The 144,179-nt window shown below is 37.1% G+C and overlaps 4 protein-coding genes across 6 annotated transcripts; 2 read left to right on the top strand and 2 right to left on the bottom strand.

The window, feature by feature from the left end:
• The first annotated feature begins 34,731 nt into the window (after nt 1-34,731).
• On the top strand, nt 34,732-57,587 carry CTBS (chitobiase). Its single transcript, XM_012747568.2, has 7 exons — nt 34,732-34,990; nt 37,511-37,649; nt 38,140-38,348; nt 42,665-42,836; nt 44,512-44,609; nt 44,938-45,099; nt 57,301-57,587. The coding sequence occupies exons 1-7, from the start codon at nt 34,823-34,825 to the stop codon at nt 57,490-57,492; spliced, it is 1,140 nt and encodes a 379-aa protein (XP_012603022.2). The 5' UTR covers nt 34,732-34,822; the 3' UTR covers nt 57,493-57,587.
• On the bottom strand, nt 56,587-98,016 carry SPATA1 (spermatogenesis associated 1). 3 transcript variants are annotated; one of them, XM_020282705.2, is made up of 14 exons: nt 97,929-98,016; nt 94,352-94,526; nt 89,222-89,328; nt 87,616-87,733; nt 84,870-84,923; nt 84,551-84,779; nt 77,727-77,841; nt 77,069-77,126; nt 67,615-67,726; nt 66,456-66,581; nt 63,592-63,770; nt 61,902-62,000; nt 59,143-59,230; nt 56,587-56,694 (listed from the first exon to the last, which is right to left on the bottom strand). In XM_020282705.2, exons 2-14 carry the CDS (start codon nt 94,451-94,453, stop codon nt 56,672-56,674), a joined length of 1,410 nt encoding a protein of 469 aa, XP_020138294.1. In that variant the 5' UTR covers nt 94,454-94,526; nt 97,929-98,016; the 3' UTR covers nt 56,587-56,671. The 3 variants fall into 3 exon arrangements, 1 of the variants encoding a protein (XP_020138294.1); XR_012916188.1 differs by lacking the exon at nt 56,587-56,694 and having other exon boundaries at nt 60,662-62,000; XR_012916193.1 differs by lacking the exons at nt 56,587-56,694; nt 59,143-59,230 and adding an exon at nt 62,994-63,087 and having other exon boundaries at nt 61,911-62,000.
• GNG5 (G protein subunit gamma 5) lies at nt 98,014-106,020 on the top strand. The gene is made up of 3 exons (XM_012747569.2): nt 98,014-98,333; nt 102,004-102,149; nt 105,913-106,020. Exons 1-2 carry the CDS (start codon nt 98,103-98,105, stop codon nt 102,127-102,129), a joined length of 357 nt encoding a protein of 118 aa, XP_012603023.1. The 5' UTR covers nt 98,014-98,102; the 3' UTR covers nt 102,130-102,149; nt 105,913-106,020.
• RPF1 (ribosome production factor 1 homolog) lies at nt 104,593-124,903 on the bottom strand. The gene is made up of 9 exons (XM_075999683.1): nt 124,658-124,903; nt 122,879-122,935; nt 120,535-120,615; nt 113,923-114,018; nt 113,188-113,341; nt 108,807-108,889; nt 108,245-108,426; nt 107,935-108,061; nt 104,593-107,138 (listed from the first exon to the last, which is right to left on the bottom strand). Exons 1-9 carry the CDS (start codon nt 124,883-124,885, stop codon nt 107,097-107,099), a joined length of 1,050 nt encoding a protein of 349 aa, XP_075855798.1. The 5' UTR covers nt 124,886-124,903; the 3' UTR covers nt 104,593-107,096.
• Nucleotides 124,904-144,179: the final 19,276 nt, after the last annotated feature.

Genomic DNA, 144,179 nt, shown 5'->3' with positions numbered 1-144,179 from the left:
CTTGGTGTATTCTGCCTGCTAAGAGTGTTTTTGTACTCCTGAGGCCTTGGCCATGCTGTGCCAGTGTGATCAGCTAAGTTTATCCTAACAATGTGATTTATGGCGAATGCTTGTTTTTGCCCTTGGGGCTGGAGTCTGAGGTCAGTCGCGTGGGTGAGCATTGAATACCTACCTGACTGAACACCAAGGCTTGAGTGAACTTCTCTGGGAATGCTTCACATGTGTTGTCATATGTTGTTGTGACTCCATTCGGAGAGGACACATGGAGGCTTGTGCTTGGTCTCTCCTAGACTTTGCCCATATGCCTTTTCTCTTTGCTGATTTTAATCTGTGGCCTTTAGCTGTAATTAATCATGACCACAAGCATCACAGCTTTTTTGAGTCCTCTGAGTCTTTCTAGTGAATCAAGCCTAATGGTAGTCTTGGGGATCCCCTACCCAGGGGCAATGAATTGTTCTAGACATGCTGAATTTAGGGTCTCTGAGACATCCAAGTTCATGAGTACAGTATGCAATTGGATGTATGGGTTTGGAGCTCAACAGAGGGGTGCACGCTATATATTGAGATCTGAGAGCCAACACATAAGTCGCAGTTGAAGCTCTGGGGATACATGAGGTCACAAAGGGGAGAGAGAGATCATAAAATAAGCAGCAGAAGGTAAAGACTTGGATATCACTGGCATTTTAAAGGTGAATGTCGAAGCAAAAGCTCTTTATATGTAATGAAGAGCCAGAGAATTGAAAGCGAATATCAGGAAGGTATCAAAAGCCATCTTTAGGAAGAAGAGAATTTCAAGAAGGTTCAAATGTTACAAAGGAGATAAATAAGGATAGAAAAACACTGGCAATGGCCGGGTATAGTGGCTCATACCTGTAATCCTAGCACTTTGCGAGGCTGAGGCAGGAGGATAGATTGAGGTCAGAAGTTTGAGACCAGCCTGAGCAGGAGCAAGACATCATCTCTACAAAAAAATACAAAAATTAGCTGGACATGGTGGCACATGCCTGTAGTCCCAGCTACTTGGGAGACTGGGGCAGGAGAATCACTCAAGCCCAGGAGTTTGAGGTTGCAGTGAGCTATGATGACACCACTGCACTCTAGCTGGGGCAACAGAGAGAGACTGTCTCAAAAAAAAAACAAAAGGAAAAAAAAAACACTGGCAATACTGTGGTCATTAGCAACTTTAAGAAGGATCCCGTTGCGTGTCCTAGGTGAATTTAGCCAATATTTATTGAGCACTGCCTGCATGTTGAGCCCTCAAGAGCTCAGAATAAAAAAAGACACCCAGGGAATTGAGTCTACCTTAAGAAGATAACTACCAGAGAGAGTGCAGGGGAGAGCACTCCTCACTCCTGAGAGCAGAGGGGCAATTGTGTGTCCTGAGCTGTGTCTCAACGGATGAGTAGGACTGAAACTGGAGGGGTATGTCCAGGGTACTACTCACGGTTGGGTGTTGGCATAAAGGGTAAAGCAGGGGACCAGACATAAGGCTGGCAAGATAACCTGGAACCAGATCCCCGAAGGCATAGCCTAGAAGCAGGGAGACAGACCTGGAGGCAGGAAGGGCTCTTAGGAGACTGATGCACTAGTCCTGCCGTTTGGATATGTGTTCTTCCATTTGCAGTTGCTACATGGGCTTATTTTGTTGCCTTAAATAATATCCCTGAGGGGGAAAAAGAACTATGTTTTATGTTTTTGTAAGTGTTCTCTTTCTCTCCAAGCTGAGCATGTGGTCTATAATGGGCCATCTGGGAAATCACATTTTTATACTGTGAACCTTTCTGACGTATGCATGCTTTTCAGGAAATCGGAAAGTCTATCCTGTTGAAAATTAGTTTCAGAGTTAAGATACATCCTAGAGTTCAGTATATTGCCCTCATTAGAAGGCAGGTCTTTCACTGTCATACACATGACTAAGCTGGGTTTCTGGAATAATTCATTTGTGTTTTCTTCACTTAATTGACATGAAATTTTATTCATCCCTACTAATATTATTAATGTCAAGAAATGGACAGGACCACTAGAATTATTTTAATCAGGTTAACGAGTGAATTATCTGGGGGTGAACATCCAAGACCTGACACCCAGCAAACTCCTAACGATGAGTCTGCACTGCTACCAGCGTTGGGGTCACCCGGCAGCTCCCGGCAGCGTGACGATAACATGGGCCTCTGGGGAAAGCCCGGGGTTCCCTCTGGAAAGCTGGGGAGAGATTGCCAGATCCCAGCTGTTTAGAAACCATACTCCAACAGGTGTAGCTCATAATCAGTAGTGCAGGCCAGCAGTCATATCTAGAACAAGTTTCTGCTGGCAGCCAAGATCCACAGTTGGCTTTGACATTTTGGTCCTTAGCAGAAGGTGATTACAGCCATGCATAACCCACCAGAAGGTTAATTACTCATAGGAGTTTGAGTGTAGTAGCTCCCGGTGGTGCTAGTCTAGAAAGCCTTTCTGCATGAAATGCAATATGAATTGGCTCTCCAAATCTAGTTTTCTCTGTGCCTTTTTAAAATTAAAAGTCAGGAACTAAATTGACAGGAAAAAATAAAATAGATTTCACTCACCTATAGATATTAAAAACCCAACCAGGCTCTGAGACATAGAAACAGTAAGCATATATATTCATATCAAAAAATTTCATCAGACATATGTATTTCATCAGAAAAAATAGGGCAAAATTATAATTGAAAATCAGGAGCATACCAGAAAGCTCAGGTCTGTGGTCTCCACCTAAGTCATGGTAGAACATACGTAAGGCTGAGAGAGAAACATTTAGGCTGAGATGTTGAGTGGGTAGCTGCTGCTGGATTTGTATTGAACTATGTCTTCTAGCAGGGTGGGTGACCTGCCAGGGAAAAAGCTGCGTCACAATGCCCTAGTGACTCTGGCTGTGACTCAGCCAGGACCTGATCACTTGGATTACCTGTTATCATACATGCAGCACTGTCAACATATGTTAAGTTTCAATTTTCTATGAGCTACACTGAAAAAGGTAAAATTAAAGGTAGAAATAGTTTTAATATTTTTTTAACCCAATATATCTAAAATATTATTTTAGACTACAATCAATATAAAATTATCAACGAATTATCTTACATTTTTTTCACCCCATCTTCAAAATCCAGTGTATAGTTTAGACTTACAGCACACTCAATTCAGACCAGCCACCTTTCAAGTGCTCAATAGCTACGTGTAGCTAGTGGCTTTCATGATGGACCAAAAAGCTCTATGAGTGGACAGAGAAAGAATATTGTAAAGGGAAAATGTTCTGTTTCCGTTAGGTGAAGGCAATTTATTTTCTGGCAGTACCCTATACTTTCTTCTTGTCATTAAATTCCATCCTCTCTTTTCCCCTGAAGCATTCAGCATATAGTTTAAGCTCTGGAGAAGAGAGAAACATGAACACAATAAAAATTGTCCTTAAAGGGCTTAGTTTGGTGAAACAGGCACTAAAACAATTATCGTGTGAGGTGAGGTGTGTTATAAAATGCTGTCGGAACACAGACCAGAGAGCCAAAGACAGAAGAGCCCAAGATAAAATTAAAACTGTACCTCGCCATAGCATGGTGCTGTTGGCGTGATTAACCATTTCTCTCCCTGCACCTATACTGTTTCTGGCGCTTTCACTTTCCCAGAGCTCCTTTTCTATTGCTTCATAAGAAATCACAACAAACTTGGAGGCTTAAAACACATTATTTCACAATCCCTGTGGGTAAGTAGACCAGACACACAGCTTAATTGGGTTCTCCGCTTGGCGGGTCCCCCAAGGCTGCAATTGTGGTGTGAACCCAGGCCAGAGTCTCCACTGGGGAGATGGGAAGTGGGGTGGGGGCACCTTCAGATCCTAGAGTTTGCCTATACTTCTTTACCACGTGGCTGTGCCCACATAGGCGGCTCACAACATGGCAGCTTGCTTTTCCAAAGCCAGCGGCAGGAGACGCCAGCAAGACAGCCTACAATCTTATGGACGCAATCATTTGTAGTAACCATGGACCTGTCATCACCTACATCATCGCGTACGTTCCTTCACCTTTGCCATATTCTGTCGGTCAGAAGAAAGTCGAAAGCCATGCCCACACTCAAAAGGGTGGGCCAGCAAGGGCTGGGAAGCAGCCCCCCAGAGTCTGTCCACCACACCCACTGACCCATTTCGTGTGCCAGCTCTCTAGAATATTGATCTTTGGGGGTATTTTAAGAGTATTTTCTCCACTTCAAATCCTTCTTAAAGTACAGGGGATACCGAGCTAACAAAATATAAGCTGATCCGTGGTTCCGGCCTCTCATCTGGAGGTTTGCCGGAGGAGCATGGTGATGTCAGGCTTTTCACAGAGTTTTCTGTTTGATATGATGATATCTTTACCCCCATAGTTAATTTTAATCCCCATGTTTCATTCTCTTTGGTTGGATTTAAGGGAAAGGGTCCCATTGGGCAAACAGGATAAAAGCACAGCTGGCCTGGCATGGACCTGAGGCCCCCGGCGGGCAGAGTGAAAACCAGGACCCCTGGCACCCATCAGCTAGTGGGTCGTCGGCGTTCCTTGCGCGGATGTCTAACGGCAGACTCACATAGCTGTTCTTGATACGCTTCTAGTTTTCCTCTGTGAACGCCTTCACCGCATGTAGGATTGATGTAGGAAAATTAAGGAAGACAAACTTTTGATTGAAATTGGTGGAATAAGTAAGGCCAACAAATGGCAGCTTGTGTTTAAAATTAAAGCCCAGCTATAAAACATGGCATTTATCTAAAGTAATTTTTTAAAGTAACGAATACAGAGAAACAAGGCCCAGTGGTCAGGACCATGTAGACATCAGCTCAGAAACTGTCTGGTGTTCGGGCTCTATGTCCACGGACACTATTCTCCTGGCAATGAAACTGTTCTCTCCTGCAGGAAGACCAAGGTCCTTTGTATGTCAGTTCTATCCCCAAATAGCATTTGCTTTTAACCCACGGCATTTCCATATTCCATGAAGAAAACTTCGAAGATATAGATCAGGTGTCCTCAAACTACAGCCCGCGGGCCACATGCGCCAAGGACATTTATCCGGTGTTTTTGCCGCTGCCTGTCCTGCTTAGCAGCTGACTCATTCCCAGGCCCACAGTGCGCATGTGTGGAATGTGCGCCGCACTCTCCAAGGGCCCTCCAACGGTCTGAAGAACAGTGAACTGGGCTCCTGTTTAAAAAGTTTGAGGACCCCCTGATATAGATAAATCACCCTGAAAGTATCCAGAGAGTTTCCAGGAAATTTTTCACACAATTTTTTAGTGGGATCTTTCAAGTCAATACATACAGCTCTACATCATTATTATAAGTTGTTGGTTGGTGGTCTACTGTATGAATGTTTAATTGTTTATTCTTTCCTAGTTAGACAATAAAGATTTTTAAGCATATATCTTTGTATGCCTGTTTATTTGATTGAAATAAATTCCTGACATTCAAATCATTAAACCAAGAGGCATGAATATATTATTAAGGCTTTTATTATGTGTTACCAAATGACCCTCAGAAAGAATGTTATTAATTCACACTTCCACTAGCATTACATGAGAGAATCTATTTGCTATTTTTTGATGTTGTTACTTTTGCTGATTTTATAAATAAACTACTTCCTTGTTCCTCTTAGCTGTTAGCAAATTAATCATTTCCAATTGAAGGTTAGGCAGATGATATTTAATTGCACAGTTAAATGGACTTTGAAATATGTTAATTTTCTTTGCGTTTGCACTGAGATCTGAAAAATGCTGCTGGGATTATACTTGGAGCTCAGAAAATATACCAGTTACAAATTTGTGTGGGAGTGAGGATCTATCTCACTCCTCAGCTTAACTTTTTTTTTTTTTTTTTGAGACAGAGTCTCGCTTTGTTGCCCAGGCGAGAGTGAGTGCCGTGGCGTCAGCCTAGCTCACAGCAACCTCAAACTCCTGGGCTCAAGCAATCCTCCTGCCTCAGCCTCCCGAATAGCTAGACTACAGGTATGTGCCACCATGCCCGGCTTATTTTTTCTATATATATTAGTTAGCCAATTAGTTTTCTTTCTATTTATAGTAGAGATGGGGTCTTGCTCTTGTTCAGGCTGGTTTCGAACTCCTGACCTCGAGCAGTCCACCCACCTCGGCCTCCCAGAGTGCTAGGATTACAGGCGTGAGCCACTGTGCCCGGCTGTCAGTTTAACTTTTGATAGCATAGAAAGTGTATAAAGCAGCTTGACATAATTTGTGATTCATTTATCTTTAGTCAAAATGATTTTACAGCAAAATTATTTTCACATATAAGTACAGTCTTGCCTTTTGATTTTAGGTTGAATTTATTAAGAAACATTATCTGGTCAGCAGCAAAAGCTAATTTCCAAACTCATTCATTGTCAAAAATAGTTAATGAGGGTGATTTCTTCCTGCTTAGAAAAGTTTCAGTCTTGGCCCTGAGTTCAAAAAAATTACAACAAACATTACCACGGCTAAGCCATCAAACTGATGTGTGACTGCAAAAGTCAGGATATTCAGATTCTATTTGTGATAAGCATTCGTGGAATTAATAATGGTTATAGCCATGAGAATGAGGAAAGTTTTCCATTGGCATTACTTGTTCAATAACACACAGCTATAGTGCCATTACAAAATAGATTCAAATAGATTCAACTCTTTCTGCAAGGCACCTGCTGTTCCACACATATTTTCACCACCATCAATTGTAACAGATTTTAGTATATTCTGCTTCAGATTGTCCTAAATTAGTGTTTTCTAGATGTCTTTAAAAATATTCTCACCTATTGTTGTTCCATGTTAACTATTCAGAGAAGCTGACTCTTCAGTCATTTCAAACTTGTCTTCGACTCCTTGAATAAATGGCAACTAGGCCATATCAGTAATATCTGTTGACTCATCAAGAGCCAGGGAAAGTCACTTGCTTTGTTTTTTTAAATTAACTACTAATGTTGCTCCCAACATCCCCAACTCTTCAAGTAACTGTTCTTGCCAAAAAACTAATAGTCTTAAATAAGTTCATTTTTTTTCTGGACACATTGGTTCAATTGCAACAATGTATTTCATTAACTCACCACTGGCTAACAGTTTTTCTTACTTGACTAACAAATGAGCCCCTTGGAAACTTAGTTTTGTTGCAGCCTCATTTTCTTTTCTTTTCTTTTCTTTTCTTTTCTTTTCTTTTCTTTTCTTTTCTTTTCTTTTCTTTTCTTTTTTCTTTTCTTTTCTTTTCTTTTCTTTTCTTTTATTTTCTTTTCTTTTCAGACAGAGTTTCACTCTGTTGCCCTAAGTAGAGTACCATGGCGTCAGCCTAGCTCACAGCAACCTCAAACTCCTGGGCTCAAGCAATCCTCCTGCCTCAGCCTCCAAAGTAGCTGAGACCACAGGCACACACCGTGATGCCTGGCTAATTTTTGTATTTCTAGTAGAGACAAGATCTCGCTCTTGCTGAGGCTGGCCTCGAATTCCTGAGATCAAGCAATCCTCCCACCTTGGCCTCCCAGAGTGCTAGTATTACAGGTGTGAGCCACCACTCCAAGGCTCATTTTCATTTTTAATTTTTGTGAATTCAATTCCAGGAGTTTCTTGAAGAAAAAAAAATAATAATTTTTGTGAAGAAATTCTGCTATAAGCTATTTCATTTTTAGTTTTCTAATTTTTCTGACTGCTGCATTCCCATAAATTGAGATTATCATGATGAGTTCTTAGTCTGATAATGTCAACATACCTTGTATTTTTTCAGCACAGTTATAGTGTCATTACATAATAAAACTATGCTTTCATACTTACCATAATAACAAAATAACACACATTCCACTATTCCGTAACCACTTCGGTACAAGCGTCAACTATAGTCGATAGCCACAGATGAACGTGCATAGCCGAGTGTCGACTTTAGCCGACAGCCGTGATGTGAAGGCGCACAGCCCAGCGTCAACTTTAGCATTAATAACAAAACTTGACTTTTCTAATTTTTCATTTATCAAAATAAAATTGTGAACATTTAAAAATAACGTAGTGAAAACATATATGTATATGTTACCTATTCTGATTTACATTACAAGTAAAGCTGCCTGTAAAGTAAAACAAGCTTTCAGTGCTTTAAAGCTTCCTCATCACACAAGAGCAAAACGGATTCGTCGTCAGTGCACAGCACAAACTATCGTGCCTGCGGACTGTGAGTGCCGGCTGTGGGCAAGGTTTCGAGGCTGGTGAGCACAGTACCGAAATGGTTAAGAGTACAACATTTAAAGTCTACTTCTCTCTTCTTGTTTTGTATACAGGTAATAAAAAGAATTTTAAAATGTTTCTGTATGGTGAAACACATGGCACTTGAAACTGTCTAACTGCAATTAGCAGTGCAGTTACAACTGAGCAGCAGTGCCAAGCAATGACAGCACGCAGACCCTGTAATAATTACTCAGCTTGCCATTTTAGCATGAAAGCATTCATAGAGAGTATGTTAATGAATGGAACTGATTGCGTTCACATAAAACTTTAGATATGGTCACTGAAATTTAATGTTATGTAATTTTTGCCTACCTTGAAATATTCTTCTTTTGAGGGAGACATACAAGTGGAGTTGACCAGGCATGAGGTCACAATCGTAGCTGCTATACTGGTCTTCAAGGGGCATGACCAGCAGTCCTAATCCTATCACAGCAAACTTGGGTTTGATCCTGTATATAAGTGATGAAAACCCAATTGGAAATAATATAGACAAAACAGAATTTGGCAACTCATGTAACAAATCATTGAAAGAGCATTAGCAATGTGCCCCACCCAAGAGAACAGGATGCCAACCTGTAGCTGGAAGTACATGGCAAAGGTTGCAACCCTCCAGGAGAAGGAGTTGGCAAGGCCCGTGGAGGTGGTCAGGACCCAGGACTATGTGTAGACTGTAGTTCTTACAGCATCTGAGCACAAACCCAATCCCATGGACCAGGCCAGTGGTTCTCATGGACAGCTATGTGGCAAGAAATTAATTACAATAAAGTACTAATGCTTGTGAATGAATTCCTTTTCTGATGTTATTTAGGGCAAATTCAAGTTTATCCCTATTGCCATTTCCACACAATTGCAGTTCATTAGTTTTTTTGAGAAGGATCAAAAGGTGCAGTGTAACCATTAGCATGCAGGGCACATGAACGTCACCAAAGTGAGGACTGGTGAAAAAGACACTAGCCTGGGAAGCAAGACTATTATCAAGAAATAACCACTGCAGTAGTCCTGTAGAAACCCAGAGCTCATTGCCCCCCCCCCCCAGAGACTGTGCTGATGGCAATGCAAGTAACTCTATCCCACATACCCCTGGATCACAGGCTACCAGTGAGTGCTGGTGTCGGTTTGCTCCAGAACTAGATGGCTCTTGCCTTGGTTCATTTTCTGTTGCTATAATAGGATATCGCAGACTGTGTGATTTATAAAGAAAAGACATTTATTTAGCTCTCAGTTCTGGAAACTGGGAAGTCCAAGAGCATGGCACTGGCATCTGTGAGGGCCTTCTTACTGCATCATGACATGGCGGAGGGCATCCCATGGCGAGGGAGAAAAACAGCCAGGGAGAGCTGGCTTTTATAATATAACCAAGCCACTCCCACAATGACAAACTCACTTCCATGACAGCAACATTAATCCATGTATGAGGGCAGAACTGACATTAATCCATTTATGAGAACAGACAGATTAAGTTTCCAACACACAAACTTTTAGGGGACACATTCAAATCATAGCACCTCTTTACCTGCAGATTGAAGTTTATGACTTCTCCCTCAAAGCCACAGAATATTATTCTCACTGAAGTTTAGAAGGAGACATCTAAAGTGTTTCTCTTATGCACTTTCTCCTGGAGTTCCTGCAGAAAATAGCCCAGCCCACGCTGCCTGACCCTGGCTGGGCGAACGCGGTCAGAAACGAGGTCCCCCAGGCCAAGGTATTGGACTCAAAACGAGTATTTACTTTCTGAACACTGCCTGTACATGTTACCTGGGAGGCTCTTTTTTTTTCTAATAAACTACAAAGGAAAGTTAGAGAAATGGGGTCAGTAGTGCTGATGGCAGGAAAGACAGTAGAAACCCTGGGAATTCTCCTCCACACTCTACCTCCCTTTCCCTCTGCCTGTATCTACTGGGGAGAAAAGGGCTCTTTCCTTACACAATGACCTGACAGAAACCCTGTTTGGAGTTCCCTGAGGCTGAGCGTGCATTTTCAGAAGATGAATTATTGTGTTATATAATTAGCTTAATTTAACATCTCGGTAAATAGAGGGAGCTAGCATCGGCTCAGTTTGATGGGGCTTGTTCTGGGAGCCTCATTTTCTCCTCTCCGCAAGGACAAGATAATACTACAAGGTATCTTTGTGCCCAGCAGAGTTCTCTTCCCCACCTCTCAGCAACTGCAGTTAGAGAGGGACGTGGGGAAAGCCTGTAGCAGAAGGGCTGTCCCCAGGGACCCTGCATGGTGGCTCGAGCTCCATCCACAGTGGCTGGGTATCCCAACTGGTCCTCGACCTGTGCTCATAGTTACAGAAGCCACCGCCTGCAAGATTTGCTCCTGAACACAATGAGCACCGAGCACTGGACTCCTAATCAGGAAATTCTCCCTTTAGGTGAGCTATTGAAATAAACGGACAGAAGTCAAATCCCCAATAGAATTCCAGAAGAACCCTCATTTCTAGCACTTATTTTTGCTCCCAGGACATTGCTCTGTCCCCCACAGTCATCTCTAAACATTTTTGTTCAGGTTTTCAAGCCTGGAAGGCCTCTCTCTCCCCAGCCATGTGCACCCAGGGAGAATGTGACTGTGGGGGTCAGACAACAGGTGCCCTCGCAGTCCAGTCTAAGTCCTAAAAGGGGCCAGTCTGCCCTTTAGGATAATATGGCCAACTTATGCTAACAGGAGGATGCAAGTCTCTTGTGTTTGAGTGTGTACTCTATAAACAGCCAATGCATGCACAAATAAGAACAAGGTGAGTTAATGGAAAAATCTGTACTGGTTGCTCAGTCAGGTCAGAATTAGATGACCATATTTTGTGGGGTCAAATAAAAATATTTGAGTCTTATAAACTGCTCTTGTGTTCTAGTCCAGCTCAGGGCTTAGTCTCTGAAACTGATAAAGAAAGCTGTAGACCAGAAAGTGTTTAGCGTCAAACTGGTCAGTCGATAGTTACAAAGGTTCACGCCAGAGTGTCTCTCCAAGCAGTCCCTGAGACAGAGAATCGTCCCATCATATCTGAGAAATGTAAAGAGAATTTTAATTTCAAGTGACTCATTTAACATAGAAGCAGCCTATTAAGTTGTCTATTTTGAAGTTCTACTCTATAAAACTTTCAAAAGACTTCTAAATGTGTGTTGAGCTCTGTTATGGCATGTGAAGAACATTAAAAAGGAAAAAAGATTCTAAATGCATACAGAATAATGGGCACGTCCTCCTACTCCTGAACAGTTAGAGTCTGAGATCTTCATTTCTCTGTGTCCCCTGCATGCGGACAGTCATGCCCTGGGACAATGCCAAGGAAACACTCCTTTCCTATATCCTATTGAAGATGGTGGCAGAGCAGGTTTGTTAAAAGCTTTATGGGTTACATTCCAGTCCTGGCCAAGCTGTGTTCCTTTGGGTAAGTTGTTCAACATCTCTGAGGCTAGGATTTTCAACTGCCGTAAGAGTGATTCCAGTTCAAAGTGTTTGATTGACAAGCATGAGACACTGCTACTATGTACGTGGTGGAGGAAGTTCAATGCTGAGGCATATCCCCTCTGCCAAGCTGTCCACACTACTAGCTTGACGGCTTCAACACTGATGCAGCAGAGTCCAACATAAGGAGATGCAATGCTTTCAAGGTTAGAAAATTTGCAAAGGCAGCTTCAAGATATCTTCCCTCCTTCCAGCTGATTTGAATCTTACAACAATCACAGAAGCATAACCTTCAGGTAATATCATTATTCCCTTCTGGAGATGAACAAACTGAGCTTAGGCGAGGATAGGTCATTTACTCAGAAGCACATAGCTAACAAGTACCCTAAGAAGAACCTGGGCCCTTAAACCCTGAGTACTGCAGACCTCCCACCTCACCGCTGACTCCATGAGAAAGGCAAACCGGTCAGACCAGGCGTGGTTGCCAGTCTTATCAGTGCCACCCAGGTGCTGGCTTTTACTTTCTCAAGCCTTTATTTTCACCCAAGCAGAACTTGGAGGGGATCTCAGCCCTTCCTCATGTTTCCACAGAGGAAAATCTATCCTACTAAGCCTGGCTGAGCAACCTAGCTCTCACTAGAGATGTCATTTCAATTCACAGGGAAAGAAAGGCTGGAGGATTTGACTTTGCACCTCCACAGGTAGGTAGGTCTTCTCCTACAGTCTCCTCTCTGGTGGCCAAACGAGAGAGGGCAGGAGGGAGGAGAGCACAGGGCGCCACCCGTAAACTAGGAAATAGATACACCACTCCCAAATCCATGGCTGTAACCCAAAATCTCACCACACCTGGCAGAGAGGGGCAACTTCAGAATTTCCATAAAGGGTCTTGCTTAGGGGTCCCAAGCTAATCAGAAGGAAGGGAGAAGAGAGGTGTTGTCTTGACACTACATGTGCCATGCAAGGACATTGTTTTCATCTAGCCGTGTGCTTCTCTGGGGTGCAGTGGCAAAGCAGCAACACGATTATATAAAAAAGTGTGTGGAGAAGAAGGAAGACAAAGTGGTGAACTCTGCCAGGTGAAGGAAAAAAGTGCAAAGGTCCTGAAGAATATTCCCGCTGCAGGGAACTCACCTAGAGAGTGAGGAAAGGGACCTGCACAGATGAGCAAACAGCAGGAGGAAGCAATGTGCAGGGGCTCAGAGCTGAGGCTCCACCACCTAGCCAAATTCTCTGTGTCGTCTTAGTTATTTAAAGTGAACATTGAGACCAAGTTTTCTTTCCTCCCTAGACCCGCTGACCCTGCCACCTACTTGGCCCCGGCAAAGGGGTAACTTTACCTTATGTGACCCCGCAGCTGAGGAAGAAAAGAAAGGCTTCCTTGGGGACTAGAATACCTAGTTCAGCAAACCAAGAGGCGAGAAGGCCCCGTTTTAAGAGCAGGGAGACGCTACTCCTTCCCTGTCAGCGGCCCTTCTGTCTTTTCTTCAGCGGGGCCAGTTCAACACCAGGCCAGAATCCTCTAACAGCGTTGCCCTCTAACACTAGAGGAAATACTTTTAATATGCGCTTGTTTCTTTTTTCTTTTTCTTTCTTTCTTTCTTTTTTTTTTTTTTGAGACAGAGTCTCGCTTTGTTGCCCAGGCTAGAGTGAGTGCCGTGGCGTCAGCCTAGCTCACAGCAACCTCAAACTCCTGGGCTCGAGTGATCCTTCTGCCTCAGCCTCCCGAGTAGCTGGGACTACAGGCATGCGCCACCATGCCCGGCTAATTTTTTATATATATATTAGTTGGCCAATTAATTTCTTTCTATTTATAGTAGAGACGGGGTCTCGCTCTTGCTCAGGCTGGTTTCGAACTCCTGACCTCGAGCTACCGGCCCGCCTCGGCCTCCCAGAGAGCTAGGGTTACAGGCGTGAGCCACAGCGCCCCGCCTGGGCTTGTTTCTTAATGACGGGGTTAAAGATGTTTTATTAATTTTCTTCGTTATACTTTCTGTTTTCCAATTTGGTTTTACAATGAATAAGCATATCTTTAGAATAGAAAAAAAATAACTCGTGTTGCCTAAAGAACAACAACAGAACTGGAGTAGAGGGAAATATGAAAGGAGAAGCAGGGCGGCGGGAAGTGAAACCCAAACCCAATCTCAGAAGTCCACGCAAGGCTTGGCCAAGCGCGCAGCCTCTCCCTGCGGCTGGGCGAGTCCGCCCCGCCCCGCCGGCCGCCCGCCGCCCTCGCCCCGGCCGGCAGAGGGCGCCATGGGGTCGCGCCTCGCGGGATGCACACGCGCGACAGCACCGCACCCCGCGCAAACACCGGCGCGCCACGCGCCTCCCGGCGGTGAGGGTGGGATCCCGGCGGTGAGGGCTGCGAGCCCCTCTCTCTCGCCTTCTACGCTACGCACCAGCCTCGGTCCCTGAAGCGCCACCCTCGCCCGGAGGCGGCCCGGGTCACCCAGTGCGCGCCCGGGGAGCGCCCGGTGAAAGCCCATTCTACCCGACAGTGATTGCACTGGTTTCGCGGTTTAAAAGAAGATATAGAGAATATATACATGGGAATATGTAGTTGTGAAAATCCGAATAATGTGTATGCATATAAAAATCACCCTCCCTTCACCACCGTCTTACCCACTCGCCTCTCCATAGATAACGAGGTACTAGTGATAGGTTCTTAAATGCGTTCCTATACGCATAATAAATGCATTTACCGTGTGGGTATCTGCATGTCCCTCCTTCCTTCCCTCCCTGGAAGAATATTAATCAAACTGTCAACAGTGGTAATTTCTAGGTGGTAGAATTATGAATGATTCTTGTTTTCTGAATGTTCTACAATAAAAAGTGTGTTTGGAGTGGAGAGAGCGTTGTTACTATTTTTAAATCCCATCCACGCTAAAGGCCTGGCAGTTCTGAGCGCTTCTGTCTCGCAGGAGAGATTCATCATCATCACCAGGCAGCACTTTCCGTCCCCTCATAAAGGAACTGGGGGTTAGTATCTTGGTGATTAATGATTATAATGGGCTTGGCTACTGCCTGTATTTCCACCAGCTCCAGGAGCAGGTTAATCAGAAAACGTTCCCTGCTGACTTCTGGGAAATAGAAGAAACAAGATGATAGTGGTATTAAGACTTTGTGGATTAAAAACTTATACGAGGGGGCGTTATTTTATTTTGATTATTGAAAAGCAATTTTGAAATTTTCCTTTGATTTTGGAGGCCAGAAAACCCAAGTTTTGAACTTGGGTTCCATTAAAGCTTGTTCTCACCACCCTAGAATCTTTTTTTGTCTTTGGGAGTTATGTAGAAATTACAAGTCTCTTCCTTTCTTTCCCAGCAGAACAGCGTTTGATGCTCCATTTTTAGCACATGGATCTCCAGACCCAGGTGTGTACCAAGATGTTTGTGAAAGGCAGGTGTGCAAAGCCTGAGAGACTTCCCTGCCACGCTGCCCTGCAGGAGTGGTCTGGTTTGACTTTTGCACATGCAATGATTTGTTTAGATACATATTTTTTAAATCACAATTTTAAATATAAATTAAAATGTTTAACATTTTGGAAACAAATGGAGGAAACAAGAGCCGTGTGTAAGCTTTTCATTGCCTAATGATCGACTATGTCTAACAAATTCCTTTTGGGCACCTACATCACCACCCAGGAGGATTAGCAACAGAGCAAGGCCATGGAGAACCTGACCAGTTCAACTGTCAGGGATTTGACAGAAAACCCAGTTTGTTTCCAAGTTTGTGGGAAATGCATCACTCCAGAGATTAACCCAACTTAAACATTTCACCAAGTAAAACTGCGAAACAACTTAAGGAATTGGCAATGGTATGCCAACTTTTAATTTTGCCAAATAAGTTCATTAAAAAAGAAGCTGTTATCTGCTAGCACTATTTTTACAAAAGAGAAGACATGTTGACAACATAAAGGACATGATCTCAGAAAAAAGGACTATCTTAAAAACATAAATTTCACCTTATTTTGACATATTTTCCCTAACTTTTCATTTTTCCAAAGTGAAAATGTTGGTACTAACTTGCACGTTGCCCACTTGCCTGGCCTAGTTAAGAGTCCCCTTAAGCCCCCTGATTCAAGTCAGAGCCCCCTGATTTGAATCTTTATTTGATGGGGGCAGTTTTGCAATATTTTAGGGCCAGCATGCTGAATAGCAAAGAACAGTGCCAAGTACCTTGAGGTAAAAAATGTTAGATATTTGGCTGAATTTGTACTAATCCTAGAATCCTATACTAATTCTGCACCCAAACTCTCTAATTTAGACAAGTATACTACCATTTATTTTAATTATAGATTTGATTGTTTTTGTTTCTGTTAGGTTTGTATTTATATATTTTCTAGAAAATTGAAGGTCTTTTTACTTGAATTCTTATCAGTTGAGGGCACTCTGCTAGTGACCACACAAAGAATTGAGCATTTTGATGCCATATGGCTTGGCCTTTTCCAAATTGTAATCATTGAATTTTAAGAAAGCAACGCTTTGAAGGTGGATTATACCAGCCAAGAACGTAAAGTGACTGGGGAGAGGACAGTAAAAATTAGGTGAAATGAAAGGGGTTCTGTATACAAATAAAAAAATTTTAACCTTTTCTAGAATTGAAGCCAATACTAGGACCAAAAATCAAATTCCCATTTCTTGAAAGCAATCATAAGGGCATTAAACTATCCTTTATGAAGTTGAAAGCAGTTTGTAGGAGAGCTCCCCTGATCTGTTCATGCTTACAATGCATATCTTGCCCTGCTGACATTGTGGACTAATTACAAGGCACCTCCATGGATGATGAGGGAGGCGGGAGGTTTACTGTGCACAGGCTCTGCTATTATAGAGTAGAAATGGAAACTTCAACCTTAAATATGACTATGGAGGGATCAAGCTAAAAAAAAAAAAAAAAAAAACAAACAAACCTTAAATATGGCTGTCTTTCCAAACTCAAAATTACTTGGTATTTAAAGTATTTCAACCAAGGAAAGAAAAAAAACCTTTAGCAGTTTTACATTGTCTTGAAATGGAAAGATTTGACCAAAGTCCTGGATGTCTGGGAAAGGGATACATTTGCAGCCTCAGATTTCTTGAACTGCAGTTTCCAAAGAATCTTCTTTGCAGAAAACTCACACAACACTGGCACTTCCCGAGGCTTCATCCCTTGACTCTGTTCCCTCACTTTTCTGGTCAAGCCATTCTTTTCTGGTCTCAAACTTGACCATGCAGCTGTCAGTTAGATCCACACAGCTCCTCAACTGGTACCTCCAGCCCTGCCTTCTCTCCAGAGCTGAACATCTTCCAGTCAACTGGCACTTTAAACTCAAGATATCTCAAATCAAACTTACCACATTCTGTCCACCACTGGCAGCCTCCTTCACCCTCTATACTCCTTTATTTTGGTTAGTAACATTGTCATTTACCAAATTGCTCAAGCTGAAAACCTTGGTGTCATCCTAAGCTCCATGCTCTTCTTCTACCCCTGTTGCCACCTAATGGTCACCAAGGTTTGTCTTCTTCTACCCTAACATGTCTCACCCTTCCATTCTCTGTCCTCCATCCCATTGTCATGGGCCCATTCTAGGCTCTCATCTCTTCTTACCTGGCCTGGGGAAACTGCTTTCTTTCTTTCTTTTTTTTTCATTTTTTAAAATGTTGTTTATAATTGACACATAATAAGTATACATGTTTATGGGGTACAGTGTGACGTTTCAATACATGTATACATTATATAATGATCAAATCAAGGTAGTTAGCATGTCTAGCACCTCAAATCTTTCTCATTTCTTTGTGGTGATAAACTTTCAAGATCCTCTTTTCTAGCCATCTTGAAATAACACAATACATTGCTTCCTCTGTAGTTCCTCTACTTTGTAATAGAACAATCAGAACTTATTTTTTCTATCTAACTGTAACTTTGTACCTGTTGACCAACCTCTCCCTATCCTCTCTCTCTTCTCCCCTTCCAAGCCTCTGGTAATCACTGTTCTACTCTTTACTTCTATGAGATCAAGTTTTAAGATTCTACATGTGAGTGAGATCATGTAGTATTTGTCTTTCTGTGTCTGGCTTATTTCACTTAATGTGATATCCTCCAGGTTCATCCATGTTGTTGCAAATGACAAGATTTCATTCTTTTTTATAGCTTCATAGTATTACATTGTGTATGTATACCACATTTTCTTCATACATTCATCCACTGATGAACACTTAGGTCGATTCCATATCTTGGCTACTGTATATACTGCTGTAACAAACATGGGAGTGTAGATGTCTCTTCAACACACTGATTTCAATTCCCTTGGATATGTACCCAGTAGTAGAATTGCTGGATCATATGGTATTCATATTTTTAATTTTTTGAGGAACCTCCTTACTATTTTTCATAATGGCTATACTAATTTATATTCCCATCAACATTGTATAAGAGTTCCCCTTTCTCCACATCCTCACCAGCATATTTTTTTGTCTTTTTGATAACAACCATTCTAACTAGGGTAAGATGGCATCTCATTGTGGTTTTGATTTGCATTTCCCTGATGATTAGTGATGTTGATTAGCGTTTCATCATATACCTGCTAACCATTTGTATATCTTCTTTTGGGTAATGTCTATGCAAGTGTTTTGCCCATTTTTGATTGGATTACTTGGGGGTTTTTTTGCTATTGAGTTGTTTAAATTTCTTATATATATTCTGGATCTTAATTCATTGTTGGATGTATAGTTTGCAAATATTTTTTCCCATTCTGTAGGATATCTCCTCATTCTGTTGATTGTTTCCTTTGCTGTATAGTAGCTTTTTAGTTTGATGTAATTCCATTTGTCTATTTTTGTTTTTGTTGCCTGTGCATTTGAAGTCCTAGTCATAAAGTCTTTGCCTAGATCAATGCCCTGGAGCATTTTTCTCTATGCTTTCTTCTAGTAGTTTTAAAGTTTCAGGTCTTACATTTAAATCTTTAATCCATTTTGAATTTATTTTTGTATATGATGAGAGACAGGGGTCTAGTTTCATTCTTCTGCATGCGGATATCCAGTTTTCTCAGCACCATGTATTGAAGAGAGTGTCCTTTTGGGGCAACTGCTTTCTAATTGGCCTCCAAATCTCAATATTATTCCACCAGAACCCATCCATATATTAATAGCTGTCTGGGAAATTGCTATAAAAAACAGCTCATATCTCTCTGCTGTTTAAATCTACCTGATGATTCCTCATTGCCAGTAGGATGAAGTCCAAACGCCTTGGCACAGCACATCAAGTCCTTCCCTATCTGGCTCCCATCATCCCAGTTCTCTCCTCTGACACTCCCTACCATGCATCCTGTGGGAGAGAGTTCATATTATCCCACATTCTACATTCCCTATTTCTTCCTGATTAAAATAATAACAATTGGTGATTACACCTCTTAGTCTGTCTTGCAGTTAGATGTGGCCAGTGATGAAGTTCTGGACAGTGGAATGTAAACAGAAGTATCATGTGAGAGTTTCCAAGAACTTTCCCAATAGAGAACTGGCACATGTCCTTTACCCTTTGTCCTTTGCTTCCTTCTCTATCCTATGGCCTGGAGTGCAGATGTGACAGTTACCATCTTGGACCATGAAGTGAAGATCACACCCAAGGAAGGGAGGAGCAGCAAGCTGCCCTGGAGCAGAACAACCTGACCACCTACCTCTGGAGTTTTCCGTGAGAAATACGCATCTAACTTGGTCGAGCCACTGTTTTTCTGGGGCTCTCTCTCCTGCTGCTGAGCCTAACCCTAAGTGACACAGAATTTGGTACCAGGTATGTGATGCTGCAGATAACTCCATGCTTATCTTTTCTTTCTTTATGTTCCATAAGGACTCAAGAAGCCAGCCAACCCCACAGTGTTCTGAAAAGAGACTTCTTCACTCTTGCCATAAAGTTTTATTACCACAGCCACTGGCCTTCCAATGTTTTGATCTCCATGGATACTTTTTCTTCCAGGTGACCACAAGTGATAATTTAAATAACAGTTCTGCCATTGCATACCATGTAATGATAGGCCTTGCAAGGTATATCAGACTGGCAGAATCACACCCCGAACCATAGCCTCAGGGAATTCTGGAAAATGTGACTTTATTTCTAGTTCTGTAGCACAGGCAAGCACACTGGGAACAAATGCTAAGTGAGTCAATCAGGGCATCTGGCAAACATTCCTCAATCCAGCCTCATGGGACAACTCATTCTTTCACAGACTTGCCAAGACATCTGTGCCTCCTTTAAGTCTTTTTTGTCTTTTCTCCTGTCCTGAATCTTGTCTGTCCTCCCTCATTTCTCTGCTTTGTGAGTTTATGCTCATCTCTCAATAGCCAAATCAAATGTCACCCCTGCCAGAGAAAATTCATCCTTCCTGCTGCTAGCTCTGAGTAGCACTTTGAACATTTCTTGGTTAAGATCCTTAGAGGAATCACATTTATTGGTTTGCAGATCTGTCTTCCCTACTAAAGAGAGAGCACCATGAGGGCAGAATTATAATGGACTGTTGTATCTGCCCTCTTCTGCATTCCTATTTGTATTCTCAGTCTGACATAGAACAGTCTCTGAGGACCTGATTGTTGAACTAGTGAATGTTGATACTGGCCTCAAACAAAGCTACCCCCTTTCTCAAACCAGAGGGTTAAGAGTCTAGACTCTGGAGTAAAACTGTGTGTGAATCTCAGCTCTACTGTTTACAGCTGGGGGGGCAACTTGGTCTCATTACATAACCTCTCTGGGCCTTAGTTTCCATGTCTGTTAAGTGAGGATAATCATATCTACAGTTGTTGGGAGGATTAAACGGCACAGTCCCAGTGAAGCATTAGCACAGACCCTAGCACACAGGTTGAATTCAATCCATGCCAGCTATTATAATTGTGGTTGTTGATCTCTTGCACGGTCTTCGCTTTCCCTCTTTTTCTCTTTCTGCACTTTGCTTTTCCATAACAGTTCAGCTAAACAAACATTTTCTGAGCCTCAGTGCTGTGCCAGGACAAATACAGTCACCACCTCGGGGAGCTTGCTGTCTTTTGAGGAGGCAGACACATAAACCATGAGCTACAATGGAGCATGGCACATGAATAATAGACTCTTTCACTGGTTTCCATAGATGTATGCTGGAGAAAGGTGGTCGTCATGGTCAGGAGAGAAAGTGCTGAACAGGAAATGATTTATGGAGGGAATGATCTTTGATTTGACTCTTAAAAGATGATTGGGAGGAAGAAAGGACTTCTGGACAGAGAAAACAACAAATGCAAAGGCATAGAGATGTCCAGCATATCATGGGGCTTGAGAAACTCTCAATGGCCCACCAAAACTAAACTGGTGGTTCTCATACCTGAGCGTACACCTGAATCCCCTGGAAACCTTGTTAAAATGTAAATAGCTGGGCCCCTCGTCTAGAGTTTCTGATTCATTAAATCTGGGGTAGGTTGGGCCAGGAATTTTGCATTTTAACAAGTTCCCAGGTGATACTCATGTTGCTGGTCCAGGAACCACAGTCTGAAAACACTGGGAGGCCCGAGCTAGGGTGGAAAGTGGAAAACGGTGAGAAATAGAGCTGAGTTTCGTAAGCTAGCTCACAGGTTTAGATTTCATACTTTTTTTTTTTTTCTTTTGAGACAGTCTCACTGTGTTGCCCAGGCTAGAGTGCCATGGTGTCAGCCTAGCTCACAGCAACCTCAAACTCCTGGGCTCAAGTGATCCTTCTGCCTCAGCCTCCCGAGTAGCTGGGACTACAAGCATGTGCCACCACGCCCGGCTAATTTTTTCTATATATGTTTAGTTGGCCATTAATTTATTAAATAGAAATATTTAATTTCTTTCTATTTTTAGTAGAGAGGGAGGTCTCGCTCTTGCTCAGGCTGGTCTCCAACTCCTGACCTTGAGTGATCCATCCGCCTCGGCCTCCTAGAGTGCTAGGATTATAGGCGTGAGCCACCACGCCCAGCCTTAGATTTCATACTTAAAAAGTAAACTGTTGACATGTTTAAGGAGAAGCGTATATGATCAGATTTATGTGGCATGAATGGATTTCAGAAGGGAAGACACATGAGGAGTTGAATCCAGGTGAGTTTTGGACGGTCTCTTGGGCACGGAATCCCCAGCCTTGGAGACCACGCCTTTCTCTGCTGGCTGCCCCTTTTTCCTGATCACAAGGGTCGAAGCTCCATCCGTGCCCCGCCCTCCAGCTCCAGACATCATTTCTTCTGGCCTTGCCCTCTTCCAAACATTCTCAGCCTTTCTCTCCCCGCTTCCTCTGCCTTTTGTGTGTAAGTTAAGCCAAATCTTCAAACACATGCAGAGTACCCAGGTTATACTACACAGCTGCTCCACTTGGCAGCTGTTATTGATGTTGCTTAACCCAAACTTCTCAATGAATGGTCACCACCTGCTCCATTGCCTCACCCTTGGTGCTGCCTGCCTTGGTCTCACTCTGTTGCTGTCTCTGCAATGAAATAGCAACTAGTTTTTCTTACTGGCTTTAGTTGCACCACCTCCGCTACCACCAAAATGTCTTAAGAAAACCCCATATGAAGAGCTCCAGCAAACACAGGTAATAAATGTTGTTGAAAATACAATAGAATTTTTAAACCTCCAAGCTTTTATTAGCCTTTCTATTTCAAAACAGCTTACAAAAACCCATTTGTGATGGGAAATTATTGTTCTTAGCCAACATAATCCAATTTGTCTCAATTGATGAAATTAAAACAAAACTGAGATTTCTGCGAAGCTAATTCCTAGAGATGTATGTCCTACACTTTCCTGGTCTGTCTGCACCTTAGAAACAGGATTTATCCACCTTCATATTAATTAGTATAATGGAGTATTCATAACTTGTCCTTCATTTCTACATTTTAAAATTTTTCAGAGACTTGAGATAAAAATGGGGCTTCTTGGGCACCAGGAGCATAAACAAAGCTTACTCTTAAGGCCTATTCATTCAACTGTTCTAAAAAAACATGGAACATCCATTGACTATGGTTCAAACTCTTGGGTATATAACAGGAATTGATTGGCCTATTTCCTGAATGGGCAGTTTTCTGAGTGTTGGTAATTATACAAAGCCAAAGACCTCATATTTCTGTTTTGAACTTTTCCCTTTCTTCTAGACCATTTCTAACACTGCTGTAAATCCTTGGTGGCATACAGGTTTTTCACAGGTACCTTCCCACAGTGACGGAGCAGTTGTAATATCTCCAAAATAAATTTCTGACTCAGGCAGGGTGCTTTTTATAACAGCTATGAGTCAGAAGAACTAAGAAGTTGTAGAAACCAGACGGAGAGGACCATTTCTTATCAATAATTTTATTCCTTTTAAATGCTTTCCCTCTATTTTCTTCTTCCTGTGACTTTGCAAAATCCACAGCTTTCTCAACTGTTCATATTCTTCCCTGGAAGCAAAATGAATGATTTTATTTGTCTAATCAATGAGAACACCAGAAATTCTTCTTCCATCATTATAGGATCTTTTAGGTTTAAGAGCTTCTCTCTATTTAAAGCAGGTAAATTCCTCTTTTAACACAGTTCTGAGTCACAGATCAGAAAGTCTGCGATCTGAACTCTCATGCTCCCCTTCCCCTGAATCCCTCACTTTGGGGGAAACTCACACCAAATGCCCAGGAAAGCTGAATCTGTGCAGCAGTACTGAAGAAAGCCCAGAGAAGCCCAGGAGATGGGACTGGGAGAAGGCTCTCTCTGCAACCCCCAACTCCAGTGATCATCCCCAGATCAAAAGAGAATATTGGCCACATTGTTTTACACTCAAGGCAATCCAGTGAAATCTTAATGTTTGTCTTACTGGTTTAGTTACTCTCTCAAATGCAAAATATTTTGGAGGACGTTTAAAAACTGCTAGAATACTTTCTCCTTTACATTGGTTCCTGCCAACTCAATTTGAAATCAGCTTCCCCCCTTTCTCATCTGGGAGGAACAGGCCAGATCTATACCTGCAGGTAATAAAGCTACCCCATGTCCATACCAGATTTGCTGCTTCTAAACTGGTTCAGGAGGCTGAGACTGGAGCAAAAATGAGGACCCCTGGGGTTGCTGGGGGAGGTCTCCAAAAGGGGAATTATGCTGCTGCTCAGGGTCTGATGGGTTTTCTAAAGTGTAGATTTCCAGAAGTAGAGTGGTGGGGAATTGGGAAGAAATCATAGTAAGTGAAGGCCTCAAATGCCCAGGAAAGTCTTCAAGTTGGGATGATGTCATGGAAACTTTACCCAGCTCTTTGAAAGTGATCCCAAGGTTTAGCACATTTCAGGGCCTGAAACAAGGCAGAGACTTGATATATATGTACAGGATGAATGAGTAAACAGACCCCACTAGAGTGCACTAAAACCATATTGATAAATATGGAAGTTTCCTTATAGTTTCTTTCAAATGTTTTGATTTGAAAAATGTTAGCCATTTCCCACAATCTTTCAGCATCCCCAAATAGATGAATATAAGGGTTTCTGTTCCCAAGTCTACTTCACAGCATCAACAAAGCTGTTATGCTGGTAGCCTATCTCTCTGTCCCTGTTAAATTTGAATATGTCATAGGAACATTGGCAACTTTATGCCTCTGAAAGTATGTCGAACACCCTCATCAACGTATTCCAAGGAATCCATCACCATGCTTCATGACACTATCAAGAAAATACAACTAGTCTATGAACGGCAGGAGCTGCCCCAGCCTTGTCGATATTACTCTTGGCTGCTGGGTAGGATGGTCAGATGACAGAGGGATTGCCCTCTCTGTCTGCAGCTGGCAATTCTGGAGTTTGCTTACCAGATATGCCATCCAGGAAGACAGAAAGTACAGCTGAATGATTGTAAGCAAGACCAAGGACCTCAGCTCTTGCAAAGGTTGAAGACTAATGAGACTATGTAGACTATGAGACTATGTAGATGAATGACTATCCAGTGTACACTGAAGTGGGGCCTAGGACTAGAGCTCCCTGGCTTCTTCGTGGATCAATATCCAGAGGGCCTAGCACTCAGCACCTACTCTCCTTAATACTGTACTAACTTGATCAATGATTTTCTTTTTTTTTTTTTTGTATAATTTTTCTTTTTTTCTTTTTTTATTTTTGTTCCATGTAACAGACATTTGTATTGATCAATGATTTTCATACTCTGTCCTACATAGTGGGAGATGTTCTACCCAGGGGCCTTGGTATGAATGAGATGGTGTGTGAGAAAAATTCAACTATCTCCTCTTCTAAATTGAGCAGCCCTATTCTTTGTTTTTAAACTGATTTTGTATGTTAGGCTTGGACACTTTTATCAGATGTAAAACGCACGATTCTTTAAACAGCAACGATAGTTCATGAGGCCAAGGATAAGTGTTCTGATTTGTTCCTGAATGTCACTGGGTCTAACATGGAAACCTGCTTCCTAGAGACACTTATCACATACTTACTAGACTGAAGAGGCACTGCTTTCTCTGAACTTCATTTCCAAATTGAAACATTTGGGTTTGAATTTCCATTCCTGTGTCTTTCATTGTGGGAAAACTGAAAGGAACTCAGTGTAAATTTTTCATTAAGCATTTAACAAAACAATAATGGGATGGACTGAAGGGTGAAAGATTTTTAAACCTGTGATTTTGAGCTCTTTTGTAGGAGGAATAAGTGATGACCTTCTGGCCCTGAAGTTCTGTTTTATGTGGTGTTGAGGAAATATGATTGAGGAATCAATGAGCTGTGGCTCATAAGATCATTATTTTATTGTATCACCCAATACTGCTATATTAAAGACAGAAACAGAAGTTTGCAGGGTTTTGCCCTGAAGGAATATGTGATCTCATTAGTTTGCATACCAAGGGCTGCCTTGCCTTGAAGCTCCAGCACAGATGCATTCCATGAGGCTTCTCGTTTATCTCAGGTCTGTGACACCTCCCTGATCTTGAAAGATAAGACAGGTATATGCATGGCTCACAGGATGGGAGCCGGAACAATGAGATCCTTAGCCCAGAGATGCACCCCTGTGGTTATGAGCAAATTAGAATGTAGAGATGGGCTTCCTGCTTTCTCCTGACTGTCTGCCTCAAACCCACAATAACTAGATAAAAGAAATATAGAGCTGCTATATCTCTTTGTTACTCCTCTATTAATTGATAGCTATCTCTTAGAACTTAGAACTTAGTCCTTGAAAGATTTTGTAACTGTTTGTTCACTTAGATAGAATAGATCAGAAATTATTAGAAGCCCTTTGAGAAAACTTTTAACCCAAACCGGAACTACCCATTGATATATAAATCTGTTACCCTGGGAACTGATAATTGATATTTGTGACTATAAAAACCTATGTGACTCTAACCTGGAGGCTGCACTACTGACCGAAATGTGGTATAGGCTCTTGAGTACCCCTGCTTTATCCTAATTTCTTTATATAAACCTATAAAACTATACCTTCATCTCTGTGTTTTCTTTTTTTCCATTATCCTATTTCCTATTCATTTCGTATCCTCTGTGGCAACAACTACCTAAGGGACCTGGTTTTGAGGGGAGAAGTAGCTGATCTTCCTGTGGCCTGCCCCCCGCCATGTGGCATCTTGGGGGGAACCGTGATTGCCTTCTCCATTTTGTGTGAATGATCTAAGCTTGCATGAACCATAGAGGAGAGTTCCTGACATGGGACATAAAGGGGTCATTCATTTCATGCCCCAGTGACAAGAAAGCAATAGCATGCCTTTGGTATGTTAGTACTTATGGAGAGAGAAACCTATGAAAGGGACAGCTTCATTTCCATATAAATGAACTCTGAGAGTCAAGTGCCCTGATCACTGAGGTTGTGACCCAGCAAGTGTGCCAGACCATGATGGTCACTGAGCTGAATGAGGTAGGTCCTTTCTCAATCGAGGTAGGACCCAGGATGGTGGAGCATCAGGGATTAGGAGGTTTTCATCTTTAGCTCTACCACTATTAGCTGTATGACTATGAATTAGTCATGTTGCTTCTTAAGGCCTCAGTCTACCTTATGACTTGTAATAACCTTATGATATAATTAATATGACATGGGAGCCTAAGGTTATTGCAAGAAATAAATATTTCAAATAGTCTACAGAACATCAGAAATGATCAATACAAGGTCAGTCATTTCACTGCAAAAACTGAGTCAAATAGGCTGATTTGTGTTTGTAGCCCAAAGAAATAGGTACTGAAACTTAGATTATTCACATAAAATGGAACAGGCAATCACAGTTCCCCAGTGATGCCAGGCAAAATAGAATTCCCAGGGCCAGAAGGTAATCATGTGTTCTTCCTACACAAAATAGCTCAAAATCATAGGTTTACTGAATATAACTAGCTACATTTTTCCTCATTGTTTGAATGTTTGTATCCCATCCAAAATTCATGTTTACATTGGAGATGGAAAGTCACGTTATACCACAGCAGTGAAGATATTTAATTGCTTTTATCCATTTTTAAAAATAGATGGTGGAAACCTTACAACATTTAGGTGAGAATAACCAGCACAGACTCCATAATGATGTTTATATACAAGGACCTAGAAGTGGTCCTTCTCACAGATTTACGTTTGAGACTTCAGATAATATCTGAAAGCAGTTTGGAGATAAGGTTCAATATAGGTAAAGCTAGATTCAGGTTATGTTGCTTGATCAGGGATTCTTGTAATGAACTATGATGAGATAAATTAACAGAATTCTACACATGAGCAAATGTTGGTCACTGAGTGCTATGTTAGTAGCAGGAATTTGGGACACATTTAAATGTTCTGAAAGTTAAGCTTCATAGTGATGAACTCAACTACATGAAAACAAGTTTGTTCTTCTCTATGATTGACTTCTACAAATGGCCATAGTGAATCAGCAGAGGGAATAGTTCCTCATTAGGCACCTAAAAAAATTATAATGTACCAGGGCAATCAACAGTTCTTTCAGATTTAAAATGGTTTTAAAACGAAAGTTCAAATCCAAGTGGACAAAACATGCTTTCTAGCTAATTCTTTGAAATCATGCTCTATTCCAAAGGATATCACGTTTTTATAAAGATAAATTATGCTATGATTTTTGGAAGGATTGAAGTTACAGTGCTGTGAAAAGATTATGATTTGAAAATTCCTTGAAGTAAGAAGAGAGCACAACTATAGAACTGTGCCGACCAACCTTTCTCTCATAAGCTTGTTGTGCTAACATCTTTTCAAATTGCCCCTGTGAATATGAAAAGACTTTGTCAAGTAAGCTCCTGTCTGAGAGCCAAATACATTATGTCCCCTGCATTCTTCTGACCTGACAGCCTTATTCGAAATGGAAATGAGTAGAGCCCTGTGAAGTGTAGCCAGTGAATCCCCAATAGTTTTGAGTGATTATCTTTCTGAAATGCTCTGAAATCATCAGTTTTAAAACATATTCCAGAATTTTATGGACAGATGTTCTGCTAGATCTCCCAGACTCTACTTTTTATAACTTAACAATACTTATGACATTTGCTACCTTTGGCACATCTTTTTGCTCCCCATGATTTCTCAAAAGCTCACCAACAGTGGTTCTTTTGTCTTTTACATAATGTAAAGTTGTTACCTTGGTGACAGCAATGTTGTTGGGTACCACAGGGGAAAGGGTGGCATTTTGGCATTCAATCTGTGGTAGTCCACTGGCAGCCTCAGGGACCCCTGAGGCCTTTTTCATGGGCCAGGCTGAGCTGTTCAGCTGCCATGAGTGGGGAATAACACTCCTGCCTGCAGCAAGTCCTATATCGACAGGGTAATGTCCTTTTCTCTGCGTGGTATGCAGCATTACTTTCATTGAACTTGGTTAACGTAGGTGGGAGTAGACATACCCTACTGTTATGGCTTGAGTCCTTTGTTGAAAGAGGCATATCCCCTGAGGTGGCAGTCATGTTCCATGCCGGCAAAAATGTCAATACCTACAATGCACATAGATGAGAACCATCATCAGCAACTGGCAACTGAAATTGCCCAAAGAGCCCCACCCATAAGCACCTGCAAACCGACCTGCCATGAGTCATCACATTCATCCAAAAATCCCCTAACGCTCCAGCTTCCCCTGTGGAGGCCTGGATATTGTTACTTAGGCACCAGTATCTAGGAGACTCTTAGAAGTTTAAATTCCCCCGTTTTCTCCTTCTACCTTGACAGGGGAGTAGGAATGCTCATGCCTGATGGGGACCTAGATGCCTTGGCCAAACCCCTAATTGTTCTTTTTGAAGGGAGTAAGGTCAGGTACATGCACAGGGGATTGCCTTCCTCGTCTGACTCACTGAGCTCACAGTCAAAATTGTCTTCTCCATTGCCCTGGTTGGGGCATAGGGAAACCTTAGCAACCTGTGTGTCCCCTGTCCCCAGACTCTTTTCGGGGACTCAGGAACTACTATGGAGGATTTTAAATCTTTCCAATCTTGTAAGCCCCCTTCTTTTTGTTCTCTTATGGCTTAGACTTGTTCTTAAACCTCCAATTTAGAGGGACCTCTTCCACCCAATAGCACTGGTAGAGGTCTTTTGTAGGGAACTCGTCAATTTCCATTTTGTCTACAGTTTTAACAACTAAAGTCATATTGCTCTGTGGGTCAGCCCTATTCCCTCCTTCCTGTCCCCTTGTCACCTCCTAGACTCCTCTTTTGGAGACTTCAACCTCCCATGGTACCATGTTCCCCAGGTGGGGAGGGAAACAATGATGTTCATTTATTTATTCCACAAATATTTACTGAGTGCCTTTTATGTATTAGAAATTATTCTAAGCACTAGGAATTTAGAAATGAATAAGAAAAATAAAATCTCTGCTCCTGTGTATTTTACATTTTAATGGCTGTGATGAGCCACTAACCACATAAATAAACAACTAAATATTATTGGGATTGATGAGTGCTTTGACAAAAAATAAGCCCAATGAGGTAATTTAGAACAGGCATCCTCAAACTACGGCCCACAGGCCACATGCAGGTGTTTTTGCCCGTTTGTTTTTTTACTTCAAAATAAGATATGTGCAGTGTGCATAGGAATTTGTTCATAGTTTTTTTTAAACTATAGTCCGGCCCTCCAATGGTCTGAGGGACAGTGAACTGGCCCCCTGTTTAAAAAGTTTGAGGACCCCTGATTTGGAACAAAGAAGAGTATTTCAGAGAGGTTGATCAGGAGATCTATGAGGTGGGGAAAGATAAGCAGAACCTAAACAAGTGATGGAAAGGTTATGAGAAGCTTAAGGAAGAGTATTCCAAGCAGAGAGCAACTGCAGAGGTTCTCAGATAAGAACAAGGTTGGGAAATTGAAGAGTAGCAAGAAGGCCACTCAGTTAAACAAAGACTAAAGGTCCATGACAGACTGAAGCCAGAGCATTGGCAGTCATAGGAAGGACTTTAAAAAAAATGTTTTTAATTTATTTTTTTACAGGCAAAGCAAGGAAGGACTTTTGATTGAATTTGGAATGTATTGGAAAGTGGTAAGATTTGATTTACAATTTTGAAAGATATTTCTGGATGCTTTGAGGAGATAAGGGTTTCAAATAGGGGGCTATTATAGCCAGCCCAAAGAGAGATGATGGTTATTTGGATGAAGGTAGTGGTGGAGGAGGTGAGAAATGTTTTCGGGAGGAGTTTGAGGTTGATAGGTTAGAAATGGTATGTAGGACAGAGACAGAGACACACAGAGAGAGTGATTTGGCCTGAGCAATTTGGTGATTGGACAGAAGCTCACTGAGATGAGGAACAGTGGAGAGGGAGCAGGTATGGGTTGGAAATCAGGAGCTTAATTTTGGCATGATTAAGTTTGAGATAGCTACTAAACACCCAAATAGAGACATGAAGTAGGCCATTAAATGTAGAAAGCTGGAGCCCAGATGAAAGAATAGGGTGAAGATATAAAGTTGGGATTCATAGGCATATAGACTGCAATTCAAGTCATGGGACTAGATGAAATCACTCAAAAAGTGAGTGTGGATTAAGAAGAAAAGAGGTCCAAGGGTGATTCCTGAGACCCAGCAGCATAGAGATCAGGAAGATGAGGGTGGTCCAGCAAAGAAGGCCAAAGGGGTAGCCCTACAATGGGCTCCCCTCACCCTTTTCCAGGCCTCAGCTGAATTCAGCCATTTTAGCAACCAGCAATTAATTTAAAGGGCTTAATAACAGAATAAGCTTAGGATATTGTAATACTCAATATGAATTCATCAAATAGTATGCAAAACTAAATCAATTATTAAATATTGATGAATTTTAGTTTATTCTTCTTTAAATATTTATTTATGGTGTTATGTTCAATTTGAGCCTGATTTTTCTACCCAGAGAGAAGACTCTGTTTACTTCGTTGTAAGATCTTTCAGAAAAAATTTTTACTAATACCAGAAATCTTGATAGCTTTTGATGGCATAAACCTTCCTGAATTTTATCAACTGATAATGAAGATATTAATATCTGGTTCTTAAATAAAGGGATATGCAAATTCTATAAGATTTTAGAGGTACTATCTATTAATGATATTCATTTATTCATTCTATTAAACCAAAACTTATGTGGTACTTATATGTATAAAACACCCTATTAGCTGAGTGTAGGACAGTATTTTATTCTCTGGTAATAATAGCAATAGCAATTAATATTACTATTACATGTGTCAGGTAGTATACAAAGTGTTTTACATGTATTTTCTTTTTTACATGTGATTCTCATAGTGCTCTATGAGAATATTATGGTTGTCTCTATTTCATAGAAAAGGAAACAGATTCGGGGAGTTAAATAACATTCTCATGGTCAAATGATTAGAACTGGGTAGAACTGTGATTTGAACCCAGCTCTGTGTTATTACAGAGCTCAACTCCTAATCACTCTGCTCCATGGCTTCTGTTCATTAATCATCATCATCATCATAAGTATTCTAGAGATGACTCTGTGGGGGATTGGTTCCAGGATTCATGAAGATACTAAAATCCATGAATGCTCAAGTCCCTTATATAATATGGCATAGTATTTGTATATACTCTATGCACATCCTCCCATATGCTTTAAATCTTCTCTAGATTACTTAGATTACATCATACATATCTAGATTACATCATCATCATAAGTATTCAACTTACTCATAGCACAAAAATAAAACCATACTCGGCCAACATACGTATATGTCTCCAAAGAAAAACAAGACAATGACTGGAATTCAGACTGAAGCTGGAGTGAAAATCCCATCCCAGTCTCTATCCTCTTCCTCAAAAATGCCAACATCTTCTGTAACATTTTCTGGAAGGAGCAAGTTTAAAACCACGGCATGGTTTGCTCCTCCAAACACAGAAGCAAACAGGACATAGGGGCAGCACCAGTGGTGTCCCCCTCGACCCCACCCCCTGCGGTCAAAGGCATTGCAGGTATAGGGGGTTGGTGGCAGAAAACAAGTTTTGTGCAAGTCATCATGACTTGCTCGATGGTTATCAACAAACAATAGGTCTGTTGGATCTTGTCATCAGCAGTCCCCAGTTGGCCTATTTCAACTCTTGATTCTGTTTTTCCTCAAGGTTGTTTTCTTATCTTGTGCTCCACAACTGTATAAGCAAGCAGCAAGGTAATTCTAAACCTTTAAGACAGAAAGAGCCAAAAACATACTGGAAGCAAAATGGCTTCCCTTTAGCTGGCCTAGCCTTACAGTCCGAGTGGCCCTTGGGTGCACTTACAAGAACAAACAATCATTCCTCATTATCTGTGGGGGATTGGTTCCAGGATTCAGGAAGATACTAAAATTCATGAATGCTCAAGTCCCTTATATAATATGGCATAGTATTTGCATATACTTTATACACATCCTCCTGTATGCTTTAAATCTTCTCTAGATTACTTATAATACCTTGTACAATGTAAATGCTATCTAGATAGTTGCTATACTATATATATATATATTTTTTTTTTTTTTTGAGACAAAGTCTCACTCTGTTGCCCAGGCTAGAGTGCCATGGCGTCAGCCTAGCTCACAGCAACCTCAGATTCCTGGGCTCAAGCGATCCTCCTGCCTCAGCCTCCTGAGTACCTGAGACTACAGGCATGTGCCACCATGCCCGGCTAATTTTTTTCTACATATTTTTAGTTGGCCAATTCATTTCTTTCTATTCTTAGTAGAGACGGGGGTGGGGGTGGGGATCTCGCTTTTGCTCAGGCTAGTCTCCCGCCTCGGCCTCCCAGAGTGCTAGGATTACAGGCATGAGCCACCGCGCCCGGCCTATTTTTTATTTGCATTATTTTTAATGTATTTTTTTTTTTAATATTTTTTATCCGAGGTTGGCTGAATATGCAAATGCAGAACCTATGGTTATGGAGGTCCAATTGTACTTCTTCATTACGTTTTTCAATCAGTCTCAGTCCTACACCACCATTATTCTGTATTTCATCAATAAAAAGATGGCTTTCTGGACTTTCATCATTATTATCTCTTCACTTAAGAGTGAATCGGCTACTGGTAAGTGGCTTGTATGTCATTACAAATTCTCCAACATGATCCAGTCTGTTACTAGATACCTTCTGACATTGAGCAGTTATCATAGAATTCATCACTTTTGGAGGGATTTTCATTTTCTCTCTCCTATTTTTGATCTGTTTCCCATAAACTCTTTATTCCTCTTCCATTGTTTATTTCCTTGTTTTGGTGAAACACATTCTCTAGCAGCTTTTGAGAAAGAATGTGTGATAGGTAAATATTTTGAAATTTTATATGTCTGAAAAATTTTATTCTGCTTTCCTACTTGATTGATCATTTGGTAGACTATTATTAAATGGAAATCACATACCTTTAGAATTTCAAACAAATTGTTTCATTATCTTTGAGCTTCAAGTGTTGCTGTTGGGAAATCTGATGACATTCTAATTCATTGATTCTTTGTGACTTTTTTTTTCCTCTCTGGGAACTTTTAGGACCTATTCTTTGCCTTTTCATTCTGAACACTCACATCCTGGAGCCTTTATAATTACTTATCTCTTGTCCTTTGCTGTACTCTGCTTTACAAGCAGCCTTACAAATTACTTGATTTTTTTCTTCCTGTCTATACTACTTTTTCAATTCACTTGCCTTTCTTTTGTCTTTTTCTCTACATTCCTCAATGTTATCTTCTGTTGATTTTTTTTTCATTTCTGCTATTTTCTTTCTTTTTTCCAAAAACTCTTTTTATCCCCCCTCTCACTCCTTTAATTGCACCCTGTTGTGACTTCATATTCTCTTATCTTTCTGGGGATAATCCTAGAACTTTTTGAAATGTCTGTCTGCTCCATATTCCTTGTTGTTTGGGCCTCTTCCTTCTATATTATCAGATTTTCTTGGTTGCTGTTCATGATTAAAAGTAAAAGTAAAAAGACAGGAAGCTCGGAGTGGATGGCTGGTGCTGTTGACTTTGAATTCACTATAGGGTTCGTCCAGAAAACTCCCAATGTCAGTATCTTTGGTTAGCCTCCTGGGTTAATCACATTGTCATCAGCCTAGTGAAGGTTTCTGGTTTCGGTAGGCAGAAAGTCTTTTATTTCCCGTTTTAGGTGTTTTACCCAAACAGTTGCCAGGGAATTTACCCTCTCCCTAGAAGTAAACCTCCCAACCTCAGTCCGGGAGGGAGAAGGGCAGCTGCCCAGAGACCTGCAGGTGGAGAAAGATCTCAAGCAGCCTTCACCTAATCCCCCGCCCCTTCCCTTTTTTCTTTTTTTAATCGATTTACTTCTTATACATATGCTTTCCAGCCTCCAACATTTTGTTGCCGTCATCTCCTTGGTTTAGGTTTTTACTGGAATTTAAATATGGGAGTAAGAGAAATTAGATGCTTGTATTCAAACTGTCATCTTAACTCAGAACTGACATCCATATGATAAGAATCTTTTGGCCTCTCCCACCATGTTGCTCAATCATCCCTTCCAAAGACACCCTACTTCTCCATTTTGGGGCGACTCCGCCTTCAGACTCCACAACTACACAGCCAACCACAGCACAGAGCCGAAGTGAGGAGCGCTGAGTGCGGGAGATAAAGAGCGGTGGAGGAAATGTGCGTTCCACTCCCCGCCCGCCCACCGGGCCCGCCCCTCCGCCCCGCCCGCCTCCGCCCCGCCCCCTGCTACACCACGCCTCTCCCACCTCCACGCCCCGCCCCTTCCACCGCCCCGCCCCGCCCGCCTCCGCCACGCCCCCTGCTACACCACGCCCCTCCCACCTCCACGCCCCGCCCCGCCCCCCCCGCCCGCCGCGGAGCGCCGCCCCACGCGGGAGCCCGGCCGGTCTAGCGGGAAGAGCTAGCTCCCGCAGCGTGGTGACCCGCTGGCTGGCATGTTCCAGTCGCAGCTCGGACGCCGCCGCCCCCTCGCCCACCAGCCATGCGGCGCCCCCGGGCTGGCCCTGCTGGCGCTGCTGACGCTGCCGCTCGCGGCCGGGGCCGACTGCCCGTGTCCGGAGCCCGCGCTCTGCCGCCCGATCCGCCACCACCCCGACTTCGAGGTCAGCGCCTCTCCCTGCTCCCCCGGGGTCAGGGTCTCAAGGCCCGCAGAGAAGTTTAGAATAGAACAGATCCCTGAGAAGAGAAAGGTGGTGTAAGTGCTGAAAGTACTCCGTCGAGGGCCTTCCTGTCTAAGGATTTTCTTCAATTTGTAGATGAGGAAACAGCCTCAAAGAGGTTGAGTAACTCCTAGGTCTCACAGGCTGGAAGTGCCTGCCTCGGCAGGCGAGTATTCAAACCCAGGTCAGAGCCAAAGGTCAGCTCCTTTCATTTCCCTGCTCTGCCTCTCTGGAGGCACTCTGGGTGTAAAAAAAAAAAAAAAAAGAGATGGGATAGTCCATTTCTTGGTTTCCAAGAGAATGAGGATTTAGTTTGAAAGAATCTTGGGCACTCCAACAGTACACTGGAAGGCAGAATGTTTTGCTGACCTTTACTTTTCTATGCCTACTAGCCTTTTCCTTTATGGCACCTCAGAACCACCCAAGAAGGGTGGTAAAAATAGATTTTTCAGAAAATTTTCCTTTTACTCACCAGACAATATATAAGGCCTCTGGCAACTTTAATCAAACACCCTTTTGGAAGCAATATTAAAAACACCTGGCTGCCTCGACTTTGATGACTGTAGCAGGAATTGGAAGATATCAGGGAGGTCCAAAGGCTTAGTCCAAAGAACAGTTCTTTTGTAGAAATAGGAATGATTCCTAGTTCTTAATCTATTCCATTAATTTTGAGGCAGGGACATTCAAATGCCAATTAAAAAGCACATATACATGGCTTAGGAGAAAAAATAAAAGTGGTGAAAGTGTTTTTGGAGAACCTGCCTAGTGTGGAAATGTAACATCTTGTTAAAACTTTAGACAAATTAAAATAATGGTGTTTGAAGGAAAGAACAATTTATGAATTGGCATCACATAAACCAGAAGGGGTTCAGAAATGTCTGCTTTAGCAGAATGAGCAGTGTGGGCTTTTTATAGGTTGAACATGGAGGCAAAATAAACTCATTACTTGATTGGCTATGGGGGTAGGTTTTTGCCTTGCTTAGATATGACCTGGTGGAAAGTCCCTAGTTAGAGATTAATTGGCAGTTTATAATAGGGTTAAGCTTAAGTTTACATTCACTGTTTACCTTGTTTACTTAAGTAGGAATCCAATGCACTAGTGGAGCTATTTCAGCTTAACGGACATCCAATTAAATTTTTTAAAACAATCTGAAAGATTCATCATAATACCCAATACCTAATGGGTTAGTCAGCATTTATGGGCATTTTGAAAACCAATTATACAAAGAGGCAAAATTATGCTCATTTGTATGTTCATGGTGTAAAGAAAATTAAAAATCTCAGGATCACCCACCTAACTCCTTATACAAACGGAAGGTCAAGCCTGGAGCTGAGTCATGCTACACCCCCTTCCAAATGACTACAAATGTTACATATGCTGCTACAAATGTTACATATGTTATACATCAGCCAGATCCCAGGTGGAAAGGTAAAAGCCCTCAGGCAGAATCTCCAAGTACTGCCCCCACAGATTCCTAAGGAAATTCCTTGCTGGCTTCCCATAAACAAGGACTTGCAAATTGTAACTTTGGGTCTGCAGGCTAAGTCTAGCTTCTAAAACTAAATAGTCTGTTCAATTCCAAACTAATATATATATATATATATGTATATATATATGTATATATATATATATATATTTTTTTTTAAGAGACAGGTTATCTCTTACAGGGTTACCCAGGCTGGAGTGCAGTGGTACAGTCACAGCTCATTGCAACCTCAAACTCTTGGGCTCAGATGATCCTCCTGTTTCTGCCACCAGGCCTTACTAATTTTTATTTTTTAGAGATGGGGGTTCTTATGTGTTGCCCAGACTGATCTCGAACTCCTGGTCTCAAGCTATCCTCCCACCGTGGCCTCTCAAAGTTCTGAGATTAGAGGTGTGAGCCACTGTGCCTTGCTCTGTAAAACCTGAAATTTTAGCTGAGGTCACCATCATCTCTTGCTTGGATTCCTCCAACAGCTTCCCTACTCTGCCTCCAGTTTTGACCTCTCTTTAATCCATTTCCCACTTCAGCTGAAGGGATTTTTCTAAAATGCATACCTTCTTTAAAAAACATTTTTATTCTCTCCCTTTCCCTCAGGATAAATAATGGAGTACAAACTTCTCAACAGGGTTTAGTAGGCCCTACATGATTTAACCCTGCCTACCACTCTGGTTCTTCACTCTCTCCAAATTCTAGGCATTTGCTATACTAAATATTTAAATTATACAATCACCACTGTCTCTTTGCCTGCAGGCCTTGGCACTTGCCACTATTTCCTCCTGGCCCACCCTTCTCCACTTTCCAGACCTGGCTAATTATCCCTGGTACCAATTATATTGGGACTCCTATGTCTTATTCACTGTTGTACTCTCAGTGCCCACCATGGTGCCTGGTATATGGTGGTGGTTAATGTTATTTTGGATGGTCAGAATGATATTCTTGTTTTAAATGATGGTACTTATCCCTTTTGTTTTGGCAGGTTTTTGTGTTTGATGTTGGACAGAAAACTTGGAAATCTTATGATTGGTCACAGGTTACTACTGTGGCAGTTTTTGGAAAATATGACTCAGAACTTATGTGCTATGCTCATTCAAGAGGAGCCAGAGTAGTACTTAAAGGTATGTTTTTACCAGGTCTATGAGTCCAGCAAATTAGTAAATTTATCTGTATTACTTGCTATAGTCCTGACTTTCCAAAAACTTCCCTTTTTATGTTTATCTGTTTTGTTAGTATCCTAAATACTGTATAATTCATTTCATAAATAGATATTTTTAAAAATTAAATAAACCACTGTATGGTTTTGAACAAAATGTGACTACCTAATTAGCAAGATGACCTTTACTTAGACATAGTCCACAATTTCTGCTTCTGACTTGAGAATCATTTTACTAATTATTCATAATGATTATTTTGGAGATCAGTAAGTAATGGCTTTTCTATTATTTTGGTATATTCTTTCTCCATTTCGAAAGCTTAAGTTAGGGTTGTAGTCTTCCAAAATAATGAAATGTTTTAGACATTTTGATCTCTCTGGAATAGGTTTGTGAAGTAAATGTCATTAAACTGTGAAAAGAATATATGTAAAAAAGATGTATACTTCTTCCATAGGGGATGTATCCCTAAAGGATATCATTGATCCTACTTTCAGAGCATCCTGGATAGCTCAAAAACTTGATTTAGCCAAAGCACAATATATGGATGGAATTAATATAGATATAGAGCAAGAAGTAAATTGTTCATCACCTGAATATGATGCATTAACTGCTTTAGTCAAAGAAACCACAGACTCTTTCCATCGTGAAATTGAGGGATCACAGGTAAAAATTCATTTATTTTTTTTTGGAAACCCCGTATTTTCCCTATCAAAATGTATTCATGAGGGTATGACTAATACAATTTTAGTTTTATGGTAATGGAATGGGAAAGAATTTGAGCACATACTTCCTAAAAACATTTTCTGGAACTTTTGATGTTCTCATCTAAGGAATTTTAAGGGACTAACTTTGTTCTCTATTCACATCAAAATACAACGTTGGGATTGCTCCCACCTACTTGCCTTGTAGCAGAGTTACAAGTATTAGATAGGCAGTGGGAGCAGCAAGAGTACAGGAGGGCCTAATTGGCTTTCTCCAGAGCAGGACAGAAACAGCTTTGGCCAAGGGTAGAAATAGTTCTGGGGAAGTATCTCACTTCCTCCATAGTCTCTGAATTACTTTCAAAGTACCCAAGGCCTATAAGGCTCAAAGGACTAACTCCACAGAACTTGTCAGAGCTATGACAATAGGCAGAGTGCTTTCCCACTGCCATAATGAGCATGATTAGAGCAGAAGATCACAGGACCAGGAATCTTGCCAGGCAATTTATTGGTAGAAAAGGATGTTGTGGCCCTAGATCAGTGATTCTTAAACCTGGCCACATATCAAGATAACCAGGGATATTAAAAAAATGTAAATACATGCTGTCTCTCAGATGCTGACACACACATGCACACTGGGACTCACTCCTAGAAATTATTATTCAGAAAGTTTTGGGTAAGCCCAGAGTTCATAATTTAAAAAAAATTTCATAGGTGATTATGGTTAGGAACTACTAGGCTAGACAATGAGTTTTTTTAAGGCAGAGAATAGCTACTTGATGCCTAACACAATGTTTAAAAATTGTTCATTGAGTAAATGGTGATAGCTCTACCTTTAGAGCATTCTAAGTACTATGAACTTGTGATTTCTAAACCTGTCTCAGAATCACCTGGGAGTGCTTTTTAAAAATATTCCAAGACTAGGCCGGGCGTGGTGGCTCACGCCTGTAATCCTAGCACTCTGGGAGGCCGAGGCGGGTGGATTGCTCAAGGTCGGGAGTTCGAAACCAGCCTGAGCGAGACCCCGTCTCTACTAAAAATAGAAAGAAATTAATTGACCAACTAAAAGTATATATACAAAAAATTAGCCGGGCATGGTGGTGCGTGCCTGTAGTCCCAGCTACTCGGGAGGCTGAGGCAGGAGGATCGCTTGAGCCCAGGAGTTTGAGGTTGCTGTGAGCTAGGCTGACGCCACGGCACTCACTCTAGCCTGGGCAACAAGCGAGACTCTGTCTCAAAAAAAAAAAAAAAAAATATTCCAAGACTGATTTAGTAGGTCTTGGAATAGAGCCTAGGGAATTGTATTTTTACAAAGTGTTCTAGGTGATTCTGGTACAGTTGGTCATCATAAATTTGAGAATCACTGGTAAAATAATAAGTGATGTGAAGACTGACATCTCTGTGGTTTTATTCAGGTAGGGAAGGTCAGTGTTGAATCAAATTTTCAGATGAATACAATGTAGATCAAGAATAGCAAATACCAGGTATGCAGGACGTCATACCCCTCTCCTCCTCACAAATTTTGGTCTCAGGAACTTTTTCTTCATTCTTTAGATAGTTGTTACTAGTAGGTTAGGATTGATGTATAGAATACACCCTAATTGCCAGGCCTGATTAAGCTACAGTGAAAGGGCAGGGAGGAAGAGATTGAGCAAAGACCTTGCAGTAGGAGTATCTATTTCCAGCTTCAAGAGATGAGTAAAACAATTTGGGCTACTATGTCAAGTTCATGTTAGATGAATTAGTGAGAGAGGTACAGTTGCAAAGGCAGGCTAGATTGTGGAAGATCCAGAGTGTCAGACTGAGGAGTATGTGTTTTATTCTGCATGTAATGGCCTTACGTGTGTAGAATAGTGTTTTGGGAGAGTATTCTGCAGCAGTATGTAAAACTAGAGGAGAAAGGAAGACTAGTAATGACTAACTCAGCAATCTAGTAACTACAGACTTATAGTTTGGATTGGGATGATGGTATAACCCTAACAGCAAGTGGTCAGTAAATATTTGTTAAATGAATTAGTTAATGGAAAGGAAGGGGCAGAACAACTGTGAGAAGATACCCAAAGGAAGATGTGAGATTAAATTTGGGGTGTGAAAGAGAAAGAGAGTCAGAAAATGGCCCAAATGTTCTTAAATTGGTAACCAGCAAAAATGACTAATGTAGAGCATATGGAGGGAGAAATGAGTTTTGGGGATAAGATGACATTAATTTACAGAATTGTGGCCATAGAATTAAAAAAGTAGAAATAAATGCCCTTGAAGAGTTTTTTCTACACCTTCATTTTTTTTTTTTTTTTTTTTTGAGACAGAGTCTCGCTTTGTTGTCCAGGCTAGAGTGAGTGCCGTGGCATCAGCCTAGCTCACAGCAACCTCAAACTCCTGGGCTCAAGCGATCCTTCTGCCTCAGCCTCCCGAGTAGCTGGGACTACAGGCATGCGCCACCATGCCCGGCTAATTTTTTATATATATATCAGTTGGCCAATTAATTTCTTTCTATTTATAGTAGAGACGGGGTCTTGCTCTTGCTCAGGCTGGTTTTGAACTCCTGACCTTGAGCAATCCGCCCGCCTCGGCCTCCCAAGAGCTAGGATTACAGGCGTGAGCCACAGCGCCCGGCCTACACCTTCATTTTTATATGTAGGAAAACAAATTCAGATGCTTTAAGTCTGCAGTCCCCAACCCCTTGGGCCACTTCCTGGTACTGGTCCATGGCCTGTTAGGAACCAGGCCACCCAGCAGGAGGTGAGCAGTGAGCCAGCCAGTGAAGTTTCATCTGTATTTACAGTCACTCCTGCTCCCGGTCACTCCCATCACTGCCTGAGCTCTGCCCCCTGTCAGATCAGCAACCGCATTAGATTCTCATAGGAGTGCAAACCCTACTGTAAATTATGCATGCAAGGGATCTAGGTTGTGAGCTCCTTATGAGAATCTAATGCCTGATGATCTGAGGTGGAGCTGAGGTAGTGATGCTAGTGCTGGGGAGCAGCTGCAAAGTCACCCCAAAACCATCACGCCCTACCCCCATTGTCTTCATGAAACTGGTCCTGATGCCAAAAAGGCTGGGGACTGCTGCTTTAAGTGAATTAGCAATGACATAGATTAACAGAGCCAAGACTAGAACCGAAGTCTTTCAATTTCCCATTTAATATACTAATGCTAATTATGACAGGAAATCCAGGTGAAAATGCTTTTAATGTGAAGGAGAGGAGGTAAGGAGTTTACAAAATGGATTTGAAATTTATTTGTTTAGATGTAGTCATTTATTTTCTCTATTACTATAATATAGCTCCCATTTTGTAATAGGAGGCAGTGATAAAGTGGGGTCCAATATGTAAAAATTGCACTTCATAACCCATTTTGTTGGAGAGCTATTGAGGAAAGCTTGCACTTATAAAGCAGAGTGTCCTTTTATGTGAGTACTCAGAATTATAGAGATAACTTTGAGAAAGTCCTGAACAAGAGTTTTGCTAGAATAAATTGGCCAAAGTATAAAAACTTTATCTACAGTACCTCAATTTTTAAGTAATTAATAAGTGTTTATTGGGTGCCCAGTTAAGAAAAAAACCTTTAATGAAGTTTTAGAACATTTGTACACCTATAAAATAAGGCTAATACTTGGTTAAAGCAATAAACAGATAGAGACTCATCCCCTTGTTGAAGGCTGGCTCACCATTCAAATGAAAACTATTACTCAAGTTTTATTTGAATATTTCCATAAAATAAGATCACTTAAATGATTTTTTGACAAATTGAGTTGGTTAATCTATACTTGTGGGCTATAAAATAACATTATTCTCTAACTGCAATACTGGGCCAAACCTACCATGTAAATGTGAATGAGGGAGACAAACTCACAACCCAGTCAGGTTGTGGCAACAGGTGACATATTTAGGCTGCACAATATTTTTTACAACTTTTATATTTGAATTCTTTTTGTGCCTTTACTTGCTCAGGGGCACCACCGTACCCTATTGTTGTTATACTTCTTTCAGTCAGCCTAGCCTCTGAAGCCTTATGTGTTTAAAACCTGTCGTCTTCCATGTAGTGCCCTGTTCCTGGTCATTATATGTCCAAATATATGTCTGCAGTTGAATATAGGCAAAAATATATTTCTTAAAACTGTTCTAGTTGTATATGTGTTGAGCCCTACATTCATATACTGACTGTAAGGAGTTCTTTTTTCTTGGGTAATATGAGGCAAGAAAATAAATAATCAAAAAAATCTGACATAAATATGCATATTTGATTATGTTACATAAACTGATATGTTTTTCTTCACAGGTAACCTTTGATGTAGCTTGGTCTCCAAAGAACATAGACAGAAGGTGCTATAATTATACTGGAATTGCAGATGCTTGTGACTTCCTTTTTGTCATGTCTTATGATGAACAAAGTCAGGTCTGGTCAGAATGTATTGCAGCAGCCAATGCTCCCTATAATCAGACATTAACTGGTAAGAATCCATAAAATGATCATTTATTAATATTAATAATATTAATTCAAGAACTTCAAACATTAAGATATCTTTTATTAATAGTATTTCTGAGTTATGTGTATACCTTTTTTAATTTGTAAAGCTTGCTTGAAATATATAAAAATCACTTCATTTGGAGAGCATTTTATTAAAAAAAAGTTCATAAAAAGTTTTAAAGTTTTCACTTAATTTCTCTAACAACCTTGTGGGATAGGTATGTTTTTATTAACCCTCTATTAAAGATGAGATAAAAGACATTAAGTTCTCATGGTTGCCCAACTCTGAAGTATTATATAGTTCAGACTCAATCAAGTATTCTAATTTCAATTCCAGTATTCTTGACATGAAATCACATGAAGAAGATACTTGCTTATCTAGAATTTGACAGGATACTTTTGTTGAAATAACCAATGTTAAATAATGTAATAGCAAAGATAGTTAATAGTGTGGGTACCTACATTATATAGGATTGGTTTTTTATCTTATTTATTATTAGTACCTGTGATATATTAAAACTTGTATTTTTATCAGAATTTGATAACTTCTGACCTGTCATTCATGTGATGTGGTCTTTGCATTATCATCTCCAAAGTTTGGATTGATTTGTACCACATCAATCAACTGAATAAAAGATTGCTTGCTATCTTCTGGACTCAATCTGAAATTTTCTGAGATAGTTGGTAGCAATTGAGTTGATTTATAAATAACATTTTTTTCTTTTACATGGAGGTTAAAATCTTATAACCTGGCCTTATTTAATCATGTCTAATTGGATAATCTGATCATAAACATGTATTAATACTATCTAAATTAGAAAATAACTGAATTTCATTCTGTTAAAATTACAAAGTAATTAGTTAATTCAGGGTTCCAAAACTGTGTTTCATGAAAGAATGACAATTGTGTTTTCTATCAATAAAAGGTCCATTATTAAATATGTTTGGGAAATGTGCATACTTCACCCCTCTTTTGGATATTTAATACTGCACAATAACATTAAAGGCTCTGAAAAGCAATAAACTTATTTAAATCAACATTCCAGATAATCTAAGAATATCTCTTGTTGGAAAAACATGTTTTGCAGCATTGGGTGGGAAAAGGACTGATAGTATCAAGAATTTGTTCATTTTTCTCTTTGTTTCCTCCAACTACAGATTATGTACAACAGAATGGTGGGAGGAGCATTTCTTATCCCCAGCTATCATTCATACATATAGAATATTTGTAAAACATGGAACACTTGTGATTTCTATAAGAAATTCTGAGACTACACTGTCAGAAAGTTTAAGATTTATAGAACTTTCTTGAAACTTTAGAATATCAACTATATCATGTCTTAGCAATTAATAGATATAAGTAGCTGCTTTCATGAAATGTGTCATTCCTCCTAGATAAAGATTTTGTGAATTTTTTGTTTCAGTAAGATCTTAGTTGTTTTGAATGTTTTCTCTTATTCAAAAACAAATGGTTTAGAAAGCAAGATATGGAAGTTAGTTATTAAGGGATGAGTTTTATAACAGAGAAACACTATTATTTTGCATAAACATACTTATTTTTACTAACTTAGACTCTTGAGTGGTTGCACAGTTTGTATGAACACATTAACAGATACATGAAGAGAAAAAAAATGCTTTTTCTGCCTCTATTTGACTAGGATATAATGACTACATCAAAATGGGCATTAATCCTAAGAAACTTATAATGGGTGTTCCCTGGTATGGTTATGATTATACATGCCTGAATCTATCTCAGGTAAGAACAGGTCATTTGTTATGTAATTTCTCTTCTGTATATAATTTTTAGAGCTTATTTTGTTTTCATTAGAAACATCTAAACTTTATTTAGAATTTCTGAAATATAGTTTGAGATTAAAAATTGTTATTTTAAATTATTTAATCCAATGAAAGTTTCTGATTATCATATATTTTTATTTAATAATGAGATTTTAACTTTTATTCATTATAATCAGGTTATCTATTTATAGCATATATTTCCAACAAATAGTTTTTGATTATTTTTCTGATTTGACTCTTAAGTGCTTAATTGATAATCTGTAACATGAACATTTCTGCATTTCTAGGATCATGTTTGTACTATTGCAAAAGTCCCTTTCCGGGGGGCTCCTTGTAGTGATGCTGCAGGACATCAGGTGCCCTATAAAAAGATCATGAAGCAAATGAATAGTTCTGTTTCTGGAAACCAATGGGATAAAGATCAACAGGCTCCTTACTATAATTATAAAGTAAGACTTTTTATAAGTTATGAACATTCATTCTATTATTTTCATAATTATATATTTTAATAATTAGGTATTAAGAATTTCTATCAGTTTTCTTATAAGGGCATAACATACACATTGCTATTTACATGAATAAACTTGTCTTTGAACCTGTGTAATCAGGAACTGTAGTTCCGTGGTGAGCAATTCAAGTTTTGCTATTAATGCAACTGCTTTATTTACTTGGGCCAACTTGTCATTTTAGTGATGCCAAAAAACATGCATATCACAAACAGGGTTTCCTTAATAGTTGTCAGTTATGATAACTGTTGTTTTTCAAAGGGCTTTGGGCCAAAATAGGTTACCACCTCTGAAAGCTTCCATTTCAAAGTAGCCTGAAGATTCTGATAAGACTCTTACATAAGAAAGAATGAGGCTGAGAACAGGTGATGTGTCATCATCAACTTTACAATGGAAAAACTGTATCATTTCAAATTTATTCCATAATTTAAAAAAATTATAAGTAATTTAAAAAATTAGAGACATATTACATAAAGGAAACCTGAAGAAATACAATAAATGATTAGCAATCCTGTTATGTAGTGTTTAATAAATAGGAATTGCTATACCAAAGTGGCAAAGAAAAGTTATGTTTTTCATAATTTACTTTTAGCATACTAAAGCCTCTTTCACATCTCAAAAGTCTAAGTACAAACCATATTTGAATTTATTGTGGATTATGTTACTTTAAAAGGAATCCTAAAATGACATGATACAAGTTAATTCTAGCAAGGGTTTATATTCTTGACTATTATATCAGACCATTGTCTGATACCCATTTATAAAAAAATGACTGCAAACACACTATATGTAATAAATTGTAATTGATATACATCCATATGCCTCTATATCAATTATATAGAAAGGTTTATTTTTATTATTTTTTTATTTTTTTTTTATTTGAGAGAACTCATAGGATTGATAGAAAGGTTTATTGTAGAGCTTTCTAAACTTTAGAATCAAAATTATGTATCTATTAGTGAAACTAGGATGTATTGTAATCTTGTCTTTCCTAAACGGTATTTAGGAATTCTCTGTCCTGGGAACTGTTAATATTTTGCACACCATTACCCATGTGTGCAAAATATTCACACATGTGCTATGGGCAAATATATTTAGAAAACACAATGTGTCATATGTCCCTCTTAGAGATTTATAATGTACAACATTATACTAAAGGACTTGAGAAGTGCTGCAATACTTAGAGCTATTTATTTAATAGAACCCTGTTTCACAGCACTCTTAAATGTATTCAGGGGAACAGTGTTTCATGGATATAGTTTGGTAAAGGATATATATGGTAACCAATTATATATACAGGCATACATTGGAGATGTTGCAGGTTTGGTTTCAGAGTACTATGATAAAGCAAATATTGCAATAAAGCAAATTACACAAATTTTTTTGTTTCTCAGCACATATAAAACTTATATTTATACTATACTGTAGTCTGTTAAGTGTGCAATAGCATTTTGTGTCTAAAATATGTACATACCGTAATTTAAAAATACTTTATTGCTAAAAAATACTATCATTGGAGCCTTCAGCAAGTCATAATCTATTTGCTGGTAGAGGGATTTGCCTTGATGTCGATGGTTGCTGACTGATTAAGATGGTGGTTGCTGAAGGCTGGGGTGACTGTGGCAATTTCTTAAAATAAGACAATAATGAAGTTTGCCGCACTGATTGAGTTTCCTTTTACAATACATTTCTCGGTAGCATGTGATGCTGTTTGATAACATTTTGCCCACAGTAGACCTTTTTTCAAAATTGGAGTCAATCCTCTCAAACCCTGCTGCTGCTTTATCAAGTACATTTATGGAATGTCCTAAACTCTTTGTTGTCATTTGAACAAGTGTTCACGGCATCTTTACCAGCAGTATATTCCATCTCAAGAAACTACTTTCTTTGCAACTCATTAATAAGAAGCAACTCTTCATCTATTCAAGATTTATCATGAGATTGCAGCAGTTCACTCACAGCTTCAGGCTTTACCTCTAATTCTAGTTCTCTTGTTATTTTCACCACTTCTGTGGTGACTTCCTCCAGGGAAATCTTGAACCCCTCAAAATCATTCATGAGGGTTGGAATCAATTTCTTCCAAACTCCTGTTAATGTTGATATTTTGACCTCCTCCCATGAATGATGAATATTCTTTTTTTATTTTTATTTATTTTTTAAATTTTAATCTATTTATATATTTTTTTTCTTAAAAAGCCTGATTTTTCTCTATGTCTTTAATTGATGAATATTCTTAATGGCATCTAGAATGGTGAATCTTTTCTAAGTTTTCAGTTTACTTTGCCCAGATTCATCAGAATAACTGTTATCTATGGTAGCTACAGCTTTATGAAATATATTTCTTAAATAAGACTTGGAAGTCTAAATTACTCCCTGATCTATGGGGTGCAGAACGTATGTTGTGTTAGGCATGAAGACAACATTCATTTCCTTGTTACTTCTCAATCACAGTCTTGGATGAACAGGCACATTGTCACTGAGCAGTAATATTTTGAAAGGAGTCTTTTTTTTCTGAACAGTAGGTCTCAATAGTGGGTTTAAAATATTCAGTAAAGCATGCTATAAACAAATGTGCTGTCATCCAGGCTTTGTTGTTCCATTTATAGAGCACAGGCAGAGTTGATTTAACGTAGTAAGGGCCCTAGGATTTTTGGAATGGTATATGAGCACTGGCTTCAACTTAGAGTCACCAGCTGCATTAGTCCTTAATAAGGAGAGTTAGCCTGTCCTTTGAAGCTGTAAAGCCAGGCATTGACTTCTCTATAGCTAGGAAAGTTGTGGTTCATGGTGGCATCTTCTTCCAATAGAAGACTATTTTGTCCACATTGAAAATCTGTTTAGTGTAGTCTCCTTTATCAACTATCTTACCTAGATCTTCTGGATAACTTGCTGCAGCTTCTACATCAGCACTTGCTGCTTCACCTTGCACTTTCATGTTATGGAAAAGGCTTTGTTTTTTTTTTTACTTCATGACGATATGTGGGTACAAACATTTTGGTTACACATTATAACGTTACCTCACCCAAGCCAGGATTAGAGGCATACCCTTGCCCCATACAATGCTTACTGTATCCATTTGTTGTGAGTTTACCCACCCCCATCCCCTCAACCCCCAGTGAATATTACTACCGTGTGGTACCTTAGTATTAATCACTTAGTGTCAATTTGATGGTGAGTACATGTGGTGCTTATTCTTCCATTCTTGTGGTACCTCACTTAGGAGGATGATGGGTTCAAGCTCTATCCAGGATAAGAGGTGCTAGATCACCATTGTTTTTGTAATTGAGTAGTATTGCGTTGTGTACATATACCATATTTTATTAATCCACTCATGGATTGATGGGCACTTGAGTTATCTACATCCTTGCAATAGTGAATTGTGCTGCTATAAACATTTGAGTGCAGATGTCTTTATTATAGAATGTCTTTTGTTACTTTGGATAGATGCCTAGTAGTGCTATTGCTGGATCAAATGGTATTTCTATTTTTAGCTCTTTGAGGTATCTCCAAATTATTTTCCAAAGAGGTCTGGTACTAATTTACAGTCCCACCAGCAGTATAAGGGTGTTCCTCTCTCTCCACATCCTCACCAGCATGTGTTATTTAGGGACTTTTTGATAAAGGCCATTCTCACTGAGGTTAGGTGATATCTCATTGTGGTTTTGATTTGCATTTCCCTGATGATTAGAGATGTTAAGCATTTTTTTTATATGTTTGTTGGCCATTGTTCTGTCTTTTTTTGAAAAGTTTCTGTTCATGTCCCTTGCCCATTTATTGATGGGGTTGTTCAATTTTTTCTTTATTTTTTTGAGTTCTACATAGATTCTTGTTATCAGCCCTTTATCAGGTGTGTAGAAAGCAAATATTTTCTCCCATTCTGTAGGCTATTTGCTCTAATGATAGTTTCCTTGGCTGTGTGGAAGCTTTCTTTTTTTATTTCAGCATATTATGGGGCTACAAATGTTTAGGTTACGTATATTGCCATTGCCCCACCTGAGTCAGAGCTTCAAGCATATCCACCCCCCAGATGGTGCACATTGCACTTATCATGTGTGTATATACTCATCCTCTCCTCCCCTCTCCCATCTGCCCAACACCCGATGAATGTTATTCCTATATGTGCACTCATGTGAAGAAGCTTTTTAATTTGATCAGGTCCCATTTATTTTTGTTGCTGCTGTAATTGCTTTGGGGGTCTTCTCCATAAATTCTTTGCATAGGCCAATGTCTGAAAGAGTCTTCCCTACATTTTCTTCTAGAATTCTTAAGGTTTCATGCCTTAGGTTTAAGTCTGTTATCCCTCGTGAATTGATTTTTGTAAGAGGTGAGAGGTGGGGATCCAGTTTTCCCAGGACCATTTATTGAAAAGAGAGTCTTTTCCCCAGTGTATATTTTTGTCTGCCTTGTCAAAGTTTAGATGACAATATGTACATGTTTTCATTTCTGGGTTCTCAGTCCTGTTACAAAGGTATACATCTCTGTTGTGCCTGTATGATGCTGTTTTGGTTACTATAGCCTTGTCGTAAAGCTTGAAGTCTGGTAGACTGATACCTCCCAGTTTGTTCTTTTTGCTTAAAATTTATTTGGCTATACAAGGTCTTCTCTGGTTCCATACAAAGCGTAGAATTATTTTTTCTAGATCTGTAAAGAATGATGATGGTACTTTGATAGGGATTGCATTAATTCTGTAGATCACTTTGGGTAGTATGGACATTTTAAACAATGTTGATTGTGCCAATCCATGAGTACGGTAGATTTTTCCATCTGTTTACATCTTCTACAATTTCTTTTCTTAGTGTTTTGTAGTTCTTCCTGTATATGTCTCTTACCTCTTTCGTTAAATATGTTTCTAGATATTTAATTTTCTTTGAAGCTATTGTAAAAGGTTCTGCATTTTTTGTTTGATTTTCACCTTGACTGTTATTGGCATATATGAATGCCTCTGATTTGTATGCATTGATTTTGTATCCCGAGACTTTACTGAATTCATTTATCAATTCCAGGAGTCTCTTGGTTAAATCCTTGGGGTTTTCTAGATATACTGTCATTGGCAAAGAGAGTTTGATCTCTTCTGCACCCATTTGGATGCCCTTAATTCCCCACTCTTGTCTAATTACTCTAGTAAGGACTTCCAGCACTATGTTGAATAGAAGTGGAGATAATGGACAACCTTGTCTGGTTCTGGTTCTAAGCTGGAATGCTTTCAGTTTTTCCCCATTCAATATGATATTGGCTGTGGGTTTTTTTGTATATGGTTTTAATAATTTTAAGGTGTGTCCCATCTATGCCTATTTTGTTAAGAGTTTTTATCATAAAGGTGTGCTTGATTTTGTCAAATGCTTTTTCTGCATCTATTGAGAGAATCATATGGCCTTTGTTCTTTCTTTTATTTATGTGGTGAACTGCATTTATAGATTTGCATATGTTGAACCAGCTTTGCATCTTTGGGATAAAACCCACCTGGTCATTGTGAATTATTTTTTTAATGTGGTGTTAGATTTTATTTGGTCAAATTTTGTTGAGGATTTTTGCATGTATATTCATGAGGGATATTGGTCTGTAGTTTTATTTTTTGTTTTGTCCTTTCCTGGCGTTGGTATTAAGGTGATATTGGCTTCATAGAATTAGTTGGGGAGGATACCATCTTTCTCAATGTTGTGGAATAATTTCTGTAGTATAGGTATGAGTTCTTTGTATGTTTGGTAAAATTCGGATGTGAACCCATCTGGTCTGGGACTTTTCCTTGTTGGAAAGTTTTTAATTGCTGCTCCAGTTTCTGTGCTTGATATTGATCTGTTCAGGGATTCTATTTCCTCCTGGTTGTACTTAGGGAGACTGTATATTTCCAAGAATTTGTCCATTTCCTCCATATTATATAGTTTTGGGGCAAGTAGGTTTTTACGGTATTCAAAGATAATGTTTTGTATTTCTGTGGTGTCTGTTGTGACCTCTTTTTTCATTTCTAATTGAATTTATTAGAGTCCTTTCCCTTCTAGTTCTTGTCATTCTAGCAAGAGCACTGTCGATTTTGTTTATCTTTTCGAAAAACCAGCTTTTGGTTTTATTGATCTTCTGTATAGTTCTTTTGTTCTATTTCATTTAGTTCTGCTCTGATCTTAGTTATTTCTTTTCTTCTGCTAGGTTTGGAATTGATGTGCTCTTCCTTTTCCAGTTCCTTAAGACAGTTTATTAGTTTGTTGATTTTTGAGCTTTCTGTTTTTTAGATGTGAGCATTTAATGCTATTAGTTTTCCTCTCAGGAATGCTTTTGCTGTATACCACAGATTTTGATAACTTGTGTCCCCATTATCATTTAGTTTGAAGAATCTTTTGATTTCCCTCTGTATCTCCTCCTTGATCCAGTAGTCATTCAACAGTAGTTTAATTTCCATGACTTTGTGAAGTGGTGTTTCTGTTGGAATTGAACTCTAATTTTATATCACTGTGATCTGAGAAGATACATATTATAATTTCTATTTTTATGTATTTGTTGAGGTCTGATTTGTGGCCTAGTATGTGGTCAGTTTTGGAGAATGTTCCATGGGCTGATGAGAAGAATGTATATTCAGCTTTATTTGGATAGAATGTTCTGTAGATGTCTGTTAGACCCATTTGTTCTAGAGCTCTGTTTAAGTCCATTATTTCTTTGCTTATTTTCTGTTTGGAAGATCTGTCCAGTCAGTGGGGTATTGAAATACCCAGTTACTATGGCATTACCGTTTATCATGCTGTTTAGATCAAACAGCATTTGCTTTATGTACTGGGTGCTCCTGAGTTGGGTGCATAAATATTAAGAATTGTTAAATCTTGTTGGACTTTTCCTTTCACCATTATATAGTGGCCATCTTTGTCCTTTCTTACTTTTGCTATTTTAAAGCTTGTTATCTGAAATAAGTATAGCTATCCCTGCTTTCTTTTGGCTTCCATTTGCCTGGAAGATTGTTTTCCATCCCTGAAAGCATCTTTGTGGTTTAGATGTGTTTCCTGTAGACAGCAGATACTAGGCTTGTGAAATTTTATCTACTCTGCCAGTCTATGTCTCTTTAGAGGACAACTCAATTCATTCACATTTATTGAGAGGATTGATGTTTGGGGTAAATTTCCATTCATATTGTTGCGTGAATTCCTATTGCTTTGTTTTACTCCTTAAGCCATCATGGAATCTAGGTTCTAGACTTTAACTCTTGAGTGATTTTACTTTGGTGAGTGTCTATTGTGCTGTTCAGTGTGTAATGTAGGTCTGAGTATTTCCTGTAGGGCAGGTCTGGTCTTCACAAATTCCATCAGTGATTGCTTGTCTGGGAAAGTCTTTATTTCTTCCTCATAGATGAAGCTTACTTTTGCTGGGTAGAGAATTCTAGGTTGGCCATTCTTCTGTTTTAGAAGATTGAGGATAGGTGCCTAGTCCCTTCTGACTTGTAAAGTTTCAGTTGAGAAGTCTGCAGTTAGTCTGATAGGTTTTCCTTTGTAGCTTATCTGCTTTTTTCATCTTACTGCTTAAAGGATTGCTTCTTTTGTGTTTACTTTGGTCAGCCTAATAACTACATGGCATGGTGATTGGGTGATTGCCTTTTCACATTGAGTCTCCCAGGAGTTGTGTGTGCTTGTTTCTGGATATCTAGATTTCTGGCCAGGCATAGTTTCCTCTAGTGCTCCATGAAATAAATTTTCCAGCCCTTGTGTATTTTCTTCTTCTCTGTCTGGGATGCCTATGATTCTTATATTTGGTTTCTTTACATAATCCCACATTTCTTATATCTTTTGTTCTTGACTCTTGTTTCTGTGTTCTTTTTCTTCATCCAATTTGTTTTAGCACATAGGCATTATCTTCAAGCTCTGAGATTCTTTCCTCTGCGTGATCCATTCTATTCTTGAGGCTTTCCATTGTGTTTTGTAGTTCTCTAAATGCGTCTTTCATTTCCAGAATTTGTTTTGTTTTTTTTTTTTGTAGTATTTTATTCTTGTGGCTTCTTTACATTGGCTTTCTATTGTCTCTTCAATTCCATTGAGTTTTCTTATAATCCATATTTGGAATTCTTCCTCTGTCAATTTAATTGTATTGTGTAAATTGGTATCCATTGATAGAGATTGAATGTTTTCTTTTGGGGGTGACATTTCTCTCTGATCTTTCATGTTTCCTGCATTCTTTCGCTTATTCTTTCTCATCAGGCTGCTTTGTCGAGAACTGGGGTGCTGGGGCTGGTTTATGGCCTTATCTCCAAGTCACCAAAGGGACGTTCATTAACAGTGCCGGGGAGAAGTGTGCTGGTCCTGTATTGCCTTAGAGGTGTTTTAGACAGTTGAGTTACCTCTTGCCTGTTGTCTTCACCTCTTGCCAAAGCAGTTAGTGAGTTTGGATCCCTTGCTTAAGCTCCCAGGTGGTGAATCACTCTTATGTGAGTGACTCTGCTGTCCTCCAGTAGTTTGAGATGGAAGGTACTGTGTTGAGGTTAACTTCTCTGTTGTTGCTTGTAGTTTGTGTGGAGGAGCTAATTATCAAGGTATTCTGATGCCTTTGTGTTGGGCTCTGATTCCCTGAATGGGGTATATGAATGCCCTGATCTTTGGGAAATGTCTTGTCACTCCCAAGGGTTACTTGAGACCTGTTCCCACTTTAGGTGGGGTAAGGGAAACTGGTGCTTGCAAGCCTGAGAGCATATTCTTCTGTGGTTGCTTGATTTGCTGCTAGGGGAGAGCTGCCCATATGTTATTCAGGGCTCTTTCACTACAGGCAGCTCATGGTAGGGGGTGTCAATTGGTGCAATTGCTGAGGACTCTGGCCAGGATTTTTCTTCCCAGTCCACAGACTCCAAAGCTGGCAGTGCCCAGCCGCCAAGGTTATGTTCTTATCAGATTATCAAAGCCAGCCTGCTAGACTCAATCAACAGGCTGCCCCCAACTGCTTAGTTCTAAGGTCCCGTAGATTCACACCAATTGCACAGAGAAAGCAACTTTTCTCCCTTCTACCTGTCTCTGAGGGTGGGGCCTGCCCTGCTGGGCTGGGGAAGGGGAGGTGCCCACAATTGCAACTTGCCACAGCATTTCCTGGCTGTGGACCCACCAAATGGTGGCTGTCCATCCATGGAGAGCCAACACTGGGGCGACTGCTCGGGGGTTTAGCAGGTTATCTCAATGAGCTGCCAGCTGCCCCCACTGCTTCCCTGTCCTGCTGTCTCGTGTCAATCCAATAGAGGGTCCTGCACTCTCCCACCCTAAGCCAGCCTTATCTTCGGTAGTTTCCAGGGGCAGAGCCTCCCTTTTGGTGTTCACCTCCTTTGTTCCGGTCGCACTGACCGCCAGAGGTGAGGTACCTGTCTTCATACTCCCTCCTGTAGACCTGGGAAGTGTTAACTCAGACTGGTCCCTCCCTCGCCCAGTGCTGACCTAGTACAGAGCACCAGGGAATTCAAAACATTTTCCGCTGTTGTCTCTTCACATAGCCTGTCATCCTATGCCACAACTTTGCATTGACTTCAGGTACTTCCCTGGCTGAGTAGATGTGGAGGTCGGTGGAGAACCTGTAGGTCAGATTACACTGCCCTGGCCAGTGTGCGTGGCTGTCCCATGCTCTATTCCCTATTGTATATCTTGCACTCTATAGTCTAGACTTGTGGTCGATTCTCCAGTTCACCTCTTTCTTTCCCAGGGCTGCTTATCCTGCATTGCTTCTCTGCAGATTCACAATGCTGTTCTTGGGGGAGAGAGCGATCCACTCGTGTGTAGTGGCCCGTGTTCTTCACCTCCCAATCTGGGAACAGAGAGCCAGGAGGTCACCTCTGATCTGCCTTTTTTCCCCCCTGACGGAAATGGCTTCTTTAGCTTCAATGAACCAGCCTCTGCTGCTATCTTCATAACTTTTCTTATGCAGCTTTCTCACTTCTCAGCCTTCATAGAATTGAAAAGAGTTAGAGTCTTTCTCTGGATTAGGCTTTGACTTAAGGGAATGTTATGGTTGATTTGATCTATCCAGACTACTAAAACTTTCTCCGTATCAGCAATAAGGATTTTTCACTTTCTGAACATTTATGTTTTCACTGGAGTAGCATTTTTAACTTCCTTCAAGAACTTTTCCTTTGCAGACATAACTTAGCTAACTTTTGGTATAAGAGGCCTACCTTTCAGCCGTTTTTGACATGCCTTCCTCACTAAACTTAATCATTTCTAGCTTTTGATTGAAAGTGAGAGATATGCAACTCTTCCTTTCACTTGAACACTTAGAGGCTGTTGTAGAGTTATCAATTGGCCTGATTTTTATATTATGTCTCAGAAAATAAGGAGGCCCAAGGAGGAGGAGAGATATAAGGGAATGGCAAGTCTGTGGAGCAGTGATAACACACACATTTATTAAGTTTGCAGATTTATCTGGGTATAGTTCATGGTGCTCCCAAATAATTACTCCTAACTGAAATTTTGTGTCCTCTGATCAACATCTCCCCTACCCTCAGCCTCTGGTTACCACTGTTTTACTGTGTTTCTATGAAGGAAAACATTATTTAAAGGTCTTAGAATTCAGGACACATTTTGGTTAAGATTGAAGGCCATTTAATGGTACTTTAGAAAACAGTCCAGTTATAACTAGATTGTTCATTTTATTCATTGCAAAGTCAAGTTTCTGTTATTTTTGAATAGAACCATTCTACCTTCTTATGCTGTTTCGGCAATAGCAGCTCATCTTGGACTTGATATTCTGATGGTGTATAAATCATAATGCATAAATCAATCTTATATATACTCAGTTTTTCACCTTTTGATCCTTCACTATTTTGAGATATTTGAATTTCTTAGTGATATCAAAGTACTAGCCAGAATCATGGCAAAATTTAGAAGTACATGTTTTTGGATTTGCCCCCGAATCTTCAAAAATCTTTCATATTTAGGTATAGGTTCTGTAATTCCCTTTTAATAGTGAATCACAACTGTTACTAGAGCATGCTTGGCTTTGTTTAGTTCTAAAAATGTTAAAGAATGGAATATAAGATATGAATTATGCTTGTATGTAATGGCTCTACTTAAATATACCACAGGTTATGAATTTACCAAGTAACTACTATCTTTCAAAGTAGTCATCTCAGGAAATTGTTCTAACTCCATGAGTGCTACCATAAATATTACTGGCATTCACTCAATTGCCTTTAAGAAGTTTCCCAAATGTATATAAAAATAAGTAAATTATTTTTAGTCACAATCTTTCAACTTTTACGTCCTATCTTTTCCCCTACATCTATTCCTTTCCTTTGTCCCTTATGGAGTTGTGCATCCTTACAGAGACTTAGTACTTGATAGATACAGGTAATGCTAGGGAGAAGGACCGTTCAGGGTGGAAGGTGAGCATAAGACCAGAATCTAATTTATGGCTTTTAATCAGGTGTGTGTTAGTTCTGCACTCCATGAGTGACTTAACAGGCTTTTAGAAGCAATTCTGTAAAACCTAGAAAAGTACGAACTTTCCTTCTCCACTGCCATAATTACCTTTTGATTTGGCTGATTCATCATAAACAAAATCATCTGTTGAGCTCCTAGCTAGGCACACTTCCAGGAACTATAGGGAATACAAAAAAGTATATAAGCAGGTTTTAGAGGACCAGGGCAATTAATCTCCTTAACTTCAGAATTGCCTAATGGAACATTAAAACACAAAACAAGCAAATATGACCTAGAACTAACCCTGGAGAATTTTGATTCAGTAGGTTACATGTAGTTTCAGGAAACTGTATTTTTAAAAAAGCCCCACAAGTGATTCAGATATATATCTTGACTGATAATCTTAGGACAGGAGATGGACCCTAAATAGACTATATTACGAGGCTCACTTGTGTAATCTTTGCTGTTATTAAAAGTGCTATAAGCAGTATCTAGAAAGTACAGATGCTCCTTGATTTATGATGAGTTTATCATAAGTCAAAAACATCTTGTGTGGAAAATGCATTAAATACCTGATAAACCCATTGTAAAGTCTGAAAATTGTAAGTTGAACCACTGTAAATTGAGGACTGTCTATATCACATACAGAGCCATTGAATAATAAAGTATTAGGCCCTAAAAGTTTTATTTCATTGTATCCTTTTGAATCACTGGACTTAAGAAACTTTTCCCCCCTCTTATTGTACTGAATACTTTAACTTTCCATTTTAATTTATTTGTATAGGATCCTGCTGGCCATTTTCATCAAGTATGGTATGATAATCCTCGGAGCATTTCTTTAAAGGCAGCATATATACAAAACTATGGCTTACGGGGCATTGGCATGTGGAATGCAAACTGTCTTGACTACTCTGGAGATGCTGTAGCCAAACAACAAACTGAAGAAATGTGGAATGCCTTAAAGTTAAAGCTGTGACAGAGATGAACATCTTTTGTCAGACTATTAAGATTTAGAAAAATGATCTGTATAAATAGATCTAGTTTCTTAAAGAAATAAAAATGTAAATTTTAGTCATTGCTATACACTTTAGTTATTAGTATACTAAAAAAGAAAGAAATGCTTTCATTGTTTGAATTTGAAAAATACATATTTATATCTTTAGTATCCAGGAACATAAAGGCAAGAAACAAGTCAACTTACTCTATTAGCCTCTGTGAGATTTTTCAATACTATAATTAGGAAAAACTGCTTTCAGAATTTTATTATGCCAAATTTTTCCCCACTATATTAATAAAATATACACTTACAAATCAATGTTGAGTTTAAAGATATGAAATGGAAACTGTTTGCTTAGGATATTTAAAAACCTAGCCTTTGAGAAGCAGTTTGTGCTACACCTTTTTTTCCCACCATGAATCTTAAATTTAAAACCTACAATTGAGTGTCTCCTTTTTTAGGTTCATCAGACTGATGAAAATAATTTTTCTGCTTCCTGACTCCATGTGGTACTCATGTCTCTGAGGTACTTGAACTAAACCTCCAGTTAGTGGGGAAAAAATATAGAAGATTAAATGTATTCCCCAAAATATAACTTTTAATATTTTGAATTAATAAGTTAGAGCTACCTAATGTTTTCCAATTATTTTATGAGTCTTATCTGTTATATTTTTTACAATAGGAATAACTTGATTCTATTCACTGTCATTTACACTTTTAGTTCATCATTTATAGACATACAGAATTTATTTCTTGGCTAGTTTTCTTTTCATGGTTAAGATTTTCCTTTTCTACATCTGCATTATAATTCTAATTATCTAAAGACACTGATTAGCTTCTCAACTAGTTCCTCTTTCTAAAAGATGAATTTTATGCAAAGAACTTTTCTAAAGGTAATGAAATATCTGTTCTCAAGACAATTAAGAACAACATTGTGCTGCCCTTATTAGTTCCTATGAATACACAGATTAAAACTCTGCATCCTTGAACTCTGTATTTACATAAATCGTGCCTTCCCTGCACATTCCCTCCCCAAGTTGGAATAATGATTCAACCAGCTGTTATAAGAAGATTACATTTCCTATTTACACAATTGTTTATGACAGAGTAAAATCAACCATTAACATAGTTATGTGTTGAATCACTATTGTCTTTATGTTTTAAAATAAATGAATAAAAATATTTAAATTCTTAGATACTACTCTCTGCCATAGCTCTAGAGGTAAGTTCAATATCCCTGTTCTTTCATATTTCCAGATTTCTTTTAATTAAGATATAATGAACAAATTATGTTTCTATTTTTATGCAGACATATTAGTATTTATTAAAACATTTTTTCTTTGTAATTAGATTTTAGTCATATTAACTCTTAAATTTTAAGATATTAAAAATGAAAATTATAAAATATAACATTGAAAAATAGGTAATACTTAAAATTGTAAAAAATAACCAGTCACCATTTTGCTTTATATTACATCTAGTATGTCTTGAAACACTTTAATACCTACATAAAAAGTGAAGAAAGGTAAACCTTATGATTTGTTAAACATTAGCAAGGAGAACAGTGGTTAAAGAAATCTCAGATAAATATTTAAGGTTTTCAACAATAAAACTTTTAAATTAACATACCTAATTGAGGTCGTAGAGATGTATTAATTTTCTTCTGTGCCAGTTCAGCTTTCAATGTTCGTAAGTCTGAAACTGCTTGTTTTCTCATCTATGAAAAGAATTACTTTTCAAAAATGAACTTTATCTTACCCTTCTAAAGGTATTTAATTGCCATGTAAATAAGGTTTTTGTAACTGCTTTAACTGTTTTCTCTCATTTGCCTTCAGTGCCTTCCTTACCACTGGATTACTACAGTAAATATGTAGATCATAAATCCTTATTTACTGCTAGATATGCAATAATTTCCTTTATTAGTATATAGTAACGATACCATTGAACTGTTCAAAAACTAGAGTGAGAAGGAATTTTATTTTTTTCTTAAGCTTCAAAATGTGTTCTCAATGTGTAAATACTATTTTAAAAAAACCCAAAATACAACCCCCCCCCAAAAAAAAACAAACCTCAATTCCTAGCCCTCACAACTGAAGAGATATTTAAGCAGTATAATAGTGTTTACTCTGTGGCAAGCACTCTTCTTAGTGTATTAGCCCTTTTGATTTTCTCAAAAACAAAACAAAAACGTTTATGGCAGTTACTATTACAGTATTTATCCCCATTTTACAGTTGAGGAAGCTGAGACCCCCTAGAGGCTAGGTAACTTGCTCAAGGTATAAAGTAGTAAGTAGAATAGCTAAGATTCAAACTCAAACCATCTGGCACCAGAGCCCTTGCTATTCCCAGAATTGTCTGTGGACCAGCAGCATGAGCATCAACTGGGAGCTTGTTAGGAACAAAGAATGTCAGGCTTCACCCAAACCTATTAAGTCAGTTCCTGCATTTTTTAACAGGATCCCCAGATGACAATTCGTTAAACTCTAAGAAGCACTACTTATGCTATACTGTCTCGAATAAATGTGGTTGCAACCTACTCAGGCTAGGTTTTCTGCCCCTTAATTCTGAATCTTATAGGTAGAACTATTTTGGGTAGATCATTCAGAAATAAATACTTATTATAATGTCTGTATGTGCCAGTCAGGCACTATGGTTAAATACAGAATTTTTTTCCCGGTCTGTAAGCTAAAAATTTTATTCTCTTTTTTCTCATTAGTCTTTACTGTTTTTGTACTAACAATTCTAATTTGGGTTCAAACCATAGGTAATATAAGGTTAAAATATACAAAGATGGTAGGATATAATGTGCATACTCTCCAGAAGAAAAGACCATGAGGGTATCATAATTAAAGGCTCTGGGGCATTTTTATTACTTCTTTCTACCCTCTCAATTTTCCATATTGCCTTCTTCTCCACGTATTGAATACACACAGTTTTCCTCCATTGGACCAACTATTTTGCAAATGCATACTGTGTAAGAATGTTTAACTGGGTTGGGCACAGTGGCTCATGCCTGTAATCCCAGCACTTTGGAAGCCTGAGGCTGGAGGATCCCTTGAGGCCAGGAGTTGAAGACCAGACTGGGCAACACAGTGAGACCCCATCTCTACAAAAAATTTAAAAACTAGCCAGGAGTGGTGGTACACACCTGTAGTCTTAGCTTCCGAGGAGTATTGCTTGAGCCCAGAAGTTTGAGGTTACAGTGTGCTACGATTGAGCCACTGCTCTCCAGCCTGGGTAATTGAATGAGACCCTGTCTCAAAAAAAGAAAAAAAAATCCTTTGTCCTTTTCCTTCTCTGTATTTTCAGTTTTAAGCTTCTCAGTATTGACCCAGGGATTAGCCTTAAGAATGCTGCTAGTGAAAAGAATCTTGAACTGCACTGTCCAATGTAGTAGCCAGTTGCTATATATAGCTATTAAAGTAACTGAAATGAAATACAACTTAAAATTCAGTTCCTCAGTCACACAAATTACATTTCAAGTGCCCAATATCCATAGGTGGCTGGCTAGTAGTAGCTAACATATCAGAAAGTGCAGATATAGAACATTACTATTGTCACAGAAAGTTCTACTGGACAGTGCTATTAATAATTCTAGAAAGTGGTCATTATTCTGTGCCATATAGCTGTTTCTGATAAAGAGATGAATTGAAAGCATTGAAATCATTCATATAATTATTTTCCTGTCCTGTATGGATACTTGTGTACAAATATATTATCCTCTTCTGTTCAACAAAAGAGCTTTTGAAGACATCTTTACTTTAGAGATAATTCCTATAATATGACTAATTATTCACAATTCTTATCAAATAAAGTATGCCTGTTCATAATTCTTATCAAATAAAGTATACCCAGAAGCCTCTCTAAGCATCTACTACACAAAAGGTCTTATGGCAGAAACAAAGTTAACTAAGGCACAGTTTCTGCCCTGAGGGAAACTACATCTAGTAGAAGACTCAAGATTCATAATTTAAAAACCAATAGACTATATATGAAAATAACCAGAGAATGAAATAATTACCCAGGAAAGTGGGAAAAATTAAATAGGAGCTCAGAGAACAGCTCAGTGTTTTGTCAGACTTATTTATGAATAACTTTTAATACAGGAATACTTCTTTTAAATATTATTTTGAGACTATACTGACTCACAAAGTTCTTTTCCTTTAATTGTTCTTAGTGAAATTTTACTTTGGCTTTGTTATAATATGCATCTTTTCACAGGATTTAGTTTCTCTTCTTGCATTTTTTTTCTTTTATACTCTTCATTATTAAGATAACAATTTTAAGACAGTCAATCCTGAATACCCTTTGGAAACCAAAAGTTAAAACACTAAAATATTTTATGTGAAGATAATTGTTATAATCCGACTAGAAGAAATATAAATTACCTTAACTTCTATTATGAGTTTCATTTTGTCAGTATCCAGTTTTCTCTTAAGTTGGTCAATTGCATGCTGTACCTCAGTGATCTGGATTATTAAATAATTCTGTATGAAATATGTGAAGACATATTTACTTAGTATAACATCCATACATGTTTGTTTTTAACTGCCTTTCAAACCTAAACTATGAAGTGATAACAAATATCAAGAGAGCAAATCATGAAAATAACCTATTCCATAAAATAAACATACTGCTTTATTACCATTACTATTACCTTTGTCGGTTTCTTGCATTTTGGGGACCACTTTCTCTTCTATTCTACTACCATTGTTTATTTACTATTGTAAAGAATATTTATAAAAGTTACCATTAAAGTAGCGCCATAAAAACTATTACTATGAAAGGAATAAGCTAGGTTTAAGGTATTAGTAAGACTTTAGAATTGGTATAATGCTTTGTTAGCCAAATCAGATTAGAATTATTTTAAAACATTTGATAATACTATATTTTATATAAGAAAACCTACTTAATATAAGAAAACATTTAAAATAAAAAGACTTTGGTTACTTTTGTCTAGAAAAATGTATGAGGTATGGTGGTCCTTGCTAAAGAAGTTATTTAAGAATTAAATTGCCTTTGTGAAAAAAATTCTCATTGAACTCAAGAAAACACTAAGATAAACTATCAGCTATGCAAAAAAAAAGTATCAACTAATATGCATAACCCAACACTTGAGCCTATTTGGATTTTATATTAAAAGTATCTAAAATAGTAAACTTTTAATATTTCATCTTGTCTAATGTTAAATACTTAGTCCTAATCATAATTAATATATTTTAAAATTGTTTCTGAATGAGTAGGATCAATCCAACAAAAATCAAATTTTTAAATGGCCTATGGAATTTGTTTGCTGTTTCATTATTAATGTGTGGTAGAATGACAATAATAAAATAAACTTCACATCTCTGATCTAAGATTTAAGACTATCTCAAGAAAAATGCATTGATTAAAATTTCATATAATTTCATAATTTCTTTAGAATATCAATACTTTTAAATTCCATGGGTGTTATAACCCTCTCCTCCCCCCCCACTTACATAAAAGGACTGTAGTGGACACTGTAAGTGTCCCCTGCCCTACTTCATCAGGTATTCATCTTTTTCTTATAGAGTCAGGAACTGTGACTCCATCCTAGGAACAGAGGTAGATCCTAATTAGTCTACGTTGGTCAGCACATAGCATTCCTTGGCAACTATTTATGATCCAGGGATAGGTCTGGTTGATCCCTCACCAGGCTAAAGGGAAAGATTTATATATTCCATGATTCAGGGAAAGGTTTGTTTCTCTTGTTTTGGAGATAAATAGCCCTACTTGCTATTGGCAACTCTATTGCTACCATTAGAAAAAGCAGTCTCATAATCTTAACAATCTTCAGTCTTATAATGAAGTCAACACTAAAAATAACAGGAAATAGCAGATACACCAAGGCCCTTAAAGGCATCATTAAGCTGCTGACTGTATCTCCTCAGCAACCCTCCTCTCATTACATGAGGTCATGAATTTTCTTAGAGTGTAAGCAAGTAAGTTCAAGTTAAAATTAGCCCAAAGTATCCTAACTATGATAATACTTGCAATTATAAAGCATGTTTTTTGAATGGAACTTTTCCAACAGAAGGTAGACACATTTAATAGTACCTTAGAGTCTGTGATGTTTGCCAGATTCTTTGGTCTCATCTTGATCTCCCTGGCTTCAAGCTGCATGAGCAATTTTTTATAATAAAGTTCCAAATCTTCTCGAAGTTTTGTTAAAACCTCCTCCAATGATGCTGTAACTTTCTTTGTTTCAAAATATTTTTTCTTCCAACCATCAGAGGCTTGTAAAAAAAAAGCAAATCCGTAGTTTGAGTATTATTAAAGGATTAAACTTTTCAACCTGGAAAGGATTACAGAGTTAATGTCAATTTAAACTATTTTCCTCCTCTTCTCCTTTTATATGCTGAGGACTTTAGAGCTAAGGGAGAGATGCTTGTTAGATAATGAAAGAACTTGCCTAGAAATATAGTAAAATAATAATAAATACAGCAACCCCAACCAAGTTCTCCTTAAAACATAGTTGCTTCTGAAAAATCTTTATTTTAAACCTACTGCCTATACATAGACACACACACACACACACATATATATTCATTTTGATTACTTGAATTCATGGATTAATTTTCCATGATTTTATTTAAAATACTTACATAATTAAAACTATTAAAGTAAAAGACATGGTCTATTTTAATGATTTTTCCTTATTTTTATAGCCCTCATAATGACTTATTTTGTGATACAAGCTAATTTTGATTTATGATTTATCAAAATTATGCCGAATATTTCCCCAAAATTCTGTAGGATAAAGTATCTCAAATCTAAGACTCTTTAATTACATTATCAAAGAAATGAACACCCCCAATTTAAAAATGTTACATTATAAGCTGATTTGATTAAAATTATATAGCTGTATAGAACTTTAGCTCAAGATTTTAGCTATTTATTTCCCTTATGCTCTGTTATTCAATCCCTCAGCAACTTCTATTGGTACTGCTATGAAAATACTTCTAGCAATACTTTTGAAGAAACCTGCATTGTCTTTCTAACTGGTCTGTCTGCTTCCATTTTTGCTCCTCTACAAGCTATTCCATACAGGAGTCATGATCTTTCTAAAATATTTTTTAAGTCATGTAAATCCCTAGATTAAAATCCTCCAATAATTTCCCACCTTACTTAAAATAAAATTCAAACTCCTTGACTTGGTCTATCTGCTCCTTGCTGACCTTTTGTGATTTTATCTCCCTATACATCCCTCTGTATTTACCATGCTCCAGCAACACTGGCCTCATTTCAGGCCCTTAATATCACAAGGTCATTTTTCTCTCCAGAACTTGATATTTAGTGTTCCTTTTGTTCAGACTTTCCCCCTCTTTATGTGCCTAACTCCTTATTAATAAAAGCTTAATATCTCCTCAGAGATGCTTTCCCTAAAAACTCTAGCTAAAGCAACTCTCCCTTGACCCATCATTTTCTACTATGTTCTTTTTAACTGACTTCTCAGCTCTGATCGGTAGCTAATAACTGTCTTACTTAATTATTGCCTGTCTCCTTCCATTAGTATACAAGCTCCTTAAGGGGGGGGGTTATGTCTATCTTGTTCATTATTGTCTCCCTAGCATTTAAAACAGGCCTGATACATAGTAGGTTCAATAAATATTCAATGGCTAATAAATACCTTTTATCTTGAAATAGTGATTGATAAGTCCCATTTTATAAACAGAAAGAGTGAGGCAGAAGAAGAAATAACTTTTCTAAGTAAAAGATAGATTTGGTTAGAATCTAGGTCCTGTGATTTTTAGTCCATTGTTCAAATTTGTCTGATAAAATTGCTTCTCTCTGAACACTACAACAATGCTGAGTCATCGTCACCACTTCCGAGATACCACTTTAACATTATGAGGCATAATCATCAGAAATATCTCCTGATGTTGCCTATAAAACCTCAGTTGTAGTACTGAAACAATTTTGCTATAAATTGAGAATCCTAAAACCAGTTACTTCTAAATATACCTTTCATCCTTGCAATCCTCAAACACAACCCAAAATGCAGGTTTCCCACATCATTTAACATCTCTCAAGCCATTATACACTTTCTTCACTTTCTTCCTGGCTCATCTTTCCATTTCTACCAGTCTTAACAACACTGTTTCTAATCCTATTGCAACAAAACAACTTACTTTTCTTAATTTCCCTCATTCATTCACTTAAGCAAGGCAGACAGACACACATACTAAAAAATGAAGTTCCTAGGATAGTCCAAGATACTCAAAGAAGGCTTCTAGAGTAAGTGATATCTAAGCTTATCTTGAATGATTAGTAGGAAATAGCCAGGTGAACTAGGAAGAGGGTAGGAGGAAAAGGTAGGAAGAGAAGAAGTAGATAGCAGAGGAAAAAGCATGCCTGAAAGAGAGACAAGAAGCATGCTTCAGATCCTAGCATATCCAACGCTTCTCCTGGAAGCCTCTCTTGATCTCTTCCATCTAATTTAGGTTCTTCCTTTGTATTTCTATCCATAGAATTCTGTAATTCTTTTATAATAGGATTCATCAGGATGTATCATTAATGCTTAACTTACCATTTCCCCACTGGACTGTAAGATCTGTGAGGGCAAAGGCATGACTGTGTTTGCCTAACAGCCCCTAGAACAGAAGCTGGATTCAATAGGCACTTAATAAATACTTATATAATAAATAAATAGAAGAATGAATAAACAAAAAAATGAATTTTAGCTATAAAAATATGAGTGTTTAAATTTTAAAAGCCTTTGTAAAGCATTTATTATATAAAATAGAATTGAAAAATGATTTCATATTTTCTATACTGAACTTACCTCAATCATGTATCACTTAAACTATAATAGTAAAACAGCAACTATTAATTACAACTTTATTGTTTATTCCAAAAGTATCAATTCTGTAAAACTTAAGTTTGCTTTATAGTGATAAAAGGTATGTAATAAAATTTACCCTGATAACGCTTCACTTTGCTTTGTTCAAATAGCTTTTCAACTTTTTTTATTAGTTCTTCTCTAATTCTTTCCAGATATCTTCTTTCTTCCTTTACTTGTTTCATTTGTTGGATAATCTTCTCTCCTGAATAGATTATATCCCAGATTCATCAATGTCTAAAAGCTGAAAGATGGTTTATAACCTAAAATATGGAGTGTAAAACTTAAAAGTGTCTAAAACAGCAAGAATAAATTTTACCCGAAACTATTTTTCTTGCTGCAATATAGCATTTACCACTATGGAAAATGCAGAGGATTCATTTCAGTTTCCAAGAGTGATATATAAGGGGATTTATAAAATACTGTGTCTTTTCTGACTTTCCATATATGTGTAGAAACTAAGTAAACTTCAATTAATTAATCTTTGGTAAATTGATCTTGGACCCAAAGTTACTACAGTTAAATCTTACATGGAAAATGTATAATTTAGAGAGAAGGGGGGGAGGGAAAGAGAGCGTGTGTGCGCGCGTGTGTGCCCGTGTGTGTGTGCCCGTGTGTGTGTGTGTCCGTGTGTGTATGTATATTAATTTTTTTTGAGACAGGGTCTTACTTCATTTCCTGGGCTAGAGAACAATGGCATCATCATGCCTCATTGTAACCTCAAACTCCTGGGCTCAAGTGATCCTTTTGCCTCAGCCTCCTTTAGCTGGGACTACAGGTGTGTGTCACCACATCTGGCTAATTGTTCTATTTTTTGTAGAGAAGAAGTCTTGCTAAATTGCTCAGGCCCAAACTCCTGGCCTTAAGTGATCCTCCCACCTTGGCCTCTCAAAGTATTGGGATTATAGGTGTGAGCCACCACACCCAGACTAGATTATATTTTTAAAAATTAAATAATATTACTGATTAAATATATGTAGTAATCAACATAAAATCCATGTAATTTAACTTTTTAATTATGGTAAAATATATATAACAAAATTTACCATTTTTAAATGTACAGTTCATTGGCATAAAGTACATTCATATTATTTTGCAACCATCACCACCATCCATCTTCAGAACTTTTTTATCTTCTAAAACTAAAACTCTATACCAATTAAATAATAACTCCCCTTTAACATTCTTTAACTTCACCTCATAGAATCATCTGTATTTAAAAATATCATCATACTTACTTTCCATCTGTAATAAAGGGATATCAGTTATTCCCGGAGGAAGAACAGATTGACAAGGATATGAAGGAAAATCAATAAGATCTGGTAGGATGGTATATTGTTTTTCACCTGTCTGTAAGCAAAACATAAAAATTAGTAATATCTGGTACGGTGACACATGCTTTTTCACTTGTCTATAAGCATTTGATAATGCATTTCAGCCATGCATTTTTTAACTTATATGATGATAAACTTCCACTTTTCTATTTGTAACAACAGATTCTTTCTAATGCTCCAGTCTCTCCATTCCACTACTGGATGTGGAATCATCATTCCACTATATGATGTCCACTGGACATCATGCACAGGCACTTCAAACTTAAAAAAAAAGAATTCATTATTTTTCTTTCCAAATAGGACTTCTTTCCTAGAAACAAGATTTCTAGTCTCAGTTACTTGTTATGGTAACTTTAAAATTCTTCCAGGATGGTTATTCATCTTGAGTCAATTTTGATAATTTATATTTGCTTAGAAAATTGGTGATTATATCACATTTTCAAAATTTTAGCACAGAAGTTTACATTTAATTCTAATATATCTTATCTCCTGTATGTTTGTGTTTTTATTTTTATTTATTAAATTTTTTTGAGACAGGGTCTCCCTCTGTCACCCTAGCTAGAGTGCAGTAGTGTCATCATAGCTCACAGCAACCTGAAACTCCTGAGCTCAAGTAATCCTCCTGCCTCAGACTCCCAAGTAGATGGGACGACAGGCCTGCACCACCATGCCCTGCTAACTTTTTCTAGTTTTTGTAAAGATGGGGCCTCACTCTTGCTCAGGCTGGTCTTGAACTCCTGACCCCTCAAGCAATCCTCCTGCCTTGGTCGGATACCATGGAAATACAAAATATCATCTTTGAATACTATACAAATCTATATGCACATAAACTTGCAAATATGGAGGAAATGGATACATTCTTAGAAATACACAACCTCCTCAGGCTTAATCAGGAAGAAATAGAATTCTTGAATTGACTAATATCAAATAATGAAATTAAAACAGTAATAAAACATCTTCCAACAAAATAAAATTCCCAGACCAGATGGTTTCACACCCTAATTTACCAGATCTACAAAGGACTTGTACCTATCCTGCAAAAATTATTCCATAAAAATGAGAAGGAAAGAATCCTCTTCAACAAAATTTATGCAGCCAACATCATCTTGATACCAAAGCCAGGAAAGAACTCAACAAAAAAAGAAAACTACAGACCATTATCCTTCATAAATATAGATGCCAAAATTCTAGCAAACTGAATTCAGCTGCTCATCAAAAAAATGACCAATCATTAACAAGTCGGTTTCATCTCAGAGATGCAGGAATGGTTCAACATACATAAATCTATAAATGCAATTTGCCACATAAACAGATGCAAAAACAAAGACCATATAATCCTCTCAACAGATGCTGAAAAAGCATCTGACAAAATTCAGCACCCTTTTATGATAAGAATGCTTAACAAAATAAGCATAGATAGGACCTACCTCAAAATGATAAAAGCCATATATGACAAACCCACAGCTAACATCATAATGAGGAAAAATTGAAATTATTCCCACTTAGAACTGGAACCAGACAATGTTGCCCACTATCACCACTTCTATTCAACATAGTGCTGGAAGCCTAGTCAGAGCAATCAGACAAGAGAAGGAAATCAAGGGCATCCAAGTGGGGAAAGAAGAGGTGAAATTATCACTCCATGCACAATATGATCTTATATCTAGAAAACCCCAAAGATTCTGCCAGGAGATTACTAGAATTGATAAATATATTCTGCAAAATCTCAGGTTACAAATTCAATGTACACAAATCAGTAGCTTTCACATACACAAATAACAGTCAAGCTGAGAACCAAATCAAAGACTCAATACTTTTCAAAATAGCAACAAAGGAAATAAATTACCTAGGAATACATTTGACTAAGGAGGTTAAAGACCTCTACAGGGAGAACTATGAAACACTGAGGAAGGAAATAGCAGAGAACAGAAACTAATAGAAAAACATACCATGCTCCTGGATCGGTAGAATCAACATTGTTAAAATGGCTATACTACCTAACATGATCTACAGATTCAATGTAATTCCTAATAAAATACCAATATTTTTCACAGACTTAGAAAAAATAATTCTATACTTCATATGGAACCAGAGAAGACTGTGTATAGGCAAAACAATCTTAAGCAAAAAGAACAAATTGGGAAGCATCAATTTACTAGACTTGAAGCTATTCTACAAGGCTATACTAACCAAAATAACATGGTACTGGCACAAGAACAGAGACATAGACCAATGGAACAGAACAGAGAGTCCAGATATAAAATTATCCACATATTGCCAGCTGATTTTTGAAAAGCAAACAAAAACATACGCCAGGGAAAAGAATCCCTATTCAATAAATGGTGCTGGAACAATGGGATAGCCACATGTAGAAGACTAAAACAGGATCTGCACCTCTCACCGCTAACAAAAATCAATTCACAATGGATAACAGACTTAAATGTAAGGCATAAACATTCGAATTCTAGAAGAAAATGTTGGAAAAACTCTTACAGACATTGGCCTAGGGAAAGAATTCATGAAGAAGACCCCAAAGACAATCACAGCAACAATAAAAATAAATAAATGGGACCTGATCAAATTAAAAAGCTTCTGCACAGCCAAGGAAACTATCATGAGAGCAAACAGAAAACCTACAGAATGCAAGAACATATTCACATGCTACACATCTGATAAAGGACTGCTAACTAGAATCTATTCAGAATTCAAGCAAATCAGCAAGAAAAAATCTAACAACCCCATTACAATTGGGCAAAAGACATGAAGAGAAGCTTTTCAAAAGAAGATAGGCTAATGGCCAACAAACATATGAAAAAATGCTCAACATCTTTCATCATTAGGAAAATGCAAATTGAAACAACGAGATATCACTTAACTCCAATGAGAATGGCTTTTATGGAAAAGTCCCCAAACAACAAATGTTGGCTTGGATGTAGAGAAATAGAAACACTCATACACTGCTGGTGGAACTGCAAACTAGTACAACCTCTATGGAAAGCAGTATGGAGATACCTCAGAAAACTATAAGTAGAATTACCATTTGATCCAGCAGTCCCACTACTGGGTATTTACCCAAAGGAAAAAAAGACATTCTATAAAAGACATCTGCACTCAAATGTTTATAGCAGCACGTTTTACAATGGCAAAGATGTGGAAACAACCCAAGTGCCTATCAATCCATGAGTGGATCAATAAAATGTGGTATATGTATACCATGGAGTACTACTCAGCCATAAAAAATGGTGAACTAATACCTCTTGTATTATCCTGTATGGAGCTGGAGACCATTCTTCTAAGTATCACAATAATGGAAAAACAAGCACCACATGTACTCACCATTAATTGGAACTAATTGATCAACACGTATGTGCACATATGGAAATAACATTCATCGGAAATCAAGCAGGTGGGAGAGGAGTAGGGGCTGGGGAAAATCACACCTAACGAGTACAGTGCAAAGTATCTGGGGTATGGACACAATACAAAAGCAATTTATTATATGTAACGAAATCATTTGTACCCCTGTAATATTCTAAAATGAAAACCAAAAAACCAAAAAAATACAGTAAGGATAATAAAGAATAGAAATAAAAGGAGCCAAGAAAATGAAACATAAATAGTAAAATGGATTAGAAAGAAAGTAGCAGATATAAAGAAGATCTAAGATAAGACTAATTATAGTTCCTGAAAGTGAAAAATAAAACAAGGAATAGATTTAAAATTATAATTTTACAAAACATTCTTGAAATAAGTCCTGACCTTCATATTGAAAAGGTCCATTGTATACCTAAAAAAATCCTGACCCACAATGTTCACCTGAGATATGGCCTTTACACATTAAATAAATCCTCTGGCCTTCCAGGCAAAAATACTTAAGTCAGTTTACAAAGAAAAGAAAATTACATTGACATCCTACTTCTAAATGGTAACATATAAAGCAAGACCCTGGTAGAACAACATTTTAAAGAAACTCAAGGGAAATAAGCCAAGGATTTTATAGCCAATCAAGCTATACTGCTGTAGAGCAGAGGTTAGCAAACTTTCTGTAAAGGGCCAGAGAGTAAATAAATATATGTGGGCTGCTTCTGGTCTCTATATTCTTCTTTTTTTGTTTTTTATAACTTTTTAAAAAAGTAAACATTCTAAACTCACAGGCCAGACTAAACAGGCTATAGATCTTAGTTTGCCCATCCCTGCTCTAGATAAAGTTTTAAATGTGCAAGAACTAAGGGAATATTGTATTCAGGAGCTTTTCCTATTAAAGGTTGAGCTTCATCCAACCAATAAATGATTGAAAAATCTTCTGCAGGCCGAGTATGGTGGCTTAGGCCTGTAATCCTCGCACTCTGGGAGGCTGAGGTGGGAGGATCACTTGAGGTCAGGAGTTCTAGGCTGTACATAGACATATACCAAAAACAAAGTGACTCAGAAAGACAAAAAAAGAGGAGATGGGTGGAGAATGGGGGTATACCAAAGAAATGTAAACAAAAGAAAGCAGAGCATCTTGATATGCAATAAGGAAGAATTCAGACCAAAACAGCATTAAATGTTGCTCTCCCCAACCCCCAGGCCATGGACCCGTACTGGTCTGCAGCCTGTTAGGAATCAGGCCCACAGGTGAGCAGTACGCCAGCGAGCAACGTTTCATCTGTATTTACAGCTGCTCCCCATTGCTCACATCACTTCCTGAGCTCTGCTTCCTCTCAGATCAGCAGGGGCATTAGATTCTCATAGGAGCACAAACTCTACTGTAAACCGTACTGTAACTGCGCATGCAAGGGATCTAGGTTGTACACGACTTACAAGAATCTAATATTTGATCATCTGAGGTGGAGCTAAGATGGTGATGCTAGTGCTGGGGAATAGCTGCAAAATCATCCTGAAACCATCCCTCTCACTGTCCATGGAAAAACTGTCTTTCATGAAACTGGTCACTGGTGCCAAAAAGGTTGGGGCCTGCTGTTAAGTGAGTCAAAGAAGGACACTTTATAATGTAAAAGTGATCATATTTATATAAGAACAACTTGTGACAACACATATAAACCTACATAAGGCCATGCAAGGCAAAGGCTAAGTGATACCTGCAAACCATCAATTTGTTTAACAGACCACTTTGAGTATACTGTGGCTTGCTCTATAATTAACAGACTTCCTTATCTTAAAACATTCCTTTCTATTGATTCTAAGCCTTTAGACAAAGCTTTATTTCCTTAACCAATTACAAATCACAGAATCTCTGAATGTACCTATAACCTGTAAGCCACCACTCCAAGATGTTGGAGATGTACCACCTTCTTGGGCCAAACCAATGTATATATCCCATGTATTGATTTATGATTTTACCTGCCTCCTTAAAATGTATTAAACCAAACTGTAACCTGGTTGCCTTGGGCGCATTTTTCTCAGGACCACCTGAGAAATGTTCACTGGGCCAGCAGCACTCATATTCAACTCAGAATAAACATCTTTAAATTATTTTACAGAGTTTGGGTTTTTTGTTTTTTTTTTTCTGTTAACACAATTCCTTATTGCCCATGCTGCAAAGGACAAGGAAGCACTGTGAATTCTGCCAATTGCTGAGTAAATCCTTTCAAAGTATGCATTCAGGAATCAAGGAAACAATACAGGCGAAATTTGCAAACCTATTCAGCACACCATGAGACTGATTTAGCCAAAACTTCACTTATTATCTGACCCCTCTGAAATCTGTACCATATTGCTGAAACACATACTAATCAGGTCCCCAGGGATTAGAATCATATCAAATCTATTGTCCACTAATCCTGAAAAGTCTGGGTACTTCCCTTTCCCCAGTATAGTCACCCTTGTAAAAAGCCTCTGATCCCTTTAAGGAAAGTAAAGCAGGAAGTTTACAGTCCATACTTGTGGCAGTGTGACAGGGTTTTTCCTCAAGGATACCTACCTCCCTTTCACTTAAGAGGTTGTGGGCATATAAACTGGCTAAGGTCTGGTAATTTAATGAGGCGATGTGAGTATTCATGTCATTATTCAAGGCAGACCTCTATTTGCTAAAACTAAAAATAAATTTTGCTTATACAGACCAAGAGCTTACTGGTGTGCTTGCCCATTTCAGTCTCAGAAAGACCATGATTTATTAGTCTTAGGGACACCTTGAAAATGAATAATTGTCAAGGATTTCTTAATCAAACATCTTTATGATCACTCTGGTGATCATAAGTAAAATATCATATAGTAAAATGCTGTAAATTGGTTTCTGCCACTCTGGAATCTTATCATCTCTATGGAAATCCAAGTGTACATTCCCATCTTCATTCTAGGCTGCATAAAATAGCCACTACAAGGCTTTTTCAAGAATGGTGGACTTACCTTTCCAAAATATTCCTCAATGTTTGGTTAAAGGGGTGAAGTGGAGATTATAAATCCTCTCTTAACATTTTTATTGCCCAAAGTCTTTGGATTTCTTGCTCTACTTTTTCATAAGAAATTTCTGGCATTCTAAATTTACTTAGCATAAGCCATTATATAGTCGAGGTTTCTGTCAACCTGTCAATTTAGCAAACTGTTTTTACTTTTAAAAACTGCTTAAGCTAGCATATTAAATCCAGAATCTGATAATTATATCATCAAACTTAGACCAATCTAAAGTTGTATTCCTTCATTCCTGGTCTGAATCTATTTGTAATAATATTCCTCTAAATATCTACTAGCACATATTAGCAAAATACTACTATTCTTTTGCAATAATTAGTCTGAGATTCTAGTAAGTTTTTTTGCCCATGTTTTGCTTTCTGTACCAAATACTAAATCAGTTCAGTTCAGGTGTAAGCAGGAAGGAATTTAATAAGGAAATTCAGTGTATCAGAAAGACTGAAGCAACAGGTTCCAGGCTTGGTCTTCTGGAATGACCTTTATATTAGCAAAGTCACCATCTCTAAGGCCATCACCAGAACTATGCTGAAAGCAAGAAGCTATCATTGTTTCTGCCATTACTGATTTTCACATTAAGGAAGCTGAATACTTAATTCATCAAAAAGAAAATGAAAAGAAAGAGTAAAACTGTTGTTATTCACTGATGACATGATTGTATACATATTAATACAATAGAAAGTCCTAAGGAATCTATGAAAAAACCTAACAATAGAATTTAGCAAAGTCTTAACAGACAAGTTCAATGTATAAAAATCAATTATATACCTTGTAGGATGCAAGTCATTAAAAAATCAATTATATTTCTTTAACAAGAAACAATTAGAAAATTAAAATTTTAAGGTACCATTTTTAGAAGCCTAGAAAATATCAAATATCTATAAATAAATGTAACAAAAGATGTGTAAGAGCACTACACTAAAACCACAAACACTGCTGAGAGAAACTAATGACCTAAATAGAGTTTTCATGGATTGGAAGACTCAATACAGTGAGAATACCAATTATCCTTCCAAATTGATCAACAGATTCAAGGTGATCCTAATCAAAATTCCTATAGTCTTTTGATAAGAAATTGACCAGATGACTCTAAAATTTATGTGAAAGAAAACACAAAGAATCTAGACTAGCCCAAAAAATCTTGAAAAAAAACCCAAAAGAATCAAGTTAGAAGTTGTATGCTATCTGACAACAAGAACTAAAGCCTCAGTAACAAAGATGGTATAGTACTGGCATAAGGATAAAAAAAAAAATCAATGAGCAAAAAAAGGAGATCAGAAATTGTTCTAGACCTATGGAGTCAATTGATTTTTCAGTAATACAGTGGAAAAAATAAAGTCTTAACAAATGGTGTGGGAACTGGATATTTGAGGAAAAAACTAAACTTCAACCCCAACCTCATTCTGTGTATAAAACTTTCATAGGTAGTGCTTCTCTTCAAATTGCCTCTATTTAACAAAGAAAAATTATCACTATTGATAGTTTGAAGAGATGGTATGAAAGAGTTGTCTAGAAGAGTACTAATGGACCATGAAAATATAGTATACTTGTTGGAGAATTAAAGACTCAGTTGAGGTTTATGGTTTGTTAACTACAATTGGGGTTTTGCCAAACAAACATGAAAGATTTATAACCATGGAAAAGTTAATATAATCTTCTGTCCTTATCTGAAAATAAGGATACTAGTACCTACTCAAAGAGTTGTTAAATTAAACAAGTTAACACACATAAAAAACTTAGAATAGTGATTGTCTCAAAAGATGTTATCTAATTGGTTGTTGCTATATCATCATTATCATTATTATTATTAGCTTCAGTACTTATTAACTATATGAATGACCTGGGCAAACCACTAAATCTCTCTGTGCCTCAGTTTCCTTTTTTGTAAAATGCAGATGATAAACATAACCTACTTATAGGTTTTTTTTTTAAATGGGGATTAAATGAGTAAAATGTGTAAAATACTTAGAATAGTGTCTGACAGTTAATATTCATTGTTAGCTATTATTAAAACTAGTATTATTATCATCCTAAGAAGGTCTTAAATTCATTCTGCAAATATTTGCAGAATTTTTTTTTTTTTTTTTTTTGAGACAGAGTCTCACTTTGTTGCCCAGGCTAGAGTGAGTGCCGTGGCGTCAGCCTGGCTCACAGCAACCTCAATCTCTGGGGCTCAGTGATCCTACTGCCTCAGCCTCCCGAGTAGCTGGGACTACAGGCATGCGCCACCATGCCCGGCTAATTTTTTGTATATGTATTTTTAGTTGGTCAATTAATTTATTTCTATTTTTGGTAGAGACGGGGTCTCGCTCAGGCTGGTTTCGAACTCCTGACCTTGAGCAATCCGCCCGCCTCGGCCTCCCAATGTGCTAGGATTACAGGCTTGAGCCACCACGCCCGGCCATATTTGCAGAATTTTACGTTTCTCAATAATTTCTTGAGAATAAATTGGTGATTTGGATAGGAGTTCATTAACTCCTTTAAATCACTGCAATTTCAAAATTAGGTAACATATCCAAGATCACACAGCTAGTAACTATTAGCAATAACATAATAACCACTACTATACTGCTTCTCGATAGATGATCTAAATCTGTTTTAAAGATTTGAGTTAATTAAATACAGGCATAAATGTATTAAATTACAAATGAGCTCTTAAAGCTGGCAGTTAAGTGAAGGTTAGTGAACCTTAAAAACAAGTAATAAAATTTGAGAAGATAATCCAAAAAGGTGTTGGTGAAGAACTTTTCTCTCCTCATTTGGGCATATTGTTTCCTCACAAAAGCAGAAGCAAAAATCAGACTTCTGACAGTATTGATATTAGAAGTATATTACCAGAAAACTTGGACATTTTAATCTGTATTTTCATTTTAATTTCAGTATAAATCCTATGTTGCAATACATATGTTTTAAATTTGTACAATTTAAAACACAAATTTTTAAATCATACCTGATTGTCCTGTCTTCTACTGATAGCTATATCACCTTCATTTTTCCAAAGAAACTGACTTAAAGGAAATGACAGATTTGAAAGTCATATTAAAACATGATTCCATGAACATTCATATTTCATTATACATAGCTAATTCAAATCCTAGTCCAATGTTTACAGTAAGATAAAATAACTAGAAATTTTAGAAACATATTTGTATAGTTGTTTTATGAATATTTATAAAAACCTTTGTCTTAATTTCAAAAAACTATATGCACAAATCTTATCTAAGTACTATAATTTGGAATGACATGATACCAATGTGAAACTCAAGCATATTAATTAGTTTATCTACACCCAAAAACCTAAGAGAGGCAGAAGAATTAGTTCTAACAAAGGCAAAGACAGAAATTTTTCTGTCATTAAGTTGCCCCTGATGACCAAAAGATTACAAGAGAAATAAATTTAAGTTATAATTTATCCCTCATTATATTAGAGAGGGATATTACTATAAAACAGTAAAGATCCAAATCAAGGTAATTTCAGTTAAAAATATCACTAATTTCATTCATATCTTTGTTCTAAGTATAAGTCCTTACAATAGTACTCTGGATATCTCACTCTTTTTCTTATAGTTTAGATTATGACATGTGGAATCAGCATCTATACTAATTACCTTTTTTTGTTGTTAGAATAGTCATTATTTGAATCTTGCAATGATCCTGGAAACTCAGAATTTCCCATTTGATTTTTTGCAGCCTTGCTTTCCTTTGGAGTGGCTTTTCCCCCAGCTGATGTTGATCATCATCCATGGAAGATAAAGTTCAGAATATTATGAAAATACCAAAATAAAATTTTATTTTTATATGTAAATACTATAATCTTGTCTTATGTTTCAGAATCCCCATAAACTTTAACAGATACAAGGTAATGATTTCCACAGTGAATTTCATAAAATTTTAGTATATGTAAAAAATAAAATTCTTTGGTTAATTAAGTTTGGGAAACATTGAGTCAAGCAACACTAAGCAGCAACACAAACCCCTACATATACATTCTCCTACTGCAGATTTTCTGTCTGTAAGTACAACTGAATCTACAAGAGTGGGTATGTTGGGTTTTCCTCAAATTTAATTGTCTTTAGAAACCTTTTGCCAAAAGCATCTTTGAAATAGTACTCTGAGGAAACGTTCTGGAAAATGCTGGTATAAATACAGAGTATAAAATGTCATTTGTTATTTCACATACATTTTCATTTATAAAATCTCCCTTCACTTTAACAGAATTTCTCCAGATTGCCAAACTACACAATTTGTCTTTAAAATATCAAAACTACGGTGGCTCACGCCTGTAATCCTAGCTCTCTGGGAGGCCGAGGCGGGTGGATTGCTCGAGGTCAGGAGTTCGAAACCAGCCTGAGCAAGAGCGAGACCCCATCTCTACTATAAATAGAAAGAAACTAATTGGCCAACTAATATATATAGAAAAAATTAGCCGGGCATGGTGGCTCATGCCTGTAGTCCCAGCTACTTGGGAGGCTGAGACAGAAGGATTGCTTGAGCCCAGGAGTTTGAGGTTGCTGTGAGCTAGGCTGACGCCACGGCACTCACTCTAGCCTAGGCAACAAAGCGAGACTCTGTCTCAAAAAAAAAAAAAAAATATCAAAACTAATGTTCTACATGATCTATATAAATAAAAGATCCACGAACCTCACAGTGTTAATGCAGACTGTTTTTCCCTTGGAGGAATCAATATTATTTAATTTAGAAAAAATAAATGAGTCAAATCATTAATAATATTTGAAAAGTCATTTTGCAAGACTTGCCGCAATATATTACAATCTGAAGTCCATATTAGTTTTAGTTTGGATTCTACAATTTATTTACCAGCTGGCACTGAAAGAGTCATTTAAGAACAACAAATAGGGCTTTTCTAAAATATCTACTTAATGAAAAATGAATACAGAAAATGGATACGTCAGCTCAGCTGTTTAAAAGCTAATAAAATACTACTCTCCCTACCTACCCGCAAAAAGAAACAACAATGCAGAACTCAGTAGATTCTGAGTTATATTTTAATAGGGATACAAGACATGTATCTGTAATTCCTACTAACAGCATACAGCAATGATATGCTCACTACACCATGCAATACCTATGAAACTTAATAACAAAGAGAATGCAGGCCTATTTACTTTTGAAAAAATCATAACACAATGTTTTGAGAAATATACTGTATATATATGTTATATATATATATATATATATATATATAAACATCATGGATTCACAGAAAAGGGAGCAATATCTGTGAAACTAAGTTTTGAACTATGAGCTATCTGCATGGCAAATAAGAGAGAAAGAGGAATTTCAGAAAGAAAGAATATGGCATAGGCAAGGGGCAGACCACTAATAATATATGTAGCATTTTTGTTAGTAGTGAAAAGTTCACTATGACCCTAGCATAGTGTTGCAAAACATGGGCTTCAGTTAAACACACAAGAGCTCATGTCCTGGCATTGGCACAGCATGTATGACTTTAGGTAAGTTATTTTTCTAACTTCAGTTTCCTTATCTCTAAAATGACATAGTACACGTAAAGCACCTACCACTTTGCTCAATCCTTTGAAGTCTCTTGACTTCAAGGTCTGATTTCTATCCCACTGCCATTTTCCTAGTTCAGGTCTTGATTACCTAAGTCTATTTTCCATATTGTCACCTAAGTTGTTTTTCTAGAACTAAAATCCAATTATGCCACTCCCGTTAAAAACATCAGATGGCTTCCCATTGCTTACCGAATTCTTTAGCTTTGCAAGCAAAGCTCTAGCAGTTCAAGTCCCTACCTACCTCTTTAGAAGTATCAGTTCTTGGTACCCATTCTACTAAGTAGAGTATCCCAAGAATGGAAAAACAAGCACCATCAAATTGGTATCAACTGATCAACACTTAAGTGCATATATAGTAATAATATTCATCGGGTGTCGGGCCGATGGGAGGCAGAGGAGGGGATGAGTATATACACACGTAATTGGGTGTGGTGCGCACTGTGTGTTGCTTCAGTGATATATGCACTGAAGGCCGACTTTACCACAATGCAGTATATTAATGTGGCAAAATTACACTTGTACCCCATGAATATATATAAATAAAAAATAAATGGGGGCAACATAGTGATACTCTATCTCTACAAAAAAGAAAAAGAAAAAAATTAGCCAGGTGTGGCGGTATGCACCTGTAGTCCTAGCTACTTGAGATGCTGAGGCAGGAGGATCACTTGAGCCCAGGAGTTTGAGGTTATAGAGAGCTGTGATCACCCCGCTGCACTACGGCCTGGGTGATAAAGCGAGACCCTGTCTCAAAAAAAATAAATAAGTAAAAAAAAGAAATAATAAAACTATAGTAACTTAAAATTTTTTTTAAATAAATGGGAAAAAATAAATGAAATTTCTAAGACATAACTCTTAAAAAAATAAAAATAAAAGATAAATGACTGAAATGGTAACAATGTAACATGGAGTTTGTAACATATGTATAAATAAAATGTATGACAACAATAGCACAAAAGACCCAAAGGAGGAAACAGAAGTATACTGCTGTAAAGTTCTTATATAAGAAGTTGTATATAATTCAAAAGTAGGCTTCATATTGAGGTGCATAATACATAGCCTACAGCTTAAATGGCCAAATAATAAATATTTCAAGCTTGTAGACTGTAGGTCCCCATCACAGCTACCCAACTCTGCTGTGGTACAAAAGCAGACATTGACAAAATAGAATTGAATGGGCATAGCTATGTTTCAATAAAACTTTGTCTACAAAAAACAGGCCACTAGACATAGATTAAAATAAAAATAATAGGAGTTTTCTTACCTCCACCCTAAAGCAATCACTAAAAAATTTTAAAAATGAGGTTATAACTAATAAGCCCATAGTGGAGATAAAATTGAATCATAAAAACTACTCAATCCAACAAAAGGAGAAAAAGAGAATAGAAGAGATCAGACAAATATAAAACAAATAGCAAGATAGTAGATTTAAAGTAACCACAACAATAATTACATTAAATTTAAATGACCTAAACATCTCAATTAAAAATTACAGAATGTCAAATTGGTTAAAAATCAAGATCTGGCCGGGCGTGGTGGCTCACGCCTGTAATCCTAGCACTTTGGGAGGCCGAGGCGGGCGGATTGCTCAAGGTCAGGAGTTCGAAACCAGCCTGAGCGAGACCCCGTCTCTACCAAAAATAGAAATAAATTAATTGACCAACTAAAAATATATATACAAAAAATTAGCCAGGTATGGTGGCGCATGCCTGTAGTCCCAGCTACTCGGGAGGCTGAGGCAGTAGGATCGCTGAGCCCCGGAGATTGAGGTTGCTGTGAGCCAGGCTGACGCCACGGCACTCACTCTAGCCTGAACAACAAAGTGAGACTCTGTCTCAAAAAAAAACAAAAAACAAAAAAAAAACAAAAAAAAAAATCAAGATCTAACTATATGCTATCTACATGAAATCCACTTTGAAAGGTATATCATGCAAATGCTAATCACAAGAAAGCTGGAGTGGCTATATTATAATATCAGACTAAGTAAACTTCAAAATAAGGACTATTACCAGAGATAAAGATAAACATACCATAAGGGGTCAATTCATAATCCTAAATATGCATACAGCTAATAACAGAGCTTCAAAATACATAAAACAAACACTGATAGATATTTGAAGATATCAATACCTTTCTCTCAGTAATTGATAGAGCATGTTGACAAAAATTAATAATTTGTCATCAAAAGAATCATATCAAGCCATGAATTAAAATCTAGAATTAAATATCCACTAAAATTGTTTTTTAAAATACTGATTCATTATACAGAGATGAGAACTTTTATAAATATATATAATAGATCAATATTTTAAAAGAAAGAACAGAAAATTGAATGAGTATTTAACTTTAAACACTTGGAATAGTATTTCATGAAGGCAAATCCAAATGTCCATTAAACATATGAAAAAATACTCAACCAAACAGAACCTTTAGAAAAGAAAAATATTTGGAATTAAACATTCAATGTAATGATTTCACTGCAGATGTCTGTGAGATAAAGAGATAATTCATAAGATAGATTTGGAAGACAGATGTGAAAAAATTATCCAGAATGTGGAACAGAGAAACAAGGAGACAAACTATTTGAGACAATGGCAAGCTATGGTTCAATAGGAACTTTCAGACATTGCTGCTGAGTACAGCCACTTTGGAAAACACATGGACATTGTTTAGTCAAGTTGAATATGTGCATTATAGATATATAATTGGCATTAATGGATGCCATTAATTATACCATTAATGGCATAATTGGCATAATGGATGCATGTACATTATATATATATAATTGGCATTGTATATAATATATATAATGTACATACATCCATCATATATATATGTATATACACACACACACAGACACACAATGCCAATTCTCTTTCACATGTACATTTAGGACTTATGTACAAAAATGTACATAACAGTATATTTATAATAGATCTAAACTATAAACAAACCAAATGTCCATTACCAGTAGACTAGGTAAATAAATTGTAATATATTCATACAATGGGATAGTACAACAATGAAAATAACTGAAATAGTGATATGTGTAACAACATAGTTGGATCTTACAATGTTCAATAAAAAAGAAAGTCCAAATATGTATGTATACACATACACACACACACATATAATTCAAAACAGATTAAATAAACTATTTTATTAAGGGATACATATATGGGTTTTAAAACTATAAAGAAAAGCAAGAAAAGAATTATCACAAATATCAAAGTAGTAGTTCTCTCTATTGAAGAAAGAAAAGGATGTAACTAGAGAAAGACATATAAGGTTAGAAAGTGTTCAAAGAACAACAAAACGACATTACCTTAGAAACAGCAGTTAAACTTCTAAAAAAAATAATAGGACAAATGCATGAAACTGCATTTACAAAAATGTTCACAGAACTATTCATAATAGCAAAAACATTAATAAATGGTTGGGAAAATTTATGATTCAAGGGAATTCTATAATGAAGTAAATCTGTATTTATTGATATGAAATCTATATTTTAAAATAAAAGAGGCTTTTAAGAAGTTTGTACGTATCCTCATTTTTGAAAAATAAAAAATACATGAGAACTGAAAAGAATAAGACTATACACCAAAATACTAACAGAAGCTATCTCTGGGTGATGAAATTGTCATTAATCTTTATACTTACTGATGTTTCTAGAACTTTTGAAAATGAGCATATACTGGGTTCTCATTTAAAGTATACTTTTTTTTGAAGCACCAAAAAATTATTAACATTTAAAAACCAAATTTGCACAGAATTCACAGAATTCAAAACTCCCACCAAAGTTTCTTTTGGGGGAGTTTCATGCAAGTAGCATAGTTCAGGAATTTGGCCAATAGCCCAAGGTGTGACATACACTACTCACAGCTTTATGCAGGGCAGTTGCCCACTTCATTAGCCACTTGACTTTGCACTGTTCAAGAATACTGAGATTCCACTCTGAATTTTTGTTTCCTGGTTTTTGGTTTTTTCCTTTAAGTGATTTCCCTTTAAATGATTATTATGACTGGAAAGCAGAGACATGTCCAGATAAAGAAAAAGATAAAGACTCTCACTGAGTATCTCCCTGGCATCAAATAATAAACAGTAAATATTAAATGTTCCCAAGATTAAAGAAAGTGCTAAATTTGGAACATTGCTGGGTATAGCATAAACTTAGAATGCAAGAAATGTCAACTGGTTAAGAATATATTTTGTAGCTGTAATAAATGTCATTTGTTTCTGGGGGGTTAATTTCATTTATAAATGTTTGGTATAAGTGCTTTTCCCTCACAGTTTATTTCCTTATGTAATATGGTATAAAAGTTCAACTGATTTTTTCTATTGATTCTTAGGGTGTAGTCAGTTTTATTTACATGCGTTTAATTTTGATTTGAGCATTTTTAACTATCTACCACTTTTTAAGAATCACGTTATTAGTAAATGGATAGGTGCAACCAGATTTAAAAATTTAAAATTCTTTGAAATACACATCTCCCAACATTAGAATTGTTTTTGCTTTGGTTTGATATTGTTTTCCTGATCCTCTGTCCTCTGATAATACCAAAGTTTTATGCAGTAATACTTCCTTTCTCTTTCCCTGTAGCCGTAATTTTATCTGAAACTATTTTATTATTTAAAAAAAAAGTGAAGGTGGTAGAGTTTATTTAAGTGCTGTAACTATTTTGATTTTGTTTTTATTTTAGCACAGTACTTAAATTGTTATTTTTCTCCCACCTGGCTAAATCATTTTTTTAAACAAATCCCTAAATTGAACAGTAGCTTTCCTTTTATACTGCCTATACTTGTAAGGCTGGATTTGCCCAGAATTTGCTCACAGGCTTGACTGCTAAAATGTACTATAATAACCTCTTTGTCTTTCCCATTCCAGTTGAAATCACCTTCCTGATTCTTGTTAAGATGCTGTTTCAAAGTGTTTTCCAACAAACTGGGATCTCTTCCAAGTACTTCCTTTGACAAAATTACACTAACTGGTCCGTGGATTGTTCCATCAGCCTCAGTAACACCATTATTAGTCTGTTGCTCATCTAAAGTAACTGTTGATGATGCTGAATAAACATTTCCTAAATGGTCCATTATAGGAAGCAAATATAATTCTGGTTGAAGAGCCTAAATATAGAAAAATTTAAAATTAGTTGATAATTAAAAAATAGTATAAACTTAAAAATTAGCATATGTTTAAAATGTCACATTACATACATATGGAGGAGCAAATGATTTGAGTTTCAGTTCTGATTCTTGCTTTTCTTTCACCTAGAAATAAATAAGAAGAAATTAAAGCTTTTGCAACATTTTTCAAATTTTACCTCCACTTTTTTTCTTTTTTTGCAGAAGGCACATATTTGTGGCATATAAATAAAAATTTAAAAGCTAGTATCTATGGCTAGATTCCACAAAATGTAGAACATAATCCTACTTTTATTCACTGAACCAAACAGAAATTCATTATGGTTATCACTTGGATGGACTCACTATGAGCCAAGCACTATTCTAAGTGCCTTATATATATTAGCTCAGTAAATCCGTAAAATGTCATATCCAAAGCTTACAGAAAAGTGGACTGAGGCAAAGAAAAGCTAAGTATTATAAGTATTATTATAGCCAAGATTATGTAACTAGAAACTACCAAGTTGAGATTCAAAACCAGGTAATCTGACTCCAGGGTGTATATATACCCTAGTAAACTTCTTACATAGTCAAACCACAGAATTTATTTGTTACTTATTTATTTAACAAATATTGAGGTCATACTATGTTTCAGGCAGTGTGCTACTTGGTAGGGATACAGTGGTAAATAAGGCAAAGTCCCTGCTCTCATGGAGCTTATCCTCTACCTGCAGGAACAGATATTAAATACATAAAAATGATTTAGGATTGTGATATATGTTTTACATAAATAAAACAGTGATGTAATAGAGAATCACTTGAAGAAAGAATATCTAAAAACTAGGTAGTGAGGAAAGGCCTTTTTGAAAAGAGAATACTTGAGCTGAGGCTTGAATTATGAAAATCAGCAGCCAGCTATCTGAAAATCAGTGGGAAATGATTTCCAGGCAAGCTTAAGGACTAAAAATCAGAAATGAGTTTGCCGTATTTGAGGACCAAAGAAAGATTTTTGTAGCTGAAGTATAAAACTAAGAAGAAGATGGTAGTAGGTGAAATATAAGCAGCAGCTTATTCCTTAGGCCCTTCTTATCTCTTTCCTGGACTACTGTAAAAGCCTTCTAGCTGGAATCCCTGCCTCTAGTCTGTTCCTACTTTAAGCCATCTTTCTCAGAGAGGCCTAATTAATTTTACTGAAGGTTTTATCTAATCATGTCACCCTTTTGCTCAAAACCTCCATGTCTTCGGAAAAAAATCCAAACTCTTAATCTAGCATTCAAGACCTTCAACAAACTGTAACTTGTTCCCCATTATTCCCTTTCATGTAGTCAATGTTCCATTAAAAAAATTAACTACTTATTTTTTATTGGTTGCCTGCTTTTCTACTCTTGTGTTCATTCCATTTTCTCTGCTCAGATTTTCCCACACTTCATCTTTGCAATATCAAACATTTATCTTTCAAGATGGAAACTGAATATCACTTCTTCCTTAAAGTTTTCTACCTTCCCTCTTCCCCTGCTAGAATTAATCTTTTTCTTCTGAATACATAAAATATATTTTATTTATTTTCTATATTTTCTCTTCACCATTACACTGAACATTCTTTAAAGACAGGATCTGTATCCAATTCTTTTTTCTAGTTTTGAATATATAAAAACATAAATAAACATTTGTTGAAAATAATAAAATATTAGAAGGATTTGAGAAATTGACCTAAATTATTTTTAAGGTCTCTTCCAATTTGAGATTCTGTGATTGATATTTTATTTTATTTTATTTTTTTGATTGATATTTTATAAATTTATACATCATGAAAAAAACCAAAAGATTATGAGTGCTGTTCATTTTCTTCCTTGTTTAAGGAAAACTTAGTGATTAGTAAATTAATATTCTGGCATACTAAATGGAACCCTAACAATAAACCCTTTTGCTCATTTAGTTACTGATCCCAAGAATCCCACATAGCAAATTATAGTAAGTACTTTGAAGGAAAATTCTTATTTCTTCCATTATCATTCATTATTTAATTTGTTCAGTAAACATTTAAACACCTCTAAGTGCAAAACACCTTGTTAGGCCCTATTTATAAATATAATGGTGAATAAAGTCCCTGCCCACAAGGAACTATTAATAATATCTCATGATAGAGTTAAATATTAAACAAATAATCACATAAATAGACAAATAATAATGACAATATATTAACTAGAGTGAAATAAGAATATACTGCATTTTAAAGAGTTTAAATACAGAAAATCTTGATTAAAGAAATAAACCTTGTACAGATATGAGAAACCAGAAACTTTGAGATCTGATGGCTTGTTAGATAGGGAATTTCAGCTAGGAATACTCTCCACTTCAAATATTATGCCACTAAATCACAGAAACTACAAATAGGAAAGTTCAATAGATAACAGCTGACACTAAAAATATTATAAAAAGAAAAATATATTGGGGCCATATCATTTTCACACCAAATGAGGCTAGTTGTGGCCCTACAAGTAATGAGAACCCCATTTTTCTCCAGAACAAAATAACTTGGGTAAAACACTTTTAAAAACTGACACTTAAATTTAAAAATGTATTACTTACATGATCACATTTTAAATGTCTTTTCTTCACAAGGAAATTCACTTGCAAAAAACCCATCATTTTATGCTTGACAGACATGCCAATGAGATCCATCTTTCTTGATCTGTGTGCACTTAGTGATATTTCCATTTCCTTACGATTGAGATTACATATCTCATAGTGTTTTAAGAAGCTGAGTTAATAAATTTTTAAGGAACATAATTTGATAAGGAATGCTTTTCCTTAATAAGAAAAAAATAAGAAAACTTACCACAGCTAAATTATTTCCAATGCATTTCAGAAATAAAAATTTTTCTGCAACAGCATCTTCACCAAGGAACTCACCAAGACGCTCCCTCAGGGCTTGTAAAGTAAGTTGAGGAGATACTCTGAAATATAATAAAAATTGCCTCACAATGTAGAAAACTAAATAGATTTTGGATATATCCTCGATTTAGTAACTTTAGTCAGCTCAAACATAAATATTGGTTTTATGTCAGATATAGTTTAATATTAATATATTATGGTTCTACATTGCCTGGTACTTTGTAGGTCTTTTATAAATATCTTTTAAAATAAATGTTTACAAGTCTACATTTTAAAATTATGCATATGAACACCATTTATAAATGTTCTTTTTGTACTGAAAAAGAAAATGATCATCTTTGCTAATTTATCTCCAAATTTTATTGTTAAAACTTTATTATGGAATTTATATAATTTTATACATATATTAAAGGATAATTTAGCCACAGATATTTATTTTGGATGTTTGGCAGGAGTAGCTAGTACTTAACATTTTTTAAAATAATCAAATGTCAGATTCCACATTTTTGCTTATTAGGAATACTTCATTCTTCAATGTCTAAAATTTAAAGACACCATTTATGCTACTGTTCTGAGTTCTTGTTTTTCTAGGATCTTATGGGAAATATTAGATATATAGAAAGATCATTCATTCATTCAATCAACAAATATTTATTGAGCACCTACTACATAATCAAACATTGTTCCAAGGGATAGGAATATGGCAATCAATAAAACAGACAAAAAAATCTTTGCTCTCATAGACTTTATAATCTAGTAGTAGGAGAGAAAAATTAACAAAGTAAATAAGTAAATTCATAAGACACTGCTAAGTACTACACAGAAAAATAAAACAGAGAAGGGAGAAGGGACTGTAGCTGTGATTTAAAATACAGTGATAGAATATATTTACATAGAAAGTGGTATTTGAGTAAAGACCTAAAGGAAATGAGGTTAGGGCAGATAACACATTCTAGACAAAAGGAACAACAAATACAAGGGCCCTAAGGTAGGGTCCTGTCTGACATGTTCCAGAACAGAAAGGAGGCTGATATGGCTGAATAAAGTGATGAAGAAGATTAGAAAGAAAAGTGTGGTCAAGAGAGATAACAACAGGCAGTCAGATATGTGTCCTGTTTCTGTGAATGTAAAAATATAAATATATATACAGATAAATGTACATAATAAACATATACTTATGTTCTTTATATTTTTAAACAGTTGAGAGAAAAGTGCATTGCAGATATATTGCTTTAACTATTATTCACAGCTCCTTCAACAGGTTTTTATTTCAGATAACTTCTCTCATAATACTTTTTGTGTATAAACATAATATACAAGTTATACAATTTTCTGGATGACAGTATTATGACCAAGTGATCTGTTCCTACAGCACTGTTTGATTTGTTACATAGTACTACTTATTGATAGTATTCATTACGTTAGGAAATGGATCCATCACATGGACAAAATATTTTTCATTTATAATTTTTAAATTTCCAGAAAGCATTTTTCTGCAGAAAAAAAGATTCCTTTTCAGGCATATTGTTACACGATCACAAAATACTTGCCTTATAAATCCAGCTGAAATGAATTTGTTAACAACTTCCATAGAAATGGTATTTAATTTATAGTTCCATGATCCTTCAGGGACATAAAAAACATGAAGTTCCACCAACTGAATAAATTGAGAAAAACAGCAGTTAAAATATTTTAAACTGAAAAAAAAATCAATTGATAACCTATAGAATTTTAATAAACAGGTGAAGTAGACACAGAAAACATATATATACTTCTGAACAAAAAACAAAATGAAGAACTAAAAATTCATTCTTAAATTGGCTACTTAGCACTTTGAGCACATTTTACCTTGGAAACAATATAGATGTGCTATAGATGTGGCTCCTAGATTATCTCAACAACTTTGGCATATAGTGTTCCTTCTGTGGCCCCAGTAAGAATACAAGAGTGCCAAAACCAGTTTTCTTATCACCAACTTTTCCCTCACCCTACTCAGTTCCATTGGGGTGACCTTGTAGAATCTTTATCCTTTGTATATTGTCTCTCTGCTACAATTCTGATGATTGCTAGCTCTCAGTACCTGTAAAAGGGTTAATACTGTGGTTTGAGGAACATATCGGTTCCCCAGAATTCTAGGAGAAACCTATTCCTAACTAGTGATAGGAAAAGGAATGGTTGTTCTCACACATGTCTATAAAGCTTGTCTGTGCTTATATATAACTATTTACTTTTCTATTAATGTTTTGTTATATCCTTGATTAGAATCCTATTTAGAAGAATATTTAGATTACTACAACAGAAACAAAACTATAGCAAATATAGCCCTATCTCTTTAGTCTAATGAAGTTTTGATATTTATTGCATATTAAAAGCCAAAGCATTTAAATGATTATACTCTAACTGAAATATCAAATATCTGAGAAACCTTTAAAAGTTTGAATATGATATACTATTATTAATTTCTATAGGATATAAAAGGTTTGTTTTTTAAAGAACTCTCAGTTCTTAAACTGAAGGCTTTACATTGTTTTATAAACCAAGAAATTACCCCTATACTTTTTTTTTTTTAATTATTTCTTTTATTTTGGCATATTATGGGGGTATAGATTTTAAGGTTTCAATAAATGCCCATTTCCCCCCCTCCCCCCAAAAGTCTGAGTCTCCATCATGACCATCCCCCAGATGGTGCACATCTCATTCACTATGTATGTATATACCCGCCCCCCTCCCCTACCCCTATACTTTTGATGATGAAATATTAAGCAACAATTTAAAATGTTTGTATAGATATGATAGTGAAATTTGCTATATGCTACATTTTGAACACCAGAGTATTTAAAAAATTATTCCCTAGCATACTATTACATATTTGTAAAACCTTAGGAAGTATGAATATGACTTTATTTACAAATATATTAATATTTTATAGGTGAAAAATATTTATTGAACAAAATATTTATATACAAGTTTCTAAAAAGAAATACATTTTTTTCTTTTTTTTTTTTTTTTGAGACAGAGTCTTGGTTTGTTGTCCAGGCTAGAGTGAGTGCCGTGGAGTCAGCCTAGCTCACAGCAACCTCAAATTCCTGGGCTCGAGCGATCCTTCTGCCTCAGCCTCCCGAGTAGCTGGGACTACAGGCATGCGCCACCATGCCCGGCTAATTTTTTTATATATATATCAGTTGGCCAATTAATTTCTTTCTATTTATAGTAGAGATGGGGTCTCGCTCTTGCTCAGGCTGGTTTTGAACTCCTGACCTTGAGCAATCCGCCCGCCTTGGCCTCCCAAGAGCTAGGATTACAGGCGTGAGCCACCGCCGCGCCCGGCTGAAGAAATACATTTTTAATAGTTAATTTTTTCTAGAACAAAGTAGTTGAAAAAATAGTGAAAAATTTAAAAGTATATATATGTTAAAGCTTACAACATTATTTTAAGGCTAAATATTCTATTTACACCAAAACACTAATTTATTATAATCTTGCTTTCGTGACTCAAATGGAAGCAAATCATTAATATTTTCATTAAAACCATTAGCCATTTTAAAAATACATTAAAAGATGTGTTTGTATATGTGTGTGTGTGTGTGTATATATATGTGTATATATATATTTTCTTTTCTTTTGCCTAAGGCTTCAAAATGGCTAGGGATGACACTGTTGGATTCTGTCTCTATTTAAAATGTTGATATAGTCATCATGCATTTTTTTTGCATTAATTTTAATTAAAAAAAAATGTTTGGTGCCCCCTTAAATTTTGCATCCACATCAAGTACCTCATTTACCTCAGACTAGTCCTGGTTCTGTAAGGGATATAAACCATACACAAAGAATATAAAACACTAGTAGGTTATATAGTATATTAGAAAGTGGTAATTACTAGTAAAACGAAACAGAGCAGGGTAAGAAAGACTGGCAAGGCAATGCGATGGAGAAAATTTCAGTTTTAAATAGAACAGTCAGGGTAGGTCTCATGGAAGAGGTGAGATCTGAGTAAAGACTTCAGAGAAAAAAGGAATTAGCCAAGTGAAGACCCAGAGAGAAAGATAACCAGGAAGAGCTAAAGCAAAGGACTTAAGGTGAGAGCATGCCAGTAGGATTGAAGCAGAGAGTCTGGGAGAGATAGGAGTAGGAGATAAGTTCAGAAAAATAAGGAGATAGAGGGGAACAAATTAAGTAGGGCCTTCTGTGCCATTTTCACCTTTTAAAATGGAAGCCAATGCAGGGTTTTAATAGAAGCATGACAAAATATGACTTCTATTTTATATTTTTATTTAATATGAAAAATTTCAAACATATATATGCAAATTAAACATATACTCCTCTCTCTCTCTCCCTGTCTTTCAATACAACATTCAAAGTAATCAGACATCATGACAATATATCCCTAAATACTTTGGCATCCATCTTCTAAAAATAAGGACTTCTCTAACATAATCACAATATTATTTTCACATGTAAGAAAATTAAAATTCCTTATTCTTTAAATTTTCCAATCCATATTTAAATTTTCCCAATTGTCCTCACAACCTTTTTCAATCTAGAATTCAATCCAATATCACCCTGCATGTGGTTGTTATGTCTTTTAGAAACCTTAATCTGGATGGAACTGGAGACCATTCTCTTAAGTATCACAATGAAAAAACAAACACCATACATACTATTAAACTGGAACTAACCAATCAGCACTCATGTGCACAGATAGAAATAAAACTCAACAGAACTCATGCAGATGGAAGGGGGAGGAGGGCATGGGTGAAATTATACCTAATAGGTATAACGCACACTATCTGGGTGATGGGCACAATTATAAATTTAACTCAAGGAGTACAAAAGCAATCCATGTGACCAAAACATTTGTACCCCCATAATCTTCTGAAATTAAAAAAAAAAAACCACCTTAATCTTGAAGAATTTCCCAAACCTGTGGGGTGTTTTTCGTGTGTGTTTGTTTTTAAATATTCACTGCATTGACGTTTTAAAGCGATTGGGCTAGTTATCTTATGGAATGTCCTACATTCTGAATTTACCTCATTATCTCTAAGGTATCATTTAACTTGTTTTTCCAACCTATCTCTTATAAACAGTTAATTGTACAGCCTTCAAAGGACACAGGTTAACCATGGGGGGCAAGAATATTTTATAAATGGTGCTCTGTATTTCATATTGTATTATATCAGGACATGCATAATACTTTAATTTTAAATCTTTCTAAATTTTAGTATTTGGGTTAAAGGGATAATAACCAGGACAGACTGTAAGAATCAAGAAAAGAGAAGCTGTTATGAAGCTATTGAAATAATTACAGTGTGAGATGATGGTAGCTCAGACCAATGTATTATCAGTAGTCAGACTTTGTATATATTTTGAAGTTAGAGTCAATCCATTGGAAGTGGAGTTTGAGAGGAAAGAGTCAAGTATGCAAGAAGAATCAAGTATGATTTCAAGGCATTTGGCCTCAGATACTCAAAGGATAGATTTGATATCACCTGAGAAGGGGGAAGTCATGGGTAGTTCAGGTATTTGGGAGGGGGAAAAGATCCAGTTTCAGATATGTTAAGTTAAAGATGTCTATTGGCCATCCAAGTGGATATGTCAATTAGTCAGCTGAATATATGTATATATGAATCTAGAGCTTAGGAAAGAGGACTGGGATGAGGATGATATAAATTTGGAAATCCTTGGCATAAAGTTGGTATTATATTTAAATTTATTAGACTGGGTAAGATCACCAAGGAGTGAATATAGATAGATAACAAACAGGTGAACCCCAAGATAATCCAATATTAAAAGGTCAAGATGACCCTGCAAAGATTGAGAATTAATAATAAGGGAGGTAGAAGGGAAACCAAGATAATGTGTATACTAGAAGCCAATAAAGGAATTATGTCAAAGAAGAGAGAGTGATTAATGGTGTCAACTGTTGTGCACACATAGATCAAGTATGCCTAGGATAAGAATTAAACAATAGATTTAGTAATAAAGAGGTGAATTTAACAGTAAACAAGTTGTTTACAAGAAAGAGAATTTAACAGTTTTGGTGGAATAGTGGAGGGGAAAGCTTGATTGAATTAGTTTAACAGAAAATGGGGAGAAGGTTTTAGGGGTCTGAAATAGTATGAAATACTTGTCTAGAAGAGAAGAAGAGTGAATGAAAAGAGTGGCAGATAGTAAGATTTACTATCAGCAAAAGATTCATGGTCATGAATTTAAAGTGAAAATAATCCTTATGCTGGTATTTTTCTCCAGCCATGTTTAGCTATTCAGGGGTAGGTATAGAATAGGTGGAGAAAAGGATTAACCATGTTTGTTGTTTTGCCAAGGAGCATAATGAAATGAGACAGGGGCAAGGAGTCAAAAGTACTTGCAAGGGACTGATAAATACTGCCCTGGGGAACTTAAGCTAGATACTGAGGGCACCATCAGTTGAGGAATAGTAAAAAAAAAAAAAAAAAAAAAAAAAGGTGTTATATCAATGCATTGGAGGACCCAATACAATTGGAGTAGCAGAGGAAGTGGGCTACAGACATAAGAAGTTTAATGAGACAATGGGATACATGAAGTGGGGACCATGGTGCAGTCAGTATCTAATGCTTCATATAATTCATATTTTTGCTTTTTAAAAACTTCTCAAAACAATAAGCAAGTTTTTCTTATATTTTAGTATAAAAAGATTTTCTTACCTCTGAAGACGAAGGTCGACTTGGATTGAGTGACATATTCGCTAATGTCTGAATAGGATAATTATCAGTTGGAATTTTGGGGTTTTTTAAATCTTTCTTCATTTAAGTAGTATTAAATAAAGGTTATAATAGATTTTTGGCTTATTTAATATAGCATTCCACTCATTTCTGGTCTCTGATTTGTTCAAGAAATGAAAAGAAAACACAAAAACTTTAAAATAGAGTCAAAATGAAAATTTAGAAATGTTATACAATCTTTTTATTATTCTAACTCAGAAAGACATGCAATTAGTAAATAGGGCTGGCGGGCTGTTAATTGCAATGAAATGAGCATACTTCCTACACAACTAAGTAAACTGATAAGTTACATTATAATGGACTTCTGATTGAAATATATTTTTCTATTCTAAACAATTCCTTTTTTCTTGGTGAAAAATTAAGGTTAAATATATAGCATTTTACACAAAACAGAAACATACTTTTGGAAATAGACTGAGTTTATACAAATGGCTGTAGAATGATGAAACCGTTTTACCATATGTATTTCTTCCTGGGCCTGGACGCCTCAATAAGTGTGAACAATCACTCCATATGAAAATGCCAGCCTTTAAATATATCATGCTTCATTTCTGTATTTATTTCCTGGATTTTCCTCAGAGGATTTATGGCAGTTTACAAGAATACATGATAGAATTAAAGATATAAATTATATAATAAAAATTGAAAAATAAGGTAGCTGAATTATTACTTTAAAAAGGAATCATCAAAGTAGTACAATCCTTAAGAATATACTAATCATACCAACACCAGAGCAGAGGCTTTTTCTAGATTTCAAAACATTGCTCCCCCTTGGTTTATGTTAAAAAATTAATTTAGATCCAACAAAACTTAAAATACCTCTTATCTGGTACAGATTATAGCTCTATGAAATCCTAATTATTAAATACTAATTATTTTAATCATAGCAAAATTAAAAGATTATTTCCTGGGATATCTTCTAAATCAAATTAGTTTCATATAAATACATCCTACATAAATTTCTTACAGTAATTTTGTTACAGTCCAGCAAGCTAAGAATCTTACAATATAAATAAAATTTAAAATGTGATTGTCATTTTGATGAAGTCAAACATGATTTTAAATACATTAATACTTCAGGAAAACATTTAGATAGTTCAATTTCTATATCTAACCAAAGGCTTTTTCTGACAATGTACTAATATTAGTCTCTATTATGAACCTAAACAAAGTGTATGACTCAGATACATATATGGTCACTTCCTTATTAGATAAGAATTAGTGATAATAATCTACAATTATAGAACATGGGCATTCATTAATTAACTGGTATGCAAATGAGGTTATACTTTTAAAATTTCTGTAGATCCATAAAATTTGATATTTTAATTTGGAATACTTTTTTTTGAGACAAGGTCTTGCTTTGTTGATTAGGCTAGACTGCAGTAGCGTCATCACGTCATCATAGCTCACTGCAATCTCAAACTTCTGGGCTGATCCAAACTGATCTAAACTCCAACTGATCCTCTTGCCTCAGCCTTCCAATTAGCTGAGACTACTGACCCACCACCATGCCTGGCTAATATTTTCTATTTTTTTGTATAGATGGGATCTTGCTATGTTGCTCAGGCTGGCCTCGAACTCCTGGCCTGAAACAATCTTCCCAACTAGGCCTCCCAAAGTGCTAGGATTATAGGTGTGAGCTACCACGCCTAGCCCCAGAACAAATTTTTAATTAAGCAAACTCAAGACAGGTCAATCAAAACCTTTAGTGTTGTCCTAAGGTAAACTGCCCTGCTATACAGGTTGAGTATCTCTAATACAAAAATCCTAAATATGAAATGCTCCAAAATCTGAAATTTTTTGAACCTTGACATGACACACAAAGGAAATGCTTACTAGAACATTTTAGACTTTGGATTAGGGATGTTCAACTGGTAAGTACATAATGCAAATATTGTGAAATCTGAAAAAATCTGTAATCTAAAACATTTCTGGTCCCAAGCATTTCAGATAAGGGACATTCAACCTGTACTATTCCTTCTAAAGTACATTTCTGGTCCCAAGCATTTCAGATAAGGGATATTTAACCTGTACTATTCCTTCTAAAGTAACAGCAAAGAACCCACGTTTTGTATTATAAAAACTCCCTTTGTCATTTCTGATGGGATCAGTGTTGGAGACTGAATCCTGGGCTGGCCAGAAATAAATGAAATGGCCTAATGTAAAAAGATGAGCCCTTGGGAATTAGAGTTGGGATAAGAGCTCAAGGAAAAAGTATTAGGAGACATTGAAGCAAAAAGAATACATAGTCAACAAGGCACCAAAGGTGAGGTAGTTTAAAAGACTGGTGGGGAAAAAGGCAAAACAATATTTAATGAGATTTCTTTCATATTTTTTACACTCATAATTGTTATTTCACTCTCAAAAAACAATTCTAGGAAGCTTTATTATTTCATTTTGAAATGAGTAAACAAAAGGTTCAGTGAAGATCAGGTGGCTTGCCCAAGGATATTACAGGAAGTGGTAGAGCCAGACTTCAAACCTGGTTTCTAACTCCAGTCATTATATCCATTGTATAAATTAAGTGGAATGCTAAACTTACACTGTACATTTTTGCGAACTGATATAAACTGTTGAGTAAATAAGTTAGGTTTTGTTGACCCAAAGCAAATTATATACAATTTTTCTCATAATATAAAACATCTTAAGTATACTAATGATGAAATTATTCATGTTTATAAAAAATATGAGTGCATTCTGAGATGGACTACCCCAACAGAAACAGGAAACATTGTCTTAAGTGCTGTGACATACTACACACGTTTACAGGGTGAGACGCAGTGGCTGAGCCTACTTTCTTTGGTTAGATTCTACTATCTCTACTGAAAACTCCTTTGGGGATCAATTTCAAGCGAGAGGTAATAAATTACAACTGAAACAAAAGAGCAAACTATTCGGAAACACAAAGTTTTATTTTAGAAAGTACAATAAGCGTTAATTCTCCAAATAAAATGGATAACAGATGCGACAGGGGTAAATCTTCAGCCAGCTCCTTGGCTTCAGAGGAGACAGGTGTAAATCTTCAGCCAGCTCCTTGGCTTCTCTACAGCCTTTTCCAGAAAACCGATTCAAGAAGTGGGAGGCGACAAAGTCAAACTTTGAGAAGATCCTCTTTTCTTCAGCGAACCAGCGCCCCTGCTCGGGTCCAGCCGGCCCGCTCGGCGCCCCTCGGTCGGTTACAGCCACCTCCGCGCCCTCTCTCCGCCTCGGGGTCTGGCCGTGGAAGCGGACCGAAGGTGCGGCCGGCCAAACTCGGGCCACGCAGAGACACGACCGTGCCGGGGCGGGGAGCGGGTGACTCACGCCGGGTACAACTAGCTCCTACGCCTCAGCTGGGCTCGCCCCTTCCCCTTCCTCAAGCCCTGCCACAGACTCCGCGAGGAAAACTGGGCCCTCCTCGCCACCAGCCTTTCAGAAACTCCCTCTGACTTCCCTCACCGGTCCTCTTCAGAGCCCCTCTTGGGTCTTGGCGGCTAACGACAAACTTTTTCCTTACCTCTGCCAAGCCGGCCTCTCCCGAGAGTGAAGGAAAGGCTTGGCGTAGACTCGCTCTCGCCTGCCGCAGCCGCCGCGCCCACCGACCGCTCCGCCCCTTCCCCTCTTCTTTCCTCCCCTCCCCCAGGCTCGCGCTCCCGCCAGCCGCCGGACCTCTGGGCGGGGAGGGGCGCGCATGCGCGCCGAGGGTGGCGCCGCTAGGCACAGAACCGGAAACTTAGAGACAAAGTTCGGAGCCCCGCCCCCGCCGCGCGCTGCCCAGCCGTCTGGCCCCGCCGAGCCGCGACCCACCGACCCACGAATTGGCCTGGCTTTCGCGTGCGCCATGTCTGGTTCCTCCAGCGTCGCCGCTATGAAGAAAGTGGTTCAACAGCTCCGGATGGAGGCCGGGCTCAACCGTGTTAAAGTGAGCGGGGGCGGGCGGCCTAGGGGGAGGGGAAGGCGGTCGCGGCGGGTGGGATCCCGCGGCCGAGCTGGCTGGGGCGGGCGGGACGCGCGGCGGCTCTCGCTTCCCCTGGGGAGGACGCGCGCTCGGCTGCGACGATCCGCGAGCTGCCAACTTTAGAGAGGACGCCTCGCGGGTCGGCGCTGTGGCTTGGGTGGCCAATTAGTCCGTCCTTCCGCCCCAGGACTTTCCAAGGCGGCCCGCATTTCGGTCCTCCGCCCTCTCTCCCTCCCCGGCCGTGACTCCTCAGTAAGCCTGGCCAACAGCTGCTCCTCCGCGCGCCGTCGCGCCCTTCCCTTCCCTTTCTACCAGCCTCACCTTTTCTCGTCACTCGACTGGGTGTTTTCCGACTTTTGATTCAGAGCGGACTTATGTCTTCTTTTCATTTCCGATTTTTCCCAAACCTAGTCTCTTTAGTAGTAGATTCTTACCTCCAGCTTCTCTCGTCCACTGAACACACACTAGAAAACGAATTCTTGCGTAACTTAAACTATGGATTAAAGAAGCAAGTTTCCGAAACGTACTTGGAGTCTCTTGTTACCATTGGTGCCCCGTGCAGTCTCGAACAAAGAGTACATTTCATGCCTCTTCGGCACGGTTTGCCTATATCTGACCTTGTGGATATCTACTGGTCTGCATGCCCGAGAAAGTTATTAGGGTGGGCCAGTATTAATTAGTCTTATTTATTTTGGCGTTTGGTTAGCACTGGCCTTGTCCTGCAGTATTTATTTTTTTGGGAAAAATCCGTTTGTCTGTTTGGATATGACAACCTGACATTCGGGTGCTATTCTAAATGAAGTATTTCCTGATCTTTAAAATCCTAAATAGATTGGCTTCTTTCTGGTGCAATAGGTTACATGTGTCACACTTTTTGTAATTAAAAAGGAAACATGTAAGTCATGTACCCTGTTAGAAGCAGCCAGTTTCCAAGATGATTTAATTTTATGCTATTAGGCTAGTCTTAATTTCTTCCTGAAATGTTTTGTGGAGTGAGAGAGGGCCTGTCATTTAGCTTTCTTTAACTAGAAATGTTAGGGATCTAGCTTGCTCAGTTGTCACCTCAGGAGGGAAGGGAAATTCCTATTGGTTTTGGTGTGGGAATTCCCTCACTTTCCGTCCTTTAAGTGCTATAGTTGGTACAGCTGTTTGGAACCTATTTCTCAGATCTTCCAATTCTCATCTCGTACCAGTGGTTTATTATGGTCTGGCTAAATTTAGCTCTGAAGTTTGAAATCATATATTTTTTAAACAACTATTATACTATTATTCAGGTGTGCCCTTATCATAGATTGAATGGGCCAGGAAAGAAAGAAAATGGGAAGAGAAAGCAAAAAAAAAAAAAAGGTTAGTGAAAACTAATTTTAAGTAGAGGTACTTAGCCCTAGTCTTCAAAGAAAATGAAGTCCTCAAACTAATGTACTCCAGGAGCTTTACTTTGAAGGATCCTAGCCACTGCCCTCCCCAAACTTGATCCTACCTGTATATCTAATTCAGGTATACAGTTTTTGGTTGGGATCATTAAAGGCCACCACAATTTGGTATTGGAGTTCATGTGTGCCTGATGTAGCAAGGAGGGGAGGGCATCTCTTTGGGATTTTAAATGAGCTTTTCTTTAGATATGTTGTTAAATGTGGATAGGTTCCATGTCACTTTGTCCATGTTATTTTATCTATGACTCTGTGCTAGGTGTTTATTGATGATATTTTCAAACTAGCATGAACTTACTATATTTTAACCTTTATGTTTGAATAGAGTTGATAAGAATTATCACAAATGCTTGACAGACTCTCCCATAGGTAGGTCAGGACACTTGAGAATGAAAAGGGGCACTAATTATGCCAGCATTGCAAGGTTTCAACCTCCTGGGCAGTTATTACAGTATCTTGGGGACTAGCAGCTTGTTCCAGTTTTAGTCTTTGTCTCAGCTTTCCCCACTTCTTGGAATGCTGTTTCTCACTGATGGTTATTTGGCTGGATCTCTTGTCATTGAAATCTCAGCTTAAATGTCACCTCAGACACCTACCCTTATTGTGGTCACCCAATCACTAACAAATCACTCTTTTTACTACAGAGCACCCTGTCTGTCTTTTCCCCAGAACTGTCAGCTCCATTAACAGCAAGATTGTTCTTACTTATGTATTCTCAGTGCCTAGAAGTATATTGGGCTCAAAATGGTGCTTGAGAAATTTGTGAAAAGGAGTTAGTTGGATCCTACCTATACTTTAGACAGAAAATTAACAGTGTGTGTTTCCTGATGGTTAATGTGAATGAAAACAAATAACTTCAACATTATGAAAAATGATACTACTCATTCCCCTACATTATCTACACTTGTTTTTTGAGGGGAGGGGACAAGGAGGGCATAGTCATTTGTAAAAGTACTAGGTACCATGATTTAAAAAGTACTTCTTTGTCAAGGATTTAGTTAATCTATGGAATTCATTAACCTGGGTTATTGTGTCAGCCAAACACCAAATAGATTTGAGAAGAGTTTAGATTCATCTCAGAATGAGGAATTATTTTTATCAGGTCTGGGGTACAGCTGTAATCTGCAGGGGTTTTTGGGATAGAGAGCATTTTAATTTCCTTTCAAAGGCCACATATCCAGCTGGACTAGACATCTGCTCTTACCCTCCTTGGGGATAGTTAAGACTGAGAATAAAATAAATGATTATTTCTCTTATTTTCCAAAACCTCAATTTAAGACTTAGGATATTGGATGCATCTTTTAGCCATTCATGTTCTACATCTGAACCATTCATTGTTTTTATAATAGTGTACCATCAGCTGTTTAATATTATAAAACTGTTGACAGTGACAGCTTTCTGCACAGCGTCATGTGACTGAAAGACTGATGGCAAACTTCCAAGTTTAACAACTTTTCTGAGCAGCCTGCTTTTGAGAGAAACTATATTTGCCCTAAATGTGACTGAAGAATGTTCATATATGTGTGCAATGCTACCCCAAATGGGACTTAAGGAACATCTGTGGCTTTACAGTTATTTATATCCTATATCACCTTACCAGAATACATACAAATAGTAGATGTGTAACTGAATGAATGATATGCCGCTTTTAATCAGTTTTAGTTTAAATGCAAAGGAGCATAAGAGTCTACAAATTTGAAGAACAGTATACTGAATGCATTCATATACAGTTTGTTTTTCTAAATTATATGCTAGTTATCCCACATTATGTTCATTCACAGTAGCATTCTTCCAGTAATACTGCTTTCAAGACAAAGTAACAGTTTGCTGGAATGTTAATGCTCTTTTTGTTTAACATCTAATACTATGTATTGTTTTTAATAAAAAGACGATGTTAAGTACCCTCAGGTTTACACCTGAACAGCCTATTATTAATAAGGAAGATGTGCTTTGCAAGCAAACATAGTTGTACTGAATCATTTGATGCTTCAAATAAGCAAAAGAAAACATAAAACAGTCTTATTTTAAAGCAGTGTTTTTAAGTATAAGAGCTCAGCATAAGACTAGTCTTTAATTCGTATATAATATTTTCTTTTGAAGCAAGAGAAGTGCTGTTTATTTCAAGTACAGTATTTCCAAAGATTTGTGAAAACCTTCATTAAAACCTCACCACCTGGCACTTTCCCGCTTTCTGTTATGTATAGGTTTCCCAGGCAGCTGCAGACTTGAAACAATTCTGTCTGCAGAATGCTCAACATGATCCTCTGCTGACTGGAGTATCTTCAAGTACAAATCCCTTCAGACCCCAGAAAGTCTGTTCCTTTTTGTAGGAAAAATGAATCTTTCAAAGGTAAGTTTCCTTAAATAAATTCATAAAACCCTTCATAGTAGGAATAACTAGTCAATCTTTGCAGTGCCTTAAAAGATCATTCCTTTGGCTCTCCAAGTTTGCAGTCTTTCTGTTTTATAAGAAAAGTGAAGATTGATGAAACTTGCTGATTTAGTAGTGATTAAAACTAATTGTTTTATTTAACCATAATGAAGGTTAAATAGAGGATTTAATAACCACACGGAGGGTCTAAGAATTACTACAAAATTCCACTGCTGTAACAAGCCATGTGTTATTTTTTATAGCATTAAGCCTAATAGCTTGTATATTTTGGGATCCCTAAGTACTAGTCTTGTTTTTGTGCAAGGATCAAATTTTTAATAGTTGAAGAAAATCTGCAATGTTTATGGGGATGGCTTTTAATTAAGTACTGCCAGTTAGTTTGGATTAATTCTGGTGCTATCGCTCTAATAGAACCCAGTTATAGGATAGTATAGCAAAGAATTGGGAACTGGGAATGCAAGAGAAAATTAGGAGATAGTTTAATAAGCAGCCATGGTGTGGGCATTAGGAATGAGGAATATCAGGTTTTACTTTTTATTCTTATTGGGACAGAGATAAACATGAAGGAAATGAGGTAATATGAGTTTTTGGTGGCAAAGAATTTCAGAGTGGATTGAATTTTAGAGAATTAAGAACTAAGGACCTGCTGGCTTTTTATTAAAGCATGCATAAGCATATTAATTTGTACCTTACAGATTACATATCATGTGTGCAAAAATGTTTTATTAGTCCAAAAGAGACAGGACCAAAACAGGCTTTGAATAATTCAAAATGTAACTCAAGGGTGCTACCTTTTATCAATTCTCAGTACTTTACTTAGGACATGTACTCAGTAAAATTGACCTGTGAGAAGCAAACTTAAATAGTGCTTAAAAAAAAAAAGATTTTGTATATGGCACACACCCTTTACTAGCATTCTCACTCTGCAAAGTCCAGGAAGCTGCTTCCTAAAATACCTTGTTAAATGGTTGTGCCCTCCCTTATTAAGCTTTGTGGACTTGGGAGTGTCCAGGAAGTCTGTGTATAAGTACATTTCCAGTAAATACAAATACAATCGTTAAGAGTGTTTAAGTTTTTTGAAATACTGGGGGGGGGGGGGGAGGCAGGTACATGTGAGTAACAGGTGTCGTGTGTGTAAAAGTGCACATGAGGAAGTAATTCTTTTTAAGTCTAGCATCTTCATATTGTAACAGTTTATTCATTTAATTTTAAATGGCAGTTTTGGGAAGTTTCCTATTTTTATGGTTTATTAATGATTCTTTTTTAACCTCAGTTCTTGTTTACACAGTAGTTTATTTTCATTTGAATAAAGTACTGTTAAGAGTCCTGGGCAGCTATTAGTAGTTTTATTTCACAGGAGTCCACAGATATGGCTGGGGTAAAAGAATCCAGATTTCAAAGTAAAATAATGGCTGTTAATCCTAGCAGTTTCAGAAAACAGCTTTGTGGATATGGTGATTTGAAGCAATTTGGAATAGGGAAAGAATATTTGAGTATTAAAGCATTTTTTCTCAAACTTGAATGTATCTACAAATCACTTTGTTAAAATGCAAATTCTAATTTAGTAGGTCGGAGGTAAGGCCCTAGAACCTGCATTTTTTACAATCTGCCATGTTACAATAATGCTGTTGACATTGAGTGGCATAATTGTAAAAAAATCTACCTTGGAGTTTTTACATACTCATAAATGTAGCTTTTAAAAATTATAAGGTTTTTGTAATTTAAAAAATTTAGCATAGGTGATTTAGCAACAGGCAGTATAAGAAAAATAGAAATTACCATGATCAGCACACCTAGAAATAACTGCTGTTAACAGATTGTAATTTCCTTTTAAGAAAAATTTTTTTTTTTTTTTAGACAGAGTCTCACTTGGTCACCCAGGCTAGAGTGAGTGCCATGGCATCAGCCTAGCTCACAGCAACCTCAAACTCCTGGGCTCAGGCGATCCTCCTGTCTCAGCCTCCCAAGTAGCTGGGACTACAGGCATGTGCCACCATGCCCGGCTAATTTTTTGTATATGTATTTTTAGTTGTTCAATTCATTTCTTTCTATTTTTAGTAGAGACGGGGTCTTGCTCAGGCTGGTTTTGAACTCTTGACCTCGAGCAATCCGCCCGCCTTGGCCTCCCAGAGTGCTAGGATTACAGGCGTGAGCCACCGTGCCCGGCCCAAGAAAAATGTTTTTACTTATTTTTTATTTTTTGAGATTCCAGCTTTTCAATTTCCCCTTTTGTACAAAGTTGAAGAATAATACAGGATTAAAAGCTGCAAAAGTAGTTAATCGTTAGAACATATGTGCGTCAAAAACCTGGATAGGAAGACAGGCTTATTTACAATAAGGAAACACATGTAAAATTAAGGTAGCTTTTATATGAAACACTTAAAAAAAATGCTACAATGGGTGCCACAAAAATATTTTTATTTTTAAAAAATAAGGCTCATATTTGCAGTTTGTCATTCTGCCTTTTAAAAACAGTGAATTTTCACATTTCATTAAATATCTTTGTAAACAAGATGATATCAATGGTTGTTCTGTAACTTAATTATACTCTTGAATAGTTAAATTTCCAAATTTGAGGTTACAATGAGTCCTTGATATATATGTATGCTTTACCTCTATTAAGATAAATTTATAGAAGTTAGCAAGGAATGAAGATTTAAAAATTTAACAATACTGTAGTTGATAACCCCTGTCAATATAATACTTTAGTCTTCCACCTAGAGCATGAGGGCTTTATCCCTGAGCCCTTGTCCAACAAACTCTGCTACTCTTTAAGTGAGGTTAACCATTTTTCGTGTTTTTTCATGATTCTGTTTGTGACTCTTAAACATTTTTGTTATGAAGTATCTCATTTTCAAAGTAAGTACAAAGATGAAGCATGTATCTACTATCCTCAATTAAATGTTTCACACTGTTAATTTTTTAAAAATAAATAAAAGAGTTCATACTTTTTCTACCTTTCCATATAGGGAACTTATCCTGAAATTGTATGCTTGTGTTTTTATTTTTTAGTACACATAATTATTCCATCGCATGTATAAATCTTAGTTTATCTATCTATTCCCCTACTGAATTATATTTAGGCTGTTTCCAGTTTTTTCCTTAAAACACTACTATAGTCAAATATCTGTGTTACATGTTTCTCTGTGTATAGGTTTATCTAGGTAAATAGAAGTGTTGTATGTCTTCTACTTTACTAGATATTGCCAAACTGCTCTCCTAAATACTCTTTTGCTTATTTTTCCAGAGATGTTCATTCAGCTTTTTCTTGACTTAAGAGTTTTTATATTAATCTTTTTTACTATGATACAAGTGCATTTTGGGAGTGATCTTAGCAAGTTAATCTGTAGGTCTTTTTATTTATAAAACAAGAATGATACATACTTTCAGGCTGGTTGTGAAAAGAGAAAGTTAGATTTTACTGTTACTGTACCATAGGCATTTCCCATCCTTTTCTCATTCTTTCTTAAAAATCCTGTGATGTATCTGCTCTTTAAATATAAAGAAATAGGCTTGGTTTAATTGAAAGTGCTTTATAAACCAACATTTGTATGAATGCCCTAAAATACCGTGTTCAGAAAAATAGACAAAGTACATGAGCAATTTATTAAAAACTGAGAAATACAAAAACAGGGATAATTGTTAATTATTCATGAAAAAAACCTATTTTCTTTGATACTTTACCCTAATTAACCTTTTTTTTTTTTTTTTTCCATTTCAGGTTTCTCAAACCACTTCTTATGAACTGGTGAATATTCAAGAAACAACTAAATTTGAAGCCTGTACAAAAGCTTAGCCTTATAACAATACATGTGCCATAATATGCAAACTTCTACTTTTGTCAGTACTTAACATCTACCTCTCTGAATTTTCATGAACTTCTATTTCACAAGGGTAATTGTTTTATATACACTGGTGGCTGCATACAATAAAATACTTAGCATAAAAGTGTTTTACTTCCTTATTGGCTTAAATACACTTATGTATTAGTCTATTTGAACACCTGAACAGGTTGTTTTTTGAGTTTGTTCCACTAACTCTTCTCATGTGACTTTACTGCCATACATTTGCAGGAATGCTAGGGAATTAAAGATAAGTTGTAAACTTTTACTCTTTTAAGGTCAAGAGGAGACTGTTAAATTCTATAGTTTCTATCTGTGAGTCATTTACAGGGTTAACTTTGTTTTAATAAATATTTCAAACTCCTTTGGATAGGGGCATTACCAGTTACCCCTAAAAGTCAGTTATTTCCTAATACATGGCTCTCCTAACAAAGATGGCAGTAGAGAAAAGACTGCAATTAAGAATTCCATTGGAAGATACAAGAAAAACTTCAGAACTTGAGACAATGCCTGAATTGAAGCACGATGTAGTGAGGTACACAGGAGCCAAAAAAAACCACCAGGAACTAAATATTAGCTTCAGTTATTTGCAACTTTTTTCAAGTCCTGGTAATACATTTTGCTTAATTTTTTTTTTACCCTTCTGAAAGGATTAAGGGAATATTAAAACATCCCAGAAACCTGGCCTCCAATTTAAGACTATGTGCCAGGCACTAGGTATCTAAGATTAATCTGGTATAAAGGGTTACCTGGTATTTACCAAGCATTTTATTTCTCTCCAGCCCACATGGTCTATGAAAATGCAAATGGAAAAGTTAATCTGAATCTTGATTCCAACTTAAATTATTCACAATTACCAAAAAATAACAGAATTAAGTTTTAGGAAACCTAAACTGTCACCTAAATGACTTTTATTTATATTTGCTACATAAACATACCAACATTTGGCAATTTGTCCAGACATGAAAGGTTTATGAAATCAGTAAATTTTGAAAAGGCTGCTCTGTTAAAAATAATTTAGAAAGTTCTGTTCAGCAAAATCTAATACTATTCCCTCAGCACTTTATAAATGGAATTTTCTTCTACTTGTATCCATTTCCCGGGGCTGAAAATTAGAAGGAGAGAGGAGAAAAGAAAATTAGTGAAAAATTCAGGTAAGAGTAAAAATTAACTTCCTTAGATCTTTTATAGATAACACTAACGCTGAAAAATTCTGTTTGTCTCTGAGACCCTGAGTAGTCAGTCTCAAGTCTAATATAAAAGGTGTTGGTGGTTACTCTTCTGTGTGTGTGTGATTTTAGAGTAAAAATGTTAAGTACTGCTTACTAAATAGAAAAGAATGTTTTGTAACATTGAGGTTTTCGTTTATGACTTTAAGATCATCTCCAAACCTCTATAGCAATAGTTCTTAGGAAACATGCAGTAGAATCATATAATAAACAGATTATTGGGCCCTACCCTCTAAGTTACTGATGGAGTAGGTCTGTGGCCTAAGAATTTCCATTCCTAATAGGTTCCTAAGTCCCACATTGAGAACCACTGATCTTTAAGAAACCTCAAATGAACTAGGGTTAATCACCAATCCCAGATACTGTATGTCACACAGTTCTTTCTAGCTTATAGGAAAAGAAATTCAGAAGCATAATTTAAGATCTAAACATGCAAAATTTAGAACGCATGGTTTCCTTCTTATTCCATACTTTTTTTGGCAGGAATGAAGGAGGGGTAGACAGGGTTTCACTCTGTTGCTGTGGTTGGAGTGCAGTGGCATCACTGTATTATTAGCTCAATGCAACCTCAAACTCTTGGGCTCAAGCAATCCTCCTGCCTTAGCTTCCCAAGTAGCTGGGATTAAGGGTGTACCCAGCCCTTAAATGGCTTTTTAAACGATAAGCACATACCTTATGGACCCATTCATACTCTCCGTACTTAGAATCAAAGGTTCCTTTCTGAAGAGATCTTAATTTTAAGGTAAATCGTGGTCCAAGTTCCTGAATTCCCACTTTCTTTTCACTCTTGAATATGTATCTTTAAAGACAAAAGAGTTAATGAGGAAATTAGTTTGAATGAACCCAACTGTTATTTAACATGACAGGGTTTAAAAGATAATTTATTTTCTTCTCTATAAAACTTGTTACATTAGAAAACAGGTTCATGTTGAAAATATATTTCATGAATGAAGTCAAAATCCAAGGAGTTAAAGTGCCTCACCTATGAAATCTAAAGAAGATATAATCTCGCTGATTATGGAATGTGGCAACCTGCCTTCCAATAAATTGAGGATTATGAGGAAAGAGAGATGCAACCATACGTCCAATTGAGTGACCCAGCCGTGTTGTAAAATTATTCAGAATTACTTCAGGTATGTGTTCTGTGGGGTCCTTACCTCTTCTCTAGGAAACAAAATGAAGAATACCAACAATGAATCAAAGATAACTGGCAAAACAATAATTCAATTTCAAGTATTAGAATTTATGTGACAAATTTGAAAAATTTAGTTTTCTTTATGACAAACTACTACAGATAGCTTATCAAACCCATGAAATAAGATGTATCTATTTTAATAAGATGTATTATTTTAATATTCAGTGAATGCCTCTAGGCTATAACTCAATCAGAATTTCACAAGAAAACCATCAACATTGATAAAATTACTACACAAATTAAGAACAAATACCATTACTAAAATCATTTATTTGATCTGTAAGAGACAGCATCTACTAATCAAATACGATGAGGGATCAATACCAGTCAAAGGATGCATAAAACCTACCTTAATTTCTTTACGAAGACGAACACTGCTCATTTTAAAATGAGCGGTTGGACCATTTGGCAAGTGACTCAAAATAAGTCCATCTGTTCACAAAGGTTAAGAAAAAGACATTGAACTCTACAATCTACATCCAGTTGTTTAAATAACTGGTCTTCCGTATGTCCAAAGATCTCTAAAATCAATAGCTAAGTGAAAAGGTTGGGGAGGTGCACACATTGCTCTGGGTTAACTGAAGTTTTCCTACCATACCCAAAACTCAAAACACATCAGTCAACCCAAATCTTTCAAGAAAATTGATTAACTTAGTGTAGTCCTCTTTTTCTTTTTACAATAACAAATAGCTTGTCGTCTCCCTTAATAGGGTTATCTTGAGGCACCCTAAAGTAGGTGAAAAAAGCTATTTAATTGGCCACTACTCTAACAGGAATAAGCTAGAATGGGATTCTAGAATAATTTAGCATTGTAAATAGAATATAAATTTACATCCAGGTTCTGAAATTGTAACCCAGAAGTGCCACTTTTAGACATTTATATGGTCAGGATATGCTGTCAGCTTTGAACATCATCCCATAAGACCAGAGACTCCTAAGTTCTCTTCTTAAAATCAAGATTATTAGCATTTCCTCAAGAGAAAAGCCCTTACTCTTAGGACTGTGTCATAAATTATGATCAACCAAGTAATTAGTAACCACTTACTATCTACCAAAGAGAATTATGCTAGACACTCTAAACTGCAAATGAAATGTGAAAACTTTTATTACAGTCAACAGGGTTAGTAGCCCAAAGGCTCTAAAAGTCCTGGACGCAGCTAGCTTAGATTACTATATACATAACATTCCTTAAGTCTTTGTAGCACAGCTTGGCTTTAAGCTAACCTATGACACCCTTACTTTTCAATGAATAGTTTTTGGCTGCTGTTCCACAGTATTATGAGCAGGCAGAATGAATGGCAATGAATAGGGCTTTCATTAGAAGTTGTGGTTATCTTCAACTTTCCCCACCAAATCTTACTGCTTTTACCCTTACAGTTCTTCACTTTAACAGCCTCCTCTTTACCCTCACTGTTATTGTTTCCATTGAGGTCTTTGTGCTTTTCCACCTAGATTATTAAAACAGTATTTGACTTCCTCTCTCTCGCCATTTCAAGTACATCATCTAATAAACTGTAAATCAAGTCTGGATTTAGGCCTTGGTTCTATAAGTAATCAGCTATGGGCCTGAGCTGTGTCATTGTATCTGTACCATAGTTTCTCATGTGCTTAGTGAAAAACCAGATAACTTCACATTTTTGACAGCTGTGGCTAATTTCACACTACTCTATCATCACAGACGCATCTACAGAGTCAAGACATCAGTACAACACTCATAAATGGCTACAAACTTCCCTATATTCCCTATACCCCCACCAAAGCTGCTCTATCATCACAGACTCATCTATAGAATCAAGACATCAGTACAACACTCATAAGTGGCTACAAACTTCCCTATGTTCCCTATACCCCCATCAAAGCTGTTCCCTAATTGGTAAATACACAATCTTATATATTACACATGTTTATCCTATCATGCATTTTTTGCTCATGTTTTCAAATACCTGTGATATTTCACTCATCCATTAAGGCCCACTTCAAATATTATCTCTATTTACAGTCAGAATTAAGCTCTAAATATTTTCAGCTCTCACTGTTACTTACCAAAGCACTGATTGCTTATTTGAGTTATAGTCATGAAAATGTCTTTCTTCTCAACTAATCCATTAACCCTTAGATCTGTTTCTGACATATACTAGTGCCTACCACATTGCAGATTATCAGCAAACATTTGAATTCTTTCCCTTCTATATTTAAAATTCACCACGGGTTCAACTTAATGCAGTACAGCCCAAAATATTTTTTTCTTAAATTTATTATTTTTTTTAAGAGATGGGGTCTCATTATGTTTTCCACGCTGCTCAAACTCCTGGCCTTAAGTGATCCTCCCACCTCAGCCACTGGGGTTACAGGTACAAGTCACCATGCCTAGCTGCCAAAAGTATTTCTTTTGCACACTGAATATTTTCTCAATGTGCAAAGTATCATTTGTACATTGAGAAAATTATAAAATATTAAGGGATAGGTTACGTAAAAGTCATTTCTTCCAACCCAAATCAAGTCTTGAATCCTTTCTAGAACATTCTCACTAAACTGCGGTTTGTGTCGAAAGTAAAGCACAAAATCCAAACTATCAGTTTCTAAAACCTTCCTTTCTTGAGTACCTGTACTGCACAAGAAGCTTTATTTCTATTATTGCTAACTCCTAACATAAATCATGCAAAACAAGAGTCATTATGACTATTTCAGTAATGAGAAAGAGGATGAGGATGGACAAGGAAATTAGCTGAACTCCCAGACCTAGGCAGCTGGCCACATTTGGAAATGTATAGAGGCATTTTGTATGTCAGGATGACTGAGGCATTACTGGTATTTAGTGCCTGAAGGCCAGGAATGCAAAATCTCTTACAAGCTGCCAAGAGTATAGTAGCAAGAATTATCCTACCTCAAATGCCAAACAGTTCTCCATTTAGAAATAACAAATAGAGGATGGAGGTCTGTACAGATAAACCTTCCATGCTTCCCACTATAGCACATTTATTAAAATGCCTACTGCATGCTGTACATGATGCCTTAGAAACATAATACATTTTGTGATTGTTGTGAGAACCCTAAAGACAGATATTACTTCCTATATTTAAAAAATGAGGAAACTGAGTGGCTAAGAAACGAGTAATGTCACAAAACTTGTAAATACTGGAGTCTGTATTTGATATCATATCTGCCCTGATCCAAAGCCACTAGACTACAGTTTAAACAGTTGACAAAATTCTTTAGTTCACCATTCTCTTTCACATAGTAGCCTTTCCAATATCTTTGGACAGCTGTCATATACCCAGAGACTAGCTTCCCATAGGCTGAATATTCAGTTTTTTCAACGTTTCCCCAAGTGTTTGCATTAGGAGTCATGATTTATTATTCCTCCCCAACTGTCTGCATTAGGAATCATGATTTATTATTCCTGAGCCCATGTTAAATCTCTAAGAATCACCATTATTTCTTTTTGGCTCTTAAACTGTTCTTCCTTGAACCAGCCTACATTTTCTGTCTGGATCATGGCAAAGATAAATCTGTAGTACTCTTTCCTAAAAATTCTAATTCCGTTTGCCTGTCTCATATCTTCCTCAAAGAATAACAGTTCGCTCAGATATTTTTTGAAGCTAGGATATCTGACCTCCTTAAGAATTCTTGACCTTATCTTACAATCTGTTTATCCTAGACGGACTTCCAAGCCCCTTACCAATGTCCTTATTTGAAGATCATTTTCTGTTAACAGAGAAGACAAAAGCAAAATAAGCCTTTTGTTTTCCTGGTGTCCCTCGCCAATACTTTGCCATCAGCTGCCTCACTAGACTTCAATCAGAAAAGATCAAGTATCTCTGAAATTATTAAACTCAACATCCAGGCAGGATTAGACTTACAAAAATTCTATTCATTGAGACTTTTAGAAACTATCTACTGCATAATTCTATCTCCTCAAGCATCCTTCCTCTGCCTTATACCTCTCATTCACTCTTATCCAGCTAGACCCAATGTAAGCCCCTCTTTCTCTGTGAAGTCTTTTCTCCCTGATATCTCCAGTGTTTAATAGTCACAGGGTTTCCACTATATTCTGTATTTCTTTCTTTAATTGTACCACCCACACTATATTTTGTTAGTTTGCATGTCTACTCCAACTATGAATTCCCTAAAGGCCATCTCTTGTTTTATCTCTGAATCTTTTTTTTTTTTTTTTTGTGAGACAGAGTCTCGCTTTGTTGTCCAGGCTAGAGTGAGTGCCGTGGCGTCAGCCTAGCTCACAGCAACCTCAAACTCCTGGGCTCGAGTGATCCTTCTGCCTCAGCCTCCCGAGTAGCTGGGACTACAGGCATGCGCCACCATGCCCGGCTAATTTTTTTATATATATATCAGTTGGCCAATTAATTTCTTTCTATTTATAGTAGAGACGGGGTCTCGCTCTTGCTCAGGCTGGTTTTGAACTCCTGACCTTGAGCAATCCGCCTGCCTCGGCCTCCCAAGAGCTAGGATTACAGGCGTGAGCCACAGTGCCCGGCCTCTGAATCTTTTAGTAAGGATTAAAACAGTGTCTTAACATGTGCCTGATCAATGTTTGCTGAATATAAAGGAAAAATCAGTTTACAGAATTTTGGATAGAGATGTGTAATTTTTTGGCCAAAAAAAAAAATTATTTTCTGAAGTTATAGGAAATATTTCCTTGTTTTTTTAAAATATATTTTAAAAGGGGATGACAAAGGGGACAGGAAAATTGCCTTAAAAAAACCAAAGGATACTGGGAGTTTTACGATCTTCATTAATAACAATCAGGTCTGTGAAATCTCTTGAGATGCACTGTGGAATAATTTTTTTCAGAGCCAGTCCTCTTCTGTAATAAACATGTGAGTTTGGTATAACTGTGGAGAGCTGTTCACAGAGTCTTACTGTTCTCTGTAAAACAAAATAACAAAAATTCTCAAAAGTAACAAAGAATAAAAATTTTACGTGGTATATGATCATAAGGAAACAAATAATGATTATTATAAGATAGTATTATTAATAAAACCAACACTGGGAAAGAATGAAATCTGAACAGTGTTTCATTTTTTCTCAAAGGCTGATCATCCTAGAGCAGAAGTTCTCAATAAGAGATGATTTTGCTCCACCAGGGGACATTTGGAAATGTCTGGAGATATTTTTGATGGGTAATTGGTGGTGGTGGTGGTGGTATATAGTTGCTACTGGCAACTAATGGACAGAGGCCAGGGATGCTGCTAAACATCTGATAATGAACAGGATAGCTTATCATATCCAAGAATTATCCAGCCCAAAATGTTAATAGTGCTGAGGTTGAAAAACCCTATTCTAAAGAACTGTGATTAGTGAATCTACATATCATCACCAGTACTACATTTTATTTAGCTTACTCACAGGCATTATCTAGGGCAATTAACTAACTCTTCTGAACACAGTAAACAGAAGTAATATAAGAAAATTAAGAATTCAAGAACTATACTAATTGATGTGTTTACCCCATGAGGCCTATCTGATGTTGTGATGAGAATCTTGGGAGAAGTCTGCCTGTTGAAGTAAGAAGCAAATTCATCTGTAGCTTCATCATAAGCAACCTGAGAACAGAAAAGAGATAATTTTACATAAAACAAATAATCTTCTGAGCCAAAATTTTAAAAGTAGTTTCAGTAGTACTATTGGACATTGACTACCTAGCTGATAAGGGATTTTAAAGAAGGACTAGGAAGGACTGACATTAATGGCAACACAAAGAAGTTGGGTGATTTTCCCTTTGTAGAATATAAGTATAGAAGTGAATAAATTTGTCAAAAATCATTTCAGGGCACAAATAGAAATGTGCTTATTCTTGAGCTACTTTAATTTTCCCCATCACCTTATTTGGTGAAAACAATAACTTTACCAACTCCAGGGCTAATGGTAGGCAAATAACCAGCAGTCTTGGATTCAGAGGTGGCAGGCTGGCTCAGGACTGAGGAAGGGAAGGAATTAGTGGTGGGGGTGGTGGTGAAAATTCACAGCTTTGCCAGTCCAATGTTGCAGACCCAGTTCAAGGGTAGTGTGGACCAGCCAGAAATTTAAAGGAATGCTCTCGAAGTGAAAAAGCCATAGAATGGCTAAGATAATCTCCATAAATCCCTGGCTGACAGCTAACTGTACACGTGTCGGGGAAGAACTCAGTGAGCCCTGAAAGGCAAGGGAGACTTGAGAACTGGCTGCAACCCTGAATGTATTTGTCAACTCTCAAACAGCTGAGATGGCAGAAGGTATGTATGTTTTAGGGGCCACTCAAGGGGTCTCAACCTCTGCAGAATCACTAGTTGACCATTAAAGACACACAAACACAGAGGCAATCCCTAGGGAAACAGGTTAAAAATAACAATAACAACAACAACAACAAAAAACCCCAAAAAACTGAGCAGAGACACAGTGCTACTATGGACTCAAACTGTAGACAGATTCTACAGTTTAAGTCCAGGCAAATTACTAAAATAAAAAAACAACAGCCCTTACAAAATAAAACAGAATCCAGAGTCACTACAATATATTGTCTAAAATGTCTAGTTTTCAACCAAAAAAAATTATTAGATATGCAAAGAAACGAGAGTATGACTCATAATCAGAAAAAAATCAGTCAACAATAACTGACTCTAAGTGGGTTCAGATGTCAAATTTAGCAGACTTCAAAGCCACTATAATAAATATATCTAAGGATTTAAAGGAAAACACAGGCTTATGGCAGATCTGAAATGACAAATCAATGAATTTGAAAACATTAATAAATATTATCCAATCTGAAGAAGACATAGACAAAACAATCATAGAAAATGGAGCAAAGCTGGGAAACTCATAGGACAATGTCAAATGTTTCTATAGTATGTGTAAAGGCAGTCCCAGGAGGGGAGGAGAGAAAGAAAGAGGGAAAAAATTGAAGAAATAAGGGCTAAAAACACCCCAAATTTGATGAAAAACATTAATTTACAAACCCAAGAAGCTCTATAAACCCCAAGTAAAATAAAAAGAAAGAATACCTAAATGCATCAAAGCCAAACTGCTAAAAGTGAAAGGCAGAAAATTTTGAAGGAAATAAGAGAAAGTATAGGAAATGATGATTAGTGGAAATAATAAAGGCTAAAATGCAGTTAAATGGTATGTTCAGAGTACTAAAAGAAAAGTCAAGAATTTTACATCCTGCAAAATTATCTTTTAAAAAGGAAGGCAAAATAAGTACATTTTCAGATAAACAAAAACTGATATTACTAGCTCCAATTAAATTTGCTATACCTTGATTTCACCACAATGCAATATATCAATGTAGCAAAACTGTACTTGTACCTTGTGCGTGTATATAAATAAGAAATAAATGGAAAAAAATTGCTATAAAAACAAATATAATACCTAAAGAAACTCCTACAAGCTGACAGAAAATGACACTAGATGGTAACTCAGATCCAGAGGATGGAAAAAAGAACACTGTAAATGGTAAATATGTGGATAAACATAAATGACTGTGTGTATGCATGTATGTTTATGTACATGGTTAATTTCTTTTAAACACATGAGATTGTTTAAAGCAGTAATTACACTAGGTTTATAACATAGACAATGTAGTATATATGACAGTAACAGCACAAACAAGGGTGGAGGAAATGAAGCTATACTAGTACAAATTTGCTATATTTACCAGAATTGTGTGAGCATTTATTTGAAGTAGACTAATAAATTTAAGATGCATGTTATAATTCCTAGAGCAACTAAGAAAAATAAAGCTTAAATCAAGAGGAATTAAAATGGCATACTAGAAAAATATTTAATACAAAAAAAGCAAAGATGAACAGAGAAAAAATAAAGATGTACAAAATTTTGAGAGAAAAAGCCAAATGGTAGATATAAATTGAACTACATCAACAAACAACATTACATGTTAATTGTCAGACTAAATAAAAACAAGATTCAACCATATGCTGTCTGTAAGTGACACACTTTTTAAGTGGTTTTATGTATATTAGACAAAATACATATTAAGAAAAGACATACTGCTAGATGAGACATTTTATATTGGATTAAGGGCCAGTATATCAGGAAGATGTAATTTCAATTATGTAATTAGATGTCTAACAATATAATTATAATTGTATATGCACTAAACAAAAGAACTCCTAAAAGACATGAAGCAAAAACCGAAAGGAAGAAACTGACAATTCAACAAGTGTGCATGGAGATTTCAATACTCCTCTCTCAGTAACTGATTTAACAAAATAGAAATTCAGAAAGAATACAGAAGAACACTATCACCCAACTTGAATCAACTCTCACATACATAACCCCATCTCAAAACAGCAGAATACCTGCATTCAAGGGCTTCATAAAACATTCTCCTCAAGCAGACCATATACTAGAACATAAAAGTCTCTTTATTTGAAAAGGACTGATAATAAACTATGCTTCACAACCACAGTATCAAATTAGAAATCAACAGCAAGAAAGAAACCTAGAAGGTTCTCAAATACCTGGAAATTAAACAACATATTTAATAACTGATAAGCCAAAGAAGAAATCACAGGAGAAATAAGAAAATATCTTGAACAGACTGGAAAACAAAAACACACACACAAAATCAAAACTTATGTGCTATAGTTAAAGCAGTGCTTGGGGGACAACCAGCACTTTAAATGCTTACGTTAGAAAGAATGAAAAAGTTCCATCTAGGAAAAAAAGCTGGCGAGGGGGTAGGAGGGGAGAGCAAATGAAACCCAAGGTAAGCAGAAGAAAAAAATTATAAAGATTAGGGGAAAACTAATGAAATAAAAAAATACAACAAGCAAAAAAACTAACGACATTATAAAAAGAAATCGACAAATCTTCCATTAAAAGATATATTCACATTAACTCAATGAAAGCAGCACATTTTAAAATTTGTAGGATATACCAAAAGTGGTACTTTGAAATAAATAAAGATAAAAGGAAATATAAATGAATTAGAAAACAAAGATTCAATAAAATCAAACAAAAAAGTACTTTGAAAACACTAACAAAATATAATAGATAATATCTCTGGTGAAAACTGATTAAGAGCAAAAGCCCAAATAAATAATACTAGGAATGAAAAGGGGACATTACTATAGTCTTACTCATGAACACAGATATGCATTAAATCCAAGCAAAGTATTAACAAACCAAAACAATGTGTAAAAAAAGATAAAACATCATAACCAAATTGGGTTCATCTCAAAAATGCAGAAGAGATTTAACAATAAAAAATCCATAGAGGTCATTTACTACATTAATGCAATAAAGGAGAAAAACCACATAATCATCTCAATATTTGCAGAAAAAACAAAACATCTAATAACGTTCTACATTAATTCAGGATAAAACAAAATAAAAAACAGCATAATAAGAATATATAGAATTTCCTTAACTTACATGGAGAATCTACCACTAGTGACACAAAATGTTAATGATGATACATCATAAGTATTCTTTTTAAAATCAAAACATGGCAAACATGTCACTACTGCTTTTTCTATTTATTTGACATTATGCTGGAGGTTCTAATCTTTGCTGGAGGTAAAGAATAAACTGTTAGTGGAATGAAATAAGAAAGCTATCATTCAAAGAAATGATTATCTAAACAGAAAAATGAAAATAACATTCAAATTATTAGAAACGAATTTAGGTAAGCTACTGGTTAGAAAATCATTACCCAAAAAATGTGCTGCTTTCATTATTGCTTAAATGTAAGTATCTCTTTTAATGGAAGATTTGTCGACTTCTTTTTGTAAGCTTCCCAACTAGTCTGCTTACATCTCCAAGTATAATACATTCTCAGTACAGCAGCCAATTATTTTTATGATCACATCATTCTTCTATTCAAAACCATCCAATGTCTCCTCATTCTACTCAGTATAAAACCAAAGTCCTCATAATGGCCAACAAAGTCACCGATCTAGTCTTTCCCCTTCTCCATACTTTCCTAGCACCTCTTCTACAATCCTCCCCCTTGCTCACTTAATTTCAGTCACAACTGGCCTCCTTGCTATTTTTCAACAGCATAGTAAGCACACTCCTGCCTTAGAGCTTCTGCATTGGGTGGTCCCTCATCCTAGAGGTCTTTTTGCCCAAAGATGGCTAACTTCCTCACATCCTTCAGGTCTTTGCTAAAAGATCATCTTCTCAACAAAGCCTCCTTGATCATCCTATATAAGATCACAATCTTACCCAATAGAAAAACTAGCGAGAGAAACAAACTGATTGGGGGAAAAAAAGGATATGAAAAGATGTTCAACTTCATTCAAAACAAGAGAACTGCAAAACTACACTTGAGATACAACTGCTCACCTATTGGACTGAAAATATTTGTAATTGCAAAATCTTGAGTGAAAATTTGAGGAGTAACATTCATTTACATAATTTCAAAGTACATCCCCTCGAAATACTTATTAATTACAAAAGGATCTGAAAATCTGAAATGCTCCAAAATTCAAAACTTTTTAAGCACTGACATGATACCACAAGTGGAAAATGACCTGACTTTCTGTGGTGAGTCACAATCAAAGCCTTGTTTCATGCACAAAATTTATTAAAAAATCACATAAAAATTACATTCAGGCAATGTGTATATGGTGTATATGAAACATAAATAAATTTCATGTTTAGACTTGGATCCCATCCCCAAAATATCTCATTCTGAAAAAATCCAAAATCCAAAACACTTCTGGTCCCAAGCATTTTAGATAAGAGACACTTAATCTGCATTCCTGTAAAAAATCCATAAACTAAATATAATCAGAGGAAACATCAGACAAACTCATATTAAGGTACATTCTACAGAATATCTGATCTGTACTCTTCAAAAAAATCTCAATGTCATAAAAATAAACATTGAATAAGGGAACACTTGGTCCAAATTAAAGGAGTTTAAAGAATTATTACAATAGAATGTATGACCTGGGACTTTTCTTATGCTGAAAAAGACATTATTGGGATAACTGGTAACATCTGATAAGATCTATAGACTATATAAATGTTAATTGTCTGATTTTGGTAACTGTGCTGTACTTACAAAAAAACATTTGTTTTTAGGTAAAACACATTCAAATATATAGAAATAAAGGGCATCATGTCTGCCACTTACTGTCAAGCATTTCAGAGGTAATATTTAGGAAATCTGGGTGAAGGGTATACACAATTCCTACTTTTCTACTAAATCTGAAATTATGTCAAAATAAATAAAATTAAAATGCATATTCATATATACATAGCCACACCCCAAAACATACATATACATAAAATTGTAAACCCTCTCTCTTTCTACTCCAAGTAGTCCTGAATCTTTTCTACTATTTTACTTTAGTAATCTATCACCTGCTAATATTTGTCTCATTTATTTATTTTATTATGTTTATCTCTCTAGAATGTAAGCTTTGAGTGGGCAGAATGTGTGTGTGTGTGCATGTGTGAATGTGATAGAGTATTTTGTGCACTAATGGATCCCAAGTCCCTTAAACAGATAGCAGGCAAACATTTGCTGAAAGACTGACAGACTGAATCAGTGAATGACTACACCAGGAGATATGTGAAAGAATGTTGACAGCATCACCGTTTGAAAGCAAGTAAACATTACAAAATCAAGTTTCCTTTAAAAAATTTTAAAAAATATACAAAGTATTTAAACCTTGATTCTTTCACTGTACTGTTGCCAACTATTTAAATAGAACATGCAAAGTGGAAGATCTTGAAATCAAGAGTTTTATGAGGATACAAAAAATACCATGAATGTTATCCTTATGTATCAAAATGTCTAATACTACAAAAGTCTACAGTATGAGGAATTCTTTTAAAATATTAAAAAGTACTATTCAGAGATTATATGACAAATTTACTGGATTTATCAAAAGCATTATTGGGAAGTTCAATTATGATATAATCTAATGAAACAATTATCTCAATTATGAAAAAAATCACAAATGATACAATTTAATTGTGAAATAATCTACCAAATAATGGGATAATCCATTATATGACTTTACCAGTGAGCATTTTAAATTAAACATCAACACATAATTTATCAAGTGTGATCATTCAAATTCATTCATGACTTCTAACATTACCTCTTCATCATTAGGGTCTACTATGGTTTCATCATACACTCGTTGGTTATCAATGGTCTTGGGTATAGGCTTTGGTGGAGCCTAAATAAAAGAGAAAGGATTACATTTTAGAAACATTTTACATTAATTATTTTACATTAAAGTTGAAGTAAAATAATGGAAATCTTGAAATAACCCCAAAACTCAATCTGTTCCTATCAACCTACTGCTACTGCTACATAAATCCTAGTAACAATATTGAGTAAGAGGCATTTTAACAATCTAAACAGAGACACACACATACTATTAGAATGGCTAACAATCAATGAAATAGCTTAAAACCAGAGAGATGTCACAGAAAAGAAATAGGAGTCACAATTACTACTAAGGAGAAAAATATCAAATGGTATTTAAAAAAAAAAGGAAAGAATTACAAAAGTACCATGTGTGTGACTTTGTTTCACTATGTCCAGAAAGCTATTCAGAAATATGTAACAATTCTCAGGTTGGGGTAGGTAACAACAAAAAAATTTAAAAAATGAAGAAATACATAACAAAAGTCTACCCACTGACCCAGTAATTCTACTTTGGAGGATTTATGGTAAGGAATGTTAAGGAGGGGGAAATTTATACAAAGAAGTAATAACACTATTCATAATGAAGAGAAACAAGGCAAGGTCCCAAAACAGGGTACACATACTATGGCATGTCAACATTTGTGGAATACTGTTAGAATCAGCAATCATCCACTCAGTTTAGACCCAAAAATTGTGTAAATGAACAGTTAAGGAGCAGGAACACAGAATTATAAGAACACACTAACTGTAATTCAATATACATATATATGTACACCAGCAGAGATATAAAGAAGATATAAGCTGATAACTACTTAGGATTTAATTTTTCTATTACTGTATGAAATACATATTAAGTTTTAAGTAGTTTTTTAAAAGAGGCAGTTATAAGAAGTCATCTTTCAGTCCAAAACCAAGAATGGTGATATTTTCAAATGGTGATCAGCATATTAATTTACTATAATTGACTGATTATTGAAGAGTTAAAAGGAGACTAACATTAGTTGACACATCAGGATTTTGCAGTTAAAACAGTCTAATATTGACAATTTCAAATGGCTTAACCTAATGCTAAAAAGAATGGATGAAAAAGTAGAGTGTTTAGTGTTTGCATATAATCTTTGTATTTTTTCCCTTCCTCAAGCACCCTTATCCTTATTTGGTACCTTTATCTTAAGAGATGGGAATGTGGAAAGTTGTATGTTTTTAAAATTTTGCAACTATAAATCATAACTTATGAGTAACTATAAATGAAAATAATTTATCTGTGCAATAATCTAGGAGTATTTAATAGTTCTTTTTAAGTTTTTTCAATAGAAGAATGGGCACAGTAGCTCACACCTGTAATCCTAGCACTTTGGGAGGCCAAGGTGGGAGGACTGCTTTAGGTAAGGAGTTCAAGACCAGCCTGAGCAACATAGTAAGACCATGTCTCTACAAAAAATGGAAAAATTAGCCAGGCATCACAGTGGTGCACACTTGTAGTCCCAGCTACTTTGGGAGGCTGAGGCAGGAGGATCCCTTGAATTTGAGGTTGCAATGAGCTATGATAATGCCACTGCACTCTAGCCTGGGCAACAAAGCAAGACCCTGTCCCTCCTCCCCCAAAAATGTTTTTCAATAGATTTCACTTCTTACCAATACCACAAAAATAGCCAAATACTTTCTTGATGCATTCTCTGTTCTTTTCTTTGCTACAATCCATCCAAGAGTCTCATCCTTCTCCCATTCCCCATTCTCACTCTTCACAACTCTCATTCTTACATACACATACTTCATCCTACTCCAGAAGAGGTTCTGTTCTGCTTTTCCCAACCTTGCCTGACAAAGAGCCTTTGTTTCAACTCACAAGAGCTCCTGCTCCAGGCCTAACTTGGGAGCCTTCCCCATTCCCAAAGTCAGGGAGAGGTTTCTCTGCCTCTCAAACACATAAAGTTACAGGCAAAACACCACCACTGTGTTTACTGTTTAAGTATACAATCATACATAGTAAAGGTAAAAAATAAATGCATAGAAAAAATAAACAACAATTTCACATGAGTGGTTATCTCTGGAGGTAAAAGCAATCAGGAAGAAGCAGACATGGGGCTTCCAACATTATTTGCCTTAGCAAATGCATTATTTCTTAAGCTGGGTAGAAGATAGTAAGGGTTTTGTTACATTATTTTTGTAGGTTTTTATACTTCTGAAATATTTCATAATAAAATTTTAAAAGAAAGTAATTCAATATAAATATCAGGACACATTCCTTAATATAAGATAGAAAGAAGATGGCTAAAAATTTTACTTACCTTATCACCAAGAGCCTCTCTCTCTTTTTTAAGTCTTTTCTTGGCTGCCAACTTTTCCTAAAGATTTAAAAAAAGAATATTGAAAAACAAGGATTTATATCACAAATACATAACAAAACTACAAATTACTAATGCTATGAATATTTAAACTGGGCAATCCTTATAATCTTTTAAAAATCTGGACATAGGTTTTTACACCTAAATGACTGTAAACCAAATAAGCTGGTCAATCAATCAGATTTAATAAAGATCTTGCCGCTTAAAAAATCTAAATTGGACAGTTTGAGCATTAAACTTCACTAGCTTTATCTTTTAACCTCAAATTAATATCTTTTAAGCCTCAAATTAACTTAATGAAAGCACAAAATGTATATCTAAACAAGTTTACAGATTTTGTTGTGTTGTTTTTCTAACCAGCTGCATCTTAAGACCATGGTTATGCTGACTGCTTCTCTTAAAAAAGCACTAAAAATAAGGAGAAATAGAAGATGAGTTTTCCAACTGTTTCTAATAAAACTGTCTCTAGTTATCCACATATTTTATAATCAAAATATGTGTTTAGAACTAGTAAGAATTTACAACATGGGTCAGGATTATTCAATTATCAATCTACATCTTCTGGAGATTTCTAGACAGAATGTTAGACACGTAACAGAAATATTATTATTATTTTTTTTTTTTTAGACAGAGTCTCGCTTTGTTGTCCAGGCTAGAGTGAGTGCCGTGGCGTCAGCCTAGCTCACAGCAACCTCAAACTCCTGGGCTCGAGCGATCCTTCTGCCTCAGCCTCCCGAGTAGCTGGGACTACAGGCATTCGCCACCATGCCCGGCTAATTTTATATATATATATCAGTTGGCCAATTAATTTCTTTCTATTTATAGTAGAGACAGGGTCTCGCTCTTGCTCAGGCTGGTTTTGAACTCCTGACCTTGAGCAATCCGCCGCCTCGGCCTCTCAAGAGCTAGGATTACAGGCGTGAGCCACCGCGCCCGGCCTAGAAATATTATTTTTTTCCAGCACCTACTGACCCTCACTCTATCAAGTCTCAGATTAAAAATCATAGGCCCAATAAGTTTTCTAGGAAATCCCCCTCCCCCCAATACATGCACACCAGAATGGGTTAGATATCCCTTGTATGGACTCCAATAGCACCTTGGCAAGATGATGAAAAAGCATCAGTCCTGGGCCTCAAAAAGGATAGTATGAGGACGCAGGCAAATAAAAAGAATATTATGTGTAAACTTCTATGTTGTGCAAATGCTTTCTTCCGACTGCAATTTAACCACAAATGAGAACTGTAACCTTGGCATGTCGTTTAAGTTTCAGTTTATGCTTACCTCCTGAACAGTATGAGGATAAGGCTGTAGAACAAATACAACTACTAGAAAGTTTTACAGTACTAATTACGGTAAGAGTTGCTCCAGGAATCAGAGAAGCGATACTCTGGACTTACTATGTATTGCCTATATCAGACCAACGCTAGGTAGACTGGCCAAAGTGGGGACCTTCTAGGCCAATAAGGGGTAATTTTAACTACTAGGAGAGAACTTCTGGCTTTAAGAGCTGTCTAGGAAAGGGAGCCTCCACGCTGTCGCTCAGGCAAAAGGGTGAACTTGAGTTTCCAAAACAGGACAAGGGGACCAGCACACATGAGCTGCGGCGTCACCCTTGCGTAGAAGTAGCTCGAGCGCTTAGAGCCCGACGGACCACCACATTTGTGCGTCCCTCGGCCAAACGCGAGCCACACTGCGCATGCGCCCAACCGCCTCTTTGCTTACCTTCCTCTGCTGCTGTTTCCATCGCGTGAACATTAAGTGTCGCCGCTGTTTGTTCTTAATCTCCGAAATGCTGAAGCCTGGGGGAAAGGCAGCCATTTTCGGGGGTTGGACCCCGCTTTCTGTCGTCTCATGCTCAGCCACTGCAGCTTCCTGAAGTTCTCCGCTAGCGGCTTTCCGTTTCAGGCTTTTCTTCCCGCTGCCGCCGATCTTCTCCCCGGACTTCGCCATGGTGTTGGCTCCTTGCGTCTGCCCGGAAACGGAAATAACCTTCACCTCTGACTCCTTCCTTAAGCTTTTACTTCCGGGGTCGCGAAGGTCATACGCTGTAGACGGGCGGATTCTTGAGTTTTAGTTAGTTAGAAGGAGCTAAAACTGAAGCTTGAGGGAAGTTTAGGCGGCTTGCCCTGTTGTATGAACAGTGAAATGAGTTCTAGGACTCAGCATCTGCTAAGAGCACAGCCCTCAAAATTATGGAACAAAAGAATTCTTGCCACATTTAGCATACATTTTACTGGAGACAAACCTAAAATGAGCACAAAAATAAATTTTGTGGTGAGCTAAAAAGTGATATATGGTATGGAAAAAATAGAATAGGGTAAAAGAAGATAAAGAGAAGGTAGAGGGTCACATTGCAATTTTAAATAGGATTCTCAGCGTCGGCTTCATTGAAAAAGTTACATTGAGTCAAGATTTGAGGGAGGTAGTGGGGTGAACTGTGCTGTTATCTAAGGGAAGAGCTGTTATTTTGAGAAAAGCTGGATATCTAGGAGAAAAGCCATCCCAGCAAAGGAAAACAACCAGCTCCAAGGCTCCTAGTCAGTAGCAAGCGTGGTATGTTAAAGAAAACACCATGGATGGAGGCCAAGAGTCAGATGAGAAAGGAGAGTAAAGAAGGAAGAGAAGGGTTAAGATTGGATAGGTCATGTAGGGTTTTGTAGGGCTTTTGTTTTTACTTTATATGAGATATAGATCTCATAGGATTTTGACAAAAAGAATGATATGATCTGTCTTACATTTTTAAAAGCATCACACAGATTTTTCTTTGAGAAGAGACTATGGGAGCTGGGTGTGGAAGGAGAGAAGAAAGAATAGTGGTTTGAACCAGGGTAGGCCTAGTGGAGGCGGTTGGGAAGTGATCTGATTCTTCTGGAAGGTAAAGTTGCTGACCATTGAATAGAGGGCATGAAAAAAAGAGAAGAGTCAAAGATGATTCCAAGACTTGACCTGAGTGACTGGAAGGATGGAGTTACCATCAGTTGAAATGGAAAAGACTTCAGGTGAAGCAAATTGAGAGGTAAGATCAAGATTTCAGTTTTGGAAATGTTAAGTTTGAGACACTAGTTAGTGATCTAATTGGTGGTGCCAATTAATCAGTTGGGATGTATTATTCTGCAGCAGGAGACACTTGTGTGGACCAGAAATAAAAACTTGGGAGTCATCAGCATACAGATAGTGTTTCAAACCATTAGAGTGAGTATAGATAGAGAACTGAAAGAGATGAGGACAAAGGCTTGAACCCTGGAGCAGTCTCACATGAAAAGCTAGGGAGAAAAGGAGGACTCAGTAAAGGAGAATGAGAAGAGAAAATCAAGAGAGTAGAGTGTCATGGAAGTCACGTGAATAAAGTGTTTTCTTACTGGTTAAATTTGCTACATCCTTCCTTTTAATTTTATGAAAATGCCCTCCAAATGGCAACGAAAGAATCATTTTTGGTTTACTGTTAAGAGTCAATTTTCTGGAAAGTGCCTTAATCTCAAATTTCACATCCCAATATCTTCGATAAGTGTTTTGATAACCCAATATTTTAGTATCCATACTTCATTTTTTACCCATTCAGGGTCTGTTTAAGAAGGATATTAAAAGCATCGGAACTGTGTTTTCCAGAATACAAACCTAATCATAACCTGCTATTAAGCCACAAGTCCAAAATTGTTATTAAAAAACTAAAACCATCATGTTTAGATCTAAAATTGGATTTGAATTATACAATAAAAGGAAAAGGAAAAGGTAGCATTGAGCTTTAAAATTCTTAACTGTAGTAAATTATAAAATATCATATACAGTTTATTTAAAAGGGTATAATCAGATCAAAAAGGAGGAGGAGGAAGAGGAGAGGAGGACAAATAAAACTTCACCTGGCCAGGCGTGGTGGCTCATGCCTGTAATCCTAGCACTCTGGGAGGCTGAGGCGGGCGTGGTGGCTCATGCCTGTAATCCTAGCACTCTGGGAGGCTGAGGCGGGCGGATTGCTCGAGGTCTGGAGTTAGAAACCAGCCTGAGCAAGAGCGAGACCCCATCTTTGCTATAAATACAGAGAAATTAATTGGCCAACTAATATACAGAAAAAATTAGCCGTGCATGGTGGTGCATGCCTGTATTCCCAGCTACTAGGGAGGCTGAGGCAGCAGGATTGCTTGAGCCTAGGAGTTTGAGGTTGCTGTGAGCTAGGCTGACGCCACGGCACTCACTCTAGCCTGGACAACAAAGGGAGATTCTGTCTCAAAAACAAAACAAACAAAAAAACTTCACCTGAAAATTATAGACTGGAAGTCTCTTCTAGCTTTAATATTTTATCTCCCTATGTATAATATATCCTTTCTTCATAAGAACACAAAATAATCCTGACATAGATTTAGATAATTGTCTCAACTTTATTCAGAGGAGCCATACAAATGAGACTATTAGCTGCTTAATATAGAGACTTCCTTTTTTCCCCTTCCATGCGTTGTAATTTGTAATTACATTTGTGTGAATTGAATGAAAGGATTCCTATGATCAGAATAAAATCCTTATTCTAAAGAAGTCACAAAAACATTGATCAATTCAGCAAATACGTATTTAATGCTACTCAATAAATGAATACAGTGGGTTGGTGTGATGGACACATCACGAACATAGGAATCAGATCTGTGTTCAGATCTTGACTTGGTCACTTGAATGCTATAAAATATCAGTTAAATCACATAATATCTGTGAGTCTCAATTTCTTTATCTATAAACTGGGGCCAGTTATACTACCACATAGGTTGTATTGAGAGGAGTGGAGATAACGTTTATTAGAGAACCAGACACATCCAATAAATGCTAACTATTTATTTTCATTACTTCTTGGTATCTGAGACTTTTCTAAATAGTGTGGAGGAAAAGACATCATGTTTACCTTTAAGTAGTGTATAGTTTAGTAGTGTATAGTTCTGAGAAGTGGTAAGTTGCTCAAAGATTAGGTGCAATGTGGACTCTAAAATCATATCAGTGAGCTTTTCATATTGTATTACATTAAAATTGATTGGCCTTTTTTGTTTGTTTGTTTTTAGAGACAGAATCTTAGCCCTGTTGGCCAGGCTGAAGGGCAGTGGTAGCATCATAGCAACCTGTAGCCTCAAACTCCTGGGCTCAAGTGATCCTCCTGCCTCAGCCTCCCAAGTAGCTGGGTCTACAGGCACAAGCCACCATGTCCATCTAATTTTCTGATTTTTGTAGAGATGAGATGTCACTATGTTGCCCAGGCTGGTCTTGAACTCCTGTCCTCAAGCGATTCTTCTGTCTCAGCCTTCGAAAGTGCTGAGATTACAGGCTTGAGCCACTGTACTCAACCTATCTTGCATTTTGAATGGATCTTTTACCTGTGCATAATTGCATAATAGCATGCATTCATTGGTCATTTGGAAAATATTTGTCCATTGAGTTTTGCATATCATCTAAAAGTTCACACATTTTATTATACAGTATCAAAAAAATTTTTTTAAAATCACTACTAATCTCATCAGGAAAGTCTTGAAAATACTGGTAAACTGTCAAACTCGCAGTGATGGATAAAAGTTTTCCAAAATTCTGGTTTCTGCTTGAATAGGGGCTTCCTTGGCCCCAGGTCACTGATGATGGTACCCACAATGTAATACAGGGTATGGAGGCAGGGGTTTTAGGGAACTGAGGAGTTTTGGTTGGTAAGGTCCTCTTGATGTAAACTTCCCAAGGCTATTTCTCAGGCTAGGCCATCTCTTTGTTACCTTCTTTCATTTTTGGACCCCTGAAGATTGGCTTACCTTTCTATTGCTACCACTAATTAAGAGGAACAGCCTCATCATAAAGCCTTAATATATTATGGGAGTCTGCTTAAGGAGGCAATCAGAGGGGTGCTTTGTAGAGTTCCTTCCATCTACTCACTTGTGCAGAATGGAAGCCACCATCGGGAAAGCCAAAATTTATATACTATTTTTTGCTTCTGGCTAAAGTTTTTCTTCTTTCCTGACCCACTATAGCAAAGAATGTTTTGTCACAGCCTCACCTCTTATTCTTGAGGCAATCAATAAACTCTTCCATTTTTTCTGAAGTTTCTTCCCCCCCCATAGCAAATGGATGAAATAAAGATAAAAGATTTCTCATTTTTTATCCCTTTATGCTCTAATAGGGATGATAAAGTCATCTATATAATGTTGATCTTTGGCTCCACAAAAAAATTGAAAGAAAGTTAAGCTTCATTCAGTAGCTTTCCTAGAACTTCCATTACAAGATCCAGAAGGGCCTCCTTGGGAAGGGAGAGATAAGGAGATGGAAGAGTAGTCTGAAGAACTGAAGATGTTTATGAGATCAGCATTAATCATAGTGATTTGGGGAGAATGCAGAAATGAATTGCACTCTTCCTATTTTTTTCTTATGTCACTTCTACTTACTAGATTGCTTCTAGAGAGAAGAAGCAGAGATTGGGGATAAATAGTGCCTATGACTGAGGCATGCCAGGAAGTTCCAGTGTCCTCCAGGGATCACTAGATGCTAGAATATCTTGTACTTGCTAAAACCTTGCAAAAGGCCTGTAGAGCTACTTGGATTATGATTTATGGAGGTACAGCAATGGCATCATCTGGAAACTTAGCAGAAATGCAGAATTTTGATGCTCACTCCCAGACCAACTGAAAGACCCCCATGTGGCTTGTAAACACGTTAAAATTTGAGAAGCACTATTGAAGAAGATGTGTGTTATATCTCTTAACCCCATTGATTTCTATCTAACAATCAGAAGCCTTGTTTCAGGCCAAATATTCATGATTGATTTTAAACTACAGTTATTTTATCATTGTTAAAGATAATATTTTATTATTTTAAATATGATTGCATTGCCTGAAGGGAAGCTATCTTAAAACAAACATATTAATATTTGTTTTATTTTCTACCTTAATCCTTGTGTAGACTTGGAATGAGATTTTACAGATCCCTTATCTAACTAGTAAACAACATACCCATCAATCCAGAGACCTATGATTATACCTTGTCAGAACAAATGACTGTACTTTTCTTTCGGTCAATTATTCATGAAGGTTAATTTAGGGAAGATCTAGAACAGTGATTATCAAAGTGTAGTCCTCAGACCAGCAGCATCCACATCACTTGGGGACAAGTTAGAAGTGTAGATGCCTGGGCCCTACTGAATCAGAGGCTCTGGGGATGAGACCCATAAATCTGTATTTTAACAAGCCCTCGAGGTCATCCTGATGCAGGCCCAAGGTGGAGACCCAGTGGTCCTCATCTGTTATTATCTTCTCATACCTATAAGCTGACCATTTAGGGCTTTGTTTCTCTGGTGTCTATGATAAGTTTTCTTAATAGGCAGATTTCATAACCAAATTAGCCTCTTCCTGTCTTTATTTAGGAAAATCTGGGTGTCCACACTAGGTGATACCAAAAGAATTATTATAGCAAGATGTTCTCATGGTTAAACAATAAAAAATACTCTAGCAATATTGGTTGAACTTGATAGAATCAGTACCATTAGGTAAATAAAAGAGAGATTAATGACTGATTGACTATAAAATCATGTTTACTTTTCTCTAAAGTTAGTAAAAAATCCAACACTATGGTGTGCTCAATTGGCTCTTGGACACTGAATTCATTTTTATTACTGTTCATATTAATATCTAACACTGCTTAGCTGAAGAAATTGCTGATTTTTGAATCTCAGCAGTAATACATTATAGTCTCTTCCTGCTAAATGCAATCTGGTATCCTGGGTTGAATGCTAGAATAGAAAAACAAATGAGTGGAAAATGGATGAAATCTGAATAAAATCCAAAGTTTATTTAATAGTAATATATCAATGTTCATTCTCAGTTTTGAAAAATGTACTATGGCAATATGAGATGTTAACATTAGGGGAAACTGGGTGAGGGTGTATAGGAACTCTTTGTATTATTTTTGCAAATTTTCTGTAAATCTAAAATGATTCCAAAATAAAATTTCTTAAAAAAAAAATCTCTTCCTGACTCTTCACTTAACAAGGCCCTTGAAATATTATTACCAGATAAAAGAAATTTTAAAAAACTGCTGTACACTAACTCAGGATACCTGTTTGTAGGTAGAACAACAGTTGTTTAGTTTGTTTTGTTAGGATGCCTGCAAAACTACTAACAGTCACGAAACACATTTGCTAAATATATAGGGCAGACAATTAAAGCAGCATCAGTGCTTCCTTTACTCTCCATTCTTTGTACTTTTATGTATAGAGTTTCTACTCAAGTACTTTGCACTTGGTGATATGTTGTGTTAATAATAATCCTTAAATCATTTCATGGGTGACTGTTCCCACCCACCCTGCCCTCCTCCAGAGTACTTAATGCAGTGTGCTGCAGGAAGTAGGCATTCACAGAGCTCAGATCTCTCTGACTAACTGACTGACTCAAGGTGCTACCTATAATTATATTTTAAAATTTAATCATGGCAGGTCTAGGAACTCAAGGAATAAAGTCAAAATGAACTATTCAAGTTAGGTTTGCATAAATTGTCTAGAATGAATAGACTTCATTAAAACTTGTCAAAATGCAGAATTTTTCAGTGGAAACCAGAATATCAAAAGTTTAAATCATCCATATGAAATATACTCAAGACTGAAGGTGAATAGTTTGTGGTGAAGTTAACAATTCAAAAATGAATTTTGGGTTGAACACAAAGTTACCAGTCTTGCTTCTTTAATGCCTTTTGTTTTATTTTGTTTTTAATGATAATCAAGAATCGTAAATATTACCTTACTGTGGCTCTTGTTATGTCTTGAGAAATTCTGGAAAAGTCCTGTAATAGAAAGAACCATTTATTTTCTGATCTTCTTCCATGGTATTATATGAACTTACGCTAAAGCTACTTAAAGATACCAATAATTTTGATAAATATAACAGTAGAGATTCTCAAAATGTTTCAAATAAATCATTTCAGTCTCTAAAATTTCTATAAAGTAGATGTAAAGCAGGAATTATTATCATTTTCCCAGTGGGAAAATGGAAATTCAAAGAGATTTTAAAAAGCACTCAGATGAAACTACAAATTGTAATTTTTACATCATTGCTCTTTCAACTAATCATGTGACATGTCTTTAGATCAGTATTACTTAGAGAGTAAATTATTAAATGAACACAACCTCATACATCTACATGTAACTCATTTTCTTAACTCTGCAGTGTGTGTTCAGAAACAATTGATAACATGCAATTGATAACATGCAATATAGATTCTTTAAAAGAGGCAGACGTATGACGTTTGGAGCAGTGAATGTAAGAGCAATATTTATTTTTCATTTAACAATTTCAACTTTTGCTTTCTATTGTGGAGGTGATAGAGCTTGATATGATTTTGGCAAAATAATTTTTTAAAAATTATATATTTAATGTATCATTTCTGTAATTAAACCAGGGAGATTTACTTCAAGCATTTCCAATTATAGAAAGTGGAAAACAGTTATCTTTATGATATCCTGAGGTAGGGTAATAAATTGAAAATTATTTGGTTGACATAATTACAAAATTGTTGGTCAGAGGCCAGGAGAATTATTGATTCTTCTTCCAGTTTTCTTTCTCAGGAATAAAATAGTTTTCCAATACCTGAATAAGATTTTACATTCAAATCATTCATGGGAGATTTAATATTTTAGCTGATAAATGGAGATTTACCATTTTAATTGCTAGGAAACTATGCCTTCTAGCCTTCTACAAAATGAAGATGTAAACTATTTTACATATCTGATAAAGGATACTATATTTTTCATATTTTATCTCGCATTTGTTGTGAAACCAGCATTTAATGTAAAGAGGTCATAAAGTCTGCTGTTCTAGATAATGAGATGCAGTGTGTAATCTTTTCCAGAGGCACATTGCATTATCGTATTCTGCATTTACATAGGAGCTATGGTATTGATCCACAGGCATCTTCCTTAAAAATGGAAGTCTCCCTAAATCTGGAATTATATTTAATGAATATAACATATTTCATTCATATAAACTATTAAGTAAGGTTATTACAGTACTCATATGTTCATTCATACTACAAATATTTCTGAGCACTCACAACTAGACACAAACCTTCTGATGAAGCCAAAGTTGCACAACACAATGTGAGACCCCTCTCTGCAAGGAACTTAAAAATCTAATAAAGAACCAAAACATAAACATGAAATCTTAGATCTCAATCCAGGCATTAAATAGCACTGGAAAAAACCAGTATTGCAAGAATTGAAGATTATTTCTGCCATTAAGTGTTGAGTAAGTGCTGTGATAGTAAGTAAAGAGAGATCCTTGTGCTTTGGAAGCTATGTGTTATAATGGTTAAGAACACAAGTTTTAGAGTCAGCCAGAGCTGGCGTCCAGTCCCAGCTCATTCCCATTAGCTGTGTGATCTTGGGCAAGTCACTTAAGGCCCCTGTTTCCTTCTTCTGTAAAAAAAGTAGATAATAAAATCACCTAGCCCATGGGATTACTGTGGTGATTAGATGAGACTGACAATGCATAGAACAACTCTTAGCACAATCTGTCTAACACTCATATGCTCTCACTAAGTACCTCTGACTATTAGTAGTTTATTATTATAATCAGAAGATTTCCTGGAGAAGACAAGAACTAAGGTGGATCTGCCCAGTGTTTGAGCTGGATTGCAAGCCCTACACTTTTGTTGCTGATGGGATAAGAGAAGATCAGTGATGCCTCAGTTGGAGAGCTACTCAATGACATTGAGTGAATGTTTGTCATTTCATGTATTTATTTATTTATTCATCGAATGTTTCTTGTGTGCCTTCTCATTGATGGCTACCATGCTAGGTACCAGGAAAATGAAGATAAGTAAAAACATTGAGGCTCTTCTGTCAGACTACTGGAAAAGACAAGATGTTTAACAAATGGTTACATATAGATATATAATCATTATAATGGGTGTTTGAACATCTGCCTAATTCAGAGAAGACTTTCCTGGGAAAGAGATGTGAAATTGAATGGACTGGGAAGTGGGAAGGAAGAAGTGGGGAAGGGTGTTCGGGTAGGGGGAACAGAAAAGTGAAGGGTTAACTGGGTGTGCCTGAGGTCCCGAGAAACCAGTGTGGATGGAGTGCAGAGAAAAGGGAGGCAGGTCCATGAATTGTAGGCAAGGCTCTGGGGGGAGTGGTGGTAAGGATTTAGATCTTAATCTTAGGTGTATTAATGGTACACCATTAAGGGGTTTAAGTTGGGGCATGACATGATCAGACCTGTGTTTTGAAAGAGTACCCTGGCTGCAATGTAGGGAGGGCCAAGAGTACTAGAATTAGAGAGGTATCTCTGATTGATGGTGTAATCAAGTGATTGAAGGGACTGAACTCAGTGGGGTATAAACATGAAAATAATCTATTTTTGTTGCTGACCACTGTCTTCAAATGTGCTGGTAAAATTTCTCTTAAAATTCCTTAATATCTCCAGAAGATTATCATAGCTTCCAGATCACTTTCTGTTATTAAAATGTCCAGTCTGGCCTAGTCTAATCTTATATCCAATTTAAATCTCTCTCCACAATCCTCTTCTAGTCCAATCATGCGTCAAGGACTGCGGGACTTCCCTGGAAGTGGGGTTGGCAGATGGTCTGTTTTTTTTACTCCTCTATTATAAGTCTTCCTTTGTTCCCTGGCCTGTGGGGTCTGAGTGAACGTCTGGGAAAAAGTCACAAATGTTTCCCACTTAATTTGAGCTGCTGCTGATATACTGTTTGGTAGGCATCCACACGCTGCCTCTACCTGATGAGGCACTCCTTAGGAAGCCAAACAAGGGCTTCTGTACAGTTCTCTGACGTGAGAGAGACCGCCTTTTCTGATACCTTCCTTAGCAGCATGCTCTACAGTCTCTTGGTGTTGGGGTCCCATCGCTCGCTTGGTGTGTAGCCCTTTTGGTCAGGTACCAGCAATTCACCTCAAGCTTGGCTTTCCTCTGCAGTGTCTTCTGGAAAATCCAAGCATCTTGACACCCCAACTGGTGCCACTTCTCTTTGTTCTCCAATTTTTGTTTTTCTCTTGCTCAGGTTAGTGCCAAGTATAGATTAGCAAGTCCACTGCCTACATAGATGTCCAAGCCAGCAATGAGATGCTTGTATCTCCTTCTTACAGGTATTTCTTGTCCTTACAAGTAATTTCACTGGGTTCCTTAACTTGGCTTGGGTGGAGAGGAAGAGCCACATTACTTGTCTCTAGGGACTCACTCATGTTCCTCTAGTCTATATACAATATATGATATAAATATAGATAATGCAGCAGGGAGGAAGGGAGACTGAATGCTTAGAGGGGTGGAGCCAATTCTGTTGCCTCTCAGTAACCCAGTGGTCCTCTTTAGAGGACGGGGGTTCCTTGATGCCTGTTATCTTCCACTTTGGAGCATTTTTGGCAATTTTGAGAACACAGGAAGAGAACAGTTTGTTATCATGAAATATTAAATGTGAGAGGTGAGGGAGAAGAGAGTGGATGATGATTCCCCATTTCTGACCTGAAAATGGAAGGACGATAAGACAGGGAAAAGTCAAGAGGACCAAATTGTCAGGATAGAGGGGAAGCCCTGAGTTTGATTTTACACATTCCAAGTAGGAGGTGCCTTTTGAACATCTAACTGGAGTTACATGATAATGTAGGCAGTTGAACATATGGCCTGGAGCTCCAAGAAGTCTATGCTGGAGGTATGACTTTGGGAGTTGGTATATAGATAATAATTGAGGGCATGAAAATGTACGTATATGAAACCAGCTCCATAAGCAAGAAAATGTTTTCTCAATAATATTTTTAGTTTTCTCATATTTCAAGTGGGTTTTCAGTATTCACATTATGGCTGGGGCTGGCAGCTCTAAGTGACCTTGACAGTAAGATCTATCTCAGCCCTGGTGAGCTTAGCAGCTCTCATAATGAGCAGAAAATAGACAGAGAACCCTCAGTCAGATTTGTTGACCAGAACTTTGTAACTTTTGTCACACCGATACATTCTCTTTTGAGTTTCTTTCCCAGCAACAGTGGAACCTCCTTGCAGCCACGAGATAACTATAAAACCTTATGCCACTTGTTTGTCTGGAGAAGACAAGATAAAGGATACTCCATCACAGATGGTGCTCAACGACCCGCTGAGCCTGCACACAAGGCTGAAAGAATGACCAGTATTAGCCTCTGGCTCATTATAATACAAAAATGCCCCCCCCACCCCCCGGGGACTTATCCCCCATTTTTGATCATGAGCCGTATGTGCTAGCATGATTTCTCACTGTGCTTGCATGCCCTGCACTCCACCTCAAATACATAATGATGCTCACTCCCCTCATGCATTATTCATTTCACCTCCAGAAAACCCCTCTGATCCTGTTGGTCAGGGAGGCAGATTTGAGGCAGTTCGTGCCTTCCCCTTTCAGTTGATGTGCCCACTGAAATAAATCCTTTCTTCCTTGACAATCCTCAATGTCTCAGTAATTGGCTTTCTGTGCTTCCAGCAACATTGAATCCCCCCTGTGGATTCATTAACATAACCATCTAGGGAGGGTATAGAGTAAGAAGAACAGTAGGTCTAGGATTAATCTTTAAGTAACTCCATCAGTTAAATAGTGGAGGATGAGTTGGCAAAAGAAACTGAGCAAGAATGGTAGAAGAAAAACAAGGAGGGTGCTGAAAGGTCATGCACGCAGAGGACTAAAATGTCCATTGGATTTAACAACCTGGAGACCATTTGGTGACCTTAGTGACAGTCAGTTCAGGGGAGTGGAAATGGAAGTTAGATCAAAAAGGGTTTAAAGAGAAATGTGTAGTGAGAAGATGGAGAGTTGACAAGCACTTTGTAAGTTTGTGGAGGGGTGAACAGAACTGGGGTGGTAGCGAGAGGGGGAAGTAGGGTCGAGGGAGTATGTTTTAGAGGTGAAGAAACTGAGTATGTTTGGAAGCTGCTGGGAAGGACCCAGTACAGAGAGGGGTTAGGAATTGAACACACAAGAGAGAAGGCAGTTGGGGTGGAATCCAGAGCACAGAAAAAGAAACTGGCCTTAGGAAAAAGAAAAGCAAGAAAGGGTTGGTGCAATTTTCTGTAGGTGGGTAGGTTTCAGTTTGTGGAAATTGAGGGAGTTTCTGACCCTTTTGTGTAGTAGAGGGGTTAGGGGAGATTTTAGCTGCACTAAAAACAACGAGTATACATTATTACTGCCTTACAGTCATCTTTGAAGCCTTTAGATTCCCCATTCCATTTGACCTGTGACATTTTGCAAGGTAACATGGCTCTTTCACATTGTAAGGCATACACATAATGTTCCAAATATACTGAAATAAAGTTATTTTTTCATAGCCAGTAATACGTGTTTACTCATTAATACACAACCCAACAAAAGCTAAACCCTAAGAGATTACAAAGGAGGACAAAGTATTTCAGTGGTCTTAGTAATCTAAAGACTTGACTATCACTAAGATCAACTTGACTATCACTAAGATCACTTTGGCTTTGACCCAAGACTTTAGGTCCAGGACTTATTTCCACAACTACCATAAAATACAATGTTCGTAGTCAACTTGTAATTAGCAAAACCTACAGAAATAAGTTTGGATTTCCAAACATCTTACTGTAGAAATAAAGTGACAATTTGGAAACTCCTGAACAAGCTCATAACATACCTCATTGTGTGACATTTAGTGAGTGACCAGCACACTTAGAAAACCAGGAACATCAGTTTTGAATGGCGCCAATTTCAACTGGCCCTAACAGGCTTACAAGTGAGAGGATAAATTATTTAAATTTTCTCTAACAATTCACTTTCTGAGTACAGTAGTCCCCCCTTGTGCATGATTTTGCTTTCCACAGTTTCATTTACCCATAGTCAACTGCAGTCTAAAAAATAGGCGAATGCAGTATAAGAAGGTATTTTGAGAGAGAGACAGACATACATACAGACACACATGCACTACATTTATTTTATTACAGTAGATTATTATAACTTCTGTTTTATTATTAGTGATTGTTATTAATCTCCCACTGGGCCTAATTGATAAACATTAACATAGGTATGTATGTACAGGAAAAAACATAGTATATATGGGATTTGGTACTACCTGTGGTTTCAGGCATCCACTGGGGGTCTTGGGATGTACCTCCAGGACAAAGGGGGACTATGGCAAATGAGATGGGACTCTCTGATACATGACTAATCAGTAAACCTTGTAGCTCTGACCTCAGGAAATGACTGACTAAAAATGCAAATATTGATTCTTGAACTAACTGGATTCATTAATTAGTCTGAATTCCCCAAGCTAGGTGGGGCAAAATTGTTTTTCTCAGAGTTCAAGATTCTTTTAACTGCTGTCTTCCTCCCAGACTAAAAGACAGTCTCTTCCTCTCTCTGCCACTTCAAATTAGGTAACCTCTTTTGACTCATATTTAATTATTTCCCACTTACTAAGCTCTTTTGAAAGTATGTTCAAATATTGCTGGGTAGATTTGGATTTCTGTTTATTCTATTTCCCCCATTCATTTATCAATACCTCAAGGGTCTTTCTCTATTGCAGTGGTTTTGAGTGGTTTCTTATGTCCTGAAAATTACCTCACCAAAGAACGTGTTCTTACTATGATGGCAACAAATAAACACCTGTTCACATACATTCTGATATTACATTTCTTGCTTACTATATTATTGTAATGACAAAAAAATTGTGGTAATATGATAGGGAGTACATTTTATTGCAATAATAATGGCAACTAACATTTATTTAGCACTTTTTATAGGTCAAGCAATGTTCTATAATGTTCTAAGTGCTTTATATCTATGACTCATTTAATCCTCTCAACAGCCCAATGCATTAGGTACTATCATGGGCCTCATTTTTATAGATTAGGTATCTGAGGCACAGAGAGATTAAATATCTTGCCCAGAATCACCCAAGCAGAGCCAGGATCCACACCCAGCCAATCTGGCTCCTGAGCCCACATTCTTAGGGTCTGTGCTATGAAATAATTCATCATATAAAACCAAGTATTTCATTAGTAAACATATGATAACATTTTGGAGTTTAAATTTTTACCACTACAGAACTGAAATGAAGATAAACAAAAATTTGCAAAAGCAATATTGGCAAATAAGGGAGGCAGAAAATGGTGCATTATGCTTGCAAGTGAATGTGGGGATTAAAGACAATGAATATTTGAAGATTCTAATGAAAACTTGTGTCCAAGTAGGCCACTTGTCCCTCCCCACTAATGGTTGGCAAACCCCTAGTAGAGAGCTACTGCTTTAATAAACATTCTTCGTGACTCTCTGCTACACGTGACTCCAAGCAGAGTGGACCCTTGGGGAATGTTGGTATTTGATTGGATAGTTTGTTAGTTCTTTCATTTACTCCATAATCATTTGTTCAGAACATGCCTCTAAAAGCTCACAGACCTGTAGAGAGACAACCATATAAACAATAAATAAAAAATAGAGGTGTGTGCAAGATACTGAGTTGGAGAAAGCAAGTGGTGGGGGAAAAGGTGTTAGGGAGAAAAGGGTACCCGATAGGCATCTCTAAAAGAGGAGGTGTTTGAATTGAGTAAGTGAGTTTTCCAGGCAGACAAGGAATAGGGAAGAACACTATAAGCAGAGGGAGTAGCATGTGTAGATACTTATGGATATGAAACAGGATAATGTGTCCAAGAAACTGCAAGTTCCTTATATTGTGGGGACATAGATTCAGGGAAGGAAGGGAATTGAAGATGGATCTGAATGAGTAGCCAGAGACTAGAAGAATATGAAGGAATTTGGAGCTTTATTGGAAGGATGAACCAATAAATAGCTGTAGGCAGGGCAGTGACACAATTAATTCAGACAAATTGAAACCCAACTTTTCCCAATTATCAAACATGAGAAATGTATTAAAAAATAATTAAGCATATGATATTTTTATATCTCTAAAGTAGCCATCTGTAGTTGGCATGTATTTTTATGCCTGCCTAGCATCCATTCTTTTTTTTTTCCTTTACTTTCTTTTTCTTTTTTTTGGTAATAGCACCTGATTTCCTCCTCCAATGCCTACAGTCTCCTACAGCTACTGAACAAATTGTCTTACTTTCCTTGGCTGAAGTTTAGGCAAGGGATCTGAGCCAGGATCTTTCAACTCCTCCAGGAACTTAAATTTTGTGAGGAGTGACTCAAGGATGAGAAAAGATTGGATGTGATCCACCTGGTATCAGCACACTAAAGGGATGGCCCTGCACTTTCTGTTACCCAGGTTACTGAAGTTACTTCACTCCTCCACATTCTGAAGCTAGGTGTTCCCAGACAGCCTTTGATTCCCTGAACTTCCCCATAAACTTCATTTTTACTTGTGGTAACAATTTCTGTTCAAACCAACTGCAGTTTGCTTCCAAGCTAAGAACCTTAAGCTATATATCACCTGAGAAGATGATGTTACTTTTAACTACTGAAAGTTGCTGGACATTTTTGTACTAAGGTTTATGTACTCCGACCAGCCTCCACCCAGTTGGCAGTCCGGCAGCGCTTCTATCTCTGGGTCTTGCTGCTGTACCAGTGTGCTGGCAAGAAATGGGCTCAAGTCTGCCTTGCTCTCAGAACCTACAGACCTTTCCCACTCTCCTTCTCTTCTCCTCTCAGCCACCAACCTGGAACAGGAGGAATTCTACTTGTAAAAGTCTTTTTCACTTTATAGTTTTGACTAAGATACTTTTTCTATGTTTGGCATGCAAACATCTCCTTTATATTAATAAAAACATCTATGTTCTCCTAAGACTTTGGAAGAATAATGAAAAAGACTTGGAGGCTTCTTCTGCTTTTCATCTTGTACCCCCTCCCCCCAGCCAAGCTACTAATAGGCCATAAACACATAATTATCTATGTGCTTGAATTAGAAGGCAGCTTGAAGAAACAACAAAAATGAAAAGGCACAGGGAAGAAAATAAAACAAGTTAAAAATTCCAAATACCCTAGCACTTTAGTAATAAAATGGTACCTTTCAACATATCTTTGTTATCATTCTTTATAGCTTTTTTGTTTTTATTTATTTTATATTTTACTCACAGAGGGAGAGTATACATTTATCATTAGATACATGTATTGGGTTGTTTTCCTGGGTACACAGTGGCTCTTTTGAGTCCCTATAATGCCAGCAATGATTATGCTTGTGTCCAAAGATGAAAAATCTTCATGCATTTTCCAAATTATCTGAAGGAGCTGTCAGAAGCCACACTTTCCATCAGAACATGAGATTTAGCCTGTCCATCTTCAACACTGGCTTTTTTTTTTTTTTGAGACAGAGTCTCGCTTTCTTGCCTAGGCTAGAGTGAGTGCCGTGGCGTCAGCCTAGCTCACAGCAACCTCAAACTCCTGGGCTCAAGCTATCCTCCTGCCTCAGCCTCCCGAGTAGCTGGGACTACAGGCACAAGCCACCATGCCCGGCTGATTTTATATATATATTAGTTGGCCAATTAATTTCTTTCTATTTTTATGGTAGAGACGGGGTCTCGCTCAGGCTGGTTTTGAACTCCTGACCTTGAGCAATCCGCCCGCCTCGGCCTCCCAGAGTGCTGGGATTACAGGCGTGAGCCACAGCGCCCGGCCCAACACTGGCTTTTGAGTCACTGGCTAGGTGTTGTCATTTAGTCATCCTTTTCATGCACACTTCTGACTCCTGACATGCAAAGCTTTCTGTATGCTTTTATGTAACATGAAGCCAGATGATAGAACATACAGGGGTGCAATAAATGACTGTGAGTGTTTTAACATGTTTCTTGGTGGAGTTTCTTTCTTAAGTCTCCATCTCTGCCACATTCTGCAATAATTTTCACCAGGTTAGACAGACACTCTGTTAGAACCAGGGCTCAAGGCAGATAAAATGGTTCCTCCTCTAGTCCTGATCACACTCTCATTCTCCTTCCTCATATTGCTTCTCTCTTTGCTGCAGAAAGTTGGAGCTTCACAGTATAGAGAAGACTAACACAATAAGGAGGAGAAAAGGCACTGAAAGGGGAAAAAGCCAGTAAAGGAAGCTGGAGAGAAAACTGAAAATTTGAAAAATTAGGAGGAATCAATACCCTTAAAATATTTTGAAAGTATTTCAAAGCAAAGGATTAGAATCAGTCTACAAAAAATGCTAAAGAGTGGCACTTATGCTGGCCCTCCTCATATGTCTGCACCCCATCTCTCCCCACTCCCCTAGTCCATTGCTCCTTCCCCAAGTCTTTTGGAGACAGGTTGTTTCACCTGCTTATGTTGTGTTAGAGGCCATTTCACTAAAGTCACATGGTCTTGAATATGTTCTTTCAATATAGGTCTTAGAGGTATTCGTCTAATTCAACAGAAAACTACTTCTGACAGCTTTGTCAGCACTAAGTAGTGAAGTTCTCTCTCTTCTCAGGGACTACCTGAGAGGATAACTGAAGACAGGAATCAAAATTTGAACCCACCTCTTACTACTGTTCTCAGGATGGAGGTAGCTTATATTCTGGACCTCGTAGAGCCACTTTCCATTCTTTTTGTGTTTATATTTTATTTTCTGTGATTTCTTCTTACCTGTATATCCTTGGTAGAAGTGTTTGGCTTTAGCTGGGTTTTTTTGGATATGAATGTAGCCAATAGTAATATAAATGGTAGTTTGCTCAAGTGATGGCAAAGAAAGCTTCGTCCATTCCTTTTATCGTATGTTTGCCTTCTAAGAGGAGGCTACACTGAGATGAATTTAGCATTATTCATGCTAGCAAATGCTTGTGCTGCTTTGGTATTTCTTTTCTCTCCCTCTTTTCTTTTGACTTCCTGATATAATAATAAATGCCATTCATCTTTCATCCAATTGGCTTAGAAGGGGAATGTGAAACGTTGCTTCAGCCCATGATGACATTTCTTTCCTTGGAGATTTGTTTTGATAATTACCCAGGCTTTGATGTCCATGTTTGCACATTTGCTGCCATTCCTTGATGCTGCAGTTGATTTCCCTCGTAATCTTTTATACTCATAACTTGACTTCCCAGAGGCAAAGGACGTGCTCTGTACCTGACTGGCCTGGGAAACGCCTGATTTGCCGGACCCACCCCTCCACAGGCTGCACCACCCAGGACACTATGAAAATGAAGTTGCCACTGACTGGAGGTGAGCAATTCTGTACTGGGTCCAGATGAACTTAAGCCAACATGGAACCCCCAAGGGCAGGCTCTAGAGGATCATCTCTGAACCTCCTGGAAGTAAGTTTTCAGCTAGGTTATTAAGTATTTTAGTATTTGTTTTAGATGCCACTTCATTGGGTCTTTAAAATTTTGATGCTCAGCATAGAAGCATAAGGTCTCTAAATGTATGACTTCACAGAATGAGGGTGACAATCAGTAGACTCTGTCCGTTTTCTCTTTATAAGAGCCTTTTCCTCATTTGCTGATATTCTTCTGTGCCTTGGAAGAAACACTTCCTAGGAATTATCTCTATTTTATTTTGTAGCATTCTGGCCCAAAAGAAAAAGGGGACTTGACAGGGAATGGAAGTGAAATTCAAGGATTAATAAATAAAATATATACATATTATCATAAGTTTTATATGGCTCACAGACCATCTGTATAATATAGTTTGTCTGATTCCCACAGATTACCCCAGATATCATTCATTCTTTCAACAAACATTTATTAAATTGGGCACTTTGAAAATACAGAGGAGAGATTTTCAGACTAGAGTGAGCATAGGACTTTTGTCTATTTTGTTCACTGCTGTATCCCTCAGCACTCAGAACAGTGCCTGGCACATAGGTCGCACTCAAAAAATGTTCGTTGGTGAATAAATAAATGAATGAATATTAGTGTGATTTTAAAAAATAAATTCATTTTAGAGTAAGAGGTATATTATATATATTAGATACGGAATTGTGAATATAATTAAGTCCATCATTTAGAAAAGGGCCCTAGAAAGATTTGAAGCACTTTTATATTCAGAGTGGGCAGCTGTATTATGGTCCAGATTGTTTTTGCCTCAAAGGAGGCATCTGGTTAATTTTATCTTTTGCATTTTCAGTCTTATTTAGAAGGTAAAAAGACTCTGAGCTATAGAAACAGTTCATTCTATTTATTATTCTTTTCTGTGTTCATTTATTACCTGTCTATGAGGAATCCCAAAGTATTAGGCAGGTGATCTTATTAAACCTCACAGCTCAGCATGGAGGTTGTGAGCAGAGCCAGCCCTTGGGATAAGCAGTGTATACTTCTGCCCAGAGCTCCTCAGGTAATGCCGACCCTACTTTTACTAGAGTTTCTGTTTTTAAATTTTGTATTTGTTGTTCCTCTAT

This window comes from Microcebus murinus, chromosome 2, assembly GCF_040939455.1.
Source record: "Microcebus murinus isolate Inina chromosome 2, M.murinus_Inina_mat1.0, whole genome shotgun sequence".
NCBI classification, from domain to species: domain Eukaryota; kingdom Metazoa; phylum Chordata; class Mammalia; order Primates; family Cheirogaleidae; genus Microcebus; species Microcebus murinus.
The sequence above is the reverse complement of the archived record's forward strand: the minus strand, read 5'-3'. Positions and strand labels throughout refer to the sequence as shown.

What these genes read in the sequence shown, in the direction of transcription:
- RPF1 (XM_075999683.1), bottom strand. Translation starts at nt 124,885, where the DNA reads ATGGCGAAGTCCGGGGAGAAGATCGGCGGCAGCGGGAAGAAAAGCCTG. An exon ending in GGAAACAGCAGCAGAGGAAG is followed by an intron (nt 122,936 to 124,657) that starts GTAAGCAAAGAG and finishes TTAAATCTTTAG; the next exon opens with GAAAAGTTGGCAGCCAAGAA. An exon ending in TAGACCCTAATGATGAAGAG is followed by an intron (nt 114,019 to 120,534) that starts GTAATGTTAGAA and finishes TTCTGTTCTCAG; the next exon opens with GTTGCTTATGATGAAGCTAC.
- SPATA1 (XM_020282705.2), bottom strand. Translation starts at nt 94,453, where the DNA reads ATGAAGAAAGATTTAAAAAACCCCAAAATTCCAACTGATAATTATCCT. An exon ending in TTGGAAATAATTTAGCTGTG is followed by an intron (nt 84,924 to 87,615) that starts GTAAGTTTTCTT and finishes ATTTATTTCTAG; the next exon opens with GTGAAAGAAAAGCAAGAATC. An exon ending in TATTCTAACAACAAAAAAAG is followed by an intron (nt 77,127 to 77,726) that starts GTAATTAGTATA and finishes ATTTCCTTTAAG; the next exon opens with TCAGTTTCTTTGGAAAAATG.
- CTBS (XM_012747568.2), top strand. Translation starts at nt 34,823, where the DNA reads ATGTTCCAGTCGCAGCTCGGACGCCGCCGCCCCCTCGCCCACCAGCCA. An exon ending in CTATAATCAGACATTAACTG is followed by an intron (nt 42,837 to 44,511) that starts GTAAGAATCCAT and finishes CTATTTGACTAG; the next exon opens with GATATAATGACTACATCAAA. An exon ending in CATGCCTGAATCTATCTCAG is followed by an intron (nt 44,610 to 44,937) that starts GTAAGAACAGGT and finishes CTGCATTTCTAG; the next exon opens with GATCATGTTTGTACTATTGC.
- GNG5 (XM_012747569.2), top strand. Translation starts at nt 98,103, where the DNA reads ATGCGCGCCGAGGGTGGCGCCGCTAGGCACAGAACCGGAAACTTAGAG. An exon ending in CCGGGCTCAACCGTGTTAAA is followed by an intron (nt 98,334 to 102,003) that starts GTGAGCGGGGGC and finishes TGTTATGTATAG; the next exon opens with GTTTCCCAGGCAGCTGCAGA.